Source organism: Macaca mulatta, chromosome 5 (assembly GCF_049350105.2).
Source record: "Macaca mulatta isolate MMU2019108-1 chromosome 5, T2T-MMU8v2.0, whole genome shotgun sequence".
In the NCBI taxonomy this organism is placed as follows: Eukaryota; Metazoa; Chordata; class Mammalia; order Primates; family Cercopithecidae; genus Macaca; species Macaca mulatta.
The window spans coordinates 182,650,065-182,794,243 of NC_133410.1; the positions used below are offsets into that span (position 1 = coordinate 182,650,065).

General features: G+C 35.5%; 2 protein-coding genes across 22 annotated transcripts; one reads left to right on the top strand and one right to left on the bottom strand.

Moving 5' to 3' along the window:
• Window positions 1-7,261: 7,261 nt before the first annotated feature.
• Window positions 7,262-62,740, bottom strand: FBXO8 (F-box protein 8). 4 transcript variants are annotated; one of them, XM_078001605.1, is made up of 8 exons: window positions 62,409-62,674; window positions 59,343-59,399; window positions 47,176-47,289; window positions 34,958-35,294; window positions 31,891-32,017; window positions 11,996-12,114; window positions 9,853-10,049; window positions 7,262-7,892 (listed from the first exon to the last, which is right to left on the bottom strand). In XM_078001605.1, the coding sequence occupies exons 4-8, from the start codon at window positions 35,284-35,286 to the stop codon at window positions 7,705-7,707; spliced, it is 960 nt and encodes a 319-aa protein (XP_077857731.1). In that variant the 5' UTR covers window positions 35,287-35,294; window positions 47,176-47,289; window positions 59,343-59,399; window positions 62,409-62,674; the 3' UTR covers window positions 7,262-7,704.
• Window positions 62,741-62,905: 165 nt separating this feature from the next.
• CEP44 (centrosomal protein 44) lies at window positions 62,906-106,118 on the top strand. Of its 18 annotated transcripts, none has more exons than XM_078002725.1 (13): window positions 62,906-63,142; window positions 70,732-71,038; window positions 75,150-75,243; window positions 75,923-76,061; window positions 79,243-79,390; window positions 80,898-81,044; window positions 81,441-81,563; window positions 85,899-86,069; window positions 98,641-98,847; window positions 99,583-99,658; window positions 104,739-104,863; window positions 105,102-105,139; window positions 105,900-106,118. In XM_078002725.1, exons 4-13 carry the CDS (start codon window positions 75,973-75,975, stop codon window positions 105,946-105,948), a joined length of 1,173 nt encoding a protein of 390 aa, XP_077858851.1. In that variant the 5' UTR covers window positions 62,906-63,142; window positions 70,732-71,038; window positions 75,150-75,243; window positions 75,923-75,972; the 3' UTR covers window positions 105,949-106,118. The 18 variants fall into 18 exon arrangements, with proteins under 18 accessions (XP_077858851.1, XP_077858854.1, XP_077858853.1 ...); XM_078002728.1 differs by having other exon boundaries at window positions 70,891-71,038; XM_078002727.1 differs by having other exon boundaries at window positions 62,906-63,055; window positions 70,891-71,038.
• The last annotated feature ends 38,061 nt before the right edge of the window (window positions 106,119-144,179 follow it).

Below are 144,179 nucleotides of genomic sequence, written 5' to 3' on the forward strand. Positions count from 1 at the left end.
CAAAAAATCCACTATCTATAATATTTTGGTATATTTTATGCCAGTCTCTTCTTTCTATTCACAGATTTTTGCTTTTATATAGTAATTGTAATTTGTGTGTATATATATGTACAATATACACACATGTACAATTTTATATACTTTATAATATCTATAAGTATTTCCCCATATTATTCATAAATATCATTGCATCATAGTAATACATCATGAGGATGTATTTTGATCTTCTCAACCAGTGCTTAGCGCAGTGTCTGGTACATAGAATGTACTCAAATATTTGCTGGGTATTTGTTAGAATTTCAGTGTTTTCATCTCTTTTTTCTTTTAAAAACAATGATGTAATTAAAGTTGTGCATATTGCCTTTTCCCAATTTGGAATTATTTCCTTAAGATGACTTCCTAGAAGAAGACACATTCATTCATGAATACTTGACAAGAAACTGTAGGCAATAGTGTTATTAATAGCAATATTTAGGAAAAAGTTCACTTTTGACACAGGAAAGCAGGTTTTAATTTGAATAAACAAGTTGTTATTTTAAATATTCAAGCCTATGAATAAGCTTACTCTAATTGAGCACAATACTCATAATATTGTCAAAAACTTAGACCAATTAAAAGAAATAACAAGATCAATGACAAACTCAATGTTTCTTTTTTTTTTTTTTTTTTTTTTAAAGGTCACCAACACAAAATCTGCATGAAAAAAAGGAGGCAGGCAATCTTAAAGTAGCAGTAATTCATTCAGATAGTTCAAATTACTTCTGGAGAGGTGAATTTATGTCTAGAATACTACACAGTTGAATCTTAATATTTTTAAAAAGTTAGCTAATATACTTTGATTTGTAAATTGTGAAAGGTCTGGATGTATTTTTTTAAAATGGAAATAGTAAAGCCATCCCTCTATGTGATTATATAGAAACTAAACCAGAGCAAAAATGATTCAACTGGATTTATCGAGAAACTACTCTGGGCTAACATCCGTGTCAGGTACTGAGTGAGATACAAGAACAAAATTTCCACCTGCAAGAATGAAGAAAGTTGTCCTGAATGGAAAAAAATCTAACAGGACTTGGAAGGACAAATAACATTCAACAAGTAAATATGAAGAAAGGTTAATAGCTTTCCAGAAGAGAAACACAGTGCAAATGAATGGAAGTATGAAAATAGAAATTTTTATGAAAATACAAATTCATCAAGATTAGAGAGTTCTAATTTTAAAAGAATGTATTCAGTAAAAACCCTATTGATGACAAATTTGGAGGGAATTCTAAAAGTTAAGCGTTTTTGTTCTTTCCTCTCTTCTTCCTTTTCATTTTCTTTTTCCTTCCTTCTTTCTTCTTCCTTCCTTCCTCTTTCTTTCTCCTTCAAATTACAACCTGCATCTTAGAAAACATAATGAGTGACTGTGTATAGGAAGGATTCACCAGCAGCACTCAGTTGCTATGGTATGTTATGGGTTTGAAACAACAGTGCTTACTGGGGAAGAAAAGTATAGAAAGGCCTAAGTTGCAATGGATCATAGCACTTTTGTGAGTTTCAGCAGAGCTCAAATTACCATTGGGTAAAGGAGTATTTGTCTACTGAGAGTGTAAAGGCTATTAGCAATACTGTGATTTTCTAGCCTCACAGAACTCAGCCCCAGGTGGAAAAGGCGGACTCAAGAAGGTGAGTGTATATGGAAAAAAACCACTTCCTTGGTCTGCAGCAATGTAAAGCTCAGCATCCTTCTTGAAACTCTTCTTCCTTAGCTCTTGGAATACCATTAGTCTCTGGTCCTTGTACAGTTTTGATGAATCTTGTTTTTCTGACTCTTCTCTACCCAAAGCTAAAATGCTGTGTTTCTCAATTGTTTTTCACTCGATACTGCCTTGAGAATTTATCTTTTCCTATGCCTCACTTGTATAACATATGTTAAATACTAATATAAGCCAGCCCCAATTTACATATCCAGCTCTCATTAAAAAAAAAAATTCTATTTCCTAGCTGTAGTCAATTAATGTTCTTTTAACACTTACAAGTTACCAAAATTGGGATCATTACCTTTTCCATTTTACTCCACTGGGTGCTTCTCCTAGTAGCTACCTTTGATAATAGGAAAACCAGACCCTTGTATTAGAAACCTTTCTCAAAAATCACCAAATCCTATCAATTTCTAGGGTTTAAAAAACCCATTCCTCCTTTCTAAGCCATCTGCCATTTCCCTAGTTCAGTTCTCACAGTAAGAACATAGCAGGCTGGGAGCAATTGTTCACCCTAAGAAGATCACATTTGATGAAGAAGCTGGATATGTAGAAAATTACAGTATAATTATTATAATAAAGATATGCACAAAGTGCTATGCTTTGCAGAGAAAGAAACAATTAACATGACTGGTATGTCTGATAGACAGTCTTTGAATGCTTTGATAAATTACATTTGACATGGATCTTGGATGATTAGCAGGGGAACTTTAGCTACAGATGGGAAAAAAAGGGTATCAGAGAAAGAAAGCAAGCCTATAAAAGGCAAAGAAAGACCAGACCACAGTTGAGGAATGTGGTTGAACATGAAGCTTTAAAGGTAAGGTGAGGCAAGATTGTGAAAGGTTTTATATTCCATGCCAAGGAGGCTACACTTATTTTGCAGGATAGAGGAAGACACTGAAAGACTTTAAATAGGTAAGTGTCACCCGGAGATTTGTGTTTAAGAACAGTAACATTGACACATCTGAAAGAAAATGCAATCATTCTCAACTTCAGGTGATTTGTCTCCCCAGTAGGCACTTGGAAAAGTGGGAATATTATCTGCATGTCATAATGACTAGGGCATGCTACTGGTATTTAGTAGGCAAAATCTAGGCATGTTTATGTCATATACTGCATGGAATAGTCTCTCATGAAAGAATATCCTTTCCCCAAAGGCAGTAGGACACTGACTAGGAAACACTGAATTGCTAATTTGGTAAACATTTACTAAATATTTTCATAGATGGAACATGTTAAAAATTTCTACTCACCTAGTTTTAAAAATAACCAGGAACAAATCCCTACTCAGAAATCACAGGAAGCAGTAAAAAGACTACTACCCAATTGGAGAGGGTTCCACTTCAAGTGATGGTCAAGAAGTTCTTTCACACCACCTGCCAACATATGAAATTACAAACCTTGGACAAAATTTTTAAAAATGAACTAGTCGAAAGTAATAGAAAACAACCAAAAGCAGGCTGATCCTACAGAGGAGTGAATAGTTAGAAGAAATAGCATTGGGTGAGTTTCCTATTTTTATAGCTCTTAGCCTGAGGGTACTCCTCACTCTGCATCATGTGGAGACTATAGTTGTACTGACTTGAAGAACCCGAGGACAGAGCTTGGGGTAATGGCAGCTGCTGGAAAATGCAGAGAGAAGTCCTGATAAGAAAAGGACCACAGAGAGAGCCCTAAATTCTGTGTATGACTGCCAAAACTGGCTGGTTTCCCAAGCATGCAAGTACAGAAGAGATTTCAACTACAATAGCCAGGTTAAAAAGCTGAACTAAAATTTGAGTTGCCACAAACTCTAGGGGAACCAGAGTTTGCGGCTGGGAGTTTGGCCAAGCTAACTAGCTGCTTTTTTTTTTTTTTTTTTTTTTTTTTTTAATTTATTTAAAAAAAGAAGGTTTTGGAGAAACAAATAAAAATCCAGGGTTTCTGCAACATTTTACTTACCATGTCCCAGCCACAATCTAAATTATTCAACATATGAAGAAACAGGAAAATGTAACCCATTCTTGAAAGAAAAGAAAATTAGAGAGGACTGACAATGAAATGATCCAGAATATTGAAATGAATATTGAATATATTAATTCAATATATTAAAACAAGAATTTTGAAAACTGAACATAGAAATACTCAATACTGAAATATTTAATATTAAAATATTAAATGTTAAAATAGACAAGTATTTAATATTGAAATAGAATACTGAAATGAGCCATCAAGTATCTTAAAGTAGCTACTATAACTATGCTAAAAGGGTGTAAGGAAAAATACACTTGCAGTGAATGAAAAGATAATCTCAGCACAGAAATATAAATTATAAAAACTAAGTAGAATTTCTAGAACTAAAACACACAATAATTACATAAAAGTTCATTGAATGGGTTTAAAAGAAAATGAGCACAGAAGAGTCAGTAAGTTGGACTATATAGATCAAGTGAAAAAATCCAATTGAAGAAAAAAGAGAAAAAAAGGGAAGAAAAAACAAGAGCTTCAAAACCTGTGAGACAATATCAAAAGGTCTAGCATATTCGTAAATGCAGTCCCAGGAGGAGAAGAGAAAATGAGGTCGAAAAAAAATATTTGATGAAATAAAGCACTCAGAGGAAAATTACATTTCTTCACAGGGGAAAAACTATTTGAACATTCCTCTTCTCATTGGAAACAATGGAGGTCAGGAAACTGGAACAACATCCTTAAAATGGCAAACGTGGGGTCGGGGGAAGTTAATCTAGAATTATGTATTCAGCAAAAATATTCCTCAGGAAGGAAAACAAAATAAAGACATTTTCAGATTTTAAAATTTGTCATACTTAATTTCCAGCAGATATGAACTATAGATGTTAAAGTTTTTCAGTTTGAAAGGAACGATGGTACAAGGAAACTTGGATTTTTCAGGAAGAAATAAGAGCATCAGAAATGATAATTTAGGTAAATATAAAAAAGCATTTTTTAAAAATTTAAAATATATATCTGTTCAAAGAAAATTATAACATATTGTGGAGTTTATAACATGTACTATATGTAATACATTTAATAAGATAATGGATGAGGTGATAGGGTAAAGAGGCTTATATGGTTGTAAGTTTTTTATATTTCATGTCATATAGTACAATATTATCTGTAAATAGGCTGTAAAGTTGTGTATTTTGAACAGGGTTGGGTATGCCCAGGTATACATGCATTTGTGGAGACTCATTGACTAGTACACATAAATTTTACCTCAAACAAAAAAGCTGACCCGGCACAGTGGCTCACGCCTGTAATCCCAGCACTTTGGGAGGCTGAGGTGGGTGGAACACGAGGTCAGGAGATCGAGACCGTCCTGGTTAAGCAAGAAATGTGGTCTTGCTATGTTGCCCAGGCTGGTCTGAAACTCCCGGGCTCAAGCAATCTTCCCACCTTGGCCTCCCAAAGTGCTGGGATTACAGGCATGCGTCACTGTGCCTGGCCTGGTTAACGGTGAAACCCCATCTCTACTAATAATACAAAAAATTAGCTGGGCATGGTATAGTCCTGTAGTCCTGCGCGTGCCTGTAGTCCCAGCTACTTGGGAGACTGAGGCAGGAGAATCACTTGAACCTGGGAGGCGGAGGTTGCAGTGAGCTAAGATCGCGCCACTGGACTCCAGCCTGGGCGGCAAAGGGAGACTGTTTCAAAAAAAAAAAAAAAGAAAGAAAAGCTAAAAAAATGATCTCTAGCAAATGATATGCAAGTTAAAGTCTTTAGGAAGGAAGTTATATCTGAAACTTATTTTTAGCTGTATCAAAATGATTGATGGATAGAGGAATGAGAGGAATGGATAAACATGATTGAGTGAATACAGTAAAATTTTAATTGTAGAATCTAGGTGGTGAATATATAGGCATTCTTTGTAAAATATTTCCACTTTTCTATTTAAAAATTTTAAAACTTATTTTAAGTTTTATTGACACAGAGTCTCACTCTGTTGCCTAGGCTGGAGTGCAGTGGCAATCACCGCTCACTGCAACCTCAAACTCTTGGGTTCAGGCCATCCTCCTGCCTCAGCCTTCTGAGTAGCTAGGACTACAGACAGGTGTGTATAACCACGCCCGGCTAATTTTTTAATTTGTGGTAGAAATGTGGTCTTGCTATGTCACCCAGGCTGGTCTGAAACTCCTGGGCTCAAGCAATCCTCCCACCTTGGCTTCCCAAAGTGCTGGGATTACAGGCATGAGCCACTGTGCCTGGCCCCACTTTTCTATGTATTTGGAATTTTCCTAAGAAAATGTTGGAAAAGCAAATATTGCCAATCCACATTTATAATCAGGTCAGGGTAGAAAAATAAAGTGGTTAAAAGAAAAAAAGTTAGGAAATGGAGGATACAAAAAATGGAAGAGATAAAAGCTAAACCAGAAGCAGAGAGAACTGGATGGTAAGAGACAGGTATGAAGAAAAACAAAGAAGGAAAAATAGAAGGAGGTAGACGAAGGGAGAGGACAAAGTGTTAATCAGCGGAAACTAGGCACGATATTAAATAATAGTTATCACCACCCTTTGTCTTTTGAAATGTAATAAAGCAGTTTTGAAGTTAAAAATTAGAATTGTCATGGAATTCAAAATTATGCACATGTAAAATGATTTGGATATTTGCTTCAGAATCTTAGAAATCATTTACTATCAGTCTAAAAGTCCCTCAGACATTCAAAATTTGATTATCGTATGTCTTGTCCTTGAAAAATCTGTAGTACAACATTCCAGTTGTAATACTGACAACCACTTTTGACTAAGGGTCAGATTTGGAAGGAAGCCAGGATTCCATATCTCTAGTAAGGAGTTTCTAACTCCCTCAACTCCCTCCTCTAAACTAGCAGCTCATCCCATCACATACTATTTCATTCCTAAGGTTATGCGTTTTACTTGGAGGTCACTTTTAACTCACCATATAAATACACTGTTCTCTATCATTCTAATGCTGCATATTTTAACTATTTACTTCATATAGTTGCTCTCCACTAAGCAGATTTTTTTCTTCTCAGTACCCAGTTATGTATTATCTGTGAGAGCAGGGCCCATGTCTAGTACCTCACACAGTGTTAACACATGTAAAGCCCTGGATAGATACTCACTGAACCAATGAGTAACGAGTGTTTACTGTTCTTCACAATATCTCTTCAATGGACTCTGAACAGGGATCATCAAGATTAGAAAAATAGTAAAGTTTGCATAATCACACCACATATAAACAAGCAAACATTTACCAGAGTTCTAATAATATTTTACTTTATTCCTATGAATATAAATCATAAATTTTGATCTTTTAAAAAATCCTAAATGGTTTAAAGGACTGACTGAGACTTGATTAACCCAGTTTTTAAAATAAAAAAACAAATTATAAATTTATATTATAAAAATAACTGCCAGTTTTGCATAGTAATATAGTAACAAATCAACACTCTTCAAAGTTTAAAGGAAAAGGAAGCTGGTATTGGTTTCTATCTGAAGTCAGATCTAATTTTAAGAAGAGAATAGTCTCAGATCAGAATCAAATAAATTTCAGAACTCAGTTTGAGAGAAAAGGAAAAACTTTAGTTAAAATCTTTACAATAAAATAATTATGACTATAAATCTCTTTAGTTAAATATGTACACATTACATGGTATTTGTATAAAGAATGGAAATGGATAAAGTTTTTCAGGCAAATCTAATGCACAAATACACCATCTTTTAGAGTATAATGTCAGTTTATCATTCTTTAACAGCTGTGTTAGACAATGGCTCTGCTTTGTGCAAAACATGATAAACAAAATTAGGAAAAATTCTGTAAAATTATTTAGTTCCCCAAGGAAATTACTAAAATAGAAAATGGCAAAAGAAAAAAAGGTTACACACTGAAGCTTGATTGTATACTCAGGCTACAATGACCAGCACTGATGTAACCCCCATATCTGCTAAGTCCTTGGGTAGCTTTAGTCTGAAGTAAAAACTTGAAGTCCTAGCAACTGTGCTTTTACGCAGCCACATGGCCAATAAGGTAGATATTGTCATAAAGATGCCCTACAAAATCTTCACTAATATTTTGAGCAGCGCGACGGGTATTTCGAATAAATTCTCTTTTTGACATTTTATTCTTCACATGAGGGCTAGTGAGGTCAATGGAAAGTAGAATCAAAGAGTAGCACAGTACATAGACAGCATCTGGAAGGAAAAAGAAACAGTTCAAATTATTAGTTGGTTTACAAAATATGATTCCAAGGACATAATGTAAGGCAAAAATGTTGATAATTTCAAGAGATCAAGATTAGCTCATAAATACAGAGTGACTAGTCCATGCAGTTTGTCTAGGCTCTTCCCAGTTTTGCATTGGAAGTCGTGTCATCCTGGGAAACTCAGTCCTGAGCAAACCAGGATGGTTATCATCCTATCTTAATACTAATTAAGCATGTATTTCCTTCATTTCAAAATAACTTTAGAACAGTTTAGGAGTGTACAGTAAAAATTCATTCTAGATTTAAAAAATTTAGAATTGCCTTTACTTTGTCTTTGCTTTCAAATGTGATATTTCTATTCAAACATCCATAAAATACATTTGTACTGTCAGTATTTAGCTCCTCTTTCTAAAAAAAATTTATATAGAATGCTTTTACAAAAACCCAATTTAATTGGAAAGCATCTTTAATGACAAGAAAACGTATTAATCTGGTACTAGAAAATAAAATGTAAATAACTCAAAAGATTATTAATATTCTCATTTAAGATACATGTTATAAAGGTCTGTGGAATTTACATGTTAATTTTTAAAGTAAATCTTTAGAGAAAAGACTGCTACACCTGAGCACCATGCAACAAGATTTTATATATGCTTAGGGTAATATTTGATGTTTAATATTAAAATAGTAACAAATATCATGATAGTTCTACTACTATGGAGCTGATATTTTGGAATCCTGCAGTCTTAAGAAAGCCAAGTTGAACATTATGTCATGTAAAGCATGCTCAACAAATTTCACATGACAGGAACAGTTTTGTAATATCTGTTTAATAAGATAAGCACAATAAAATTTTTGATATGAAAAGATAAGCTATACCAATTGAAAAAATATGTAGGAGATTCAGGCTATATCCTATGCACACAAACATACACATATAGATAGAAGTACACACAAATAATGAAAACCAGTTGTATTAAAAACAAATTTTAGTGAAAAGTGGTGCTACCTATGATATGCAGATTATTAAAAGCTTTAAAAATAATTTCTCAAGTTTTCAATTAGACTAGTAGAAATACCTAACACCCAAACAAGAATAGTTTCTTAAAGAACTTATGTAGCTAAGTCTAACTTTCTTCTTAAAACAGTATGTGTGTGTGTGAATATATATGTACATGTATGTATATATGTGTATAGTTGTGTGCATATATACACACACACATATATACACACACATATACTGTTTTAATGGAAAGTAGAATCAAAGAGTATCACAGTAGATAGCATCTGGAAGGAAAAAGACTGCTTATATTGCATACATATTTTATGTATATGCATTCTATGTAATATGTGTATTATATGTATTCTAAGAAATTATATGTATATATACATATATACACATACACATACATGCATGATAGCTATGTCTATGCATATATGTATAAACATATATACAAATGTATATATATTTACAAATTTAAATATGTACAAATGTCTATATATACATATGTACAAATATATATTACAAATTTATATATACAAATATCTATATATACATACATAGACATACAGACATATGTAACAAATGTATATACACAAATGCCTATATGTCTATATATATGTGTCTATATGCATGTCCAATAGACATTTGAATATATACAAATTTGTAATATATAAATTTTTATGTAATATATAAAAAATATAAATGACTATGTATACATAGTTTTGTGTATTTATATACACACAAACACACGCACACCATAGCTATGACAAACTGTTTTTTCTAAGCTCACATAAATGATGAAGTAGTCACTGCTACAAACAGTAAAACAAGTTATTTGTAATTACTGAGAATATTTTTCCCCACAGTGAGACAAATGTCTCGTATGTCTCTGTTTTTACCTAAAAGTGGGCATGGGGTGATGTACTATTAATATATATATTCTTACCAGGACTAAGGCCAAGTTCTCGCATTAAATCAGGGTTACAAGCACAGAATCTATGTGAGAACTTTGTTATAAGAGTTTCAAGATACTCTCCACGCTCTTCAGGGGCATGGATATGACGAAAAAATTCTCTCAGTGCATTTGGCAAGAACTGATTTCTAAAATTATGCAATGTTACAAGGTCATCCAAGACATCTCTCCTATAAAAAGAAAAAAAGGCACAGCTTTAACTTTTCTTCATTAAAAAAACGGTGAGAAAAAAATAACAAATTTCCATTTTTTGGATAAAAATACCTTATTATTGATTACTAGATCAGTTAGTCCTACAGAAGTATGCATAATTCCCAATATTAAAAAAATCCAAGTATGATTATTTAAGACGTTAACTTTGAAATCCCTCATGAGTAGTTTATAACAAAATCAAACAAGGTAAAACCTAATTTTACCTCTATAATGAAAAAAAAGGAATTCTCTAGTATTAAAACGAACAACTTATTTTTAAGTGTCTTCTTGGCTAAATCCAAATAGCAATAGAATTGTTTATTTTTCAAATTATGAAAGTAATGAAAGTCTCCACCTACACCAATTCACATCTTCAGAGGTAAAAACTATTTACACAGACTTTTAAGAATGCCTACATACGCTATATATTGTTTTAGAATTTTTTTTGCTTTTTTCACATAGTATATTGTGGACAGCTTTGTATATCTTTATACCTAGATCCACCTACGTTATTTTTAGTGGCTTCACAGTATCCTATTTAATGGACGCAACAATCCCATTGATATACATTTAGCTTATTTGCTATAATATAAATATTTGTGTGTGTATATGTAATTTTTTAAAAAAATCACTAGCATTCCAATATAGAGTGAAACTTTGTTACAATGGCCTTCAATTCTTATTGAACTCAGTCATGATTATATGATCATTATCTTCAACTTCTACCAATTGCATATAACAGGAATAGGCGAACTACAGCAACTGGGCCAAATCTGGCCTGCTGCCTGCTTTTGTAAATACAGCTTATTAGAACACATTCACACTAGTTTATGTATTGTCTATATCTGCTTTCACCACAGAATGGCAGAGTTTTAAGTAGCTGTGACAAAGATCATACGACCCACAAAACCTAAAATATTTACAAAAAGATCTGGTCCTTCACAAAAAAAAAAAAAAAAAAAAAAAAAAAAAAAAAAAAAAAGAAGAAACAAGAAAGAAAGAAAGGGAAAAGAAAGAAAAAAACCCCTGCCTATCCTTAGGTACTTAGTACTTAAAGATTTAAAAAAAACTTAATGATGTCATCTTTACATGTTTCAATGACCAGTATGCTGGACTATGAACTTCTTGATGACAGGGATTATATCTTAATCATCCATGTACTACTACTCTAGCAAAGTTTCTGGAATATTATGAACATTTACAGATTGTTCTTTAAAAATATTGAGATATACAAAAGTTTGAGAATTACAATGAAGGTAAACATATTTTGAAGCCATACATTAGATTCGCATGAGAGCTATAATTTTAAAAATGGTGGTTCAGTTATGTGGCATCAAAACGTTGTCCCAAAATTTAAGTTCATTAATAACCAAAAGTAAAGTGTACAAATGAATAACTATCAAATCAGAATAGCATACTAACCATCATCTCTGTGTAAAACACTGCTAAATGTTACATTTTCATAATTTTCTCACTTGAACATGACATTTCTGTATAGTGTCTACATGCAAATATATATACCTTATATCCCTAGGATTTGGGGTTTATGACCATAATCTGTCTTTGTACTAGCTTTTTTATATGGATAATTTCGTAATTCAGAATTTTTACCAATATAAACACTTAGATTATGGCTACTTTTAAAAAATCAGGGTTGCAGATTCCTGAAAAATATTTTGTTTTGGTTTGCTACTACAAAGACGTTGGGCTTCCATTTTGTGTGGACTTTTACTTTTAAAATGGTAACTTCCTCATCAACAAGTTAAAGCTCACAAAAGAAATGATGTACGAGATATAGGAATCTTTTCCCTGTCTTTACTCAATTTTGCAACCAGATGATTATTATGCAGTATTAAAGTAAAACTTAACTCATCAAAAACATTACTCAACTCATTTTGGATGAAAAGTTAATTTTTGTCTTTACCTTTCATCAAGATAGATTCTCAGTTTTTTCCAATTTAGTGTTCTTGTACAGAAGATAAACTTTGCTATTTCCTTTGGCGAATCATCTAGGATACCCTTGGACATAAAGTAGTTCACTCCCTAAAGCAGAAAGACAAGTCCACATAAATAAAATTGCTCTTTATTTATATATTTTAACAATTAAGCAATAGCAGAAGAGTAGCTATAAATTGTTTCCAGTATTAATAGACTTTTTGTAGCTTTATCATGCAAAATACAAGCTAGAACTTGGACTGAAATTATTGTTTGTGGTTGATAGTTTACATGCAATGAAAAGCAGGAAATTCAAAGTTAAGACTGTTAAAGAAATCTTATTTAATTTTCTGGCTCATGTCAGGTAAAACTAACTATACAGAAATATGGCCTAATTTGGGGAAGGGGGCTGCAGATGAAACCACAATACAGACATAAAACAAGCTTTGTAACAAACACTTCTGATGTCTAATAGAACACATGATTTCTTAAAAGTTCACATATATATTGTAGTATGCCTTTCAAGGAAATAGTTTTTTTTATTAAAAAAATACTCCAAATGAAAAACTAGTGATTTTATTCTAGAAGAAAAATATTAAATTATTTAACTTAAAGGAGGCCCAACTCCAGGCTAATTTATAGGTTGTACTACTTTGGCTTTAAACATTGCTATATTCTACAAGAACCTAGCTACAATACACACTGAGGGAAAACATATTAAGACAAAACAATTCAGTGTTTTTCATAGAATTTATCTTTGAATTTCCTTTTCTCTGCATGCAAAGTTTTCCAGAGAAGCATTACCCATAAGTTTTTACCTACTTTAGATTTAAACCACCAACAACAAAACACCACCACCAACAAAAAAAATCAAATGCTGAAAACAGTATTCTCTCACATATACAGAGGTCACATTCAAATAAATGTCTTAGCTGGATTTGAATGTGCAGTTATTGAAATAAAAGGCAGGTGGGTTTATTTCAACTTGCAGTTATCCAGATACATGCATTCCCATGAATACTTATGTCTGGATACTAGCACACTATGTGCCGCTAATTGGTAGAGAAAATGACGTATTATATACACACAACATAATGTTTTCACACATAAATTCCTTTGGCATTTCTTCACTTTACAAACACTTACATAGTACTCAGAAATATTACACACATTAAGAATTTTAAAAGTTGGAAGAATATCTATAAAAACCTTTTCAAGATAAAAACGTTCTCATAAAACTTTTACGGCAAACTTTTTTTTAAGTAGTTAGGTACCACGAGGTAATGCTTTTGAAAGGTTATAATTATCTGTAAGTTGTAATTCAAAGATAAGGCTTTTTATATAAAACTAACTTTATGAGCCATCAACATAATAGCCTACTAGCAATTTGATCAAATTTTCATGTGAATTTTAATAATACAAAAGCAATGCTAAGGCACTGATTTTAAAAATGTACATGAAGAAAAGCAAAATGTGGTAACGTGAAACTTTCTTGTCAACTCTGTTGTAACCTGTATTTCAGACTAAATCCTGAATACAAGGACTAGAAAATGTAATATGATAAGATGGAAAGCCAAAATACTTCTTTGGAATGAGGCTTTCATCAACTGTCCGAGGGGGCAGCAACTAGAAAACCATTAATGTTTGTTCTATCCTTTCCTTCATTAGTTTGAATAATCGAGAGTTGACTGTATACTCAATCTGCTTAGCAAAAGTCAGGTTTAATTGCTTCCAAAATTCCTCAGTGTAGAAGGGTAACAATATTTTAGAATTATTTCCAGTATTTAACTTTAATTGAAATGATTAAAAACAATGTCAATTAAGTATATTTAATAGATTCTTTATTCATACCTAAATCAGTATCTGAGATGTAGAACTAATGCTAAGCTACTTTTTAAAAATTGTACAAAATAAACAAACCTACTAATACTATATATTAATGATATCTAATTCTCTAGTTATGTAATCTATGCCACTTTAATATCATTTGGTGATACTTAGTTATAAATGAACATTGGTATTTGCCTCATGTAAACATCATAAAAATACACTGTTAGCCATATTCTGTTTTATAAAAAACACATGTTGAGAATTTTACATCTAATCTAACCTGAGTTCTCCCAAATCAATCAAATACATAGGAGCAGGCATGAGCACAAAGAATTGTTAAATTCAATCCTGGAAACTGGGAACACAGTTTGAAATAAGCCAACTCTATTGGTTTTATGAGGAAAAGAGGCATCAGCTTCAAGCTTGGGATTCCTTTGGAGAGGAAGGTTACTTTAGAAGGGCTACCAAAGTGAATGGTAAAGGAATAACAAATACAAAAAGACAAGAGACCAGATTATAACTGTCTCTAATAAGCAAGTTGGAAGTCATCCAAATTCTCATCTTCTTATATTTTAGGTTGGTGTGAAAGTGATTGCGGGTTTTTGCCATTAAAAGTAATGTCAAAAAACCGCAATCACTTTCACACCAACCTACAATTAAATATAAAAAAATACCACAGCATGAGGTCTGTTGAATAACTATACATTTGTTTAGTAAGTGGTATAAGCATTTTTAAAAGTAAAATTTTAGAAGAATGGTAGGGAAACTCCTAGACCACATAGCATATCAGTGATTAGTCAGGACTAGAACTCAGAGCAGTGTGTATGTGCATGGGCATCTGTGCAGTGTCTCACATGCAAAGGAAATCATGAGTCTAGATTAATATATATATAGTATTCTAAAGAAGGAAGGTTGTAGCTCAGTATAGTCTACATAATTGACTATAAAAGTTTCCAATTTTGTGTGTCACCTTTTATGAGGCATACTGACAAATTAGGACTTATCTGGATAAAGGAAATCAAGACCCAGTGAGATTGTTGAAGGGTGTAGAATTCATGTTATGTAAGAAAGAGCTGAGGGATGCAGGAGTATTAGGTCAGAGAAGAAGACATACTTAGGAAAGAAGAAAAGATTAAGACTTTAGGATATCTAAAAGGCTGTGTCACAAGGACAAGAGAAAAGATGTGTGTAGTGGTAGTGAAGATGTTAAGCTATTTTGGGGGGTTATGGACCCTTTTGAGTACTAGGAAAGTCACAGAACTTCTTCCCAGAATAATGCAAGTACACATTTTTTAAAACAGAAATTGAATTCCATCTAAGGAGCACAGGTTACAAATCCCTATCCTAGATGAGTATAGAAGTCAAGTCAGGAAATGTCACTTATAGGCAGACAGGTTAGTACCACATAAGGAAGGGAATCCTTGTAATTTCAGTTGAGCTGTTCAAAGACCAATCATTTGTCTTTGCTTGATTCAATTTTTGTTGTTGTTGTTTTTACATTTTCAAAATAAGATTAAGCTTCAAACTCAGAACTACTTAAATTTGACTGTTTAATCTATACACATTTTAACTCCCATTTGCAACTCTGTTCAACTTTTAGAATTATCTAAATTGTTGCAGTCATAATGTAGTTCCTTTTTTTGCATGTGAGGAGAATTCTGAGACAGTTTTGTCAGATAACTCTGAGATGAATCATGATGGTGTCAGTACTATAATGGGCTGAAACTATCATGATTGATCTCAGTTATCTCCAAGCACAGAGATCAGCTCTTGTCAGGGGAAAGGAAACTATTAGCCAAAATATATTTAAAAAAAAAAGTTTTAAAGGATAGTTACAGTGGGGTAAATAAAATTCCTCTTATTAAAATAGATATTAGGCCTCATATTTCTTGGGAAAATAAACTGGTAAATAATGTTCATGCTACTAATTATAAATTTCATAGTCATTTGATTTTTTTTAAAAAAAGTATCCAGTTCACTTTACATTTAGATAGAAACATGAATGCCTAAAGACTAGCTTGTAAAATAGATATATGTATATCTATGCATATTTACATATATATATCTGCTTTAAAATGTTTTTTAAAACATGAACTAATACATTAACATTGTCTACATTTTATTTTTGAAATATATTAAGCACAAGGTGTGATAGGCAAGGTATTCAGTGATAGACACTGAGTAGTGTAACACAGTTTTGCCCTAAGAAAATTTAAGTTTATATGTGGCAATAAGACATGTACATAAACATCTAGAATACACACTTGTGCCAAGGTGCATCAATAGTACATGGCAGTAGAAGAAAATCTAAATGAATGCTTATGAAAAGTGTTTCAGTAGTTCACTGAAAGGAAAAAAAGTCACTATGGGATAGGACATTTGGATAAGGTTTCCTGCTAGAGATTAGACTGAAGTAATGTAAGGGGTTTAGACAAGGAACGTAAGGGGTTTAGACAGCTCTGAATGAGGAGAACACGGGAGAAGAATGCTCCAGTTAATACTATATTATATGAGCAAAAGTAATATAAAATTTTTAAAGACTATTTTTAGGAAGGAGGGGGAAATATTTTGGGTTGGAGAGTAAGTCTACAACCAGACTATGACAGTGACAGAAATAGCGCTGTATTTTAGGGTAAGAAGTTTATTCTCTATCCTAAATCTAACTGGAAGCCTCTGAAGGCTTTTAAACCTGATGAAGCAATGGGCTACAATGTGAATTTGGCAGCAATATAAAGAGAAATAACGAAAGAAAAATTAGACAGTGGGCCATTCAGCAGAGCACTCAATAAATAGATAGTAGGCTGTACCACTGTCCAGGTTTGAACATATGAAAAAGCACTAGAAATATGCTACATATATGAAAATAACTTGATAAATATGCTGGCTATCAAGCCATGTGACAGTGAAAAGTGAAAGACAGCTGATGGCTCTGGCTTAGATGAAGAGGGAAATGACTGACAGAAAATAATAGGTAAAAAAAGTCATAGAGCGCATTGATTTGAAGAAAACAGTGATGAGTTAGCTTTTAGAAATGTTGAATTTTAGGTGATGACAGATATAACTAGAAAGGCATAGTAGGTAGCTGGTAATGTAATAGGATATATTTTAAAAGTGAGGGTTGAAGATACAGATTCAGGATCCTGGATAAGAAATATCAGTAAGGGAGTAATGAAGAAAAGGATAGAATAATGTTCCAGAGGCCAAGAGCCTTTGAGTTAAAGAACAGGGTGTCTAGTGCAATTATGCAGTATGATGGAAAGAGCATCATTTTTAGGACAGGGACCAAGCCATGGTTCTGCAACTTAACGATGATATGAATATAAACAATCTACTCAATCTTCCTGAGCCTTAGTTTCCTAATCAGTAAAAATCTTAGTGGGCTAAGTGCATAGCAAAAGGAACACAGCTAGTTTTCTTTTTCTTTCAAACAGCTCGAGGATACTAGAACAGGAAGAGGGCGCGGAGTTTGGTGACTGGGAGGAAAGAAGTGACTTTCAAGAGGCCTCTTTCCACACTGTAGCAGAGGCTGAAATCCAAGAAGAAAACGAAAGAACGAGCTCAAGGTAAGGAAACTGAGCACTGTCCACTCACTTGAAAAATATATTAGTACAAAGGAAGAAAAAATGGCGAAATTAAAGGGAAAAAAGAGAAAGTATTTTTTTTTTTTCAAGATAATTTCGACCTAATCATGTCAGAAGACAAAAAGAGAGGTCAATGGAGACAGGAAAAGACTGATGTGCAGGAGATTGTGCTGCAGGGGCAGCAAAGCTGACCAAGAGAGCAGGGGAGGGTTTGAAAATACTGCTGGAGTTAATAATGATGAGCCTGGGGGACAGCACAGTAACACTGGTTCGGAGACAGCTACAGTAAGAAAATGAAAAGCAGAAAACAAAGGACATGTTGGTTTCCTTCTTAGAGAGCACTCACTATCTGGGGAGCACTGAAAAGAGAGGGCGGATTTGGATTCCTGGGCAAAGTGGTGAAGATTTCTATCAACAACGATGCAGGATATGACTGGGAATTCATTGGGAATAAACTAAAGGAGAGCCAAGTAGCAGTGAGAATCTAGGTGAAGTTAATGTGAATTCAACCCATCTCTTGTTAAGGTTAAGCAAAATCTACCATACATATGTTCAGAATCCGTAAATATATATTTGGGAACACAGTGAATTCTGTCTAGAAAATTAGACGTGCAAAGCCAAATGAAAAAGTACTGACTATTGGTACTGAAAGTACTGTCTACTGGCACAGACACCTGGCACATATATTGTGTAACAGTTGGTGTCAATAAAAGTTATACGATGTTTTGTTTTGTTTTATTGGTGTCACTAATAAAACAAAACTGTCTCCAGCCTGGGCGACAGAGTAAGACTCCGTCTCAAAAAAAAAAAAAAAAAAAAAACTGTCACATACTAGGGAGTACCCTTAATTTTTTTCCTAAAGAACAACTTAGTAAAGAAATGTAGAAAAAAATTTGATTTGCTAAGTTGCGTTTAATTTTGTCCTAGTATACAATGTAAAATCTAGTACAATGGCTACTACTTTTCAGGTAATCAAACTGTCCTTAGACCATTATATAATAGAAAGCCAGATGCACACTGCATTTAATTTTCTTTAAAAAAAAAACATTTTGAAGACTTAAAAAAAATAAAAATCCTGAAACAATATAGCTCAATCTAGATTTCTAACTTTTCTTTCAACATAACCAATATATTATTTTTCAAGTATACATTTTAACCAGTGAAATTAACTGAATATATTATTTTTCAAGTATACAGTTGACCACAATGAAATTTAAACTGAAATGTAACATTTTCAAACTAAAGATAATGTAAAAATTAAGTGATATATGTTATTAACAGTAAAAATTAATTGGCACTTCTGTAGGTCAAATGGGAACATCCACATTGTTTTGTTTGAAAATAGCAGCAGCAGTGGTTAAGATCACTGCTCTGATACTATTTCTTCTTTTCTACAGTGTTTTAAGAATTGCTAAGGTAAATGTAAAATCTGTTAATTTGTATCAGTACAGAAGTTCTCCCTCTCCCTATTTAATCAGAGAACATGTGCTCTATAGTCAAGGGAGGGCGGGCCCCAGAGAATGTGGATAATTGAGAATAATTTATCTGAGGATATTTATTATGCAAATAAAAAATCAACACCCTGCTTTTTGGCTGCAGTAAAATAAGTGCAGATTTCTTAACTAGTATGTTTAAGACTAGATGTCTATGTTTTTATCCTGTCATTTCATTTCATTCTAGCCACTAAATTTTGTAATGTTTTCTACTTTCTGTAATTTTCCATGACCTTCGATGTTTAACGGCAACCTTGAGCACATACATAACAGAAATGTCATGCATTGCTTTTATCAAGCTGCCTATAAATATTACAACAGTTATTCCTAATACAATCACTAGATTCAAAGACTAAAGTAAAAACTATGCCCAGATTTTAAAAGTTGTCCTAGATAGAAAGATTATAAGAGTACTAAGTTTTCCTCTCACTGAGAAACCTGTAACTAGGCTATTCACTGGAAGGCTCTGCGTTACATAGAACTAAGAGGAAAGGGGGCAATGGAAATTGGGAAAGAAATGTAAAGATAATTTTGATGTCAATTTTAAGTCTGAATAGCAGATTTCAGTCTTCTTTCTTCCAGAGTAGGAACAGAGAGCACACACTGTCCACACTGAAGTGGGAGAATTAACAGTTGTGAAGAGAGAGTGCCAGTATCCTATAGCCAGTTCTCTCAGTTAGTTATGAAACATAATACCGTATTTTGTCTGGAGGATAATGAAGAGTCCTATTATTCAGTTTTGATTTTACAATTTCATATAATATGAAACCAGTTTATGTATAAACATTGTTTGAATTGGCAAGGATTTCAGCTAGAATGATTTATGGAAGACTTTTCAACATATTAAAGAGCAGAATGCTGAGGAACTGCTAAGGACAGAGATATATACACCTGAAATTGTTTGCAGTTAAAAGATGTCAACAGAAAATCTCACATAAAAGAATGATGGTTTAAGGAAAATCTAAATAAAAATAAATATTCCCTCCAATGGAGTCCAGAGAAAACACAAAGGACATATAGGACAGGTCTTTCTGCTTATTTTTCAAGAAAGAAAAAGCAATGGCAAACAAAATAACATGAACCTAATTTTCTGAAGTTTTAAATAATTAAAAGCCCCTTTTAATTAGTTCTAATAGCTTCAAACAGAAAAAGAACCACATCTGTGAATTCTAGTATTGCCGAAAAGAACCACATTAGTGACTGGGATGGATCAATATGATAGATAAGAAAGTACTTCTTAAATAGTAAATTACTACTATCAATTAAATGTAACAATCATTACTGTAATTATTATCAAAAAAGCTGCTGCTAGCTGAGTCAAGCTTCTTGGAAAAGCCCCCTTTATCTCTAACCTGTTTCTATATTAGAAAAATAAAGCATTCTAATCAAAATATGGAGATAAATCTCTATTAGGTTATCATTAATAACGGAAAGTAATGAGAAAGTGACACATTTAACAATGATGCTAGTTTAGAATTCTTGTTTTATAAGAATCACATACAAATACTGGATTTGCAATGTGCATATATACAACTGTTTAAATGACTAACCCACAAATACTAGTTTTATCATATTACCTAGATCTTAATATGTACATTTATAAATATATTTTAACAGCTCTGAAACAGTTTTAAAGTAAACAACATTTTTTTAAAAAAAGTCTTACTAGCAGACAAGCAGAGAAGGAAGTTGGGATATACATGGTACTTTTACTGCCAGCACAAGTATATACTTAATCATGTAATGTAAGTATTCATCCTGCCAACATTATAGCCAAGACACATATTTCAATTTTAATGTAACTCTGGACCCCTAATTATTGCTTAAATGTCAAAAAGATTAAACTCAGCAGCACTACCCAAACAAAATGTTACTGTATATGCAAATGATTGCATATACATGTCAGAAAATACAATTAAAGACAAAGGGTATCATTTAAAGCTAGGAGATACTGATGTGACCAAAACATACTTCATGAAGGACCATTAGTCAGGTGTCACATAGTTATCTACTAGAATCCAAAAGTTCCAGAAAAGGAAGAACCTCAAGGCCTAGAACAGTGCCTGGTTCTTGGTATTTTAAGTTGTTGTAGTTGTACCTTTAGTATAAACATATAGTTACAGTTTGGTGAACACTTAGAGGCATGTTTATCATGTCTTATTTCATTTAATCTTCACAAGAACACTGTTATAAGTATTATTACTGTCCCCATTTTACAGATGCGGAAACTGAAGCACAGAGGTTAAATAACCTGCTCAGAGTCAACATTATATCAATTGTAAGTGGTAGAGATACTTAATAAATATTTGTCGAATGAATGTTTGAATCTACATGTACAAAGCTTCCAGCTGTCTTTCAAGAGATGCTGTAAACTTCTGAGGATTACATAATTCAATCTGGGGAAAAATACAAAAACAACTCCCTTCCAAAAAAATGTGTAAGTTGGATCAAACATTAAGGGCAGACAAAACCCCAGCACACTTTGAAATACCTCAAGTTACAAATTCTCAAAGGTCAGAGTCACCAATCCAAATAATCAAAAGTAGCATATCACTTTGATGCTATATTTAACTGCTAATGACCTAAAGAGATTTACAGAAATCTTAGGAATTTTGTTATAAAGAAGGCATCTCTCTAAAAACTTTATGATATAAAAGAAGAAAATGTTACATAGTTTTATGGATAAATGTACACTACAGTTACGTGGTTTAAAAAATGCACTTAAGGTAGTGTTTCCTTCATACTCCCATATTTGAAAAGTTGTAAGTAAGTTGACGGATGTCTTACAATTGATGACACCCAATAATTGAGGAAATATATTCCTTTGGATTTCTGTTACAATACTCATATTTTGAAGTGACATCTACTGTGACATTGGTAACAACAATTGCTAAATTCATGAAAGACATGTAGAAGAGGCAAACACCTTGGACATTAAAGCTGAGAACTTAAATCTAGAAAGTAATACCAAGTTGCACTGAAACTGTGATCACAATGGATAAGGAAAAATATTTGGGAGGTATCAAGGGAGTCAGGTAGTGTATGGTAAGAAAATAAAAAGCAAGCAGATTTTTCATTAAAATGTACTTAAAATACTCAATGTACCACTGCAACGTCTCTAGTTACAATTATTTAAATTGCTAACAAAAGTAAAATTCAAATAAAAAATTGTTCATTATAGCAATTCATATTTTAATATTAAAAATTTAAAAATGTGTCCTAGGATGAAGACATTTTCCACTAATTTCAGCTTTTACCCTAGACAATTCACACTCAATGATACAGCAAATTAGTAGCTCCCATAGAACACTGAATAAAACAAGAGTAAAATACATCAGGTGATTTGACTGATGAATAAACTATGGAATATTCTAGGGCCTGAATCTGTTTTTCAACTAGACAATGATTAGAAGAGGGCCTGGGAAATTCATCTTTCTTTCAAGTTTCTAAAAGGTTTATTCTGAATCCACAAACCTCCTCTGGGAACTGATTCTACACTGCGTGTTGGAGTGACTCTGGGAGAAAAGGGAAAAGGAGGATGGCTGGGATAGAGTATGGTTAGGGTAAGATGTAAACTAAAGTTGTCCTAAAAGGCAAAGGGTAAAGCTGCCTTCTTAACCGCAAAATCATCACGGATCAGATTCAAAAGAGACAGACACATATATACACACATGCATATCCATACATACGTCACATTACTCTCATAAAAAGAAAATGACCTCCAGTTTACCACCATTTGACTAATTGTAGCTGGTCGCTTGAAGGTATTAACTTGTCTAGGCAGAGGAAGAGGGTATTTAGTGTCTGAGAGGCATAATTTTTCACTTTGACTCTAATGTTGATCAAGGGGAAGGGGCCTGACATAAATCCCAGCATTTTAGCTCCTATGGGTAAACAATTCTTATAGAGGAGGAAGCTAGTTAAGCCATATTTGGTGAGGGACTCCTCTCACTGTCATCTAGTTTCTTCTGCCCTGATTAAATTTCCCGCAGCAAATTTGGAGATAAATTGATCTGCTACTGAGAATTAGCAATGTTTGTTTGTTTACAAAACAGGGTCTTGCTTTGTCACCCAGGCTGGAGTGCAGTGGCATGATCATGGCTCAGTGAAGCCTCAACTTCCTTGACTCAAGTGATCCTCCCACCTCAGCCTCCTAAGTAGCTGCGACTCCAGACACATGCTATCATACCCGGTTAATTTCTGTATTTTTTGTAGAGACAGGGTTTTACCATGTTGCCCGGGCTGGTCTCAAACTCCTGAGCTCAAGTGATCCACCTGCCTTGGTCTCCCAAATTGCTAGGATTACAGGTATGAGCCACTGTACCCAGTTAGCAATGTTTATTTTTAAAAATTTGCATTGAGGATTACATCTCAAACTCCTAAGAGTTTGGATAATAATAACAGCAATAATACATCAAGATGATTTTGGTTATAAACAACAAGAGACCCAGTTCAAAATAAAGGGATACATTTACTTCAAAAATAAAATGACCTTGCATAACAAGAAGTTCCAAACTAATACGGCTCCAGGTTGTTAGGCTCACAGATAGCATCACAGACCCAATTTTTCTTTCCAGTCTGCTATTCTTGGTAGGGTTACTAATATCCCTCATGGCTACCAGATGCCTGCACATGGTCATATCATTATACTCTCACATACTAATGCCTAGAGGTGTACATGACACATGTATTCGTGCGTGTGAGCGCATGCATGCACACGCACGTGCGCGCGCACACACACACACACACACACAGAGACAATACTACTTCTTTGTGTCTCTTTTTAAAACCTAAAAAATAGGCTAGGTATGATGACTCATTCCTGTAGTTCCAGCACTTTGGGAGGCCGATGCAGGTGGGTCACTTGAGGCAAACCTGTCTCTACTAAAGAAAATATTCGCCAGGTATGTCAGCATGCACCTGTAATCCCAGCTACTCCGGAGGCTGAGGCAAAGAATCACCTGAGCCCGGGAAGTGGAGACTGCAGTGAGCCAAGATTACACCACTGCACTCTAGCCTGGGCAACAAAGTGAGACCCTATCTCAAGAAAACTAAAAAATCTAAAAAATCTTTCTCTACATACACCTTTTCCAACCTCATGAGTCAAAGGTAGATTACATGGATGCCATAAAAGCATCCTCCAAAGGGAATGGAGCTTGGTATAAAGAATCCATATTCAACTCTGGACCCTAGGAATGAGCCAGCCACACAACTGGTTGAGGTGCTTTCCCTAGTGAGGAGTCTAAATGGTGAGTAATAAGCCTTGGCCATGTAGGCCCAGTGTGATTTTTTTTTTTAATTTATTTATTATTATTATACTTTAAGTTGTAGGGTACATGTGCATAACGTGCAGGTTTGTTACATATGTATACTTGTGCCATGTTGCTGTGCTGCACCCATCAACTCGTCATTTACATCAGGTATAACTCCCAATGCAATCCCTCCCCCCTCCCCCCTCCCCATGATAGGCCCCGGTGTGTGATGTTCCCCTTCCTGAGTCCGAGTGATCTCATTGTTCAGTTCCCACCTATGAGTGAGAACATGCGGTGTTTGGTTTTCTGTTCTTGTGATAGTTTGCTAAGAATGATGGATTCCAGCTGCATCCAAGTCCCTACAAAGGACTCAAACTCATCCTTTTTTATGGCTGCATAGTATTCCATGGTGTATATGTGCCACATTTTCTTAATCCAATCTGTCATTGATGGACATTTGGGTTGATTCCAAGTCTTTGCTATTGTGAATAGTGCTGCAATAAACATACGTGTGCATGTGTCTTTATAGCAGCATAATTTATAATCCTTTGGGTATATACCCAGTAATGGGATGGCTGGGTCATATGGTACATCTAGTTCTAGATCCTTGAGGAATCACCATACTGTTTTCCATAATGGTTGAACTAGTTTACAATCCCAGCAACAGTGTAAAAGTGTTCCTATTTCTCCACATCCTCTCCAGCACCTGTTGTTTCTTGACTTTTTAATGATTGCCATTCTAACTGGTGTGAGATGGTATCTCATTGTGGTTTTGATTTGCATTTCTCTGATGGCCAGTGATGATGAGCATTTTTTCATGTGTCTGTTGGCTGTATGAATGTCTTCTTTTGAGAAATGTCTGTTCATATCCTTTGCCCACTTTTTGATGGGGTTGTTTGTTTTTTTCTTGTAAATTTGTTTGAGTTCTTTGTAGGTTCTGGATATTAGCCCTTTGTCAGATGAGTAGATTGCAAAAATTTTCTCCCATTCTGTAGGTTGCCTGTTCACTCTGATGGTAGTTTCTTTTGCTGTGCAGAAGCTCTTTAGTTTAATGAGATCCCATTTGTCAATTTTGGCTTTTGCTGCCGTTGCTTTTGGTGTTTTAGACATGAAGTCTTTGCCCATGCCTATGTCCTGAATGGTACTACCTAGGTTTTCCTCTAGGATTTTTATGGTATTAGGTCTAACATTTAAGTCTCTAATCCATCTTGAATTAATTTTCGTATAAGGAGTAAGCCCAGTGTGATTTTTTAAAAAATGACTTTTATCATAGGATATAGTACCACTAGAAGGAACCCCAAGACATCTCTTGAGTTCCACCTATATCCTTTTCTTTTGCCACATCGTGTAGTACTATTTCCCTCTGGTTATCAGGCTTAACCACTTCAATCACAGCATAGCTACCTCCCCTCCTATCCCCTCCTCCTCCCTTTTAAAATTTTGATAAGTTTGCTTAGTAGCAGGAAGACCTACATTGGCAAGAAGGTAGGGTCAGCTACCAATTCAAATTGTTTTGCCACAGGTGCCAATGTTCCTCCTTTGGATACTACGGCCTCTAACCCAGCAGAGACCAGAAATAAAAGGAAGGCTGAATTACACGTTTTAAGTGCGTCACTAGTTAAAATGGCATTACAGATGCTTGGATGTCTTAACAAAGGTCATTTCCCTGTTTTTCATTTCTTCTAGCATCCTAGCTGCAGTTGTAGAATCATAAGTCTAAGCCAATCATGTAATCTTTCTATTCTATTCTCTAGTGCTCCAGGGGTGCTCGCGTGATTTAATTATGTTCTATAAGAAATGAGTAGAAGTACACCAAAGGCTTCTGAAAAAGATTTTTCTCCCTAATAAGTATAAGGAATATGAGGAGAAAGCTTCTTTTTCTGCCTCTCTTTCTTTGCACTGGGACACTATTATGGGGGAAGTGATATTTTGAGTTGTGGTAGCCACCTTGCTATCAAGAGAGGGTGAAAGTCAACACACTCAGGTCCATCAGGAGATCATTATCTCACTAAAATAACTGGGATACCTGCATCCAGGATTCTTTTGAAGTAAACAAATGTAAAGGGTTTAAGTCACAGTTTAGGTTCTCAGTTCCTTGCAGCCAAAAGCATCTTAGCTGATACATACAGGGAGAAGTAGGTACTGCAAGAAGCCAATCATAAAATGTGGAACATGCTGAGTCGAGCAGCACAACGAAGGGTGTTGCGAATTCAGTTCTTTCTAGCCAGATCTTGGTTTATACTACAGCCAAGAATTAGAATTTTGAGTTTATTTTTCTCTTTCTTTATGCTATCTGGCATTGTTTGAAGTATGTATGTCTTATTGTCAACTTGGTTCACATTCTGCTACCTCTAAGTTTATTCCTGAGAGATTCACTTTCAGTAGAAAGGTAAAGCCAAATTTCTAGACATATAGAACTAAGGATAAAACCTCAACAGGTAGTACATTTTCCAAAGTAAAAAGTATCTTAGTGGCCTGCCAGCCTTCATTAGGAATACTTCTGTGCTGTAAGAAGTACTAAGATTTAAAAGAGTTAGTACAGAGAATGAGATACCAAAGAAATAATGATGAATGGTCTATTAGTTACAAATTATTTGACAGATACATTTATCAATGTGTACAGGCAGTTATTTGAATTCAATATTGCTTTCCGGTTTATTGCCTTACCCTTATTGTCCAAAGTAAAACTTTCCTTTCCAAACCAGATGGTAATCAAAATAAAAAAATGGAAAAAAATCTCTCAGTCTGTCAAGACTCAATTCAACTCTCAGGGTTTGTTTGTTTGTTTGTTTTGTAGTACTTACTATCAGACCAAAGGAAAGAAAACAATTAGAGACCCACAGACTTTGATAAGAGAGAAGATTACATCTGATAACTGCAAGTGAACAACAGGATATTTCAATCATTCTAAAACATTTATTTACACACAGTAAGATTACAGATAATCTGTACTAGGTTATCTCAAAGTGTATTCCCTGGAATGTTTTTACCTTCCTCTCCCCAAAAAAGAAAGAACCCCACGTCAAACAAAATTAGATACATATCGCATATAACATCTCCCTTGTTAGACAGTCACAATGTGCATCAAGGTATTAAAGGCTTTGAAAAGTTAGGCTGTAAATAAGCCAACTAATCATAATCTATCATGTTCAAATTAGACTTAAGAATTCATTTTTAACTGTGTATTCCCAAGGAATGCATTTGGGAAATGTTTATCAGTACATTCTAATAATGCCCATGACGGTTTTCATTCCCTAGGAATAAAAGTTAAAAGTTATTTTTCACCACCGTTGCTATGCTATGAAGTAATGGTAATGACGATTTAGTCGTTGAATATTGGAGCAAAAAGTCATTAACATATATCTGAGATACTATTCATAAGAACTGAACATAAATTCCTGAAATGCTTTCCATAATGGAGAACTACAAATTTCCTGTTTATACTTTAGCTGGTCCAGCAACAAAAAGAACACGTTATCTTGAAAGTAAGTTGCATATTCATTTCTACCTAAAACGTGTGGATACGTCAAATTTAAAGTATGTTTTATAATAGATTATATCCAAGATCAATTTAGTAAAATGCATAAAATTATATGCATGTGGATATTTCTGTATAAATACCAGAAAAACGTGCTTATATAGTCATTAAAAAAAAATTTTGTTATCTGACCCCAATGAGGACATTTAAAACAAAAAACTGTTTAGAAACACAATTACACAAACAAAAATAAACCTATATTAAAGTTAAACCATGTTCACTACCAATTTTTCAAATCCTAAATTTAAAAATAACTATGTCAAGAAAGTGTTTTAATATACATTGGAGCACAAGTAATATAGTTTACTGGTTGTTAAATAAAATTACTTCATTATACTACTGCTAGTGGAATAAAATTGACACACACAACTTGTACATGCAGGGAAAATACAACTTAATGTAAATAGATGGTTTTCAGCACATTCCTTTACTAGAATGTGGCCACCTGCCACAAAGTACACAAGCTCATGCACAAGATCAAGACGTTACATACAGCTGAGATCACAATGTCATGCATAGTACAACAGCGTGCCAGATTATCGTACCACAAACTGTGCGGATGTTCTCCCCCACCCCATGAGCCACTGCCAGCAGCTGCTGTGGAGCTTGGTTACCCATATCCGTGACATGAACGGTGTCCTTTGGAGAATCTTGTTCCCTGTGGCTGTAAGTATTCTTATTTTTATAATATTTTAATGATGCTTGCTATCAAAATGTTAAGTACAACACTGGAAATTATGAAAAAGTAGATTTTTTACAATACTAAGCAATTATATACATCTTATCTCAGGTACCTGCAATAAGCATCACATATATAAACATATCATCAAAACTAATTTAGTGCTCAGAGTTAAATGAACCGAAAATAATATATCTGATGACAGTGCTCCAGTGAGTGGGGAAAAAGAAAACAAAATACAATCTCCAAAAAGTACTGCCTAATTTTGAGCACTCAAAAAACTTGGCAAGAGTCATTCTAAAGTCTGGCTAAAGTATGACTCATACAGATATGTGCTATATAAGAACATTTATTAGGATAGATCTTTCACTTACATGATTTCAATTTTGAATACTTGACTTGGTAAACAATTAGCCAAGTTAACATTATTTATGTTAGTCAATGAAAGAAAGTATAGAATATAGTCACTGAACTACTTCCCCTCCTTTCTCTGAACTTATTAAGTGTATTGCAATGTCCTTGTTTTTCTATATATTTCCTAAGTGCATTCTGGTAAAGACAGCATTTTCTTTTGCTATTAGGTAACACTTGCTAAATTACATGTTCATAAAATCAGAATCATAGAATCAGAATTTTGGAACCTTGAGACACATTGAGTGGCTCAGCTCTATTCCTCTTGGGAGTACTACATGGCCCTTTTAGAATGATAAATTCAGTGCTTCTGGAATATTCCAGAGTACCTTTAAATCAGGCCAGGGAGTGAAAAAAAAAGAAAATACAGCCAACTCTCAATAACAATGGAAGGTAGGATAGATAAGTAAAATCTGAAGATCTAAAAATTTTATTTTAATTAATAACTTGAATTTCCTCTCTTAACATTTGACTTATAATTTTAAAAAATTATGTCAGATATAAAAAGAACTTGAATTTGAGCTCTTTTCTCTGCCCCCTCTCCAAACACCCTAGAGGAGGTACTAATAAGAACTGTATAGTCTGATATTGGTAGCTGCAAAGATGAAAACCTATTTATATGTCTAGCTTTTCCAAATTAGATATTTAAACCTATACATATAATATTTTAGTATAGGAGGACCCATGCGTATTTTCATCTTTGTGTAAAAATGATTGCTTTATAATTTGCTTAAAAATTGGCATTCCTTTAGCAAAGAATGACTACTTACCATAATCAATATCAGCAGTTACATCCAACTTTTCTGACTTTGTAACAATCTACAACTTAGTACTTACCAGGTTACATTTCCCTTAGAATGTAACATTTGAAAGTGATATGAATTGAAGATGACAGTTTTACTCAACATCAGAATAATTCATGAGAGGAGCCAGCATGCCTTGATTAAATGGACATAAGACTGGGGCTTAAAACAGCTGCCTCTCCTGATTCTTATGTACTGTACAGTACAACATTGTAGCATTCTGCCTCAGTTTTCCTCCAGCAATCATCATTCAATTACCTCAACAGACTGATGCAAAATACATATCTTTATTATGACTATTATTATGATCATTGAGACAGGGTCTCACTCTCACAGCTTATTGCACTCTTGACCTCTGGGGCTACATATCTTTATTATGATTATGATTATTATCATTGAGACAGGGTATCACTCTCACAGCTTACTGCACCCTTGACCTCTGGGGCTCAAGTGATGCTCCTACCTCAGCCTCCCAAGTAGCTGGGACCACAGGCATGTACCACAATGCCTAGCTAATTTTTAAAAAATTTTTTGTGGAGACAGGATCTCCCTATGTTGTCCAGGCTGGTCTCAAACTGTTGGGCTCAAGTGATCCGCCTGCCTCAGACTCCTGGAGTGCTGGGATTACAGGCGTGAGCCACTATGCCTGGCCTGCAAAATATATATTTTATCATAAAGTGCATCATATGAACTGTTTTAATTAGCAACAAATAAAGTTTAAGTTAAGAATAACTAAGTGTCTACAACTGTGCCATTATTTGAATATATAAGTGCAGGAGAATCTCTTATAAGAGCAGGTATGCCACAGTGCAGGATAAAAAAAGGGACATTCTTATGTTGCCATATGTTTACATGGAAGATAACTGGGATTTGACTAAAAACAAGGTGAAAACAAGTATATTTTATAATAAAAGGCATTAGAAAAAAATGTGCAATAAAAGGACAATAATATTTAAGTTTATGATAAATAGTTTATCCATTTATTTGCCTTTCTGAAGAATGATCATTCGATTCTAAAAAGCAGTGTTGTATTGGTAAATGTGTAATTTGAACTTCTTATAAATCATTCTAATTTCATTAAGGTATCAGTTTGTTATTCATTGACAGTAATACCTCTTTAAATAGTGATGAAAGAAAGAAACATCTGAATTTAAGTATTATACCTGGCTTTACAATATATATACTTTGTTATATTTCTGGAGATAAGACTTAACTGATAAGAAGTATATCAGTAATCCTTTGCAATGGCATTTTATTTTAAATTTATGTACCATAAAAATTTAACAAAAAATAAACCATATGTAAGTAAAAATCAATTGGTTAAAAAATATATTATTGGTATTACTATATGCATACATATAAAATTGGTATTTTTGTTTAAGACTCAAATATTTTACATAGGAGAAACATTTCCCTAATTATAACAAAAGTTAAGGTAACTTTAGAAAATACTTGGCTGCATGATTTGAACTGTCGTTAATACCCCAACAACAAATAAAAAAAAGTTGGTTTCAAAAATTAGGTAAATTAAAATAATGCTGCAGATTAAATTTTTCCACAAAAAATAATGCATCCAAAAGTAGTAGTTCTGAGTGCTGTATAATTTTCACTTAGATTTCTAAGAATAAATCTGTAAGTATTTAAACATTTCTGAAAATCTGAACTTTTCCAGGACACAGTAAAATAAGAATAGGGAAAAAAAATCAGTGAAAAAGTTGTTTTCACATTTTGATCATGCTTACATGTTATGTTAAGAAAGAATTAAATAATTAATACAAAATTCTTCAATTTTATAACAATCTACAAATAGTTCCTATGTCAACATGGAATTACATTGTTAAAGGCATTATTTGAAGACAATGTTTTGATTTGTCAGAAAATAGAACAAAGTCCTCAATGATTATCTTTGATAAAAGTAACCACTACTAAGGAAAAACAATAAACAGAAAAAAACTGCTACAGATAAAATCTGATGAACACACTCTGCGTTCTTATTATCAAATTTTTGTGCTCTCTACTTATAATGTACTAATATTGTAATCAGGTCAGTAGAGGACTGAATATACATCATGGATGCTGCTACACAAAGTAAGCAGGTAGAAAGATTAGAATGTGACATGGTAAGGCGAAGAAAAATGACTATGTCACATAGCAATAGTTTAAAATACTGGCTTTCTCAGTGATTAAAAAAGCATGTTCAATGACTTTTTATTTTCCCTGCAGTTCATCATATTGGAAAGCTACAGCAAGACAGTAATACAGCTCACTGGATACAAATATTCAAGTTCTTCACTAACCTCATCTGGGTTGGCATTAAAGGTGAGGCTGCCTTCATCCAGCTGCATATACAATTTTCTAAAAGAAAATCCTAAAGGTGGGTTCTTATTGTATATGGAACAGTGACCCCAAGTGGATTTGCACAACCTGTAAAATCAGAGAAAATAAGACAAGAAAACATTACTACATTTAATTTCCTAAGTTAAATATGCATATACATGAAAAAATAGTAACATGAAATAAGACTGAATTTTATAGTTATAAAGTTTAAAATTTTTAAGTTTGTACTTGTTTTCTATTTGTTTACTAGAGTATGACAGATGCTTTAAATTTAGCAATTTTGACAGCATCTAATAAATATGAGTTATAAAGATCAATAATATTCATGAGTACTATTCTGAAGTTAAACATAAACTATCATAATAGTAGTAATAATAGCTAACATTTACTGAGTACTTACTAGATGTCAGACCCTATTTTAAGTATTTTTATTGGATTAGCTTGCCTAATCTTCACAACAATCCTATGACGTTGGTGATACAGATAAGAAACACAGAGACAAAACAGTTACCCAAGATCATATGGCTAACATGTATAGATGCAGGATTTCAAACAATGAGTAATCCACAGCATGCAATTATTAACCAAGAATCTAAATAGGGTTTATTAACTAATTCTATGTGCTCTATTGTGAAATAAAACTAAATGGGAGGAAAAGATTGCTGGGCAGGGAAACAACTTTTGTTTTTCAAATAATAAATGTTACAACAGACAAATTAAACATAGAAATTGTTTGTAATGCCACAACTTGAATACATTCATCAAGCTGTGATGTTAAACATAGCTGTTTTTAAGATACTGCTTCAAAAATACTGGTTCTTTACTATCAGAGCGATACATGATTGTTTAGAAATTCTACAAAACCTAAAATACTAACAGTTCATATCTCAAAACACACTGCAGATTGGGATAGTTGTTTGTAACTCTTTACAGAGGCAATAGCTACTGGTTATTTGAAAGCTAAAGTTTTATCTTATAATGCCTGGAAATTCTGGATATCTACCAAAGAGCCTTAAATATAAATGCATTATTCTAGAGACACAGAGAATACTTAAATTATATTCTGATACAATTGTAATGAGTCTTTGTCTCAAAATTATCTCATCTGTTGTGTATTCAAAAGCACCTGCTACTTGTTGAGACAAATGAAACTGTTTACTTTCTTATATTCATTATTAGTTTCTGCCTCAAATTTTCTTCTTTTAATAAACACACAAAGTGCAGGGCAACAAGAAAAAGTTACTGTCTGAGCACATAACATCAACAATTGTGAGGACAAGGGGGTAAAATATCCAATTTAGCATGAGACTATCCTCTTAGTAGTTGACTTATACTGCTGTATTATTTTTACCCACCAAATGAAATCACTGACTGAAAACTGTAAGTATAAAAAATTGTTTAGAATATTATCAATATTTTTTCAGTTTTATTAATCTAGTCCCAATAAAACTCAAAACTAGAGTTTTATTACTAAGCTATGTGAAAACCAGAGAACTTCCCAACATCAATGAGTATTCAATACATCCAAAGTTGAAATTAAAACTAAGCCAGTCTTTAATTTCAAATACAAGCAATTTATTATTAAGGAGAAAATCCAAGTATTATTAAAATAGGCATAATTATGGCAAACATTTCTTTCACAAATGAAAAATTCAGATTTAAACCTCAAATGAAGAATATATTCTGATTGACTTTGGGAAGACTAGAAATTAAACTTTTTAAAGAAGTTCAAATAAAGAAACAGAAATTAAGTTAGTGAGGAATACTAAAATGTAGAAAAGAGATTATAAAGAATGATCCAGTTTAAAAGTACTTTCATTTCCTCTTCTATTCACATGATTAAAAAAATTAATAACTTACTTATTTGAAAGACTCCTCTTTAATAGAATTTCCTCACATAGTACTTTCACTATGTCAAACAAATGAATAAAAGAATAACAAGATATGATATTGACGACTTTTATCTATTTAGAGGTTGAGAAAGGACCTATATAACTTGTACTATAACTGTGTGACATTAGAAGACCTAACAGGAATGTCATTACTGAAAATATATTTAGACTAAAGTTTGCAATTTATTAAGTCTCAATTAGATTTCTAGTTTGAAATTACATGAAGTCTTAAAAAGATGTTTGTTTCTAGCTACATTCTATATTTTTATAAAGATCCACTTCAAGATAGTAAGACAAACTTTGGTAAGGGATGCTAAAAGGTCTGAGATCCAATTATTCCATGTTTGGTAATATTCTTAGGCCAAAAAGTCATGTACCTATACTTTTTGTTAAAGTATATGATGCTATTGAAGGAGTAACTTAGGTTCAATAAAACAGATTCTATTCCAGCAAATGTTCTTAGATTTGTGGTTTTAATTCAAACTAGTACAACGTGAAAATTTATATAATCTACTTTAAGTTCAGCAAGTAAATAAAAACAACGGTTTTTCCCCTTGCTTTCTAATATTTGCCTACTTCATTAAAATGCTGGTTAGGAAAAAAAAGTAGATACAATTTTCACCAGTTAAATTTTATTCTAACAAGCACCTTTGAAGAAATATAGAATTGAGTAAAAATGTAAGGCTCTATATGAAGAAAATTAAAAACAGTAACATTTGAGGACTATTCATTGATTTTGAAGTCTGCCTATTCTTCAGATGGGATACCTATGGGAAGCACAAACTACACAGCATGTGAACACTCCAACTTTTAAATTAGAAATTCTCACTCCACAACTTTGCGGTATTTTTAGAATAAAGTGAGAGTTTCTGATTTATAATGAACTGACAGAGCCTGATTGGTAACCTCTCTTCTAATTGTAAAGTTGTTATTCTATTTTCTATTGTCCTCCTTTTCACAAGATCAAATTTGACTGTGATGCTAACTGTATATTTTTCCAGGTTTTAAAAAAGAGTATCTCAAAGTACAAGACCAAGTTTAAAGAAAATATTTTGTAATATATATTATTAAAAGAACATTTAAACATGGTTATGTTTAGAGATACTTGAATTCAACATTGGTGGGTTTAACTTACCCTTGCCAGAGAAGTTCATCATTTGCGAGGTCCTGCCAAACACACGAAGCCAAGCAAAGGTCAGTTGCATTCAGGTAGGACAAGATGGTGAAGCTTAGCTCAGGAGGCAGCATTTCCAAATTAATGAATCCTTCCTGTTCTTTTGATTTCCTTGCCTTCAAAAGATGATATATGTCAATGCCTCCTTGGACTTGTTTACGATGATTGCTGTTAGAAATGTTGTTCGCAGCCATTCTCCTGCTCTGCTCTCTAGTGAGGTAGCCTTGCTCACTGTAGCCTTCTTGTTGTAGCTGCTGGTTTCTGACAACTCTCCACAACCCCTGACCCATCTGCAAGCCTGGGAAAAAGCCAGAATGTAATAAGGGTGACATTTAAAAAGTAACCCATTTTCCCCAGTGGTATAACAAATCTGACATGAAGCATTCATTTACCAGAATTAAAACTTCTCATTAAAACCTATTAAAACCAGAAGTATATTATTAAGAATTGCTGAAACATTGTAAGTGTAAATTTTGATAGACAAAGTTTCGGAATTACTTGGTTTGATCATCACCTTTATCCCGGTTTGCTAACTACTTTTAAAGTCCATAGGTGACATAATCATTTTTCACGTGGTAAGATTTAAAAGTTACTGATGTCCTTAATACTCTTACAAATTATAATTATGTGGACTTATGGGCCAGTATCAAATACAGCTCTGATCAGAGCAAAGACTCTAGTTAAAAGGCCTCCAGACCCTGCTTTTCATCACAATTCAGTCTAAGCTAAGCTAGCTCCTTTTAACCAAACTCCCAGATGTGTTAACAGCTGGGAAACAGGCTTTTAGTTTAATTCTTGCCAGTCTACACTTATGTTGTAGACTGTAATAAAATGTAACATAGGCCCTGAAGTCTAATTCAGAAACCTTATAAATTAGACACCTAGAACTCCAAGATAAATGCTCAGTAACAGTGTACTATTTAGTTTTGTTGTTGCCGTAAATTAAAAACTGTAATTTAGATAAATTTTCTAATTCTTCTCCACAAATCCCTATGGATTCTTCAGAAGTACCTGGGAAAAGTCACCAGAAGAAGGCGTGCTCCAGTCTCCCCACTACCATCTGACCTCCCACCAAGGCATTCTACATTTGTCTGTCACGTATATTGACTTCCTCATGTACAAATGTATTACAAAATTCCTAGATCTAGATTTGGCATTGCCTTTTAATAGCTTTTCTAGGGCAAATAAAGTCATTCAGAACAACTAAATCAGAGTTCTTAATGCATATGAATAATTACTTTCATGATCTCTTTTTCAAACAAAATACTTTTATCAACTCAAGTTGACAGCTAATACCTGTGTGTTTCAAAAACTTGGAATACTGACTTTCCCATAAAATCATTAAAATAGTCAAATAATTTTTATAGCATGACCTGAACTTAAAATATAACGTTGTTTTAATTAATTGTTTACAATAAGGACTAACAAAAACAAAAGCAAAAATCCCAAATGACAAAAAAACAAACCAACAGTGACTAGGTATCTTTTAATTACAAATAATTTGAAAATTGAGCAGAACTTCAAAGAATGTCAAAGATACTATTATTGTAGTATTTAAAAAGGTATGATCCACGCATTTATTTACTAAACCTTTGGCTACTGTTTCGATAATGGCCACTAAATTCAGTCATTTGTTGATTAAAGCAGAAAAAATAGTCCAAGATAATTTTTAACTCTTCCCCCACCTTATATTGTCCTGCTTGGAATCCCAGCAGCTTAAGCTATAAAGGTATGGCGGGGAGGTATAACGAGAAGAAACGAATAATTTTAAAATGTAGGCATATTTGTTTTTGAAAAGAAGGCACAAAAGATAACCCTTCTCTCCCTACTACACACACACCACCACGGTATTTCTTCCTAAATAAGTGGTGAAGCTATACAAATAAAATGTTTTAGAAAATACACAATATCAAGAAAATAAAAAGCCGCAGACCAGTAGAAAATCTTTGCAAAACACATATATGATAAAAAGACTGTGTATCCAAAAAAGGTAAAGAACTCTTTTTTTTTTTTTTTTTTTAAGTTCATTTTTAAAAAAATTATACTTCAACTTCTAGGGTAAATGTGCACAACGTGCAGGTTACATATGTATACATGTGCCATGTTGGTGTGCTGCACCCATTAACTCGTCATTTACATTAGGTATATCTCCTACTGCTATCCCTCCTCCCCCTGCCCCACAATAGGACCCAGTGAGTGATGATCCCCTCCCTGTGTCCAAGTGATCTCATTGCTCAATTCCCACCTACGAGGGAGAACATGCGGTATTTGGTTTTCAGTTCTTGCGACAGTTTGCTGAGAATGATGGTTTCCAGCTGCATCCATGTCTCTACAAAGGACACAAACTCATCCTTTTTTATGGCTGCATAGTATTCCATGGTGTATATGTGCCACGTTTTCTTAATCCAGTCTGTCACTAATGGACATTTGGGTTGATTCCAAGTCTTTGCTATTGTGAATAGTGCCGCAATAAACATACGTGTGCATGTGTCTTTATAGCAGCATGACTTATAATCCTTTGTGTATATCCCCAGTAATGGGATGGCTGGGTCAAATGGTATTTCTAGTTCTAGATCTTTGAGGAATCGCCATACTGTTTCCCACAATGATTGAACCAGTTTACAGTCCCACCAACAGTGTAAAAGTGTTCCTATTTCTCCACAGCCTCCGCAGCACCTGTTGCTTCCTGATTTTTTAATGATTGCCATTCTAACTGGTGTGAGATGGTATCTCATTGTGGTTTTGATTTGCATTTCTCTGATGGCGAGTGATGATGAGCAGTTTTTCATGTGTCTGTTGGCTGTATGAATGTCTTCTTTTGAGAAGTGTCTGTTCATATCCTTTGCCCACTTTTTGATGGGGTTGTTTTTTTCTCGTAAAATTGAGTTCTTTATAGGTTCTGGATATTAGCCCTTTGTCAGATGAGTAGATTGCAAAAATTTTCTCCCATTCTGTAGGTTGCCTGTTCACTCTGATGGTAGTTTCTTTTGCTATGCAGAAGCTCTTTAGTTTAATTGGATCCTGTTTGTCAATTTTGGCTTTTGTTGCTGTTGCTTTTGGTGTTTTAGACATGAAGTCCTTGCCCATGCCTATGTCCTGAATGGTATTACCTAGGTTTTCCTCTAGGGTTTTTATGGTTTTAGGTCTAAAATTTGAGTCTCTAATCCATCTTGAATTAATTTTCATATAAGGAGTAAGGAAAGGATCCAGTTTCAGCTTTCTACTTATGACTAGCCAATTTTCCCAGCACCATTTATTAAACAGGGAACCTTTTCCCTTTCTTGTTTTTGTCAGGTTTGTCAAAGATCAGATGGCTGTAGATGTGTGGTATTATTTCTGAGGGCTCTGTTCTGTTCCATTGGTCTATATCTCTGTTTTGGTACCAGTACCATGCTGTTTTGGTTACTGTAGCCTTGTAGTATAGTTTGAAGTCAGGTAGCGTGATGCCTCCAGCTTTGTTCTTTTGGCTTAGGATTGTCTTGGCAATGCGGGCTCTTTTTTGGTTCCATATGAACTTTAAAGCAGTTTTTTCCAATTCTGTGAAGAAACTCATTGGTAGCTTAATGGGGATGGCATTGAATCTATAAATTACCTTGGGCAGTATGGCCATTTTCACGATATTGATTCTTCCTATCCACGAGCATGGTATGTTCTTCCATTTGTTTGTATCCTCTTTTATTTCGTTGAGCAGTGGTTTGTAGTTCTCCTTGAAGAGGTCCTTTACATCCCTTGTAAGTTGGATTCCTAGGTATTTTATTCTCTTTGAAGCTATTGTGAACGGGAGTTCATTCATGATTTGGCTCTCTGTTTGTCTGTTACTGGTGTATAAAAATGCTTGTGATTTTTGCACATTAATTTTGTGTCCTGAGACTTTGCTGAAGTTGCTTATCAGCTTAAGGAGATTTTGGGTTGAGACAATGCGGTTTTCTAAATATACAATCATGTCATCTGCAAACAGGGACAATTTGACTTCTTCTTTTCCTAACTGAATACTCTTGATTTCTTTCTCCTGCCTGATTGCCCTAGCCAAAACTTCCAACACTATGTTGAATAGGAGTGGTGAGAGAGGGCATCCCTGTCTTGTGACAGTTTTCAAAGGGAATGCTTCCAGTTTTTGCCCATACAGTATGATATTGGCTGTGGGTTTGTCATAAATAGCTGTTATTATTTTGAGGTACGTTCCATCAATACCGAATTTATTGAGAGTTTTTAGCATGAAGGGCTGTTGAATTTTGTCAAAGGCCTTTTCTGCATCTATTGAGATAACCACGTGGTTTTTGTCTTTGGTTCTGTTTATATGCTGGATTATGTTTATTGATTTGTGTATGTTGAACCAGCCTTGCATCCCAGGGATGAAGCCCACTTGACCATGGTGGATAAGCTTTTTGATGTGCTGCTGGATTTGGTTTGCCAGTATTTTATTAAGGATTTTTGCATCAATGTTCATCAGGGATATTGGTCTAAAATTCTCTATTTTTGTTGTATCTCTGTCAGGCTTTGGTATCAGGATGATGTTGGCCTCGTAAAATGAGTTCGGGAGGATTCCCTCTTTTTCTATTGATTGGAATAGTTTCAGAAGGAATAGTACCAACTCCTCCTTGTACCTCTGGTAGAATACGGTTGTGAATCCGTCTGATCCTGGACTTTTTTTGGTTAGTAGGCTATTAATTATTGCCTCAATTTCAGAGCCTGCTATTGGTCTATTCAGGGATTCAACTTCTTCCTGGTTTAGTCTTGGGAGAGTGTAAGTGTTCAGGAAATTATCAATTTCTTCTACGTTTTCTAGTTTATTTGCGTAGAGGTGTTTATAGTATTCTCTGATGGTAGTTTGTACTTCTGTGGTGTCGGTGGTGATATCCCCTTTATCATTTTTTATTGCATCTATTTGATTCTTCTCTCTTTTCCTCTTTATTAGTCTTGCTAGTGGGCTATCAATTTTGTTGATCTTTTCAAAAAACCAGCTCCTGGATTCATTGATTTTTTGGAGGGTTTTTTGTGTCTCTATCTCCTTCAGTTCTGCTCTGATCTTAGTTATTTCTAGCCTTCTGTTAGCTTTTGAATGTGTTTGCTCTTGCTTCTCTAGCTCTTTAAATTTTGATGTTAGGGTGTCAAGTTTAGATCTTTCCTATTTTCTCTTGTGGGCATTTAGTGCTATAAATTTCCCTCTACACACTGCTTTAAATGTGTCCCAGAGATTCTGGTATGTTGTATCTTTGTTCTCATTGGTTTCAAAGAACATCTTTATTTCTGCCTTCATTTCGTTATATACCCAGTAGTCATTCAGGAGCAGGTTGTTCAGTTTCCATGTAGTTGAGTGGTTTTGAGTGAGTTTCTTAATCCTGAGTTCTAGTTTGATTGCACTGTGGTCTGAGAGACAGTTTGTGATAATTTCTGTTCTTTTACGTTTGCTGAGGAGTGCTTTACTTCCAACTATGTGGTCAATTTTGAAATAAGTGCAATGTGGTGCTGAGAAGAATGTATATTCTGTTGATTTGGGGTGGAGAGTTCTGTAGATGTCTATTAGGTCCGCTTGGTGCAGAGTTGAGTTCAATTCCTGGATATCCTTTTTAACTTTCTGTCTCATTGATCTGTCTAAGGTAGACAGTGGGGTGTTAAAGTCTCCCATTATTGTTGTATGGGAGTCTAAGTCTCTTTGTAAGTCTCTAAAGACTTGCTTTATGAATCTGGGTGCTCCTGTATTGGATGCATATATATTTAGGATAATTAGCTCTTCCTGATGAATTGATCCCTTTACCATTATGTAATGGCTTTCTTTGTCTCTTTTGATTTTTTATGGTTTAAAGTCTGTTTTATCAGAGACTAGGATTGCAACCCCTGGTTTTTTTTGTTTTCCATTTGCTTGGTAGATCTTCCTGCATCCCTTTATTTTGAGCCTATGTGTGTCTCTGCATGTGACATGGGTCTCCTGAATACAGCAAACTGATGGGTCTTGGTTCTTTATCGGATTTGCCAGTCTGCGTCTTTTAATTGAACCGTTTAGTCCATTTACATTTAAGGTTAATATTGTTATGTGTGAATTTGATCCTGTCATTATGATATTAGCTGGTTATTTTGCTTGCTAGTTGATGCAGTTTATTCCTAGCATTGATGGACTTTACATTTTGACATGTTTTTGCAATGGCTGGTACCTGCTGTTCCTTTCCATGTTTAATGCTTCCTTCAGGATCCCCTGTAGGGCAGGCCTGGTGGTGACAAAATCTCTAACATTTACTTGTCTGTAAAGGATTTTATTTCTCCTTCACTTATGAAATTTAGTTTGGCTGGATATGAAATTCTGGGTTGAAAATTCTTTTCTTTAAGAATGTTGAATATTGGCCCCTTCTCTCTTCTGACTTGGAGAGTTTCTGCCAAGAGATCTGCTGTTAGTCTGATGGGCTTCCCTTTGTGGGTAACCCGACCTTTCTCTCTGGCTGCCCTTAACATTTTTTCCTTCAACTTTGGTGAATCTGACAATTATGTGTCTTGGAGTTGCACTTCTCGAGGAGTATCTTTGTGGCTTTCTCTGTATTTCCTGAATTTGAATGTTGGCCTGCCTTACTAGGTTGGGGAAGTTCTCCTGGATGATATCCTGCAGAGTGTTTTCCAAGTTGGTTCTATTTTCCCCGTCACTTTCAGGCACACCAATCAGACGTAGATTTGGTCTTTTCACATAATTCCATATTTCTTGGAGGCTTTGTTCATTTCTTTTTACTCTTTTTTCTCTACACTTCTCTTCTCACTTCATTTCATTCATTTGATCTTCAATCGCTGATATTCTTTCTTCCAGTTGGTCCAGTCGGTTACTGAAGCTTGTGCATTTGTCATGTAGTTCTCGTGTTATGGTTTTCATCTCTGTCAGTTCTTTTAAGGTCTTCTCTGCATTGATTATTCTAGTTATTCATTCATCCATTCTTTTTTCAAGGTTTTTAGTTTCTTTGTGCTGGTTACGTAGTTCCTCCTTTAGCTCTGAGAAGTTTGATTGACTGAAGCCTTCTCTCAACTTGTCAAAGTCATTCTCCGTCCAGCTTTGTTCTGTTGCTGGCGATGAGCTGTGTTCCTTTGGAGGGGGAGATGTGCTCTGATTTTTTGAATTTCCAGCTTTTCTGCACTCCTTTTTCCCCATCTTTGTGGTTTTATCTGCTTTGATCTTTGATGATGGTGACATACTGATGGGGCTTTGGTGTGAGTGTCCTTTCTGTTTGTTAGTTTTCCTTCTAACAGTCAGGACCCTCAGCTGTAGGTCTGTTGGAGTTTGCTTGAGGTCCACTCCAGACCCTGTTTGCCTGGTATCAGCAGCGGAGGCTGCAGAAGATAGAATATTGCTGAACAGCGAGTGTTGCTGTCTGATTCTTGCTCTGGAAGCTTCGTCTCAGGGGTGTACCCTGCCGTGTGAGGTGTGAGGTGTTGGTCTGCACCTAGTGGGTGATGTCTCCCAGTTAGGCTACTCAGGGGTCAGGGACCCACTTGAGCAGGCAGTCTGTCCGTTCTCAGATCTCAACCTCCGTGCTGGGAGATCCACTTCTCTCTTCAAAGCTGTCAGACAGGGGCATTTACCTCTGCCGAGGTTTCTGCTGCTTTTTGTTTAGCTATGTCCTGTCCCCAGAGGAGGAGTCTACAGAGGCAGGCCAGCCTCCTTGAGCTGTGGTGGGCTCCACCCAGTTTGAGCTTCCCAGTGGCTTTGTTCATCTACTTAAGCCCCGGCAATGGTGGGCGCCCCTCCCCCAGCCTCACTGCCACCTTGCAGTTAGATCTCAGACTGCTGTGCTAGCAATGAGGGAGGCTCCATGGGCATGGGACACTCTGGATCAGGTGTAGGATATAATCTCCTGGTGTGCTGTGTGCTAAGACCCTTGGTAAAGCGCAGCATTAGGGTGGGAGTTACCTGATTTTCCAGGTGTTGTGTGTCTCAATTTCCTTTGGCTAGGAAAAGAAATTCCCTACCCCCTTGCACTTCCCAGGTGAGGCGATGCCTCGCCCTGCTTCAGCTCTCGCTGGTCTGGTCGGGCTGCACCCATGGACCAGTGCCAACTGTCCGACATGCCCCAGTGAGATGAACCAGGTACCTCAGTTGAAAATGCAGAAATCACCCGTCTTCTGTGTTGCTCACGCTGGGAGCTGGAGGCTGGAGCTGTTCCTATTCGGTAAAGAACTCTTAAACCTCAGCAATAAGGAAATAATCCACTTTAAAAAATGAGTGAAAGATCTGAATAGACACCTCATCAAAGAAAATATACAATGGCAAATAAGCATATGAAAAGATGCTCAACATCGTATGTCATGAGGGAATTGAAAATAAAGTAACAATGAGATATTACTACAACTACTACACACCCATTAAAAGAGTATACCCAAAAGAGTGACAATACCAAATACTGGCAAGGATGTAGGAATGCAAAATGATACAACCACTTTGGAAGACAGGTAGTTTCTTTAAAAATTAAACATACTTTGTAGGATTCAGTATTAGCATTCCTTGGTATTTATCTAAATAAAAGTTTATGTCCACACAAAAACCTACACGTGAATGTTTAAAGCAGTTTTGGTAATTAATTTTCAAAATCTGTAAGCAACTATGATGTACTTCATTATAAGAATGTATAAATAAGCTGTGGTACAATATATCTATACAATTGAAAATTATTTAGCAGTAAAAAGAGAAGAGTTATCAAGCAATGAAAAGACATGGAGGAACCTTAAGTGCCTAATACTAATGTTAACTAAAAAAAGCAAATCTAAAAAAGTTCCTTACTGTATGATTCTAATTACAAGATATTCTGGAAAACACAAAACCATGGAGACAGTAGGAAAGATTAACGTACAAAAAATAGAGAATGTCAACAAACAATTACAAGTTTTATATTTGTTTAATGTTTAAATGTGCCATGTCACATTACAACATAAGTACAACTTAATTTTGACACAAATTGAACATTTTAAGTCTACTAATCATAAAGAAAAGTATTTTATTTTCACCATGGTTATTCCTCTGTTTAACTCAGCAAGAAAATATCTAGAACTTACGTTAATTGCTGAGCTCACCTCGCAGAGCTGTTATTTTAAATAATTAAATTTATTTTTCTCTTTTGTTTTTGTACCACTAAAGGTAAATTATCAAACATGGTAACTGCAGTATCTGAAGCCTCAATATTTAAAGCATTTATTAACAATTTCAGTATTTTCCTACAGAATCTTTCTAGTGGCATATGGTGAAGCAGCTGTTGCTACTCTTAGGCCTGTTGCTAGGGAACAAAGAATCAGGGTGATTTTCCTAGGCTCTGGACTTTAATGGAGATCACTTAAATTAATCACACTGGATAATGTGATTCAGAAAACATCCAGCAGGTAGAAAGAGGTAAAGCCAGCAGCTGGTTCTTTAAAAAACTAATAATTAATAATGGGGAGGTTGGAGGGTTGAGGCTCATGTATACATAGTTCAGACAAAGAAAACTGCAAGATTATACCTTATTTTCTGTATTTCTACTGCTAAACAATACTGAAAATTGTCCCCTTGGGACTTTCATTTCCCTTTAAAGCAGTTCTTGATCCTAGGTAAAAACACAGTAATGATAAAGCACTCTGAGAAAAAGTAATATCATGAGTTTAGCACTTGGAGAAAGAAAAGGGAGTCTATAGTGTTCTGCCCCCATTCCCTATCTTCCTTAGCGTAATAGGGATGCGAAACATGGGTGTAACTGTCAGAAAAGCTTTAAAACTCTCAAAATGACATGACATCCATTGTGTAAGTTGTAAAGCAAGTCATGGAGGGAGTACAGTGGTATGGATTTTGAAGTCAGAAGGAACTGAGTTTAAATCCTGACTTTATTAGTTATTACTTACAGGACCTTGGGAAAGTTACTTGACTACTCTGAGCTTTGGTTTCTTCATGTACAATGCAAAAAAATAATAATGATAAAAATATCTATAGCTCAAAAAGCTATTGTGTTAAATAAGATAATGTACATAAAGTTCATTTCATGGCTAACAGTCAACTAACAGTCAATATGTTAGATATTACTTTGACAAGCATATTTTCATCAAGTGAAAGTAAGCACTTTCATAAAGCTTACTTAATGATACTTCAACTGTTCTGATGTCCTGCCTGTTGAATAAGCTTATTTGTTCATGTTGCTACTTGTACAGCTTTGTAGGGCCTCTACATGCAATTCGCCTCCTTTAGTTATTTCATATTTTGACCATGTTTTTATTTTTATCTTCTTGTAAATGTAATTCTTTTATATCAATGACCCAGCAACAACAACAAAAAACTCTAGAAAACAAAAAAGGCTGTGTTGTCTTTCACAAAAAATTGTAAAACTCAGCATGCCTGAGGATGGTGTCAATAGCAGTATCATGAAATAGGTCTTTGTGTTATTGTTAATAATCGGTCAAGATGTGGCTAGGTGTGGTGACTCATGCCTGCAATCCCAGCACTTTGAGAAGCTGAGGCAGGAGGACTGCTTGAGACCAAGAGTTCAAGACCAGACAGGGCAACATAGACCCCGTTTTCACAAAATACAAAAAAAGTTAGCTAGGTGTGATGGTGTATACCTGTAGTCCTATCCACTCAGGAGTCTGAGGCAGGAAGATCACTTGAGCTCAGGAGTTTGAGGTTATAGTGAGCTATGATCACACCACTGCACTACAACCTGAGTGACAGAGTGAGAAATTGTCTCTAAAAAAAAATTAAAATTAAAAATTAAAAGAAAATAAGCTGTCAACACTGGCTCTAAAAGAGATGTAGAATATGACGCAGTTTCATGCTGGGTTCTTCTATGATTTCAAACTCTTGAAAATAGTGTTTAGACTGAACCAATTAAAACTTAATTTCAAAGTATAAGGTCTTCAGATTTGTCTTAAAAGTTTTAATAATATCTTGTTATAACGATTTTAAAACTGAAACATAATATTATAAAAGATATAGTACTGTCCTGTCGCTTGCAGAAATTGTTAGGTAAAAAAGACAGCTGCAATGTGGAATCACTGAATACGCAAAAAGTTTCAAATTGAAAAAAAATTCAATACAAAAGAAGTTTTTGTATTTGAAATCACTAGTTTTGGTGTAAATATGGATTCTGTGATGAAACTACAGCTTTATTTGTTCACTCAAAATAGGTGGAGAAAATACATATTTATTTCTTAGAAAAAATATTTACTCTTCTAAGAACATAATTAATCTATGTTAGTCTATCTCATATAGAAATAAAAGAAATATGATGCTTCTTGTTATTCATGGCAATTACATTCTTTAAAGTTTCTGCAAACACTGAATTAGCAATACTGAACCATTGTTTCTAGGGAATTATAGGGTTAGGTTACTGTAAGCCTCTGTTCACAATATCTTCATTAACTGATCAATACATAGCCTTATTTTATGTGTGTTTCTGCTGAAAGACATTTAATATATATTGCTAATTCATTAATTGTGAACTCATGGCCAATAGCACTATAACTCAGGCTTGAATGAGGCTTATCTAACATGTATTTTCTCCATAAGGCACAACACTTAGGAAAACTAGACAACACTTCTGCACTAGGCTTGGGGGCCGTTTTTTTTGTTTGTTTGTTTTTTGTTTTTTGTTTTTGGAGATGGAGTCTCACTCTGTGGCCCAGGCTGGAGTGCAGTGGCGTACTGCAAGCTCCGCCTCCCAGGTTCACGCCATTCTCCTGCCTCAGCCTCCGGAGTAGCTGAGACTACAGGCGCCAGCTACCATGCCCGGCTAATTTTTTTTTTTTGTATTTTTAGTAGAGACGATGTTTCACCATGTTAGCCAGGATAGTCTCGATCTCCTGACCTCATGATACGCCCGCCCTGGCCTCCCAAAGTGCTGGGATTACAGGTGTGAGCCACCTCGCCCGGCCAGGGGCCATTTTAAACACTAAAACCACTAAGAAAAAGCATGTGGGAAATGTGGCATTAAATAAGCCACAAAAAGGACACTTGTTTATAATGAGAGCTAAGATAAGGCGGCAGAGCCTTGCCTTCAACTTCAGCTGCGAAAGTGCACCTTGAACAACACATTTTTTTCAGCTCTTGTGCATGTTTGCTAAAGGCTGCAGAAGCAACAGGAGTACTCCTTTGAGAGATACGAATAAATTTTAGTGAATAGGTAAATTCACCAATACAAAATTATAAATAATGAAGATCAACTGTAATTAATACAATTCAAGGTGTCCCATACCTTTTCTTCCAAATTTGAATTTATTTTGTTCAAAGCTTCTTTATCATGTTGAGAGGATCTATAAAAATCTTTCTAAGGAGCTTCAAAATAAAACCAAACATATTTTTTCTTGGTCTACAAACAAAGAAACATGACTTCATTATTTATCATCTGACAGAAGTAACCAAAAATTTCATAATTACTTAATCACAGAAGAGAAATCATGCAACAAAAAAAATTCTCCGTAAGATTTCACAGTTGAAACTCTTCCTTTCCGAGGAGACAAAAACAAACAAAAAAAAAAATGGGGGAAAAACCCCAACGCAATCCCAACTCTACATTTTCTCATTATTTTTCAGAATGCTAATAAAACGCGGCCAGGAGTGGTGGCTCACGTCTGTAATCTCAGCACTTCGGGAGGCCGAGGCGGGCAGATCACTTGAGGTCAGGAGTTCCAGACTGGCCTGTCCAACATGGCAAACCCCATCTCCACTAAAAATACACAAATAAGCCTGGCATTGTGGCGCATGCCTGTAATCCCAGCTACTGGGAAGACTGAGGCAGGAGAATCACTTGAACCCGGGAGGCAGAGGTTGCAGTGAGCTGAGAATGTGGCACTCCAGCCTGGGCAACAGAGTGAGACTCTTGTCTCAGAAAAAAAAAGAATAGTAATAAAATGAATACTTACTACTGAAAATTTAGATACTATTTAGTAAACGTAAATTGATAATTTCCAGCGAATGATTAGCACAAAATAAAATAAATCAGAACTCCTTTATAAATTGGATGAAGCATCAAATGAAGCAACGGCCAAATAGGCAAACGAACATGATCCCAGAATTTCTACTCCCTGAAATTATGCAAATATGACTATCAATTAATTATAATCATTTTAATACAGCAGTCAATTAACGCTCCTTGTGTCTCAGAGCTATTATATACTGTTTCGGTTTAAGGATAAAATATTCATGTCCAATTCTGTACTGCCTGCAAATACACTCAGGGAACATGGTAGTGAACAGGAAACTTAGAAGCCTGACACAAATGGGTACTGAATGACTACTGAATGTAGACTGGCAACCAAACTGTGCGACCTTGAACACTCAGTGGTACTGTGTATAAACGTGTCACATGAGCGAAGACAGAGCTATTTTATTAAATTAATCTCGTGTATAAGAATTTCATACTTTGGTTTATTATCATAGCTTACATTTCAAACTTAATCTTCTGTTCCTAAAGTCCTATGCTGCTATGGCACAGTAGCTGGGAAGACATAAATGGAAAGTAACATGATTTTAGGAAGAGTCCAGCATTATTAAAAAATAATGCCTTTGAGAGGTATTTATCTAGAAGACTGCATAAAGTTTCCTACTTTTATAGAGCAAGCAGCCACTGTCACCCCTATATGATCTGTTGTACTCCCACCTGATAACATTTCAGTAAAGTTATATCTAGGATTACTAAACATATATGGTGTTTTTCTTTCTACGAAAGCTCTTTTGGTATTACATAGCTTACATTTAATATGCTAAACTTCAAAATCATTTTTATTCATGCTCATGTCTTAGGAATAGTGGTTTTTTGTTTTTTGTTTTTTTTTTTTTGAGATGAAGTCTCGCTCTTGTCCCCCAGGCTGGAGTGCAATGGTGCAATCTCGGCTCACTGCAACCTCTGCCTCCTGGGTTCAAGCAATTATCCTGTCTCAGCCTCCTGAGTAGCTGGGATTACAGGTGCCTGCCACCACGCCCGGCTAATTTTTGTATTTTTAGTAGAGATGGGGTTTCACCATGTTGGCCAGGCTGGTCTACGAACTCCTGACCTCAGGTGATCCGCCCGCCTTGGCCCCGAGGAATAGGTTTTAAACTAATATTGGGATAAGTACAAATGGTAGGGTATCATCTCATTAACATGCTTTGCAATTTGTAAGGTACCATTTGGACAGGAGACAGAAGAAACAATTTTTGGACTCACTTTTGAAATACTCTTTTAAGGAACTTTTTCGGAAAAAACCTCAACCTTGGTTGGATTCTTGTAAGATGGAGCACATATATTTATCACCTCTCTCTCCCATAAAATGACAGAGGAAAAAAAAATGGTAGAAACTACAACTAACAGAAAACAAAAACAGGACAGTCATGAACATGAGATTTCAACATATTTCTGCAACACGAAAAGTAGAAGGAGGAGTGGCTACTAATGAAGCCATGTAGACAAAGATGGAGGACAGTCTGGAATCATATGGAGAGGGAAGCAGAAGCTTATGTACCTTGCAGAAACCTTGAGAGGCTTGGCACTCCAAAACATAGGATACAGAAGAGAGAAATTCAGAGTGAAATGAGCAAAAGAATCAGGATATTAACATCTCTGGGTCATTGTTTCCTTCCCTACACAATACCAATAAAAATATACCCCTTGTATGATTTTTATGAGAATTAAATAAAATAATGTGCATATATATAGGTAAAAATGGACCACAACCTCTCCCCTCAACACACATATATCACACAGCTAGAAAGATTGGGTTTGTATCCCAACCCCTTTCCCTCACCCAGGCAAAAAGAAGAAGCATTTTTGCTACAGAAATTGAATGACATTAGAGAAAAACTCCCTGCTGCCACCCTCCTTACATTTACAATTGGCCCAGTATAATGGCTGTCAAACCAATCACCTCAAAGCAAGGAACATGGCGCAGAAATCTCTAAGTCACTTTTTATTGCCTCAAAGATCCAATGTTTAAGCATTAAAATATGGCTGAAGCACTTGCATAGCAATTACTTGATTTATTTTTCCTGATTTCATCTGGTAACTCGTCAATAAAAGTTAATTTTAACCTTAATTTAAGTAGATATAATTATAAAATATTATACTCTCTATATTACATGTTTGCGGGATTTACCTATAGGAGGGACTCATCAAAGTTCTGCTATCCATGAATATGGTGAAAAGGTGCATCTTCTTCTCAACTTGTACCTTTCCAGTTTACTTGGGACCCCCTTAGGGGCTACCAAGAAACTCCTAAGGCAGTGTTTCTTAAACTTGGATTACGAGTGTTCAGTGAACTAATAGCAAATCAAAAAAAAAAAAAAAAAGAAAAACAAAAGCAATGGGATAATGTCAAAAGGACATTAGGAGCTAATTTGAAGGCGGCTCCTATTGGCCAAACCTGGAACTTCAAAATAAAAATGACAGTAATGAATTAATTGTCCCTTAACATTTGCAGTAGACTGGTTCCAGGATCACCCCCTCATGTCACCTCCCCCAGATACCAAAATCCACGGATGCTCAAGTCCCTTGTATAAAATGGCATAGTATACATCCTCCTGTACACTTTAAATCATCTCTAGGTCACTTATAACATCCAGTAAGATGTAAATGCTACGTAAATAGTTGTTATACTGTATTCTACAATTTGTATTATTATTTATTGTTGTATTGTTACTCTCTATTTTTTCCAAATATTTTCAATTGTGGTCGAATGACACTGTGGATGCAGATCCACAAATACTGAGGAAAAACTGTATAATCCATTACATAAAAAAAGAATCTGTGAGTCTACACTGATGATGATCAATAGAAACATAAAGGAGAAGGAAAGCTCTTTTTTAGAGTAGAATTCTAATTAAAGGAGATAGAATAATGTAGTTAGAAAAATTATCATTGTACCATCAGAGAAAAAATAATTTAGTCAAGAATTGTCAATGGATGCTGCTGAATCTGGAGTTTGACAAAGAATGGAATACTTACAGAATCCCAAAGTATCTTCCCACATATCAGTCATTAATTACAAGAAAAAATTAAGAAATAAGACAAAACCTTAACCAAATGATGAAAATTAACATTTACAAATAAGAGGCAAATGCACATCATGTGCCTCTAGATGTGATGCCCTGAGGACACAACATCATTATATAGCATTCCAGCCAAAAATCCATAATCTGAATTTAATAGGGAATATACTCAAAAGGCAGTCTGTAAAATAACAGAATCTTTTCCTTCAAAAATGCCAATGCCGGGCTGGGAACGGTGGTTCATGCCTCTGATCTCAGTGCTTTGGGAGAGCAAGGCCGAGAGAATTGCTTGAGGCCAGCCCAGGCAACATAGCAAGACCATCTCTATAAAAAATTAAAAGATTAGATGAGTGTGGTGGCACATGCCTGTAGTCCTACCTACTTAGGCGGCTGAGGCAAGAGGATCATTTGAGGCCAGGAATTGGAGGTTCCAGTGAACTAAGATTACACTACTGCACTCCAGCCTGAGTGATGGAGTAAAACTCTGTTCCTAAAAAATAAATCAATAATGCCAATGTCATAAAAGTTAAAAAAAAAAAAAAAAAGAAAAAAGGTGGAAGAACAGTTTTGGATTAAAGGAGGCTACAAAAAATACCACCGAAATGCAGTATGTCAACAGGATTGGAAAAAAATTGCTATGTAGCACATTATTGAGATAAATAAGAAATCAGATATATGGGCTGAAGATTGGATAAAAATATGGTATCATAGTATCAATGTTAAATTTTCTAAACTTGATAACTGTGAAATGGCTATTCAGAAGTATATTCTCGTTCTTTGTAACACACACTGAAGTGTGACGGTGTGACATATGCAACCTACTCCAAAATGGTTCAGCAAAACAGTAACGTCTATGTCTATACAGATGGAACAATAAGGTAATGTGGCAAAATGTTAAACATTTGTAAACCTGGCTAAAAAGTATTCAAGGGTTATTTTTATTCCTCTAACAACCTTTTTTGTAACTACAAATCTCCTAGTTGTGGAATCCAGGTATGTAAATTTGAAAAAGATGTGTGTTTGAGTTTATGTACTCAGTTTAAGAATTATTACCTTAGGGCTCAGTGTAATACAGGCTGAATACCATTACTAAAGAGATAAATACTCAGCATCACAGTTTAAGAGTAGTAGGAAACCTACTATCAAAGAAAACATCAAAATATTTAGTAGGAATTATTTTTGCCATTTTTGATACGAATTTTCTATTTTAAAGGGCAGAGACATTCTTTTTTAATTTTTATTCTAACAAAGTAGAATAAAAAATCCCTTTAATTATTTCTTGTGTGTGGAGATTTAAGCCTTAGAATGAATTCTTGGCTCTGTCCCCTCCTTTTGTACATAATATTATGCATATACATTTATTTATATAATGTTTAATAATATAAACATTAAACAATACTATTTTGTGCTATAACCCATTAATATGTACTCTGTGCAAAGCACTCTTAAGTCTGTTATATATTATCTCATTTTAGTCCTCACAACAACCAATAGGTAGGTGTTATCATCCTAATTTTACAGCTAAGGAAACAGTGCTCCAGAGAGGTTAAGTAAATTTGCCTGAGAAGTCAAAGCCGGAAAAATGGAAGATTTAGGATTCAAACTCAGGTCTATCTAAGTCTAAAGCTTTTATTCTTAACCCACAAAGCATATTCCCAGAACTGCTGGAGCCCATGGATGACAAAGGCAATTTACCATCTGTTTCTTCATCACTGGTTCTCATCTCTTTTTACCCCTGTCACTGTTTATTACCTCCATCGCTGCTCCCAGCTGCAGCTGCTCTTTCAGGCTGCTGCTGTTCTTGTGGAAAGCACACAGGCTTTGATGTGAAAAAAGATCAGGATCAAATCACAACACGGAATCTGATTAGCCTATAATCTCTGATCCTCATTTTTCTCATTAGTAAAATAATGGATACTAATTCTTATTTCATGGGAGGTGAGGATAACATTTACGCAACTTAACCCATAGTTGGTAGTTCACAATAAAAGGTAGTGTTGTACTCATCCCTCTCACCCTCTTTAAATGATAACTATTATTTTGGTTCCTTCATTTCAAAGTACGTCTGATAATTGTGGATTTAATTACCTGAGTAGTCATAATCCTGGTCCTGAATTTCATTAATTTAGTATCTGTGAAATTTGGAGAGACGCCATTTACATAGCAAGGCCACAGTTCCAGCATGCACTAGTTTCAGTTAACATGGTACCACGCAAAATGATGACTGTAAGTACTAAAATAAGGAACTGACTCCACACAATAGGTTACATGAATAAACCCAGTATCAAACACAGTGGCTTGGCATATAAAGTGCTCAGAAAATATTTGTTGAATAAACAATTGGTAAACACTGATTTTTTAAAAAAGTGAATTAGATGAACCTTGACCTAAACCTTACACCTTTTACAAAAGTTAACTCAAAATGGACCATAGACTTAAACATAAAACATAAAACTATAAAAATTTTAGAATACATAGAAGGGGTCAGGCATGGTGGCTCACGCCTGTAATCCCAGCACTTTGGGAGGCCAAGGTGGGTGGATCACGAGGTCAGGAGATCGAGATCATCCTGGCTAACATGGTGAAACCCCATCTCTACGAAAAATACAAAAATTAGGGTGTGGTGGCGCGTGCCTGTAGTCCCAGCTACTCGGGAGGCTGAGGCAGGAGAATGGCGTGAATCTGGGAGGCGGAGCTTGCAGTGAGCCAAGATTGCACCACTACACTCCAGCCTGGGTGACAGAGCGAGACTGTCTCAAAAAAAAAAAAAAAAAAAAAAAAAAAGAAAGAAAAATACATGGAGGAAATCTTTGGGGTCTAAGGCTAGGCAAAGAATTATCAGACTTATATCAAAAGCATGATTATGAAAGTAAAAATTATCAAATGGAACTCATCAAAATAAAAAATTTTTGCTCTTTGAAAGTCTATATTTGGAAGATGAAAGCCTATAGACAGAGAGAAAATATTTGTAAACCACATATCTGATGGACTGGTATCTAGAATATATAAACAAGTCTCAAAACAACAGTAAACAAAAACCAAACAATCCAATACAAAAATGGGCAAAAGATATGAACACACATTTCAATGAAGAGGATAAACAAATGGCAAACAAGCACATGATAAGATGGTCAACATCAGAGAGGTGGGTGTGGTTATAAAAGCACAGTGTGAGAGATCCCTGTGGTGTTACAACTATGTACTATCTTGACTATGATGCTGGATATGTGAACTTGCACAGAACTTCATACACATACACATATGTATACTGAGTAAAAATAAAACTAGGGGAATATGAATAAGAAGGATTGTATCAATGGCAAAACCTGGTTTTGATAGTGTATTATTATAGTCCAAAACTATTACCAATCAGAGAAATTAGGTAAAGTGTACAAGGGATCACTCTATATTTCTTGAGACTTCATGTGCATCTACAATTATCTTTAAAAAATCATAGAAGGATGGAAAAAAAACCAAAAAAAGTTTTAAAAAGGACAGGAAACTGTACATTTAAAATAAATGAATTTTATGGTATGTATATGATGCCTTAATAAAGATGTTTTTTAAAAAGCAATTAGAAACTCTAATGAATGCTTTAAAGAGGGTGACCAAGGACATGGGAAGTCTAGCATCATTTCACAAATAATAACTATTTTATATTTTAAGAATCCAACTAATTGTGAAAAATTTACAACCTGTGAATCATCTCTCACTTCAGGTAAATTCAAATACATATAGATCAAAAGAAGATGGAATTAAGGGATACAAATCCTTAATGATACAAATCCTAAATGATGTTTTGACCACTTACATAGGATATATCAACAACAGAGCAAGGTACAATGCAAAAAGGATCGATACTTGTGTAACTCTTAGTCTGATAAAAAAAGACAATGTAAATATAAAATATATTAGTTAGAAAATTGGTATAATTGCTTATTTGAAAACAAAGTAATAAGCTATATGAATTAATTTGGATTGCTACAAATATTATATTTCTAGTATCTGTAGAAAAATGCTTCTACTTATTAAAATACATTAAAATCAGTAAATTTTATTTAGAATCTCCTAAATTCGTGTATGCCCTTGTTTCCATTAAAATAACAACATCAATATTAACAGTAATACTTACGCATTGACCAAATACTTATTTGACAGCCATTTTTTTTTTTTTTTGAATTGGAGTCTTGTTCTGTTGCCCAGGCTGGAATGCAGTGGCACAATCTCAGGTCACTGCAACCTCCGCCTCCGGGGTTCAAGCGATTCTCCTGCCTCAGTCTCTCGAGTAGCTGGGACTACAGGCACGCACCACCATGCCTAGCTAATTTTTGTATTTTTAGTAGAGACGGAGTTTCACTATGTTGGCCAGGCTGGTCTTGAACTCCTGACCATGTGATCCATCCAGCTCGGCCTCCCAAAGTGCTGGGATTACAGGCATGAGCCACCGTGCCTGGCTGACAAAGCCAATTTTTTAAAAATCTAAATGTATTTAGATCTTTCGGATTTTTGTTTTGTTTTGTTTTTTTGAGACGGAGTCTCCCTCTGTCAACAGGCTGGAGTGTAGTGGCGTGTAAATCTTTTGGTTTTTTAAAAATTAATTTGTCTACTTTCAGTTTTATTATGCTAATTTCAGCATAAATAAATAAAACTGAAATCTCTAAAGTGGGCTATATACTATAATGTCTGCTTTACAGTAATGTAGAAGTTTTTTGACACCACTACTGGGGAGGATGAATTTAAAGGTGGAGCTCCAATTACGCTGTAACTTGCTGTATGACCTTAGGTATTTCAAACAAGATTCCGACCTTTTGTTTCCTGTGAAATGGGAGAAATCATTCCTATCTATTTTACAGGGTGACTGTGAGCCTTAACTAAGAAAATGTATATAAAAGCATCTTTTAATTGGTAAAGCAGTACGTAGTTTCTGAAACAGCTATATTGTTCTGACATAATTTTGGATTTTTGTTTTTAAGAAGTAGTTTTAGTCTAAACGAGTCTTACAACAGCAAAAAAGAGCTTCCACTTAAAAGCAGTACAAACTATGGATTAACTACAAATAATTATACAGATTACACATTTATTAAAATTTATAAGAATAATAGTTTTCTATACTTTTTAACTTCTAGAAGATCGCGACCTTTCTAAAAGACATGGTATTTCTGACTATCATGTTTTGTTTCCTTTTTAAAATAGTAGCCTATTTCTAAAAAGACTAAAATACAAATTTTATTAATAGCTGTTGTACCTAATATAAAGTCTATCTGTAAAATATTAAGTAGCTTTAATCAAACTATCTCTATATAACAAGTTAAACACCAAATAAGGTAGTATTTATTAAGAAAAAGGTAACTACTGCTTTTAATAATTTCATGGCACTAAGCACTCAAATGGCACATGCTGTGTAGACAATAAATAATGAAGAATGGTTTATATACTATTTGAGCATATAAAATCTACACAGGAAAAGATGGCAAGAATAGAAAGGAGTCCGGAGGTCTCAAAAAAGCATTCTGCTTTAAGATCTTTTGTTTGAAGCAAACCAATTCCATAAAGCTTTTACTGAGGAAACGGTGTTAAATCATTGGTATGTAACGACTGACATATGAAAGCCTCATTTAAATACACATTATAAATGGTCATTTTTCTTCAGTATTTCTTAGTTATCTAAATACTGGAATTTATAAATAAATGTCCTGTCTCAGATGAAGGTTTAAAGTGTGTACTAAAATAGTTATCTCTAAAACACAAATTCTAAAGATAAGGAAATCCACCTATATGTTTTTAAAAATGTTCAATGCTTTTCAAGTAAAAAGTAGCAACTCTATTTTTGGTTACTTTAGGTTTTAAAAACCTTTAACCGATATCATGTAATATTATTCAATGGCATAGGAACATGGGAGAGTCTATGAGAAAATATGTTCTGAGACATTTTGAATCAAATCAGGAGACTAGCATTTATTTCTTCACTTCCAAAAGAATAGACCACCAAAGAAGTTTAGAACAGAGTGGGTAGAGAAATTTTTTAAAAAAGAAAAAAAACCTGATAACCAATCACATCCCTAAAATTTAAAGGCAACAAATGTAGAGAAATGAAGGAAGGGTAAGTCCACAAGGAGGTCTTTCTAAGGAGAAAAGGGAAATAGCTAAGTACTAAGAGGTCACAAGGTACATTAAACACATAAAAAGCCCCCACTCATTAAATTTAAAGATCTGGTCCTGCAAGAGCAGTTTTTGTTACTAAAAGGCATACCATTTGCAGGGTTTTTTTAATTCAAAAAGATTTACAATATTACTTTGTTTCCTGAAGGTTTTTTTCCTGTTCTTTAATTTTATTCTATAATAAGTGTTACGAAAATGGCAACTAAACAAATGTAAATATTAAGATGTGTTATTTAAATGCAACCAAAAATCTAAGAATTTTAGGCTTATTCAATTTCTTTGGTTTGTTTTTCAAGAAATGTTCCATTGTCCAATTATTTGAAATTTTAAATAAAATAAATGTATCATACTTCTCACTAGCATTATTTTTAATTATATGGCTCTTACTTAATTGCATTACTATTTACTCCACGTGCCTATAATCAGCTGTAGTCATGGTAGCATAGCATATCCTAACCCACCTTCTCAGTATACACACACTCGCCTGCCCACTAACCACAAAGGCCATTGCTATGAGTGCTATGGAATTAAAAAACAAAATAAAAGTCATAATTCTCACTGAGTTGCTTTTATACAAATAAAACAAGGTATTAAATTAAATGAATATTGAAGGCAGCCAGAAATAGGGGGAAGGTGATAAATGAGATGAGAAAACATTTAATAGTGAAAAGAGACATATGGAAAGAAAACATGAATTTGACTCAGTCTCCTTCCTTAGCTAGTAGTGAGCATCAGGCAAGTCACTAAAATTTTGAAGTCTCAGTTTCCTCTCCTGTAAAATAAGGGTTTTGAAACTGGTGTTCCCTAAGATCTTTTTTAGCTATAAAATTCCATGGTTCTGAGAGTAATTAGACAAGAAAAAAAGTAAAAGACATCCAAATTGGAAAGAAAGCAGTAAAATCTTTTATAGTTACCCTAAGGATTCTACCAAAAACTTAGAACTAATAAATATGTTCAGCAAAGTAGAAAGATACAAAGTCAAAATGCAGAAATAAGTTGTACTTCTTTACACTTACAATGAACAATCTGAAAAGCAAATTAAGAAAATAATACCAATTACAATAGCAACAAAAAGAATAAAATACTTAGGAATTAACCAAGTAGGTAAAAGTCTTCTGGAATGAAAGCTACAAAACACTAGTGAAAGAAGTGAAAGAAGACAAATAAACGGAAGCACATCCTGTGATTACAGATTGGAAGATTTATTATTATTAAGATGGTAATACCACCCAAAGTTATCTATAGATTCAATGTAGTTCCTGCCAAAATTCTAATGATGTTTTTTGCATTAATAGAAAAAAAAATTTAAAATCCACATGGAATCTCAAGGGACTTCTAATAGTCAAACCAAACTTGAAAAAGAAAAACAAAGCTGGAAGACACACTTTCCGATTTCAAAACTTATTACAAAGCTACAGTAACCAAAACAGTATGGTATTGGCATAAAAACAGACATACAGACCAATGAAATAGAACACAGAATCCAGAAATAAACCATCACATATACGGTCAAAAGATTTTTGACTAGGGTGTCAAGATGATTTAATGGGGGAAAGGACAATCTTTTCAACAAATGGTGCCGAGAAACATATCCACATTTGAAAGAATGAGGTTGGAACCTTACCCAACACTATCTATGAAAATAAACTCAAAATGGATCAAAGACTTAAATGTAAGACATAAAGATATAACACTCTTGGAAATAAAAACAGGGCAAAAGGCTTACAGCACTGAATTTGGCAATGATTTTGAAATGCACAAGTTGGAAATAGACCAACTGAACATCATGAAAACTAAAAATTGTGCATCAAAAGACAGTATTAATACAGTAAAAAGGCAACTCACCGAATGAGAGAAAATATTTTAAAATCATGTATCTGATAAAATCTAATATCTATAATTTACAGATAACTCATAACTCAACAATAACAAAAACATGATTCAAAAATGGATAAAGGACTTGAAAAGACATTTTTCCAAAGAAAATATACAAACGTCCAATAAGCACAGGAAAATACACTCAAAATCACTAATCATTAGCGAAATACAAATCAAAAGTACAATAAGATACTACCTTATATCCATTAAGATAGTTACTATAAAAAAAAAATAAGTGTTGGCAAGGATGTGGAGAAATGGGAACCCTTATGTATTGTTAATGTGAATGTAATACGTATGCTACAGCCTCTGCGGAAACAATATGGAGCTTTCTAAAAAAAAAAAAATTAAAAACAGAATTACCATGTGATCTAGCAATTCCACTTTCAGGTATATATCCAAAAGAATCGAAAGCAGGGTCTGGAAAAGATATTTGTACACCCATATTCATAGCAGCATTATTCACAACAGCTAAAACATGGAAGCAACCCAGATGTCCATTAATAGATGAATGGATAAGCAAAATGTGGCCGACACATATAAGGGAATGTTATGTAACCTTAAAAAGAAAAGAAATTCTGGCATACCCTACAACAGAGATGAACCTTGAGGACATTATGCCAAGTTAAATAAGCCAGTCAAAAAAAGTCAAATACTGGATATTCCCATATATATAAGGTTTTGGTTCTTTACCACTTTCCAGTAATATGAATACAAACATTTCCGTTTTCCAAAACCAGAAATCAAAGGTAGAATGATGATTGCTAGGGCCTGGGAATGGGGGAGGGGAATTATTGTTTAATAGGTATAGAGTTTCAGTTTTACAAAAAGAGTATGGTGGCACAACATTATCAACGTAATTAATACCATTGAACTGTATACTTCCGCTGGTTAAGATGGTAAATTTTACGTTATGTATATATTACTATAATTTAAAAATTGGAAAAAACAATTATGTGATCCTGTGAAAATAAAATGATGGTGGCACAACATTATCAACGTAATTAACACCATTAAACTGCACACTTAGACTGGTTAAGATGGTAAATTTCATGTTACGTATATTTTACTACCATTTAAAAATTGGAAAAAACAATTCTGTGACCCTGTAAAATAAAGTGAGGGGGAAAAACTCTGAAAATAAATAAATAAAAGAAGAGATGATTGTGTGTATGTGTGTGTATTTAACATCTGTCCTTTCCATCTCTTTTTTCCCTATATTCATGACTTCCACAAATCGCTACTCCACATAAGGTCTCTCCATGCATGGCTTACTTGCTAAAATCTGGTTCCTTAATTCAAATAGCTTATGAATCTTATGCAATCTATTCTTGAAAAATACACTAACTGCTGACTACAGAGTTAAACTCCCTAAAGCTATTGCCTAAACTCCAAACCACAAATATTTTTATCTCTATATTGCTGTAAAGTACTTGCCCCAGACTCAGCACAGTGGCTCACACCTGATTCCAGAACCTTGGGAGGCTGTGAAAGGAGGATCGCTTGAGATCAGGACTTCAAGACCAGCCTGGGCAGCACAGTCAGACAAAAATTTTAAAAAATTAACCACACGTGATGGCGTGTGCCTGTGGTCCCAGGTACTCTGAAGGCTGATGTGGGAGGGAGAATTGCTTGAACCTGGAAGGTCAAGGCTGCAGTGAGTCTTGTTCACACCACTGCACTCCATCCTAGGCAACAGAATAAAAATCTGTCTCAAAAAAAGTACTTGCCCCAAATACGATATAAATTTATTCAAGTCAGCCAAAAATGTTTCAGTTTATTAGAGAGCTATGTCAAGAAATTTGTCAGAAAAACAAAACAATGAGAGCAAAACGAAAAAGAAATAGTGAACATAAATGTCCAGAAATAGATGTATTTCATTTAAATTGCTTAAAAAATTATTTAAGTAAAATAATTCAAGAAAAAGAAACACAATTTAAATGCATAATTCTTAGACTTTAGTATTAATGATTTTGATGCATTATCATGGGTCAGTCAATGGAATAGTGTCAGTTTCCAAATTTGAATCAAAATGAGGAAAAAATTAGTGGCACAAGAGCAGTTGGTTAAACAATAAACCACAAAGTTACAAATTTGAATGACTAATTTCAACACTCTGTGATTAAAGATTTGGTAATTCAATGTTTTTATATTGTAAAATGAGGAAAATATCTTTTAACCCAGCAACAGTAAACACACATTCCCCATTAAAGTGGTCATATGTAATAAATTATAATCATTTTGTATTATCTAGAAGTTATAATATTTTGTGGATGGAAGTATTTCAATTGATCCAAGGGCCCCAAGTAATATTAGTTAATTTGCTCTAACTTATTATTAAATGAAGTTACAAATGCACCCTGATTCCTGACGTACAGAAACGGATAATATTTGTTGTTTTAAGCTGGGGTAAATTTGAGGGTAATTTGTTATCCAGCAAGACAACTAATGAAGTACCTCATCAGACATATTGTCAGGTTAACTGGCTAAAGATGAATTTCTGATAAAATATGAAAAAAAATATTAAAACTTATCTATTCTTTTTTCTGAAACCTACTCTATTTCGTATATCATTTTCGTGAAGGGTAGAGTTGAAGAGTGTGTAGAGCTCCTACCTCAGAAATATATTACTTCAAACATTAAAAGAAGGAAAAGGAAAGCTGAAATAGAAAACATAAATTGTCTTCACTTTGCAGTAATAAAAATCATGATATAGTCATTTGGGGATATACACCTAGGACCCTTGAAAATGAATATTTTACTTGTAAAACAAGTAGAATCAATTATTCTATTTGTAAATTCATACAGAACCTAAAAATAAAAGTAAAAAAATTAAATGACCGAGGAATGGGATCAATTTATGTAATTTTGCCAAATAAATATTATTCGTTGAGAACCTACTAAGAGATTAGAACACAATTGCTGAGACTCAAACAAAAGCTTGTCAAGTTTTATATAACCAACGTTTGACTACTGCAGCAGCTAGCAATCCATCGTGATCCTAACTATACTTGTATTTGCATTCATTATTACTGGAAAGTAGTAAAGAACCAAAAACTGTGTCTAGGAGCCAAAATAACACTCGACCCGAAAACCAACACTTTGACCTGAAGAAAGTAACCCTTGTCATTTCTCAGGTTTATTTCACAACGACACTGGGTTACTACTTGGAGTCCTAAACCGAACTACACCCCAATGGCCTAGAAACAGAAGGAACACACCCAGTCCCGCCTCTTGACACTGATTCCTCACTTTAATGAGCCACCACCGCTGTCACTCAAGATGCTTTGCACTGTCATTGGTCCCAAACTCTTGCTGGTCGGCCAGTTTCGGCCAACTGGCAAGCACTGGTTGTCTTTATTTTCGAGAAAAGTGAAGGTGAACAGGGAAAGGGCAAGAGATCTGAAATATCTAGGTTGACTCCGGTACCTGAGCGACCTGCGATCTCCACCGCCGCCGCGACGAATCGGCCTCTGGGCGGGGTCTTTTAGCCAAAAAGAAAATGGCTCAGCCGGGAACTGGTGCCCAGGCCATGGAGAAGCCGGTTCAAACTTTACTTGTCCACACCGGTGGAGGTGACCGCAATGAGAATACCAGAAACAGCACTACGACCCTCAGAACTCAGGGCACCTCCAGCTGCAGGAGCCAGAACTGCCGACTGCCCTAGTTTTGACGTTTCCTATTGTTGCCGGAAGTGACGTTAGGCTCCAACTCTTAACGGAGACGCATTTTTATTTCCGTTGTTTACAATTCGCTATAGATTCCTTGTTCCTCACTTCGCAGCACGAGCCCCTCTGACCATCAAGATCAGAAAAACTTCTCAGCTGCAAGTTAGAATTGGACTGGCCATTGACAAGGCTCTCAGCAGAGTCGCTTTTCACAGGAGTCTTGACGAACGCGGTGTGGAATCTGCAGCGAGGAATCCTGAAGCGCAGAGAAGCCCGCAGCTTTGAAGGTCTTGCCGCGGTGCGTGGCGGGCAGGAACCCACAATTCCAGATACAAACGGTCTGCGCGAGAAGCGTGTCTGGGCGCAGGCGCCTGGCTGTAGCAACTCGTTGCGGGAGGCTGGACTCTGGTGACTGTCAATGGTTGCATACGCTCCCTCCTCCTGTCCCTGTCGTGCTGGGCCTTTGAAACCGGCTTCTTTGCTGGTGGCTGCTGGGTGAGCCCCGAGGAGACGGCAAGGCTGCGCCCTGTATTGGGCAGAGGTCGCCTCTCTCCGCCGCCCTTATGGAGACCCTGGGCGGGGACGAATGACTGGGTCCGCCTTTTCATTCTTTTAAATCAAGTGGCGGGAGGGGAGCCTTGCTTATATACCCAACTACTGTGAGCTTTTAGTCACAACGAAGTGGGAAGTATCCTGGCAGCTCATCCTATCAGAATTAGGTTGTGACTTAGAGTTGGAAAGTTACAGGGTTACTGATTCCTATTGGATCCTCTGGGGTGAGGATACATCCGGCTCCTGACTATAAGGAGGACAAGACAGCAGTTCGTGTTTTCCTTGTTTGCATTTTCCCAGCTTTTCAAATATTTCTCTACCTTTATTGAAGGCTACAGATTTTTCCCTCACTATAATAAGTTAGTCTTGAAATTGTTGCTCTCTTTTACTCTGGAATTATGGCGCTTTTTCCCCCCCAAATTATCTGCAAACCTTTTAATTTTGTATGTGAACACGGCAGTCCCATTGAACTCTTGTCTCTTACTCCTCCCCACTCCCACCCAGCGTTCTCAGTGCTTTGTCTTTCTGAGACCTCTCTCCTATCTCTTAGAGAATTATTTCCCTAGTATCTTTTGCAGTTTCATAAACTTTTTTTTCTCATCTTTTCTGTTTTTGATACGTGTTTTTAGATAATAATCGAGCGTTATGTGCTATGTCACAAACTCTTAGCCATTGACTATTAACTAAGTCAGTGTAGTTGCTACATTCTAAACAAAAATCACTCTGGTCCAGTGACATTCTATTGGGAGGCACTGTTTTAATGACCTCTTACAGCATTGAGATTGAGAGATGTTGAAAATCTTAAACTGCTAGAGTACACCATTTTCACAACCTCTCCCACAAGTTCAGTTGCGCAGATCTGACTCGTAGAAAGAAAAGAGCTTTATTATTGAATCTATGCTGCAAGCTGAGTGGTATCTCCTTTTTTCCTTCCTTTGATCAGTGCTGTAAGTTGAAAATGTTAAATTTTTAAAAGTATTTTTCATTAATGAAAGTAAGGTGTTAAAATGTACATAAGTAATAGATTGTCTTCTTTTAATGTCTTGTTTTTAGGGCGTTTGAATTTTATAATAGACTTAGTAAAATCCTTTAAGAGAATGTAGAGCAGTAGCTGTAATTTTATTCTGTAATAATCCCAATTTTAAATCCCTTTATTTTTCTGTCTCCTATCACTTACGTCCTTCACAAGCTCTACTTGTATTACTCTTCAAAATATTTATTCTGCTGGTACTGAAGAGAGACATACTTTGTTGTCAGAAATTTCATTACCAGAGGTAAAAATCATGTAAGAGACACTGAAATGTTTTCCAAGATGTCAGAAAAAGGAAAGGTGAGAAAATATCATAAGGTGTTGCATAAAACAAAATTACTTGCACTGGGAAAATGGAATATTCATCTGGAAGGACTAAAGGAAGTCTGGAAAGACATAGAATTTGCGTTAAAGTTACACGATGTCGTAATGAGAAGAAGGTATCCCTAGAAGAATTGTGTTAAAATAGATGGGTCTGGAACCTGAAAGAAGCTCAGACCTACTATATTGGCCAGTGGCAAAATCCAAGAATACATTTTTTGCAGTTAAGGGTAGTCCTCACTTCGTGTTTTTCAGGAAGGTCAAGGCTGATCTTGGGAAATCTCTTTTAGACTTCCATGTGTCCATCCACCCTCAGTCATCCTAAAGGATACTAAAGAGGATTTACCTTCTTGGCCAGTGTTTTGTATAATGTGATTTCAGGATGACTCTCTTTTTCTAGTTATCTCCCATTTGACAGTACCTAAAATTATCTCTGACTAAAAATGTAAATGTTTAATTGAAGTAATTGATTGGCTGAAAAAAGGTGACTAAAATGTGCATGCACAAGTCTATAAAAGTATATTCAATAAGCTCTTCCCTACCATGTTGATAAAGGAGAACTGACTAGAAACAGAAAGGTTCATAAAGAGAGGGAGCAGTTGCTCTACCCTGGGGAAATAGCTATGGAAATGAGTGGCTAGGGGCTTAAAGTAGGAAGCTTACTAAATTTAGGATTTTGTAAATTGCTAGCCTTTTTACCTGTCCTTGTTTAAAGATAGAGAAAAGGTATGTAAAGGGATGATTTGTATCCTGGACAGCTGGGGAATGCGAATTGAAGGAAAACACCCAGCTTCACTTGATTTATGAATTGTTCTGTTTTCATTTTATGTAATTACTTCATTTTAAAGGAGCTTCATTTTCAAAGGGTTCATTACTCAAGGTATTGTTATGTATTACTTTTCTTCTATGAAGTGTCCATGGACAGTTGTGGTAGATGTTTTTATGTAACTTATTGAGTTTCACCTTACTGGCTGACTAGACTTTTATAGTTCAGAAGCCTATCTCCTTCTAGCAAAGCTTCTTAATCCTTTATATACCTACTTATGACTCTTCTTTGGGAAAAATCTCCTTTGAAAATCTAATGAAAGCCCCACTCCATGCAAGAAATTTAGTCATTTAGAAATAAATTCCATGCTATTACTTTTGAGGTAGTTTTTTAAAAAAATGAATCATTTTGTTTAAAGTCTCAGTTCGTTCAAATCTTTTGGTTCACGTATATGTTTTTCTGTTGTGTACATTCTTCAGAGTCATGTTCCTGTTTCATAGGCCCTATGTATGTCAGCTTTTACTAGGTATCGTCAATAAGTTTTCCAAAATAATTGTACCAATTTACTCTTTCTGTGAAAGGCATAGATATTTTGAATTTCTTGCCTTTTTTTCCCCTGTTCACCTTTTCTACTTGGCCAGCCAGCAGTTTGGGACCGATGACTGCAAAACATCTTGAGTGACAATGGTGGTTGCTTATTAAAGTGAAGAATCAGCATCAAGAGTGGGAATGAGTGTATTCCTTCTGTTTCTAGGCCATTGGGATATAGGTCGTTTTGGGATCCCAGGTAGTAACCCAGCTCATTCTGAAATAAAGCTGAGAAATGACAAGGGTGAGTGTTGCTTTTCAGGTAGAGTGCTATTTTGGTCCCTAGGCACAGATTTTGGTTCTTTATTATGATAAGTACGAAGAAGGAAAAGAACTGGGTCTATTAGAGAAAATTAATGGGGGGGATTAATTAGTTTGGGATCTAAGACTTATTTGAGGTTGTGACATTTAAGCAGGATGCCGAGGGGTATTAGCCAGATGGAGAATGGGAGAGGGAAGGAGTTGCTCTGTATCTCTTCAAGCTTGAAGAAATGGCATGTGCAAAGGTTTTGAAGAGCCTGAGATATCACCAAACATCCTTGTCTAGGTCCAGGAAATTTATCCCAGATACCATTTCTGTTATTTGTTGCTTTCCATAATATTTTAAGTTAACTAAATCACACACATTCTATTTTTCATCATTACTTGGTAAATGGAATGTTTTGATTTTCCCTTCTGGTTATGATTTACATGTATTAACTTATTAATACACGAAGATCAAAAAGTGATGAAAATTGTTCGAAAGATGCAGTTTATTAAATGATAATTATTTCATGCTGACAATATGTTTTCATCAGGTGTTTTACAGTAATTTAACCTTTTTGTTTCTATAATTTCATGGTAAGGAAGAAGATGAAATGAATTAGGTAGAGCTGGTAACACCAGGTATAGATAAGAATGTAGTATTTAAAGGTAATTTCTGAAATTCTCTTCTTAAATCTGCTAACTGAAGGACAAAATTCTGTGTGAGAAGGGAAAACTTTGGGTGAAAAGTGAAAACTTGAATTTTGTAGTCCAGGCCCTTAAGTAGATAACACACTCAGAAGGGGAAAATTTGGGGTGCTTTATATACAAAGGGACTATTATTAGAGGTGTGTGTGCAGGGATCTGGCGCTGCTTCATTTTTTAACCTGTTTATTGAGATCTGATTGACATACAGAAAGCTATAGACATTTATTGTATACAATTTCTGTTTGGAGATAAGTAGATATGGTGAAACCATCCAACCATTATTAGTACAAGAAATCAATGCCAACACCTTGAAAAGTTTCCTTCTACCCATCTTTTTTTCACCTTTTGTGATAAGAGCACTTAACATTAGATCTAACTTCTTAGCAAAATTTTAAGAATGCAATATTGCTAATCGCAGACACTGGGTTGTACCTCCAGATCTTATTTATTTTGCATAACTGAAGCTTTGTACCCTTTGAACAACAGCTCCCCATTTTGTTCTCCCCATTTTGTTCTCCCCAAATTCCCTTACAAACACCATTCTATTCTCTGCTTGTATTTGACTATTTTAGATTTCACATATATTGAGATAATACAATATTTGTCTTTTTGTGTTTAGCTTATTTCACTTAGCACAATGTCCTTCACGTTCATCCATGTTGTTGCAAATGGAAGGATTTCCTTCTTTTTTAAAGCCAAATTTGTTTATTCTCACATTTTTGTTGGGGTCCCTAAGGTTTTCTACATACAAGATCATGTCATCTGCAAACATGTAAATCATTTTACTTCTTCTCTTTTGATTTGGATGTTTTTAATTTCTTTTTGTTACCTAGTTATTCTGGCTAGGACTTAAAATACTACACTGAATAGGAGAGGCTAAAGTAGCCTCTCCTTGCCTTGTTCCTGATCTTATGGGGAAAGCTTTCAGTTTTTTACCTTTAAGTATGTTAGCTGTGGGCCTCTCATAAATGGACTTTATTTTGTTCTTTCTTTACCTAATTTGCTATAAGGTTCTTCCATACCGAATTTATTGAAAGTTTTTATCATGAGAGAGTATCTAATTTTGTCAAGTGCTTTTTCTGCATCTGTGGAGATGCCCATGTGAGTTTTATCCTTCATTCTATTAATGCAGTATATCACATTGGTTGGTTGTCATGTGTTGAACCATCCTTGTATCACAAAGAAAAATCCTACTTGGTCATGGTCTATGATTCTTTTAGTGTGCTGTTGTGTTTGGTTTGCTAACATTTTGTTGAGGATTTTTGCATCTATCTTCATCAAATATATTAGACTGTAGTTTTCTTGTAGTTTCTTTATCTGGCTTTGGTGTCAGGGTGATGCAAGCCTCAGAAGGTCTTGGAAGTGTTCCCTCTTCTTTTTTTTTAAAGATATATTTAAGAAGGTTTTGTATTAATTTTTCTTTAAATGTTTGCTAGAATGTGTCTGGCTCTTGGCTTTTCTTTGTGGGAATTTTTGATTATTCCTTCAATCTCCTTTTTTGTTATTGTCTATTCAGGCATTCTATTTCTTCTTGATTCAGTCTTGGTAAGTTATAGTTTTCTAGGAATTTATCTTTTTTTTTTTTTTTTAGATTGTCCAGTTTGATGGCATGTAATTGTTCATAATAGTCCCTTATGATACTTTTTGTATCTGTGGGATTAGTTGTCTCCTCTTTGATTTCTGCTTTTATTTGAGTCTTCTATTTTTAAAGTCTAGCCAAAGATTTGCTGATTTAGTTTGTCTTTTCAAAAGAGGAACTTTTAGTTTTGTCAATTTTTAAAATTGTTTTTCAATTTTCTATTTCATTTATTTCTGATCTAATGTTTATTATTTTCTTCCTTCTGCCAATTTTGAATTTAGTTTGTTCTTTTTCTAGTTCCTTGAGGTGTAAAGTTAGGTTGTTTATTGAAATCTTTCTCTTTTTTTTTTTTGACAGAGTCTGGCTCTGTCACCAGGCTGGAGTGCAGTGGCACAATGATCTTGGCTCACTGCAACCTCTGCCTTCTAGGTTCAAGTGATTCTCATGCCTTAGCCTCTCGAGTACATGGAACTACAGGTGTGCACCACCATGCTCAGCTAAGTTTTGTATGTTTAGTAGAGACGGGGTTTCACCATGTTGGCCAGGATGGTCCCTATCTCTTGAACTCATGATCCGCCCGCCTCAGCCCCCCAAAGTGCTAGGATTATAGGCGTGAGCCGCCATGTCCTCCCTCTTTCTTCTTCTTAATCCATTTATTGCTATAAACACTTCTCTTACTCTACTTTTACTGCATCCTATATATTTGGGTATACTGTGTTTTTATTATTGTTTGTCTTGGGATATTTTATAATTTCTGTTTTGACTTCTTCTTTGACCCAGTATTATTTAATAGTATGTTATTTAATTTCCCTGTATTTGTGAATTTTCCCATTTTCTTTCTATTATTGCTTTCTAGTTTCATTCCATCGTGATCAAAGTCCTTAGAATGTTTTTAGTCTTCTTAAATTTGTTAGGACTTGTTTTGTGACTAGGCTGTGATCAGTTATAGAAAATGTTTCATATGCTCTTGAGAAGAATGATTATTTTGCTTTCGTTGGGTCTCATATTCTGTATATGCATGTTAGGTCTGTTTGGTCTAAAATGCTGTATAGTTTGCGATTTACTTGTTGGTATTCTGTCCGGATGACCAGTATGTTATAGACAGTGACGTATCAAAGTCTCCTTCTATATTGTATTGATATCTATTTCTTCCTTCAACTCTATCAATGTTTGCTGTTGGTGTTCTGTCTGGATGACCTGTACATTACAGAGAGTGATGTATCCAATTCTCCTTCTATGCTGTATTGATATCTATTTCTTCCTTCAAATTTATCAGTGTTCGCTGTATATTTTAAGGTGCTTTGATGTTGGGTGCATATGTATTTTTAGTTGTTATATCTTTCTTTTGAATTGACCCTTTTATTATTATATAATGCCTTCTTTGTCTCTTTTGACAGTTGTCGACTTAAAGTCTATTTTGTCTAATATAGATATAGATAGCAACCCTGCTTTCTTTCGGTTTTAGTTTGCATGGAGTATCTTTCTCAATCCCTTCACTTTTAGCCTATGTGTGTCCTTAAATGTTAGAGTCTCTTGTAGATAGCGTATAGTTGGGTGTTGTTTTTATTATCCATTTCAGCCATTCCATGTCTTTTGAGAGCCCTTAATTATTAAAAATTTAAAGTAATAATTTTTAATAATTAAGTACTTAGTTGTTTCCATTTTATTCAGTTTTCTATTTGCTTTCTGTTTCTCTTGTCTTCTCTTGTTGGTTGTCTTTGTGATTTGATGATTGTAGTAAAATGCTTTGATTTCTTTTTTCTCTTTTTTGTTGATTTACTACTTTTTATTTTGGTTACCATGGGGTTTGCATCAAATATTATGTAGTTATAGCAGGCTTTTTAAAACTAGTAACAACTTAACTTCATTCACATTCAGAATCTCTACATTCCTCTCCACTCTTCCTCACCAATATATGTAATTGATTTCAGATTTTACTTCTTTCTGTATTGTTTCAATTAACAAATTTCTATGGTTGTTATAGTTATTCATACTATTTGTGTCTTTTAATTTATATACTAGTGTTCAATGAGATTTATGTGCCACACATTTCAGTACTGCAATGTTCTGTGTTTGTTTTCATGTTTACTTTTAGCAGTGAGATGTATACTTTCATCTGCTTTCATACTGTTGGTTTAGTATCTTTGGTTTACTTGAAGAACTCCTGTTAGCATTTCTTGTTAGAGCATGTCTGAAAGTGACAAACTCCCTGAGTTTTTTAATCTGAGAAAGTTTTTATGTTTTCTTTATTCTTTTTTCTTTTTCTTTCCTTTTTCTTTTTTTTTTTTTTTTTTCAGGTCTGGCTCTGTTGCACAGGCTGGAGTGCAGTAACATAATCTCAGCTCATTGCAACCTCAACCTGCTGGGCTCAAGCCAACCTCCTACCACAGCCTCCCAAGTAGCTGGGACTAGAGGCATACACCACCATGACTGGCTAATTTTTGTATTTTTTGTAGAGAAAGGATTTCACCATGTTTCCCAGGGTGGTCTCAAACTCCTGAGCTCAAGCAATCTGCCTGCCTCAGCCTCCTCAAGTGCTGCAATTACAGGTGTGAGCCACCACTCATGGCTATTTCCTTCATTCCTGAAGGACAGTTTTTTCAGGTATTTATTTTTGGTTGTCAGGTTTCTTTTTTTACTTTCAGTATGTTGAATATGTCATTCCACTCTCTCCTGGCCTGTAAGTGTTCTGCTGAGAAATTCACCAATACCTGTATGGGGGCTCCATTATATGAAATAAGTTACTTTTCTGTCGTTGCTATCAAAATTTTTTTTCTGTCTTTGAATTTTGACAAATTCATTATAGTGTGTATTGGTGCAGACCTCTTTGGCTTCAACCTATTTGGGAACTTTTGGGATTCGTGAGTCTGGATGTTCATTTTCATCCCTAGATTTGGGAAGTTTTCAGCCATAATCTAAATGTGCTTTCTGCCCCTTTCTCTCTCTCTCTCTCTTTGCCTTCTGGAACTTTTATAATGTCTTTATTAAGTTACTTAGTGGTGTACCATAAGTCCTGTAGTATTACTTCATTTCACTTTTTATTCTTTTTTTATTTCTTCCTCTAATTGCATAATTTCATATGACTGGTGTTCCAGTTTGCTGATTCTTTCTTTTGGTTGATTGAGTCTGTTGTTGAAGCCTTCTATTGAATTTTTTAGTTCAGTCATTGTATCATTCAGCTCTAGGATTTCTGTTTGGTGCTTTTTTATGCTTCTCCTTTATTGAACAAAATTTTGTTCATGTATTGTTTTCCTGATTTTATTTCATTTTCTATCTGGGTTTGTTTGTTTGTTTGTTTGTTTTTGTAGCTCACTGAGCTTTAAGATGATTATTTTGAATTCTTCGTCAAGCAGTTCATGGATCTTCATCTTGCTATAGTCAGTTTCTGTAACCTTATTGGTTTCCTTTGGCATGTTATATTTACTCATAATCCTTTGAGTCTTTCACTGGTATCTGTATATTTGAAGGAGCAGTTACCACTTCTGTACTTCACAGAGTGATTTCAGTAGATAAAGATCTTCTCCTGCTGGCTCCCTTGATGAGACTGACTTCTAAACCACAGTCACTTAGGTGGAGCCAGGTTGTGGGTCTGCTTACACGTTCAAAATCAGGTCTGCAGATTGTGGGCCTATTACTGGGGCTTGGGTGGGTGTGGTTCCTTCTGGGTTCCCAGACAAACAAGTCTTCCTTTGAGACCTTGGACAGGTGGGTTGAAGCCCACATGCTGATAAGGCTGCTGCTGGGTCTGGAGCCAGATCTGTAGTCACATGCCAGCTACCGGGGCACGATTCTGCCTTCTCAAAATGGCTTCTATCAGTCTTGGGCTCCAGAAGGATGTCACACCCTCCTACTTGGACCCTTCAGGGCACTTTTATACACAGATGGTTGCTAAATTGGTGCTTCTGTGAAGGACAGGGGCTGGGGAGGTCCTGTTCCACTATCCTCTGCTAGCTAAAACCTGCTTTGATTTCTTTCATAGTATTGTAGTTTGTGACATACAGATCATGTACATATTTTTTTAGACTTAAAAGTGTTTTTTGTGCTATGATAATGGTGTTTTTAGTTTTGTATTTCATTCTAATTATTTATTGCCAGTATATAGGGAAACATTTGACTTTTGTGTATTAACCTTATATGACTTTGCTATACTCACTTTTTAGTTCTAGGGGATTTTGTTGATTCTGTAGCGTTTCCTACATAAACAATCATGTCTTTTGCAAATGAAGACCACTTTATTCCTTTCTTCCTAAGGTATTTGATTTCCTTTGCTTGCCTCATTTCACTAGCTAGGACTTCTGGAACACTGTTGAATAGGAGTGGTGAGATAGGACATCTTTGTGTTATTCGCAGTCTTTGGGCGAAGTATACAGTTTCTCAGCCTTAAGTGTGGTGTTAGCTGTTGGTTTTTTTGTAGACTTTATGGCCATTCTAATAGGCGTGTAGTGGTATTTTGGTTTAATTTGCAAATCTCTAATGATAAATGATTTTGAGCCACTTTTCATATTATTTACAATCCATATGTCCTCTTTACTGAAATATCTGTTAACATCTTTTGCCTATTTTTTAATTGTATTGTTTGTTTCAGAATTCTAGGTATTTTCCCAAATTAAGTTGAGAAAGTTTCCCTCTATTCCTAGTTTGCTGAGAGTTTTTATTATGGGTGGGTGTTAGATTTTTTTCAAGTACTTTTTCTACATCCATTGATAATACATGATTTGCCTTCTTTGACCTGCTCATATGGCTTACATTGATTTTTAGAATGTTGTCCTAAGGCCCTGCATACCTAGAGTACATTGCTGGGTGTGATATTTGATACCTTGATTGAGTGTAGAATTCAAGATTATAAGTAATTCCTCTCAGGATTTTGAAGATAATGTTGCTTTATCCTTTAGCTTCTAACATTGCTATTGAAATTTTGATGCTATTTTGATATTCTTCGTATGTCATCTTTTCTTGCCTTGTTGGATGTTTTACAAAGCTTTTCTTTTACGTTATGAAATGTCACAGTGACATATCTTGCTGTGAGTTTTGTTTCACTTCTTGTGTTGATCACTCATTGTGTTCTTTCAACCTAGAAAATCATGACATTCTGTCTTGAGAGGTGTTTTTGTATTATTTCACAATTTCCTCCCGCATTTTCTCTTGTTCATGAGATGTTGAACCTTTTGGTTTGGTCCTCTACTTTTCTTATAATTTCTATTCCACTTTTGTATCTTTTCGTCCAATGTGTAACTATGATTATCTCCTCAAACTTGTCTTATTTAAATTTTTATTTTTGCCATCATTTTAAATTCTATTGTTGATTTCTATTTAAATTCGTTGTGATCTAAAAGCAGACATTGTATGACTTCCACTTTTTAAAAATGTGTTAAGATATGCCTTATGACCACAAAGGTAGTCTATCTTGGATGTTCCATGTGAAATTGAGAAGAATATGTATTCTATTGTTGTTTGATGAAGTAGTCTATAAATATTCGTTATATCCAGTTGATAGATGATATTGTTTGTCCTTACTGACTTTATTATTATTATTATTATTATTTTATTTTATTTTTTGCCTGCTGGATCTATCTCTGATAGAGGAGTGTTGAAGTCTCCAACTAAAATAGGGGTTTGTATATTTCTCCTTGTGGTTCTGTCAGTTTTTGTTTCATATATCTTGACATTGTGTTGTCAGGTCCATATATATTAAAGATTGTTATATTTTTTGGGAGAATTAAGTCGTTTATCTTTATGTAATGCCCCTTTATCCCTAATAACTTTCCTTATTATAAAGTCTGCTGTCTGAGATTAATATAACTGTTCCTGCTTTCTTTTAATTAATATTAACATGATATATTTTTCCCTATCTATTTACTTTTAATCTTATAAACAAAATGGATTTCTTATAGACAACATGTAGTTAGATCTTATTTTTGGTCCACTTTAACAATCTCTGGCTCATTTTGCATTCTCACAAGCTTAATATTTTTTATATCCTTCTATTCTTGTTTTAGGTTTTAATTTTTTTTTCTAATCTCATCATTGAGAATGGAAAGCTTCATTTTGAATTTTTTTCTCGGTATTATCTCTATTTCCACCAATTTTTCTTCTCTGCTTATTTTGTTAAAGGTATTTATATATACTTTTCATACTGAAAGCTTCCCTCTAATAGTTATTGACCTTTGAGCATATATTCAGTTTTAAACGTGAGAATCTAAGAAAAAAAGGTGCCTGGCTAGGACTTATCAATGAGTGAGTTTGCTAAGGTTTATTGGGCAAGACCCTGCCCTTTTCAATGGGGGTTTTCTTCAAATGTCAGAAATGTGATGATACTTTTTCTCTAGGTCCATCCACCTTCTCTAGCATAGAACCTGATAGTCTGTTGTCACGGAGGATATAAGTCTCACAGCTTCTTGTGGCCGAGATATAGGAAGAAACTTTATTACTCTGTGTGTGTGTGTGTGTGTTCATTAATAGTTCTTTCTCCCTTCGAACATTTCATTCCATATTGTTTGCCTTGCCTGATGTTTCCAAATTTGGTGCCTCTTTGATTCAATTTCTTTAGAATGTAAAGCTCTTTTCTCTTTCCAGGGAAGGTGAGAGATAGTTGCCTTGCTGAGCAAGTTATGTGTGTAGGGATAGGAGACAGGAGGGAAAATAAATTCTAGGGTAGGCTGCTTCTTATGTAGACTTTCAAATAATCATTCTTATTTCAGCCCCCTTTGTCTTTCAGAAGCATCAAGTGCACCTGATTTGTGAACCTATCTTGCTTCAGTTGGTTTCCTCCTAAATAGGCAGATGGGATTGGCCTGTCTCTGCTCTGCTAGGTTGGTTGTCTCTTATTCATTTGCTTTTCATTTTCCAAAATTTTGTTGATACCTGTTTTGTCATGTGAAATCTCCTGAAGTTCTTTTTGTCCTGGTGGGTATATGTGATTTTAAATTATTTACTTTCATTTTAGTGGTCTTTAGAAAATGGAAAGGAAGGTAACATGCATTTAATCTGTCATATTTATCCAAGTGAACCCTGCATTTTTAAAATGTATTTTTAGTTTTTAGGAAAGGTATCTTTTTGGCAACTGTGTGAGATCAGAGCTCTGTGACTCTGATTAAATCTGTGCTGAATGTATTTGTCTCCATTTTTTATTGATTGTGTTATGTAGCCTCTATAAGCATCCAAAAGAGTCACTGATGGATGTTATTCCAAGTTGATGTGTCTTAAACAGTGCTTTATGCTTAAAAAAAAAAAAAAGCTATTTAGGCAAGTGTCTTATAAGATACTTATAATAAGAGGAATATAAGGCACTTATTTTTTTGGAAGGAAAACATGTAGGAGGGTAGGGGAGACACCCTATTTTCAGGAACTTACAGTAGTTACAAAGTAGACCTTGAATAGTAGAGAAGAAGATAGGGGAAAAAGAGGTAGGGTAAGATATGAACAAAATAGAATCAAGAAGCTTCAAAAATACAGAGACTTAACCAATATTTCATGGATTTCTGTTTTTAGGTGAAAAATTAGACTATTTCAAGAGTTAGAGCTGAATCCGATGTTACATAATGGCAACAGGTGACTTAAAAAGAAGCTTACGGAACCTAGAACAGGTGCTCCGCTTGCTAAATTATCCTGAAGAGGTGGACTGTGTAGGGTAAGCTATAATATCAAACTTAATTGTATTTTTCTTGCTAGTGATTTGAGATAATATTTAACATGGGGGACTACCTAAGAAAAATCAGATATTACCTGGATCCTATTTAAATCTACCTTGAAATGATTAAAATATTTCATAAAACAGGGAATTATAGGAGTTTATTTCTGAGTATGAACAAATGAAGAATTCCAACTTAAAAGATTTAAAACTGTTTAGAAGCACAGTGTTTATCTGTGTAAGGTATAATCTCTGTACAACTTTTAAACTCATAGAAGTATAATAGGTTTCATTAATTGTATAATCTACCACTCTCTCACATTCAGTTGGATGATATTTCTTACAGTTAAATATATCCAGAATAAGAAGAGATTGTTGCCATTTCTTGTCAGTCTTTTCTTGTCATTTATTTGTTTATTCTTTTATGGAGGAAAAATTTTATACATTTAAGGCAAGTGTTCCTTTCATACGGAATATTCTAGTTAGTAGATTTTTTTCTGTATGGCAACCTGAAGATTGCTCTTAAGCTCTCCTATTTAACAGACCCCACTTTGAACCTTTCACTTTAGCTCCCATTTTGCAACTATGACTTAACGTTTTTAGAATATGGCAACATACATTTTCCTATATTCATGCCTATCTAATATGGTACTGCAGTCATTCTGTATCCCTTCACACTTTTGTTTCTTCATAACACTTACCCTTAACCTTTTATCATTGATTAATTGATGGATTGGTTAAATGTTTCCCTTCAGCTTACTAGAATGTAAGCTGAAGTCTTGGACTTTGGTTTTTGTTTTCACTGTTGAATCCTCCCATCTAGAATTATGCGTGGCACATATTAGGAGTTGATTAGACATTTATTGAATGAATGAGTGTCCAGGGACAAGTCCAAGTTAGATGTTCAAGAGTAGAGTGAAACATGGTTAAACCAACTACTAAGTAGAATCCTTCAGTAATGGGCTTTACATATAAGAATGGATATCCATATAAGAATGGATATTCTAATAACTCTTGAGGTTACACTAGGGAGAGGTAGGGGCTGTCAAGAGAAGACTGAAAGTGAAAGGATAGAGAGGAGAGTAAGGAGAAAGTTAGATCTAATTGCTGTTACTTTAGGCATTATATGTGAGTGGCAGAAGATATGAAACAGATGTAATCCACGTATGTAAGAATCATCTTCATTCCTCAAAACATAAAAATCCTGACCATCCAGAACTTGCAGGGGTTTAACCAGTTTGCGTAGCCAAGTTTTCCCCTTGCCACTTTAAGCGTCAACATTTTAAAAGACATTTTAAACAGGAATAATTCTAAAATATACCAATATTATCTTGTTTTCTAAATACAGTTTTAAACATTTAATTTTCTTATTACCCAAAAGCATCCTTAAGAGCAATAATTTTTAGATTATTGTATAACATACTGAAATCTGCAGGGTCTATTGAGATTTGGAATGCTACTTGCTTCTTCCACGGAGACACTCAGATTGCTAGTCTCCCTGCCACACACATGTAAGTACACACACAACACGCCCCTCATTTTGATTCTTTTTTCTACTTTTTCACATTTGTAATGTTTTCTGGCCACTTGCTGTTTTTTGTGTTGGTATGCCAGTTTCTAATATCTGTTTTTCTTACTGTTTCTAATATGCTAAGTCCTTAGGAACGAGACAACCAAGGTTTTTGAAATTGTTTAACATAAGAAGTGTTGGCCAGGCGCGGTGGCTCAAGCCTGTAATCCCAGCACTTTGGGAGGCCGAGACGGGCGGATCACGAGGTCAGGAGATCGAGACCATCCTGGCTAACACAGTGAAACCCCGTCTCTACTAAAAAATACAAAAAACTAGCCGGGCGAGGTGGCGGGCGCCTGTAGTCCCAGCTACTCGGGAGGCTGAGGCAGGAGAATGGCGTGAACCCGGGAGGCGGAGCTTGCAGTGAGCTGAGATCCGGCCACTGCACTCCAGCCTGGGCGACAGAGCGAGACTCCGTCTCCAAAAAAAAAAAAAAAAAAAAAAAAAGAAGTGTTAACTATGGGCCTGGCTGTCATCTATGTATAGTTTGCATAAAATGGACAGATTTTGCTGTTCAAAGGTATTTTTTTTTCACTTCCTGTTTTTGGACTGTGTTTCAGATAGACAAGGTTGCCAGAGCAGTTTTCTGATTAGGTGAAATATTATAGTATTTTAAAGAAACATAAAAGAAACAACTCATATTTGTCCAGAAACACAAAATGCAGTGTTATCATCATGTATTTGTTCTCTGTGTTACTAAAAATTTGGGTGGAGATGGGGATATTTATGTGAACATCTTGAATTATTTGGAAAACATTTTTGTTTTATATAAGTACAAAATACTACAATTGAAGAAATGTAACTGGCAAATTGAACAAATATCTCCTGTGCTTTGTTGTGGGAAAATCGGTGAAGGTACTTCACATTGAGAAAATAAGAAGACAGGAAACACTACCAGACAGATAGTGACACAGCAAATACTGAGTAGCCTGGGAGTCTTTCTCGGAGAGATCAGTATAGATCAGAAAGTTGAAAGCTTCATGGGAAGCTTGAGATTTGATGAATGATGCATAAAAAATAAATAACAATTGGATAAACAAAGAAGAGTGGGATACCTTTCTAGACTGGAGGAATTAGCATAGGTAATAATGTAAGATTTAGAACGAGCAGTAAGTGAAAAGTAATAGACTGCTCAGCCAAGCCACAGTTCATGCTTTTTCCCACCCCATCTTCCTCATCTGTAACTTAGAATTCGTAATCTTTACCTTTGGAAGTTTGTGGTAGAGAGCAAAGGAGGTAATAGAACAAGTGTTTGCAAAACCATAAAGTGTACTTCAATATTGTAAGATGGTACATTGCTTTTATTAGTAGTAGAAAATGGAGTAGATCACATAAGACTAAGCTATGGAAAATCAATGGTAAATAGTTGGTACTAGAGACCTAGAGTAAGTTTTTTGAGCAGATGAACAGTGGTATTTCATAGTAGTCTGGTTAGACTGGTTTAGAATGGGGAATGGAATCTAGAAGGTCTCATGTATCACCTAATTATTATAGCTGTAGTGTTAAGTTTTAAATTATTATAAACATTTCTAGTATTTTCTTGATTATTCAGCTTTATGAAATTATGCTTATTAAATGCTTATTAAGAATATTTTTCTTTTTTCCTAACAGTTTGATAAAGGGAGACCCGGCAGCATCTTTACCCATCATCAGCTATTCTTTTACCTCATACTCACCTTATGTAACAGAACTTATAATGGAATCCAATGTAGAGCTCATAGCAAAAAATGACTTGCGCTTTATAGATGCTGTCTATAAGGTATTTTGAGTTTATGAAACAATAATTACTGAATGATTTTTTAAAATTAATGTTTTAGTCATAACTTCTTAAATATATGCAGCATATACAGTTGACAGGATATTTTCATTTGTATTTATCTCATTTAAATGTAGTCCCTATTGAAATCAAAATGCAATTCATGTTTGCTTTTTGAATGTTATCTATTCTAATAAATACAGCAACTGGTAGTTATTTGTTGTTGGCTATTGTTTGCCCTTTTTAATCAAATTTTAGTAAAATTTGGTATACTGGCAGAAATTAGGGAATAATGTAATTATATTCAATAAAGTGTATAGTTTTTTATAATTATATGTTAATTTAGTTGTTTGTAAGAGGGAACTATTACTGACATATTCTTTTTTTTTTAACCAATATATTCTTTGAGGTCTGAGAGCATGTCTTATATTGTATCTACCCTAGTATTTATACTTGTACTATGTGTATATTGAATTTCATCTTGTATTTGATTTTTTTCAAAACCCTGCTTTTATCATTAATTTTTGCTTAAGTACTGTGGTTTGTATTAAAGTTAGTTTTTAATGATAAAACCCACTTATCAAATGTAGTCTTTTTTTCTTTTTGAGATGGAGTCTTGCTCTGTTGCCAAGCTGGAGTACAGTGTCACGATCTAGGCTCACTGCAAGCTCCACCTCCTGGGTTCAAGCAATTCCCCTGCCTCAGCCTCCTGAGTAGCTGGGACTACAGGTGTGCACTGCCACACCTGGCTAATTTTTTGTACTTTAGTAAAGACTGGGTTTCACCATGTTGGCCAGGATGGTCTCAATCTCCTGACCTTGTGCTCTGCCCACCGTGGCCTCCCAAAGTGCTGGGATTACAGGCGCGAGCCACCACACCCAACCTCAAATAGTCTTTTAAAAAAAGCAGAGTTGCAGTCAGTGAAATGGGAGTTTTTATATGTAGTCTCTGTTTAATCTTTCTCTTTCTTGCTTTTCATCCCAGAAAACATCCATGGAAGCTAAGAGGCACTTTTAAGAAATTCTAGAGCTCCACAGAGTAGATTTAGGAAACTACTGATCTAGTGGGGTTTTTTTTTTTTCATTTTACAAATGAAAACTTGAGACCAAAAGGCCCACTGACTTATCCAGAAATCACATAGTGGAAGAGTTATAAACAAATAGAACTATAGTTTCTGATTCTGGTGTGGTCTTCTGGTGAACTAAGGAGTTTTTCTAATGTCTATGAAGATATTTAAACTTTTTGATGATTGACTATATTTTTCCATCTCTCTGGACAGCCATCTGTTCTCCAGCATATCCTTTGCTACCTGTTTTCCACCTGATACCTGTCTTACTGGATCGTGACTTACACCAGCCCTATAAATTACTTTAGTACTCTTTAGTTAATGGCTTGGTTTTCCTTGTCCTCTCAAAGGTGGCCATTATTCCCCTGACCAGGTGGGCATTATCATTTGGAATTTTAGAAATAAATTGCTCCCAATTACTACAAGAGTCTGTTTCCTCTGCAGCTCCTTCGTGATCAATTTGATTATAAACCAATTTTGACAAAAAAGCAGTTTATCCAATGTGGGTTTGCAGAATGGAAAATCCAAATTGTTTGTGATATTTTGAATTGTGTGATGAAAAAGCACAAGGAATTAAGTAGTCTTCAGAAGGTAACTTTTGAATAGATTTTAATGCTGATGTATGATATTAATAGATGGCTCAGTATTTTAACACATAAAATCAGTACCCTAGACAGCAGATTATTTCCTAGTGTAATTACCGTATTATTCAAAGATTTGAGTAACCTTATAAAGCTTGATGTTTATTTTAAATAGTACTCTCTTGTTTTATACACCTGTGACTGGAAACTCCTAGTGTTAAACTAATAGTTCAAACATAATGCATTTTCATTATTTCTTAGTTTTTAAAAGTCATGTAGTCTCATTATAGTCTCATTATTTGTCAGTTATATTTCATATATGAAAATTTAAATGTTAATGGAATTTTAATATATAATTATGCTTTCACACAAAATTTGTTATTTTGACTGATACCTTTTTTTTTAGATTCCATCACAACAAAGAAAGAAAATCAGTTCTGGCAAGTCAGAACCTTCTCTGAGCAATGAGAAAATATCTGCAGAGGCTGTTGGCGTTGATACCAGTGGCAGATTTGTGACTTCAGGAAAGGTATGCAACCACAAAGAAAATATATTGTTTAAGAGTTATCTAATTAATCCAATATACAGTTTTCACTTTTCTGATTGGCACCTGATGAAACATTCTAGTTAGATATTGGAGTGTAGGGATTTTTAACAGTGGATGCCAAATGTTTTTGGGCAGTATTCCTGAAGTTATAACAGTAGGATAGAAATATAAAATTAAATAGGTGTTCTCTTTGTATTTCTAATTTCTAATTCTGCCTGATTTCCTAAACAGAAGAGTAGTGATTTAGGAAGATATCTTATGCAGTTGTCTACATTTGCTCTTAATTTTGTTCTGGTCTTCCTAAAACATGGGAACATATGAAGAGCCTACATTAGCAGTAGTGATAGCTTATAATGATTCATTTATGTACATTATATTTCTGTAACCAAGTATGCATTATCCAATGATTGGTAGTCCCTACACGTATTAACTGGTTTTCAGTTAATGTTTTGAATATGTTCTTTTTCTTGAAAGATAATTTTTCTGCCGTTATCTGCTTTGAGCAGCTGTGGCAAATTGAATCTAATGCATTTAGAGCTCCATGTATCTATCACAAAGGGAGATTTAAGCTAAAATATTGTTTTATATTATATTTTCAGCTGTTTTCCATCTGGAGAAAACTCTTTCTGATTGAATGATAGAATATCAGATGAATTATCAATGGTGTAATTAAGTAAAGGATGTGAATACTTTCTGACTGAAGTATAATTTAGAGTATTATTTCTGCCCTAATCCAAAACAGATGAGTTATGTAAACAGAATCTATTTTAAAAATTTATACATGGGCCTGGTGCAGTAGCTCACTCCTGTAATCCCAGCACTTTCGGAGGCCAAGGCGGGTGGATCACCTAAGGTCAGGAGTTCGAGACCAGCCTGGCCAACATGGCAAAACCTCGTTTCTACTAAAATTACAAAAATTAGCTGGGCGTGGTGACAGGTGCCTGTAACCCCAGCTACGCAAGAGGCTGAGGCAGGAGAATCACTTGAACCCTGGAGGCGGAGGTTCCAGTGGGCCAAGATCGTACTACAGCAGTCCAGCCTGGGTGACAGAGCGAGACTCCATCTCAAAAAATATATATATTTATTCCTTTGTACCTTAAAAAACTGAAACTTTATTATAAGAAAAGGTTCTTATGCCACTTCTTTTTAATGTGCCTGTTTTGCTCTAGGTAATGAGGACAATATAAAGAATGATACAGAGCTGAGATTTTTGAATAAATGCATATAGTTTTTGTACACTTGCATCTCCAACTCGTCTAACTGTTAGTTTTATTTATTTTCTAACTGTTAAATGATATATCTTGTATTCTTCCCCAACTAGAAGGAACATATATAAACAGGGATTTTTTTAATACTGATTTTTTGTGCCTTCATTTTGCTTAGCACAGGATTAGGTACACTGTGAGCACTTATTAAATATTAGTTGATATAATGTACTTTTCAATCTTCTATTTCAGTATGAGAGTTGAGGGGACAGTCTAAATTGTCCTAGCCAAGAAAAATGTAAACTTCAAAACATTAGACTTATTTTTAATTTTCTTAAAGCACAGTTTTCTTTATCTATTAAAATTTGTATCAGATCTTTATCAGAAATTCGAATAAGTATTAAAAGTTCTCAGATTTAGAAAAGAGTCTACAAGTACATTTCTTTGTTTACAAGCAAAAGTTGAGTCAATATTAAAGCAAATTGTCTCCTCTCCCGGTGCCTTATATAGTATGCTGTTTGTGCTTCTGAAATCACATATGTTTTTGTAGTGTGTATGCAAACTGTAGAATAGGAAGCAGGTAGAGGATTTCTAGGTAAATGCATAGCGTGACCTAATGCTTTTTTTGTCAGGACTTTTTCGTTGTCATTATTAGGTTTGAATTGTTAGCTAAAGGTCTAATAAATTGCAGTTTGTTTAATAGAAAAATTGTAATGAGCCCTACTCATAGAGCCAGGCTCTATTTTGATTATTTGAAGTGAATTATTCGGCAATCTTTTTTAAAAATAACTTTGTATTATGGAACATTTCAAACATTTACAAACGTACCCATCATCCAGTTTCAACAGTTTATCAATTCTTTGCTCATCTTGTTTTGTCTTTATTTTAAAACAAATCTCAGACATAATTTAATAAATATTTCAGTGCTTGTCCTAAAATGTAAGAATTGTTTTAAAAGTCATAGTCATAACCCCAATTTTATCATCACACATAAATTATTGGTAATACTAGTAATGGTAATATTTTGATATATACATTATATGTGATAATTTAAACTTTTTTTTATTCTTTAACTGTTGGTGTTCCTTTTGGAAAATTACTGTGTGTATGTTTAAAATAATTGTAGGAGGATCTTCTCAGCCCAAAAGCTTCTTAAGCTGATAAGCAACTTCAGCAAAGTCTCGAGATACAAAATCAATGTGCAAAAATTGCTAGCATTCTTATACACCAACAACAGTCAAGCTGAGAACCAAATCACAAGCAAACTCCCATTCAAAATTGCCACAAAAAGAATAAAATACCTAGGAATCTAGCTAACAAGGGAGGCGAAAGATCACTACAAGAAAAACTACAAACTATTGCTCAGAGAAATCAGAGATTTCAGAGACACAAACAAATGGAAATCAGAGAAAACTATTGCTCAGAGAAATCAGAGACACAAACAAATGGAAAAACATTCCATGCTCACGGATGGGAAGAATCAATATTGTTAAAATGACCGTACTGCCCAAAGCAATTTATAGATTCAATGCTGCTCCCCTTAAACTACCGTTGACATTCTTCAGAGAACTACAGAAAACTACTTTAAAATTTATATGAAACCAAAAAAGACCCAAATAGCAAAGGCAATCCTAAGGAGAAAGAACAAAGGTGGAGGGATCATGCTACCCAACTTCAAACTGTATTACAGGGCTACAGTAACCAAAACCTCATGGTACTAGTACCAGAACAGATACACAGACAAATGGAAGAGAATAGAGAACACAGAAATAAGACCACACATCTGCAACTATCTGATCTTCAACAAACCTGATGAAGCAATGGTGAAAGGATTCCCTAGTCAGTAAATGGTGCTGTGATAACTGGGTGGCCATATGCAGAAGATTGAAACTAGACCCTTTCCTTACACCATATACAAAAATCAACTCAAGATGAATTAAAGACTTAAATGTAAAACCCAAAACTATAAACCCTGGAAGACAACCCAGGCAATACCATTCAGGACATAGGCGTGGGCAATGATTTCATGACAAAGACGCCAAAGGCAATTCCAACAAAAGCAAAAATTGCCAAATGGGATCTAATTGAACTAAAGAGCTTCTACAATGCAAAAGAAACTATCAGCAAAGTAAACAGACACCCTCCAGAGTGGGAGAAAATTTTTGCAAACTTATATCTGAGAAAGGCCTAATATCTGGCATATATAAAGAACTTAAATTTACAAGAAAAAACAATCTAATTAAAAAGTGGACAAAGGATATGAACATCTACTTTTCAAAAGAAGGCATACATGCAGCCAATGATCATATGAAAAAAACACAACATCATTGATTATTAGAAAAATGCAAATCATAACCACAATGAGATACCATCTCATGCTTCTCAGAATGACTATTATTAAAAAGTCAAAAAATAACAGATGCTGATGAGGTTGTGGAAAAAAAGGGAATGCTTATACACTCTTGGTGGGAGTGTAAGTTAGTTCAACCACTGTGGAAGACAATGTGCAATTCCTCAAAGACCTAAAGACAGAAATACCATTTGACCCAACAGTACCATTACTTGGTATATACTTAAGGGAATATGTATTGTTCTGTTGTAAAGACACATGCATACATATGTTCATTGCAGCACTATTCACAATAGGAAAGACATGGAATCAACCTAAATGCCCACCAATCATAGAGCAGATAAAGAAGATGTGATACATATACACTATGGAATACTCTGTAGCCATAAAAAATAATGGGATCATGTCCTTTGCATGGATGGAGCTGGAGGCCCTTATCCTTAGCATACTAATGCAGAAACAGAAAACCAAATACCACTTGCTCTCACTTGTAAGTGGGAGCTAAATGATGAGAACCCATGGACACATAGAGGGAAACAACACACATTGGAGCCTTTCAGAGGGTGGAGGGTAGGAGGAGGTTCAGGAAAAATAACCAGTGGGTACTAGGCTTAATACCTGGGTGATGAAATAATCTGCACATCAAACTCCCATGACACATTTACTTGTGTAACAAACCTGCACATGTACCCCTGAACTTAAAAACGAATAATTGTGGGAGGAAAACATTGAAGTGTTTCTTACATATTTTTCTCTATGCAGAAGAAAGCTGTGGTGATTCGTCACTTGTATAATGAAGATAATGTTGAAATTTCTGAGGATACATTAAGTCCAATAACAGGTGTTAATGAAGCAGTTGATGTATCTGACTTAAATGCTACTGAAATAAAGATGCCTGAAGTAAAGGTTCCTGAAATCAAGGCTGAGCAACAGGTAACAATTTTGGACTTTTTAAATAGATGCCAGTATTTTTTACTTAAATATATGTAATTATTTCAGCCTCTAAACTTTGGAATATTTCTAGCCTTTTGAATTATTAATCATGACATTTCACCTATGTTACGATTACTTAAGTATCAGTAAGTCTTACTAAAATAATTCAACAAATATTTGCTGCGTATGTGTAGGGTGCTGGGCTAAGTATTGGGATAATGCAAAGTAGAATGAGATATGGTACTTGGCTTTAAGAACCTACAGTTTAGTGAGACTTAGAGATACACTACTTTGCATAGTGGAGGTTCTCTACCACCTATTTTCTTTATTGTTGAATGAAAAAGATTGGCACTTTATTATGTATTCATTTTCCTTTCTGGCTCCTTGCTGTTATTTTCTGTCTCTCTTAAAAAACCATTTCTAGATTTAGTCTTCGGAGGGTGTATGTGTCCAGGAATTTATCCATTTCTTCTAGATTTTCTACTTTATTTGCATAGAGGTGTTTATAGTATTCTCTCATGGTAGTTTGTATTTCTGTGGGATCAGTGGTGGTACTCCCTTTATCATTTTTTATTGCATCTATTTGATTCTTCTCTCTTTTCTTCTTTATTAGTCTTGCTCACTAGCAAGACTAGTATCAATTTTGTTGATCTTTTCAAAAAACCAGCTCCTGGATTCATTGATTTTTTGAAGGCTTTTTTGTGTCTCTATCTCCTTCAGTTCTGCTCTGATCTTAATTATTTCTTGCCTTCTGCTAGCTTTGAATGTGTTTGCTCTTGCTTCTCTAGTTCTTTTAATTGTGATGTTAAGGTGTCAATTTTAGATCTTTCCCGCTTTCTCTTGTGGGCATTTAGTGCTATAAATTTCCCTCTACACACTGCTTTAAATGTGTCCCAGAGATTCTGGTATGGTGTGTCTTTGTTCTCATTGGTTTCAAAGAACATCTTTATTTCTGCCTTCATTTCGTTATGTACCCAGTAGTCATTCAGGAGCAGGTTGTTCAGTTTCCATGTAGTTGAGTGGTTTTGAGTGAGTTTCTTAATCCTGAGTTCTAGTTTGATTGCACTGTGGTCTGAGAGACAGTTTGTTATAATTTCTGTTCTTGTACATTTGCTGAGGAGTGCTTTACTTCCAACTGTGTGGTCAATTTTGGAATAAGTGCGATGTGGTGCTGAGAAGAATGTATATTCTGTTGATTTGGTGTGGAGAGTTCTGTAGGTTTCTATCAGTTCCGCTTGGTGCAGAGTTGAGTTCAATTCCTGGATATCCTTGTTAACTTTCTGTCTCATTGATCTGTCTAATGTTGACAGTGGGTTGTTAAAGTCTCCCATTATTATTGTGTAGGAGTCTGAGTCTCTTTGTAGGTCTCTAAGGACTTGCTTTATGAATCTGGGTGCTCCTGTATTTGGTGCATATATATTTAGGATAGTTAGCTCTTCTTGTTGAATTGATCCCTTTACCATTATGTAATGGCCTTTTTTGTCTCTTTTAATCTTTGTTGGTTTAAGGTCTGTTTTATCAGAGACTAGGATTGCAACCCCTGCTTTTTGTTTTCCAGTTGCTTTGTAGATCTTCCTCTATCCTTTATTTTGAACCTATGTGTGTCTCTGCATGTGAGATGGGTCTCCTGAATACAGCAAACTGATGGGTCTTGACTCTTTATCCAGTTTGCCAGTCTGTGTCTTTTAATTGGAGCATTTAGCCTGTTTACATTTAAGGTTAATATTGTTGTGTGTGAATTTGATCCTGTCATTATGATGTTAGCTGGTTATTTTGCTCATTAGTTGATGCAGTTTCTTCCTAGCATCGAGGGTCTTTACAATTTGGCATGTTTTTGCAGTGGCTGCTACCAGTTGTTCCTTTCCATGTTTAGTGCTTCCTTCAGGAGCTCTTTTAAGGCAGGCCGGGTGGTGACAAAATCTCTCAGCATTTGCTTGTCTGTAAAGGATTTTATTTCTTCTTCACGTATGAAGCTTAGTTTAGCTGGATATGAAATTCTGGGTTTAAAATTCTTTTCTTTAAGAATGTTGAATATTAGCCTCCACTCTCTTCTGGCTTGTAGAGTTTCTGCCGAGATATCCGCTGTTAGTCTGATGGGTTTCCCTTTGTGGGTTAACTGACCTTTCTCTCTGGCTGCCCTTAACATTTTTTCCTTCATTTCAACTTTGGTGAATCTGGCAATTACGTGTCTTGGAGTTGCTCTTCTCAAGGAGTATCTTTGTGGCTTTCTCTGTATTTCCTGAATTTGTTTTTTTTTTTTTTTAATTTATTTATTATTATTATACTTTAAGTTCTAGGGTACATGTGCATAACGTGCAGGTTTGTTACATATGTATACTTCTGCCATGTTGGTGTGCTGCACCCATCAACTCGTCAGCACCCATCAACTCGTCATTTACATCAGGTATAACTCCCAATGCAATCCCTCCCCCCTCCCCCCTCCCCATGATAGGCCCCGGTGTGTGATGTTCCCCTTCCCGAGTCCAAGTGATCTCATTGTTCAGTTCCCACCTATGAGTGAGAACATGCGGTGTTTGGTTTTCTGTTCTTGTGATAGTTTGCTAAGAATGATGGATTCCAGCTGCATCCATGTCCCTACAAAGGACACAAACTCATCCTTTTTTATGGCTGCATAGTATTCCATGGTGTATATGTGCCACATTTTCTTAATCCAGTCTGTCACTGATGGACATTTGGGTTGATTCCAAGTCTTTGCTATTGTGAATAGTGCCGCAATAAACATACGTGTGCATGTGTCTTTATAGCAGCATAATTTATAATCCTTTGGGTATATACCCAGTAATGGGATGGCTGGGTCATATGGTACATCTAGTTCTAGATCCTTGAGGAATCGCCATACTGTTTTCCATAATGGTTGAACTAGTTTACAATCCCACCAACAGTGTAAAAGTGTTCCTATTTCTCCACATCCTCTCCAGCACCTGTTGTTTCCTGACTTTTTAATGATGGCCATTCTAACTGGTGTGAGATGGTATCTCATTGTGGTTTTGATTTGCATTTCTCTGATGGCCAGTGAAGATGAGCATTTTTTCATGTGTCTGTTGGCTGTATGAATGTCTTCTTTTGAGAAATGTCTGTTCATATCCTTTGCCCACTTTTTGATGGGGTTGTTTGTTTTTTTCTTGTAAATTTGTTTGAGTTCTTTGTAGGTTCTGGATATTAGCCCTTTGTCAGATGAGTAGATTGCAAAAATTTTCTCCCATTCCGTAGGTTGCCTGTTCACTCTGATGGTAGTTTCTTTTGCTGTGCAGAAGCTCTTTAGTTTAATGAGATCCCATTTGTCAATTTTGGCTTTTGCTGCCATTGCTTTTGGTGTTTTAGACATGAAGTCTTTGCCCATGCCTATGTCCTGAATGGTACTACCTAGGTTTTCCTCTAGGATTTTTATGGTATTAGGTCTAACATTTAAGTCTCTAATCCATCTTGAATTAATTTTCGTTTAAGGAGTAAGGAAAGGATCCAGTTTCAGCTTTCTACTTATGACTAGCCAATTTTCCCAGCACCATTTATTAAATAGGGAATCCTTTCCCCATTTCTTGTTTCTCTCAGGTTTGTCAAAGATCAGATGGCTGTAGATGTGTGGTATTATTTCTGAGGACTCTGTTCTGTTCCATTGGTCTATATCTCTGTTTTGGTACCAGTACCATGCTGTTTTGGTTACTGTAGCCTTGTAGTATAGTTTGAAGTCAGGTAGCGTGATGCCTCCAGCTTTGTTCTTTTGACTTAGGATTGTCTTGGAGATGCGGGCTCTTTTTTGGTTCCATATGAACTTTAAAGCAGTTTTTTCCAATTCTGTGAAGAAACTCATTGGTAGCTTGATGGGGATGGCATTGAATCTATAAATAACCTTGGGTAGTATGGCCATTTTCACGATATTGATTCTTCCTATCCATGAGCATGGTATGTTCTTCCATTTGTTTGTGTCCTCTTTTATTTCACTGAGCAGTGGTTTGTAGTTCTCCTTGAAGAGGTCCTTTACATCCCTTGTAAGTTGGATTCCTAGGTATTTTATTCTCTTTGAAGCAATTGTGAATGGAAGTTCATTCCTGATTTGGCTCTCTGTTTGTCTGTTACTGGTGTATAAGAATGCTTGTGATTTTTGCACATTAATTTTGTATCCTGAGACTTTGCTGAAGTTGCTTATCAGCTTAAGGAGATTTTGGGCTGAGACAATGGGGTTTTCTAAATATACAATCATGTCATCTGCAAAGAGGGACAATTTGACTTCTTCTTTTCCTAACTGAATACCCTTGATTTCTTTCTCTTGCCTAATTGCCCTAGCCAGAACTTCCAACACTATGTTGAATAGGAGTGGTGAGAGAGGGCATCCCTGTCTTGTGCCAGTTTTCAAAGGGAATTTTTCCAGTTTTTGCCCATTCAGTATGATATTGGCTGTGAGTTTGTCATAAATAGCTGTTATTATTTTGAGGTACGTTCCATCAATACCGAATTTATTGAGCGTTTTTAGCATGAAGGGCTGTTGAATTTTGTCAAAAGCCTTTTCTGCATCAATTGAGATAATCATGTGGTTCTTGTCTTTGGTTCTGTTTATATGCTGGATTATGTTTATTGATTTGCGAATGTTGAACCAGCCTTGCATCCCAGGGATGAAGCCCACTTGATCATGGTGGATAAGCTTTTTGATGTGTTGCTGAATCCGGTTTGCCAGTATTTTATTGAGGATTTTTGCCTCGATGTTCATCAGGGATATTGGTCTAAAATTCTCTTTTTTTGTTGTGTCTCTGCCAGGCTTTGGTATCAGGATGATGTTGGCCTCATAAAATGAGTTAGGGAGGATTCCCTCTTTTTCTATTGATTGGAATAGTTTCAGAAGGAATGGTACCAACTCCTCCTTGTACCTCTGGTAGAATTCAGCTGTGAATCCATCTGGTCCTGGACTTTTTTTGGTTGGTAGGCTATTAATTATTGCCTCAATTTCAGAGCCTGCTATTGGTCTATTCAGGGATTCAACTTCTTCCTGGTTTAGTCTTGGAAGAGTGTACGTGTCCAGGAAATTATCCATTTCTTCTAGATTTTCCAGTTTATTTGCGTAGAGGTGTTTATAGTATTCTCTGATGGTAGTTGTATTTCTGTGGGGTCGGTGGTGATATCCCCTTTATCATTTTTAATTGCGTCGATTTGATTCTTCTCTCTTTTCTTCTTTATTAGTCTTGCTAGTGGTCTGTCAATTTTGTTGATCTTTTCAAAAAACCAACTCCTGGATTCATTGATTTTTTGGAGGGTTTTTTGTGTCTCTATCTCCTTCAGTTCTGCTCTGATCTTAGTTATTTCTTGCCTTCTGCTAGCTTTCGAATGTGTTTGCTCTTGCTTCTCTAGTTCTTTTAATTGCGATGTTAGAGTGTGAATTTTAGATCTTTCCTGCTTTCTCTTGTGGGCATTTAGTGCTATAAATTTCCCTCTACACACTGCTTTAAATGTGTCCCAGAGATTCTGGTATGTTGTATCTTTGTTCTCATTGGTTTCAAAGAACATCTTTATTTCTGCCTTCATTTCGTTATGTACCCAGTAGTCATTCAGGAGCAGGTTGTTCAGTTTCCATGTAGTTGAGCGGTTTTGATTGAGTTTCTTAGTCCTGAGTTCTAGTTTGATTGCACTGTGGTCTGAGAGACAGTTTGTTATAATTTCTGTTCTTGTACATTTGCTGAGGAGTGCTTTACTTCCAATTACGTGGTCAATTTTGGAGTAAGTACGATGTGGTGCTGAGAAGAATGTATATTCTGTTGATTTGGTGTGGAGAGTTCTATAGATGTCTATTAGGTCTGCTTGCTGCAGAGATGAGTTCAATTCCTGGATATCCTTGTTAACTTTCTGTCTCGTTCATCTGTCTAATGTTGACAGTGGAGTGTTGAAGTCTCCCATTATTATTGTATGGGAGTCTAAGTCTCTTTGTAAGTCTCTAAGGACTTGCTTTATGAATCTGGGTGCTCCTGTGTTTGGTGCATATATATTTAGGATAGTTAGCTCTTCCTGTTGAATTGATCCCTTTACCATTATGTAATGGCCTTCTTTGTCTCTTTTGATCTTTGATGGTTTAAAGTCTGTTTTATCAGAGACTAGTATTGCAACCCCCGCTTTTTTTTGTTCTCCATTTGCTTGGTAAATCTTCCTCCATCCCTTTATTTTGAGCCCATGTATGTCTCTGCGTGAGAGATGGGTCTCCTGAATACAGCAGACTGATGGGTCTTGACTCTTTATCCAGTTTGCCAGTCTATGTCTTTTAATTGGAGCATTTAGTCCATTTACATTTAAGGTTAATATTGTTATGTGTGAACTTGATCCTGCCATTATGATATTAACTGGTTATTTTGCTCGTTAGTTGATGCAGTTTCTTCCTAGCCTCGATGGTGTTTACATTTTGGCATGTTTTTGCAATGGCTGGTACCGGTTGTTCCTTTCCATGTTTAGTGCTTCCTTCAGGGTCTCTTGTAAGGCAGGCCTAGTGGTGACAAAATCTCTAAGCATTTGCTTGTCTGTAAAGGATTTTATTTCTCCTTCACTTATGAAACTTAGTTTGGCTGGATATGAAATTCTGGGTTTAAAATTCTTTTCTTTAAGAATGTTGAATATTGGCCCCAACTCTCTTCTGGCTTGTAGAGTTTCTGCCGAGAGATCTGCTGTTAGTCTGATGGGCTTCCCTTTGTGGGTAACCCGACCTTTCTCTCTGGCTGCCCTTAAGATTTTTTCCTTCATTTCAACTTTGGTGAATCTGGCAATTATGTGTCTTGGAGTTGCTCTTCTCGAGGAGTATCTTTGTGGCGTTCTCTGTATTTCCTGGATTTGAATGTTGGCCTGCCCTACTAGGTTGGGGAAGTTCTCCTGGATGATATCCTGAAGAGTGTTTTCCAACTTGGTTCCATTTTCCCCCTCACTTTCAGGCACCCCAATCAGACGTAGATTTGGTCTTTTTACATAATCCCATACTTCTTGCAGGCTTTGTTCATTTCTTTTTCTTCTTTTTTCTTTTGGTTTCTCTTCTCGCTTCATTTCATTCATTTGATCCTCAATCGCTGATACTCTTTCTTCCAGTTGATCGAGTCGGTTACTGAAGCTTGTGCATTTGTCACATATTTCTCGTGTCATGGTTTTCATCTCTTTCATTTCGTTTATGACCTTCTCTGCATTAATTACTCTAGCCATCAATTCTTCCACTTTTTTTTCAAGATTTTTAGTTTCTTTGCGCTGGGTACGTAATTCCTCCTTTAGCTCTGAGAAGTTTGATGGACTGAAGCCTTCTTCTCTCATCTCGTCAAAGTCATTCTCTGTCAAGCTTTGATCCGTTGCTGGCGATGAGCTGCGCTCCTTTGCCAGGGGAGATGCGCTCTTATTTTTGGAATTTCCAGCTTTTCTGCCCTGCTTTTTCCCCATCTTTGTGGTTTTTTCTGCCTCTGGTCTTTGATGATGGTGATGTACTGATGGGGTTTTGGTGTAGTTGTCCTTCCTGTTTGATAGTTTTCCTTCTAACAGTCAGGACCCTCAGCTGTAGGTCTGATTGCTTGAGGTCCACTCCAGACCCTGTTTGCCTGGGTATCAGAAGCAGAGGCTGCAGAAGATAGAATATTTCTGAACAGCGAGTGTACCTGTCTGATTCTTGCTTTGGAAGCTTCCTCTCAGGGGTGTACTCCACCCTGTGAGGTGTGGGGTGTCAGACTGCCCCTAGTGGGGGATGTCTCCCAGTTAGGCTACTCAGGGGTCAGGGATCCACTTGAGCAGGGAGTCTGTCCCTTCTCAGATCTCAACCTCCGTGTTGGGATATCCACTGCTCTCTTCAAAGCTGTCAGACAGAGTCGTTTGCGTCTGCAGAGGTTTCTGCTGTTTTTGTTATTTTTACTGTGCCCTGTCCCCAGAGGTGGAGTCTACAGAGACAGGCAGGTTTCCTTGAGCTGCTGTGAGCTCCACCCAGTTTGAGCTTCCCAGCAGCTTTGTTTACCTACTTAAGCCTCAGCAATGGCGGGCGCCCCTCCCCCAGCCTCGCTGCTGCCTTGCCGGTAGATCACAGACTGCTGTGCTAGCAATGAGGGAGGCTCCGTGGGTGTGGGACCCTCCGGGCCAGGTGTGGGATATGATCTCCTGGTGTGCCTGTTTGCTTAAAGCGCAGTATTGGGGTGGGAGTTACCCGATTTTCCAGGTGTTGTGTGTCTCAGTTCCCCTGGCTAGGAAAAGGGACTCCCTTCCCCCTTGCGATTCCCAGGTGAGGCGATGCCTCGCCCTACTTCAGCTCTCGCTGGTCGGGCTGCAGCAGCTGACCAGCACCGATCGTCCGGCACTCCCCAGTGAGATGAACCCAGTACCTCAGTTGAAAATGCAGAAATCACCGGTCTTCTGTGTCGCTCGCGCTGGGAGTTGGAGACTGGAGCTGTTCCTATTCGGCCATCTTGCTCCGCCCCCTATTTCCTGAATTTGAATATTGGCATGCCTTGCTAGATTGGGCAAGTTCTCCTGGATGATATCCTGAAGAGTGTTTTCCAACTTGATTCCATTCTCCCCGTCACTTTTCAGGTACACCAATCAGACCTAGATTTCGTCTTTTCACATAGTCCCATATTTGTTGGAGGCTTTGTTCATTTCTTTTTACTCTTTTTTCTCTAAATTTCTCTTCTCACTTCATTTCATTCATTTGCTCTTCAACCACTGATACCCTTTCTTCCATTTGATCGAATCAGCTACCGAATCTTGTGCATGCATCACGTAGTTCTCGTGCCGTGGTTTTCAGCTCCGTCAGGTCATTTAAGGACTTCTCTACAGTGGTTATTCTAGTTAGCCATTTGTCAACTCTTTTTTCAAGGTTTTTAGCTTCTTTGCGATGGGTTTGAACATCTGCCTTTAGCTCTGAGAAGTCTGATCGTCTGAAGCCTTCTTCTCTCAACTTGTCAAAGTCATTCTCCATCCAGCTTTGTTCCATTGCTGGCGAGGAGCTGCGTTCCTTTGGAGGAGAACAGGTGCTCTGATTTTTAGAATTTTCAGCTTTTCTCCTCTGATTTCTCCCTGTCTTTGTGGTTTTATCTACCTTTGGTCTTTGATGATGGTGACATACAGATGGGGTTTTGGTCTGGATGTCCTTTCTATTAGTTAGTTTTCCTTCTAACAGTCAGGACCCTCAGCTGCAGGTCTGTTGGAGTTTGCTCGGAGTCCACTCTAGACCCTGTTTGCCTGGGTATCAGCAGTGGAGGCTGCAAAACAACGAATATTGCAGAACAGCAAATGTTGCTGCCTGATCGTTCCTCTGGAAGCTTCGTCTCAGATCCCTGAATTGACCAATAACAGGCTCTGAAATTGAGGGAATAATTAATAACCTACCAACTAAAAAAAGTCCAGGACCAGACGGATTCACAGCCGAATTCTACCAGAGGTACCAAGAGGAGCTGGTACCATTCCTTCTGAAACTATTCCAATCAATAGAAAAAGAGGGAATCCTCCCGAACTCATTTTATGAGGCCAGCATCATCCTAATACCAAAGCCTGGCAGAGACACAACAAAAAAAGAGAATTTTAGACCAATGTCCCTGATGAACATTGATGCAAAAATCCTCGATAAAATACTGGCAAACCGAATACAGCAGCCCATCAAAAAGCTTATATCCACCATGATCAAGTGGGCTTCATCCCTGGGCTGCAAAGCTGGTTCCACATATGCAAATGAATAAGCATAATCCATCCTATAAACAGAACCAAAGACAAAAACCACATGATTATCTCAATAGATACAGAAAAAGCCTTCAACAAAATTCAACAACCTTCATGCTAAAAACTCTCAATAAATTTGGTATTGATGGGACATATCTCAAAATAATAAGAGCTATTTATGACAAACCCACAGCCAATATACTGAATGGGCAAAAACTGGAACCATTCCCTTTGAAAACTGGCACAAGACAGGGATGCCCTCTCTCACCACTCCTAGTCAACATGCTGTTGGAAGTTCTGGCCAGGGCAGTCATACAGGAGAAAGAAAGAAAGGGTATTCAGTTAGGAAAAGAGGAATTCAAATTGTCCCTGTTTGCAGATGACATGATTGTATATTTAGAAAACCCCATTGTCTCAGCCCAAAATCTCCTTAAGCTGATAAGAAACTTCAGCAAAGTCTCTGGATAGAAAATCAATGTACAAAAATCACAAGCATTCCTATACACCAATAACAGACAAACAGAGAGCCAAATCATGAGTGAACTCCCATTCACAATTGCTTCAAAGAGAATAAAATACTTAGGAATCCAACTTACAAGGGATGTGAAGGACCTCTTCAAGGAGAACTGCAAACCACTGCTCAACGAAATGAAAGAGGACACAAACAAATGGAATGACATTCCATGCTCAAGGATAGGAAGAATCAATATTGTGAAAATGGCCACACTGCCCAAGGTAATTTATAGATTCAGTGCCATCCCCATCAAGCTACCAATGACTTTCTTTACCGAACTGGAAAAAACTAAAGTTCATATGGAACCAAAAAAGACCCCGCATTGCCAAGACAATCCTAAGCCAAAAGAAAGCTGGAGGCATCATGCTAGCTAACTTCAAATTATACTACAAGGCTACAGTAACCAAAACAGCATGGTACTGGTACCAAAACAGTGATATAGACCAATGGAACAGAACAGAGCTCTGAGAAATAATACTACACATCCACAACCATCTGATCTTTGAGAAACGTGACAAAAATAAGAAATGGGGAAAGGATTCCCTATTTAATAAATGGTGCTGGGAAAACTGGCTAGCCATATGTAGAAAGCTGAAACTGAATCCCTTCCTTATACTTTATAAAAAATTAATTCAAGATGGATTAAAGACTTACATGTTAGATCTAAAACTATAAAAACCCTAGAAGAAAACCTAGGTAATACCATTTAGGACATAGGCATGGGCAAGGACTTCATGTCTAAAACACCAAAAGCAATGGCAACAAAAGCCAGAATTGACAAATGGGATCTAATTAAACTAAAGAGCTTCTGCATAGCAAAAGAAACTACCATCAGAGTGAACAGGCAACCTACAGAATGGGAGAAAAGTTTTACAATCTACCTATCTGACAAAGGGCTAATATCCATAATCTACAAAGAACTTAAATTTACAAGAAAACATCAAACAACCCCATCAGAAAGTGGGCAAAGGATATGAACAGACACTTCTCAAAAGAACCCATTTATGCAGCTAACAGACACATGAAAAAATGCTCATCATCACTGGCCATCAGAGAAATGCAAATCAAAACCACAATGAGATACCATCTCACACCAGTTAGGATGGCAGTCATTAAAAAGTCAGGAAACAACAGGTGCTGGAGAGGATGTGGAGAAATAGGAACTCTTTTACATTGTTGGTGGGACTGTAAACTAGTTCAACCATTGTGAAAGACAGTGTGGCGATTCCTCAAGGATCTAGTACTAGAAATACCATTTGACCCAGCCATGCCGTTACTGGGTAAATACCCAAAGGATTATAAATCATGCTACTATAAAGACGCATGCTCACATATGTTTATTTTGGCACTATTCACAATAGCAAAGACTTGGAACCAACCCAAATGTCCATCAGTGACAGACTGGATTAAGAAAATGTGGCACATATACACCATGAAATACTATACAGCCATAAAAAAAGATGAGCTCATGTTCTTTGTAGGGACATGGATGAAGCTGGAAATCATCATTCTCAGCAAACTATCAGCAGGACAAAAACCGAACACCGAATGTTCTCACTCATAGGTGGGAATTGAACAATGAGAACACTTGGACACAGGAAGGGGAACATCACACACCGGGGCCTGTCATGGGGTGGGGGTAGCGGGGAGGGATAGCATTAGGAGATATACTTAATGTAAATGAGGAGTTAATGAGTACAGCACACCAACATGACACATGGATACATATGTAACAAACCTTCACATTGTGCACAGGTACCCTAGAACTTAAAGTGTAATAATAATAATAATAATAATAATAATAATAATAAACATTTCTATTACTCTTAATTGCCACAGACACCAATATGTCTGATGTCTATTGTTTCTGCTAAAACTTCTTTTTCTATGTTTCTATGTTTTGTGACTTCTATATATCTCAGTATATCAATATACAGTTGGCACTTACAAAAACTACCAGATGGCCATTGGACGTACTTCCTGTTACATGGCAAACCCAATAATCTCAGTGCACTAAGTGTTGTTTTTAGTCATTTCCTCTTAGCTTTGTGCTAGGTGTTGTTTCAAGAAGCTAGTTAATAATAGTTTTATTTTACTAGCTGGTATCAAAAGAATCATGCAAATTAACTCATTATCAGAAGAATCATATGAAGTAGATACTTCTTTTATCTCTCTCTCTTTTTTTTTTTTAATGAGGAAATGGAGGCATCAAGATCATAAGTCTCAGGACTAGTTTAAGTGGCCAAGTAGTCTCCCTCCAGAGATAAACCTTTTAACTCTCAAGCAGGACCGTCTCTCCTAACTATTGAGATAACACTGTGGAAGTGGGAAACATCAATTTTAAAGAAATTTTAGTTTGTTTAATTTTATTTTTAATCTCTCTAATCTTTTTAGGATATAAATGTTAATCCTGAGATTACTGCACTACAGACTATGCTTGCTGAATGCCAAGAAAAGCTTAAGGAGCTGACTTTGATAGAGAAAAGGTTAGACTGTTTAGAACAAAAAATGAAAGGAAATGTGATGGTAGATGAAAACACCTGGACTAATCTGCTCAGTCGTGTCACTCTTCTTGAAACAGAAATGCTTTTGTCTAAAAAGGTATTTTCTTCTTTTAACATTTATAAAATATCTCAGATATAACAAAGTAATTTTTTGATTGTTGTATGTGTATTTTTTTGGAAATGCTAAATATGAGAATATTTGAATAATGAGAAAATGTCTAGTTAGAATGAAGTCCTGTTTAAATATAGCCTGAATGGTGTTGTGGCTGTTGTTTCTCTCTTCATTGAATAAGATGATCTGAAAAACTTGTAAGTTGAGCTTTTACAGATGTTAATGATGCTTGAAGAACTTAAAATGAGGTAAGAGTATGATAGATATTATGAAAAGCTTAGAATTATTTTGTATCTTTTAATAGTACAAATGACCTATTTTCGTAGGGTGGAAAAGATACAGAAGATATTGATAACTCTTCCTGTCTTTTTTTCACTCATTTACTTCAATCATTGTGAATTTCATAGAATAGTTACCAAATTTATCATTGCCTTATCAAATCTGAGAAATTTGTTTCTTTTACTCAGGATTTCGATTTCTGGTCTGTCTTTCCTTCCTAAAAAGTGAAGTTGATAGATTCAAGAAGCTTGCTATCTGCTTCCATATTTAAAACATTTCTTATATGTAGGAATATACAGTATATGCATTGCTTTAATACAAAATTAAAAATATTTAAACATTTATCATGCTACCTTTATATTTTATGCTCAGTAGTAAGAATATAAAATGAGAGGGTTTTTCTTTTTATTTCATTCTGAATATTTAACTGTGTTATTCCAGAATGATGAATATGTAGAGTTTAATGAAATTAATGAAGACTGCGCTTCTTGTAGCAACATGGACCTTCTGAATCCTCGTAAGTTTGTAAACATTATGAGAATTGGTATGATGAGTTTTCAGAAAAATGATTGTTATAGGTATTTGGTAATTTTAATATTCTTAAGCTTCATTGTTTAGAAATTGCAAAGCTCCTAGAACAAAGAAAATAATGAACCTATAGACTACTAAAGCCAAGAATTGCTTATGAAGCCAGCCTACTTATTTTACATAACACAGTGGGTAAATAAATTTCAGTGTACAAAATTGAAACTGTTTAGAGATATTTTACTGTTTTAATCATTCTAGAATAATCAAGTGTTCTAGAATTTTAAAATTGACCTCCAAGTTTTTAAATTTAAGCTTAGGTAGGTAGTAGCTTTCTCATATGTAAATAATAATATGTAAGAGAAGAAAACACATTTGTCAGTAACCTATAAAGTATTGCAAACCTCTTCCATGTGAATGGTTCACTGATAATGATAAAATGGGAAAGATCTGATATTAGAACAGGTCTTTTCCTGGTCACATAACTTTACTAGGCTAATGATATTTTGCTCAGTGTGACTGAGCAGCAAGGATAAGATTTCTGTTTTGCAGTGACAGCTTTGTTTTTTTTGATTCTTACATTTTTTTAAAAGACAGATCTAAATTTTGTGCCGTGTCTATGATTAAATCATATCCATAGAAGAGATGTTTTGTCCAATTGAGAATTCATCAAGTTAAATTTTTAATATCTGGATCGTTAACATAAAATCTTTCAGCTTTACTATATGTGTAACAATAAAATAACAATATATATTCTAGCACTAACAGTGTGCCTGGCACTATTCTAACTACTATATTAACTCATTTAATTCCTGAAGTAACCATGCAAGATAAGTACTATTTTTATATTTTACAGTTGAGGAAACTGAAGTACACAAAATTAAGTAACTATGACAAAGGTCACACAGTTATTGAATGGTAGATCAAATTTGAATCCAGGCAACTGATCTGAAGTTTTTTCTTAACCACTGCATATTTGGAACACATATCAATATCATTGCACAAAGAACAATTTCAGTGATTAGGTTATTAAATATAATTATTTGAGATGCTATTTAAGGCAACTAAATTTATTATAGACTGCAGATTTCAGATTTGGTAAAATGTTGCCTGTTTTATTTATCCATTCATATATCTATTCAACAAATGTTAACACTTGAGTATAAGATCCTTGAGAGCAAAAACTTTATCTTATGGTCTGCCTGTCTAGCACACAGAAAGTGTATCTGTGCTTTTATCACCAGTATTTGCATATAGTGGAGTTTAAATATTTATTCACTGAAAAAATATTGAATGCTTGTGATTTGCAAAACATTGCCTTTTGCAAGTTTGATTTTGCATGCTCAGGCCTATTTTTTTTTAATGACATGATTATAGAATATACCTTTAACCTATTTAGAAAACACATGGCTAGGTTTTTTTTGAGATAAGGGTGGTCTTACTCTGTTGCTCAGGCTGGAGTGCAGTGGTGCAATCATAGCTTACTGCAGTCTCCTAGACATTAACTCTTTGGCCTAAAGTGATCCTCCTGCCTCAGCCTCCTGAGTGGCTGGGACTACAGGCACGTGCCTCTACACCTGGATAATTTTTATTTATTTATTTATTGTTTTTAGTAAAACGAGGTCTTGCTATGTTGCTCAGGCTGGTCTTGAACTCCTGGGCTCAAGCAATCCTCCTGTCTCTGCTTCTCAAAGTACCGGGATTACAGGTGTGAGTTACCATGTCCAGGCTCACATAGCTAAATTTCAGCAACTGTGCCAGGACTGAAAGTAATTAACAGGCCACTATCTGAAATGGATTACAGATTATGGTTAGGGTAAATACCTAGTCTCATAGAGTTTATGATCTGATCTAGATTAATTAAAAGACCCAAGTTTATAAAGACTTACACATTATACCTTATACATGCTACTTGGGAATAGGATTTGATTTCATTTGGATGCAGAGAGCAATAATTTATCACTCTGGGTTTAGAATCGTATTAAATCAGGAATAGTTTTTGTGAGGTTCCAGATTTGTTTTGACTTTATCAGGAATACAGTGTTCCATGGGGAATTGTAAGGCACCTTAATGTCTTCGTAAGAGTGAATTAGCAGAGGCTTTTAAGGATTGGACTTGTGTTGGATAATTTTGGACAGGGTTTGAGGTAGCAAAGCCTATGGGTGCTGTCAGGGAGCAGGAGCAATTTGATGATTGATGGTAAGAATGAAATTTTTAGCATAAAATAAGTACTGTTATGAGGCAAGGGGGGGGCTATATCCGGTCATTTATGTGGTTACATGGTGCCCTTGTTTTGTCTATGTTTGGACATGAATAATGGTTTTGGGCGTGTTGTTTAATTACGCCAATGAAGTGACCTCATGTGGTGTTATTTTTTGTGAAATTATTTATGTTCACTAGAGGGTACAGTAGCTTAGGTGTTAATTGCCACACAGGACACCAACTGTTAGTGCTCCTTTTTTCTTTGCTTGTTTGTTTTGCTTTGTTTTGTGCCTTTTTCTCCTCAGAGGAAAAAAATATTAAGAAAGGTGTGGCACCACAGAAGAGTGTGGTTTGTTCCTGTGTGACTAGAAGGAAGGGTACATGTGAGCACCTGAAGGAAGCTGAAGCAGAAGAGTAGAAAGATCAAGTCATGGGGTTTATCCCAGAGTCGTAGAAAGATTTTCAGCAAGGCTAATATTCTGAGGTTTGCGTTTCACAAAGGTTATCATCAGAGCAGAACAGTGATTTGTTAGGAAAGTAAGATAGGCAAGGATAATTTGAAGAGTATTTTAGTAGTCATTATTTCAGAATAATAATGAGGGTCTCTACTAAGGCAATGATAGTGAGGATAAAGAGCAGGTAATTTATTTGGGAGAAATTTAGATGTTAAAATTGATATGCCTTGATTCCTGATAGATACAAAAAGTGAAGGAGAGTAAGGAAGTTAAGACTGACTACTTGTGTTTAGCTCATGTGATTGGGTAGATGATTGTTACTCTTTAATAAAATAAAAAGTTCAGGAGGAGGAGAAGGTTTGGGAGAAATAATGAGTTCACTTTTGAATATAATAAATTATGTATGAAACCCTTAAGACAAAATATCTACAAATAAGTTGGATACATACATTGGTCCTTGATTTAGAAATATTGGCTTACAAATTATTAAATGGTAAAGAACCCTACTATTTCCTTAGTGAATAGGTGATGAGCCTCCAAAGATGGCAATGAAAGATTAATTATTACGTGGTAAGAGTTGGCTAGAAGATCTCATGTCCCATACCCTTAGAAGCAGAAGAATCCCTTTCTTTACAGAGACTTCTTAGCAGTCACTACTGAAGTACATAACAACTGGTGTCAGGGTCCTTGTGTCAGTGGCCATTGCCTTTGCCCATTCCTTTCCAACCTGAACTCAGTTACCAATTCTTTTCTCAATCCCCTATAGCATAGCTAAGAAACTATTAATGTTTAAACAAGTAAGGCTTTACTAAAGGTTCAAGAAAACAATAATAAAAATTACAGAAATTAATATGCACTTAACTGATCTGGCTATTAAATAGAGCTGGTGTTCTGTAATGGTCTACTCTGTAACCTCTGGAATCCTCTATAGGAATAACTGTGAATAGCTTGCCAGCCTGCCAAATACCAGCTTTCTCCCACCATGAGGCACATTCTTGAATAAGCTTAGACACCTCAAAGTCTGCACCCCAAAGTAGAAGACAAAGAGAGCCCTTCCTTCACCCTTTATCTGTCTTCCCAGACCTGTTTCCTTTTCCTAGCCCCCACCTCTTTTTGGAAAGACATAAGAAATATTCAGAACAACTATCTGTACCCACAGAAAGTAATCCAAGATTTAGTGCGTAGTAGATATAGTTCCTGCCTAATTTCAAATTATTTCTTAAAATAACCTCTTGTCCACAGATCCTGCTAAAAGATCTGAGTTTATGTAGTCTTCAGAGTTGTACCCTGTAATCTTGACCTCCAGGCTTAGCTAACTGGATTAAGAGTAGACACTTAACCCAGAGAATAGGAATTCAAAGTGTGATGAGTCAAATTTCATTCTCTCTCTTAGAATTTGGAATTAGGACACCACGAGTCAGTTAGTCAAATGATATTGAGCCTGGGCTGGGCTGGCCATGTGGTGGAAGTTTATGCTGATGAGTCAGCAGAGAAAGCCATTCTACAGAGAAGAGCAGAGGAATGGAGCAAATGGCAGAAGTAGGCAAAAGAGACTATGATTCTATGAGAGATGAAAATTAGTCTTCTAGTTGTTTCAGTTCTCACATGGTAATAGTTTGTTCCCCAATTAAGGTTGTCTGTGTAGACTTACAATAAAGCTGTCTTTATGTGAACCAGTTTAAATGGGTGTCCTTTTTTTTTTTTTTTTTTTTGCATTGCTTTTGCAGCCAAATGTATTCTGATTAAAACACAGGGTTTGTAGGATTTATTACATTATCCATAATCTTCTCTAATTGATATTTTTGAAGGGGAGATGCCATCATTTTGTCAAATTAATATTATCAGGATATTTGAAATGTTAGGTTTTTCAGTTTTTTAGAAGAAGAAATCTGTGGATCTTAAATTTTTGCATTACTTACTTTCATATGTGTTAAATCAAGTTAGAATGTTTCTTGATTTTTAAAAGATATATATGGTCAGTTATAGGAATAGTCACTTGCCACAGAACAGTAGTAAAAAAATTTGTGAAATGCTTGAATGTTGCTGAATAAAAGCATCATGACAAATTCATGGATACGAATTATTTAATGTAGATGTCACCATTTTAAGAAAAGAATATACATGATTGATTCAATAGGTTATATTTTAAAATAAATAATTAACTTGCCTGTTTTTCAAACTGATTGCTACCATGATAATAATACTGCCTTTTGTAATTTTTATTGGGCAATTTTTAACATCTAGATCTCCATATGAAAGCTTTTACCTTAAAATAGTACTAAAAACTCTTTGATCTATACCGATAGCCATGTTTAATTAAAATAGTATGTTTTTCTTCCATCTATAAATAACATTTTTAGATATTTGACTCTACTGTGAAAGGAAAAGGTAATCTAAAACTTAATTTCTTCACAGACAGAAAAAACAAAGTAGGGAGGCCAGCAAGTATTCCTCTGTCCTCTGGCTATAGTACGGCATCATCAGATTCAACTCCCAGAGCCTCTACCATTAATTACTGTGGTTTGAATGAGATTTCAGAGGTAAGAAAATGCTTGATTATTTCCTTTCTAAATTAGGAAAACGAGCAAGCATTAGTTTTAGTTGTAAATATTGCTGGCAAGAAAAATAGCAAAACTGAATCTTAGTCTCTCAAAATTCTTTCATAAGTAAACAGTACTTAATGCAATGTTTCAAACTGTATTTTGTACATTCTCGGTCCATCTTTGATGATGGTTTACTTTGAGAAGTCATCTAAATTTGTTGCTTTTTAAATTAAAGGAAACAACAATCCAGAAAATGGAAAGGATGAAAAAAATGTAAGTAACAGAAAGGGGCAACAGAAATTCATTTCTCCATAGGGAATTGTATTGGATTACAGTATATATAGAATGTGCATGTGTGTTTCAAACCTTAAAGGTCTCTCAGTCAGGTGTGGAATTTCCTTCAGGACTCCATTGGATAATAAATCCACCTACAGTTATGTGTTTGTGAGATGAGTCACTGTTTTAGTTTCCAACAAGTGATGTAAAACTTGTTGGAATTGTTAATGGAATTAACTGCAGATAGAGTTATTTTTGGTTGGTAACTAATCAAGAGTATTATCTATTTTTGATAACTGATTTATCAAAATATTAAATAATATATGTAGATGGATGGTTTGGAGACATTTTCAGTATTGTGAAAATATCACTGGTGTTTTTCAGCGAGTTATTGATAAGATATAAAAATGATGTTTTTGTCTAGTACAAATGATGTGATTTTTCTAAAGAGTAGTTCAAAGGAAATATAAAATGAAATTGCATATAAGATGATTATGCAACCTACTACTATAGAAAATTATAATATTATTTTGAAATGCAAAAAGTACTTAACTTACACTCCAAGAATACAAGACTCATAATTGACTCTTTTTTTCCTCCCTCTGAGCATACTTAAGTTTATTCATAGTAACTGTACTTATAGATAAGAAAAATATTCAAATTTATTTTAGGCTAAAAAGCATAATTTCAACAACTAAAATGCTATGCTTTATTATGAATTATTGATTTACTTAATATATTATTTATTATATTTCAGGTTTGAAGAAACTGCAGAGTTATTGAAATGTCCAAATCACTACTTGTAGGATTTTCTACATGAACTTTTCTAGGACTTCGGTTACTATACATATTGTATATTTTAAGAATTCTTTATACAATTTTAATATACTGCAATTTTTGACAATTTGGATTCCATTTGGTATATGAATTTTTGCATTCATTATTGAATAAATCTTTTAATATTTTTGAGCAATGATTATACTGCTTTACCTTGTGTCACTTTTTTTTTTTTAAGGAAAAACTCATGTTGCAGTCTATTTCTCTTACAGAGTGAAGTCATTACAGCACTGTATTTCTGTGTTGACATTTGTTGGCAGTGTGCTAAGTAATGTTTTTTAAAGCACAGGCTTGAGGACTATGGTTTACATCCTGTTGGAAACATTCCAAATGGGACTTGTGTATTATACCCAGGAGGCTTTCATATATGCCATCTTCGCATCTGTACTGATGAATAAATTATAATAAACAGTTAAAAATACTCATTGAAAATTAAATATAAAGACAGCTATTTCATGCTTGGTCAAAAACAGCAATACCTTTCCAGTTAACATTGAGAAATTAAGGTTAAGATTCCCCTTTTGTACTGGGAAATGGGCTTGAGGACTGTGGTCCTCAAGTTTAGACTAAGAGGACGGTGGTCTCAAGGCTCACCGTGAGAAATGTGTTGAACATTTTAGTGTGCTCTATTGTATGAATTTTTTTTTTTTTCTTTTGAGATGCAGTTTCGTTCTTGTTGCCCAGGCTGTAGTGCAATGGCGTGATCTCGGCTCACTGCAACCTCCGCCTCGCAGGTTCAAGCGATTCTTGTGCCTCAGTCTCCCGAGTAGCTGGGATTACAGGCATGCACCACCATGCCCAGCTAATTTTATATTTTATATTTTTAGTAGAGACGGAGTTCCTCCATGTTGGTCAGGCAGGTCTCGAACTCCTGACCTCAGGTGATCCACCCGCCTTGGCCTCCCAAAATGCTGGGATTACAGGCGTGAGCCACCACTCCTAGCGGTGTAGCACTTTTTAAGACCAGTATAACAGACAGAGAATATAGCCATTCTAGCCAACATTAAAAGATACAGTGAGGTGTCGTGTTTTGTTTTTTTAATGATGAAAAGTTACACATTTTTTGGAGAGAGAAATCTTTGCTGAAGTTAAATCAATGGAAAAATGAAATTTATTTTTAATATTACTATATGAATTGTCTTTTTTAAAACTTAGAGATAAAAGTGTAGCAGTAATCCCGGAAATTCCTCAAGAAAATTGACTTCATTATTTGGAAGGAAAAAGTGTATTTTTTTATTATTATATGGACCATCTGATTATATTTTATTTATTCATCTATTTATGGTATATATGTATAATTCGGTATTACACTGTCAAATATAAAATATTGTTATATGAGTAGAAATCACTTAAATTTTTTGTGTGTGTGTGAATTTGAAACAGCGTAAGAAATCACTTTTAAGAAAACATTTTTAGTGTTCCTTTTTTTTTTTTTTTTTTCCTTTTTGAAACAGGGTCTCACTCTGTTGCCCAGGCTGGAGTGCAGTGGCGTGATCTCGGCTCATTGCACCCACCGCCTCCCAAGTTCAAGTGGATTCTCGTGCCTCAGCCTCCTGAGTAGCGGAGACCATAGGCCTGTACCATCATGCTCGGCTAATGTTTGTATTTTTGTAGAGACAGGGTTTCTCCATGTTGCCCAGTCTGTTCTCGAACTCGTGAGCTAAAGCTACCTGCCCACCTGGAACTCCCAAAGTGCTAAGATTACATGGGTGAGTCACCATGCTTGGCCGCATTTTTAATATTCTAATAAATATTTGGTTGTCAGAACTTTAAAATGATAGCCTACAGAAACATACAATTTTGAATTTAACAGAGTTTCAGTAAATGTTTCCAGAATTAATGAAGCATGTTAGCTTTAATTTTTTTTGATTGTGAGAGAAGTACATTTATAAAAATTAAGAGGTTATAGTTATAATGGAAAAAACTACTGTATCGATTAACTCCTAAAATATCAGTGCCAGCATGGAACTATAGCACCACCTTGTGGTTGACATGGCAGTGTTTTACCTTTTATTAAAACAAGTGATTTCCTATCAGAGGATATTTTTTCCCTTTTGAAAAATTCAATTTTAAAAAGAAACATTTTTGTTTTCTTATGGAAGATAGAAGGACAGTGTCTTTCTGCCTTTCTTTTTTTCTTTATATAGTGCAGATATACACACAGTGAAATGACTTAAGACATTTCTAATCTAGTTTATATACAGTGTGCAAAATATAAGTATATATTGAAAATATAAAATATATATATATGTTATCAGGTGGAAATTTAGAATTCAAATTTTCTTAAACTTTAATAACTTGTCTAACAACTCTGTAACAGGAACTAAAAATCAATTCATAGTACATCATACATTTACACTTACAAAGAGTCTCTATCTTGACAACATAATTTTTGGAAAAATAAAGCAAATTCGACTTTATTGAAGTTGTTGGACAGATCTGCAAATCGTTATTTTAAAAAGTTTTCTTGTTTAGGCAATTTGGTAAGTGGTTTCCAGTCATAAACCAGCCATTATTGATTAACTTGAGATGGTGAAGCAGGGGACTTCTGAAGAGATTACCTGGAGCTACAGTAATTAACTCTAAGTAAAATTTTCACTTTCATTCTTTTCGTTCTCTCATAAACTGGATGAAAAAACATTGTGCTGCCAACAAAGGTGTCAGTTGCTTGTGCTGCCCTGTCTGTGCTATGCTCTGAATAGGTCTAGGTAAAAATTATATGGAAATACTATAAAGAATACATAAGGTAAAATACTAGTCAGAAAGCGTTCAGAAGAAGTTAACATCAACTATACGAAAATTCTAGGTAAAGCTAAGTACTGTTGAGTTGGAAAAAAGTAGTTCTATCCTGGTTGCTTGTTTTCCTCTACTGTTTTTAATGTGATGTTGTAATATATTTTAAAAACAAAATTTGAAAACGTTGGGACCTTGTTTCATGCCATTCATTACTCATAACTATATAATTGATACACACTTTGGGAAGCATAAAAATTAATTTAAAAAAAAAAAACCTTCTCAATTTTATAAACTACAGCACTTTTTGAGCTCAAATAACATTGTAGCTTTGATTTTTACTTTTTAACAGTCCCCAGGTTTGCCTTCTTTCTTTGAAATGGAATGACAAAGAAAGTGAAGTAGAGGTAGTGTGAAACATTAAACTACAAAATTAAAGCTTTAATTGTTGTGTCTCTTGAGTTTTAATGTTCCTAGTGAAAATGGCAGGTTTCTTATCCCACTCAGAGAAGAAAGCTGGAAAGTCAGTACAGCACTGACAGCAGTAGCACACTCAGAACATGCAAATGTATTTTTGAAGAGGAAATTTCTAAAAATTCATATTAATTTTATTATGACATATTTATTCCTAATACTTGTGGGAATTAGGACTGTATATATATGGTTTGTTTTTTTTTCCTCAGTGAAGTCCACTAAATCACTAGTAAAAATTTAATTTGATTTTGCTTTTTAATTATTTAAATGTAAAATATTAAACTCAGCATTTAAAAATTTAAAACGTGGGACTTAGTAACTATCCCAAATGTATAAATTATTTTAATTTTATGTTGGGGCGATGGGTGGTAAGAAAAGTAGAGAATCACGGGAAAGTTGAACAGTCAGGGAATTTGAGTGATGAGAAGGCTGAATATTTTGGAGTAGTTCTACTTCGTTTTAGAACTTCAGTTCACTTAAGGTGTTATGTTCTTGGAGTGCAAATCAACTTAAGAAATCATGAGATGTAGCTCTTCATTTGTTGAAACCCTGAGAGGCACTTGTGACAATGCAACAGAATTCTGTACATGTTTCGTATGTCTCTTGGCCATCCCTATAGATTTACTTTTGCAGTTTCCCAGTAATGTTTGCCCCAGGTAGATCTCCTTTCCAGGCTCCCCATCAACAGTATTTCTGTGTTTGTTTTCTTGTCTCTGAAACTTTTGAGCTTTTCGAAGACTGTATCTCTGTTAGGATATTTATGAAAAAATGTTTAAAAATAAGCTATGGAATAGTTATTTGTAATTACAATTGTAAAACTTTTAAGTTGAACTATAGTAAAGATTGATCATTTTCAGACTCATGACTGGCTCGCTTTTTTTTTTTTTTTTTTCATTTTTCCCATTCCCCACTTTGATGGGAAAGCATTACCTTCTATAAGTCCTCGTAAGGTGGAGGACGTTTTGTCTGCGTGCCTTTTGCTATTGTATGGGAGGCAAAACTTTACCATCTTAACGTCTCTGGCTAGGCCTGAGAATTGAATTGACATAAGATAAATTAGCAGGAGACAAACGGATTTTCCCATGTACATGGGAGCCCCCATAGGAAAATGAAGATCCAAAGATGTGGCAAAACCTAAATGCTTGTATAGTAGGTTGAACGAAAAGTAGCAATTGTGGAAAAGTAAAATGTATGAAGAGAATAAAGGAAGGTAAGTTATTTTAACAGGGACCATTTGTACAGGTTTTTCTCCACCTTCACTCATCTCTGGTAGCAAGAATGTTTCTTCTCTGCTTGTACAGGGAGGGCATCTTTCACGTGGAAGTCTTCTCCCTTCAGTGATACTACTTTCTTCCTGGTGCAGGGAGGGCAGTGTCTCTTTTGCATCCGCTGATTTTCAAGTGCCTTTAGCTCAAAATAATCTTATGCCAAAATGGCATATTTTGTGGTGGCATATTCTGCCACACTTCACTATCAAAAACAGTACATAGACTCTCACTCAAAGATTACTACTACTACTACTACTACTACTACTACTACTACTATTACTACTACTACTGCTACTGCTACTACTACTACTAGTCCATCCCCTGCCTAAGTCCTGTTATTTATACTGTACTTATAGTATTCCATACATCTATCTCCTTTCCCATTACCACTGTATTCAAGGTTTCTCATTCTTTGCTTGCACTATTCACTGATCTTGCCTCCTTGAGTGTATCCACACCACTATGAAAGTGTATTTTTTTAAATTGATTATGCCATGTTGCTGCTAAAAATGTATGTTTGTGTTTCTCCTGTTACTAATGAGTAGAGCCCAGCTTTTTATGCTGGACAGCAAAGGCTTTTTTCCTTGAAGTCTTTGTTTCCAGCACCATCTACAATTCTGTAGAGAATATAAATACACAGAACTCTCTTAAAGTATGTTTTCAAACACATTTCTTTTGTCTAGAATGACTTTTCCTTTCATCTGCAAGTTTCTGCTTATCCTCAAAGACCCAATACCTTTCTTGGAAAAGCTTTTTTCTACCATAGAGGCCAAATTATCTACTTCTGTCTCTTTGCTGCTTTAGTGCCTTTTTATACTTTTGATTTTTATACCCACTTTTTATAGCTGTTATTTATTCATATGACTTTAATTCTCATGCGTCTTCCAGCTTTCAGTCTTTTTTTCTAATGTTTGTTTCACTATAATCAAGGTTTCCAGATAAGCAAGGTTTTATCAAGGTAAAGCCAGGGCCTGGTCAATCATACTGTATTCTTTCTATGGAAAAAATGTATTGACTGAAGAAAGATATAATCATGAATTCTAGAAAAGAGTCAGCCAAAGATGAATACCTCATTGATAGATTAATGAATACATTTAGAATGAAAGTTGATTGAAGTGTCTACTAGTGCCAGTTAGTGTGCCAGGCACTGGATATAGGCAGAGCTAACAACATAGACATGGTCCCTGTTCTTCCTGAGCTAACAGCTAAGCAGCAAAGACAGTTAAATACGCTATAGCAATGTGTAGTACTGTGATAAGGCTAGGCATCAAACTGATCAGCATGGAAGGAAGTGATGTTTATCTTAAGCCCTAAAGAGTGAACAGAATATAGCCAGGGAAGATGCTTTATGCAAAAGGACTAGCATAAACAAAGACTTGAAGAGCATTTGAAAGAAATTCACTAGGGCTAGCATACTGAGTGTGCAGTGTGTGTGTATGTGGGGGCGGGGGGAGGTCAGGTGACACAGGCCCAAGGGGCAGCTTGTGTCTTATTTACTGAACCATTTAAGCAGCAGAATATGATAACCAGATCTGAGTTTTTGAAGGATTTATTTTACTGCTTTAATATGGAGAATGGGTAATGGGGCAAAACTAGAGGCAGAGAAATCAGTGGGAGGCTATTACGGTAATTGAAGAAACATAGTAAGAGTGACCTGAATTATGATGACAGTGGAGATGGAGGGAAATAATGGGATTTGGAGCGAATGTAGTACTTCCAGTTTAAGGACTATCTTCAATCTAGTATTTGGACTGAGAGACAGCAGAAAGATACTACACTAGTGTTTAATCTGATATCTTGCCTAATTGGTTCTGTCTGGAATCTTGTTAGAAGTGCCAAATCTCAAGCCCTGCTCTTGACCTACTTACTACATTAGATTCTGCATTATACAAAGAACCCAAAGAAATCCATAGGTACCTTGAGTTGAAGAAATATTAGTTTACATTCACATACTTCTTGTTTTATTATCATAACATTTGAATCTAAGCCTTCAAATTCAGATTCTCTGGAATTGCTTTCATCTAAATATATACAGCTTTTTGTAATTCACATTTAGTATCTTGGACTCCTTAGCACCTTTGGTTAGCGTTTTAGGGTTTTGAGTGCATTTAGTTAAATGGCTTTTTTCCTCAGTCAAATAATATATAAATAAGAATTAAAACATCCTCTCTTCAAAATTAGGTATAAGCTTTGTACAAATAACTTTTTTAGTCCTCATGAATAATGATTCTTTACTAAGCATGCACAGTTCATACCATTAGCCTCCATCTTTGAAATATCTGTGTTTATGCTGAAAATTTTCCTAGTTTTTTACTTTTAATTATGTTACCAAAGTACAACAGGCGATATTCTACATACATATTTGTTTTTCTGTATTATGTCATAGGGTGACCTTCCTGAATATATGGAAAGAAATTATTAGGGATCCGTATTTCACATTTAATTTAAAATTCAGTAATATATGGTCTTACAAACTTTTTCTGAAAATCATTTGTCAAGGAAACCTCATTTGAGTAGTGTTAAAATAAAGGAGTAAAAAATGCATCTTAAGTTTAAGAAAATACAATATTTAGAAAGCAGTTTCCATAGATGAATTAGGTGAAAGAGAGTGAGAGGAGAGGAAAACAGAAACCGCTAGGAGTTCATAAACTTTACCCAATCAATAGGTGTCTTCCTTCAGATTTGCCAGCTTCTGTTTAAGCTTTGATTTACTGGGTAAGAATCTGATGAGTGTTTTTAAATTCTGATCATTGTTTGTCTGTTGATATTCAAACTAGGACATTTAAAACAACACTACAGCTGAGGACTTTTAAATGAACATCGGTAACAAACATCAAAATGTTTAAAATGTATTTATTTTTTCACACTGCCATGAGAAAGTAGAAAAATCTAAAGTTTAAAAGCATTTCAGTATTCCAATTATCCTCTCAATTTTGCACCATTTTTAAAACTCACTGTTCTCTTCCACCTTCACTTTTTATATACTGTGCTTTTTCACTTTCTGAATGTGCTGGGCTTTCCATGACTTTATAAATGCTGTTCCATCACTTAAAATGTTCATTGTTCTCCACTCTTCATTTCCTATCTTCTGCACCACATTGACTGGTAGAATTCTACTCATGATAGGGGTTTCAGGTTAAACATAACTCCCTCCAAATAATGTCCCCTAGGTCCTTGGAATAGATTACATTCCCTGTTTATGCTATGAAAAGCACCCTGTAATTTTTCTTCATTTCAGTTTGTGCATTATTAAACCTTCTATATGCAATTGTTGCTTAAGGTTGTCCTCCCTGCTAAACTATGAGTGTTATGTGAAAAGAGATACTGAATTTTGTTTACTGATGTATCCTCCATGCTTAGCACAATGCTTGGTACATAGGACATTCTCATTTTATTTGATGTCTTGACAAACAAGACGTCCTCTCATCCCCCATATTACATAGAATTCAAATTTTGCAAACAACTGTTAACTGATTTCTAAATTCAATATCTGAAATTAATTTCATTTTAATTTAATGTCAACTATTTATTGTTATACTACATTTCTGTATTTGGTAATATATTTAAATGTAGAATATAGTACGTAGCATTAATGCCCAAGTTGGTAACTTTTAAAATAGTTTCTCCATACTTTAAGCAGTGATATTTTTGAGTCTAAATGTGAGATTTTTCTAATAAAAAGGTGAGGAAATTTTATGATATTTTTGAAAATTTACTCAAAAAAGTACACAGGTCTCATTTAAAGCACTAAAAGGCAGCAAGTTTTTAGAGAAAATGAGATTTCTGTTTGCAGCAATATGGCATACAAGGTATTAAAAAATGTAAAAACAACTGCAACAAATCAAAAAAATATATAATAAATATTTATCACTGATATCACAGGAAATTAAAAGAAATCCCTAAAGGCCAAAAGAAGAGGAAGCAGAAACTCAGAGTATTATGCTTGCCTGAAGCAGCAGCTGCCCTGAGAGATTGTTGATATTAGACACTAAGGCCTTGAGAGGTTTCCCCCCTCATGTTTTTTCATTAGGCTTTATTGTGTTATAATTTACATACAATAAAATTCACCAGTTTCAGTCATACATTCATGTAACCACCACCATATTTAAGATACAGAACATGCCTCTTTGCAGTCATTCCTCTGATACCAAACCAGGCACGTTCTGCCCATCCTGCAGTAAGCCAATCACTGAGACAATGAGTTTTGCAGTGGAGAAAACATTTTATTCATGAGGCAGCCTTGTGAGGAGGTGGGAGAACACCCCTTAAATTCTCCTCCTTGAAGTCGGGGTATTAGGGATATTTGTGGGATAAAGAACAAGGCAGTCCAAGGCATGGAAAAAGGTGATTGGTGGTAAGGAAAAGTGAGGTAATTGCTGATCTGTGCGAGTGCAGTTAAGCTTCATGGCTTTTCATAGGATGCATGTTCGCAAAATGGTGTCATTGGCACAATCTGAGGTTGGAATTTTTGGCCTTTTGATGTCAAAAGGGCACTCATTGGACATTGATACAGGTCAAACGGAAGGTCAGCGGAGTCAGTCAGCTTGAACTGGACAAGAGCTGATCCTAATTTCCTGACAAACAAGCAACCATTACTATGGCGACCTGTACATCAGAGATGTTACCTATAAGGAAACTAGTGGAAGTTCAGTTACATATTCCTTAGTTGCATGACTTTTAGCTATGTAGATTTTAAAATCAACTACAAGCAAGTGACTACAAACACGGCAAATTAAGTTTGACAGGCCTAATTAGGTTAGCCCTGGGTTTCACCTCGTTCTTCAGCAACCACTGATTTGCATTCCATCATTTTAATGTTGCTGTTGCTAGAGTTTTATATTAATATCATCATACCATATTTAGTCTTTTGTGTCTGGCTTCATCCATGTAGCATAATGCTTCTGAGATTCATCCGTGTTGTTGTATGTAGTAGTTCTTTCCTTTATATGGCCAATGAATATTTCAGTATGCTAACATACTACAATTTCATCAGCTGATGGACATTGTAATATGTCCAGTTTGGAGAGGGCTGCTATGAACACTGGAACATGTGTCTCTGGACACATGTTTTTACTTCTCTTGGGTAAAAACCTAGGAGTGGGATGGCTGGGTCAAATAGTAAAGTTATGTTTAAGTTTATAAAAAACTGCCAAACTCTTTTCCAAAGTGACTGGTCCATTTGTTTTTCTTGCGAGTAATGTATGAGAGTTTCAGTTGCTGTGCATCCTTACCAACACTTGATTTTGTCAGTCTTCTGGTGGATGTGTGTGGTGTAAGGCCAAAAGTTAAGGTACAATGTTATGTACTGTCTTGACATCTGGTAAAACTGAGAGGGTCTCAAATGGCCTAACCAGAGGATCCCCTCGTCACTCTTCTTCCATGGATAAGGTACCCTAGCCAAACCACCACTCCTTAACAGAGGGACCACTTACCCCTGAGTAGCAGGGTTTTAGTTCCATGCCAGCTGTGAAATTATTCCAAGAAACCAATCACATATTCCTATGGGAACCCGGAGATGTCTCACCCTCTTCATATTACAAAGTCTGCCTCCCACATCTCTCTGCTGTTCTCTGTTCCCAATTTCAACCCCCATTGAGCATGCAGTGTCCCCTCCTACAAGCTGTGAGTACATGTGACTAATAAGCTGTTCTCAGTTTCATCTGCCTGGTGCTGGGTTTTGTGTTGGGCCTTCCCATAACCCTAGGTGGAAATTCCTCCGTCACCAATATGGTGAATAGGGGGTGATTAACACAGTGTGTAATGGTCTCTCATGGTAGTTTTAGCTTACATTCCTCTAAAATATTGAGCATAATGTATTTATTTGCCATTAGTATATATTCTTTGGTGAAGAGTCTATTCAAAGTTATTCCCTATTGTATTTAGGTTGTTTGTCTTCCTATTGGGTTGTAAAGGGCCTCTGTTGAACAGTTTTGCGAAGATTTTCCCTCACTCTCTGGTTTCCCATTCATTTCCTTAACTGTGTTTTTTAAGGAGCAGAAGTTTTAAATTTTTATAACATCCTTTTATAAATTTATTCATTACTGAGAGAGGGGTATAGCCATGTACAGTCAGTCATGCCTGTAGTTCCAGCACTTTGGGAGGCTGAGGTAGGAGAATCATTTGAGACCAGAAGTTCAAGACCAGCCTGGTCAATATAGCAAGACCCTGTCTCTACAATTTTTTTTTTTTTTTGTAATTAGCCAAGCGTGGTGGTATGCACCTGTGGTCTTAGCTACTCAAGAAGCTGAGGTGGGAAGATAACTTGAGCCCAGGAGGCTGTGGCTTCAGTGAGCTATGAATATATCACTGCACTCCGGTCTGAGTGACAGAGCAAGACCCTGTCTCTAAAAAGAAAAAAGAAAAAGAGAGGTGTTGAAGTCTCCAACTAGAATTGTAGATGAAGACTAAAAAACAAAATTTTATTTTTTCTTTCAGTTCTGTCATGTATTTTTAAACCTGTTATTAAATGCATAAACATTTAGGACTGCTATTTCTTCATTATAAAGAGACTTATTTCTTACTATGAGTTGGCCCTCTTTATCTCTGGTAATATTCTCTCCTGATATCTATCTTGTCTGACATAGCCATTCCAGCTTTCTTTGAGGAAGTGTTACTACAGTATTTATTTCCCGTCTTTTTACTTTTAATGTATCTGAGTCTGTGTATTTAAAGTGGGTTTCCTGAACATAACATAATTTTGTCCTGCCCTTGTATCCAATCTAAAAATCTCTTGAATGTTTAGATTATTTACATTTAACTTGATTATTGATATGGTTGGGTTCAGATCTACCACCTTCTTATATTTGTTTTCTGTTTTTATCATTTGTTCTTAGCTGCTTTTTTGCCTGTTTTCCTGAATTATTTTTCACTGGGTATTTTAAAATACTTCTTTATTTTTTTTCTTGGCTTATGAAGTATACTCTGTGTGTGTGTGTGTGTGTGTGTGTGTGTCTGTGTGTGTCTGTGTGTTTGCTCCAAGATTTGCAGTATATATATTTAACTTACTATAAGCTACTGTCAAATATTATACTACTCTTTTTTCAGTATATATATTTAACTTAGTATAGGCTACCTCCAAATATTATACTACTTATTTTAAGTATAAGAGCCTTACAATAAAATACTTTTCTTTCTCTCTGCGCCCGCCAAGCCTTTTTTGTCAAACATTGACTTCTACATATGTTATAAACTGCAAAACATTATTATTACTTTTGCTGTGAGCAATCCCATCATCTTTTTAAAAGGTTTAAACAATTTTTAAAAAGTCTTTTATATGTGCCACCCAATTTACCATTTCCAGTGCTATTTATTCTTTCATGTAGATCCACATTTCTTCTTGATGTAACTTTCCTTCTGCCTGAAGGGTTTCCTTTAACTTTTCTTGTCATGCCAGTTGCTGGTGATGATTTCTGGAAAAGTCTTTATTTTACCTTCATTTTCAAATGAAGGATACAATTTTAGGTGAATAGGGATTTTTGGGGTTTTTTTGTTTGTTGTTTTTCATTATTTTCAGTAATTTAAAGATGCCCCTCCATGGTCTTTTGGTTTGCATTGTTTGAGAAATCTACGTTATTTTTATCTTTGTTTCTTTATGGAATCTGTCTTTTTTTACTTTGTCTGCTTTGCTACATTTGAGATTTTTCATTACCACTGATTTTCAGCAATTAGAAGAGCTATGTAGAAAAAACAAAATAAACTACAGACAGCTTTTTAGAATTAATAGAATTTGGCACATTTTTAGATATGGGATCAATATATCAAAACCAATTTTACTTCTAGATAGGATCCGTAAGTGGAGATTTACATATATATACGTAGATATATCTACATATATAAGTAGTATGTGTGAATTTGTGTTTGTATATATACATATATATATATAGAGAGAGAGAGAGAATAGATACTAAATGGTACCTAAAAACAAATGTAATAAAATATGTGCATGAACTTTATGTAGAAAATTATGAAACATATAAATTAAAAACAAAACATTAAAGAAACCTAAATAAATGGATAGACATACCATCTTCGTGTTAGGAAGACTCATTACAGATTAATTCTCACCCAGATTATACTTTTAATTCAAGTAAACTCAGAGTCTTGACAGTTTTTTTCCCCCAGAGTCTAAGATTATACATATTAAAAAAGAGAAAAATACAAAAGGTAGCTAAGACAACTTTGAGGAAGAAAAACAGGGTGGGGGATTTGTCTTATATTTAAAATTATGGATTATTCAGTAAAGAGTTCTAGGAATACCTGGCTATTTATATGGGGGTGTGTGTGTGATGAATTTAGTCTTGTTTCATACCATTCACAATCATTTTCAGGTAGATTAAAGATGAAAATGTGAAAAAAATGAAAGTGAGGACTGTAAACAGTAATATCAATACCACCCACCAAGCTACATCTGCATTTTAAAAACTTTTCAGGTGGTTATATGAATATTAAAGTTGGAAAAACACTGGTAAAGGAGATTTATCTTTATAACTTTGGATGGGAAAATAGTTTTTAAAAAACACAAAATGCACAAACCATAAGAGAAAAAATAAATTTCATATTAAAATTGAATACTTCAACTACTAGCTAAAAGATAGCCTTTTCCCAGAAGTTGTCCCAAATAGGTGTCAGAAAGCTTAACTTAAACTGGCTTAAGCATGAAAGGGGATCGACTGGTTCATTAATCTGATGACCAAGGGGGAACTGTAGACATTCCAGAACCCAACAATTCCACCAAGAAGTAGGAAAAGGAGAAAACAGCTAAGTTGTGGCCATGCGGCCATTCCAATCCCAGAGGGCTGACTGGTTAGATAAGGTAAAGAAAGGAAGAGGGTATTTTTGTTTTGAGTAAATGATGGTTACCTAGAATGTTGGCAGTGGTCCAGAAGATAACTCAATATAGATAAGAAAGTTTTGCTAGTTTTTCTAAGAAAGAGATTTTTTTTTTCCATTTCCACAGTAACTCTCAGAAGAGACTGGAATTGATACATTGATTTGTACCTGAATGAAAAGCTGCCTCATAGAAACCCAAGAGGAAGCCAATATTTCGAACAGTATAATTGTAAGACAGTGTTTGAAATGCTGGAGGAAGCTTCAGTCAAAGCCAGGCCTACCTATGAACTTTTCAGTTGCATGAGGCATTGTTATTACAGTCTTACGGTGTATCCAGAAAATTGTCTGTAAGTTTTAGGAGCAACTCAAACTTATTTCTTTCATTTGTTTTCCTCTTGGCAAATAATCTCAATAAATATGATTTTTTAACCACAATACTTTGACATACATAAAAGATATTGCTAATTTACAACCCAGGTTAATTAAATTCTGCATAGAAGGTATCAATTTATGTTTAACTTTTCAAGCCTAAATCATCCTTTAACAATATAAATTAAAATAGGTTTCTATTCTGAAGTTACCTAGAAAAACTTAGGATAAACCATTAGCATTTAAGATTAGTGTGTACAAGAGTAATGGCAATGATACTTCTCCTTTTTTTTTTTTTTTTTACTTTTAAGACAGAGTCTCTCTCTGTCACCCAGGCAGGAGTACAGTGACACAATCATAGTTCATTGCAACCTAGAACTCCTTGGCTCAAGCAATCCTCTCATAGCAGCCACGTGAGTAGCCAGAACTACAGATGTGTGCCACTGCACCTGTATTTTTTTTATTGGTATTTTTTTCAGAGTGGGGATCTCACTATGTTGCCCAGGCTAGTCTCAGACTCCTGTCCTCAAGCAGTCTTCCTGCCTCATCCTCTGAAAGTGTTGAGATTACAGGCATGAGCCACCAGGCTGGCCCTATGCTTTTCCATTTTATTAGGAAGGTTATTCAAGATGAATAGGAAAGTATCATGGGAAAGCCCTTTGCTCAAACACAGGCACACACACAGACACATACACACACACACATACACACTCATTTTAATAAGAGTTAATTATAAGAATTTTTAGAAAAGTTGTTAGCCCTTACCCTCTTAGTACAGTTTTAGCTGATTTTACATTGTAAATGTTAAGGAAACATGTTTTTAAATTGTTTTGATATGCCTTCAAAGTTATAAAAGTTATAAAGTTGTCAGTGTTGAAATATATTTGGTACTTTAGCATTATCTTGCTTCCAGGATAATGTTCTCACACTTTATAGCTTTAAGAATGTACTTTACTCATGGGAACTAAAAATGTTATGGTTTGAGAAACCAAAGGGGAAAAGTTCAAAAGGTATTTCATAACTTTTTTTTTTAGGTTTAGAGAAAGGATAAGACTGTTTGGATTATGTTGTTCTCTAATTTAGTAAAAAAAAAATTAATGAATATATGTTAACCTTCAGGCTATCATCATTCTTTCTCAAGATAGATTTATGGTAAAAATAGACTACTGAACTGTCTTCTCAAATTTTTAAAGATGAGTTTGGATGAGTTGCAAATAACATCCTCTACCCTTAGGTCAAAAAGAATATGTAAACCAAAATATTTTAGATAGGAATACTTATTACAGTTTCAACTTTCATACTTCTTATTAAAACGATTGCATAAGAAAATACAATATTTTTAATGTTTTTGTCAGAATATGTTCTGAATTTGTAACACATGTTCATTTTTTAATTGTTCAAAGTAACACACATTCATTTTATTGTCATTAAAATTTTCTTTAAAAGTGAAAGATTGAGTTGTACCCAGAAATAAACTTTAATATTTTGATGTATCTTATTATTTTTCTATCTATATGTATATTTATGTAGATTTTGTGTTTATTAAAAATGACGATTGACTAGGCTCAGGCCTGTAATCCCAGCACTTTGGGAGGCCAAAGTGGGTGGACCACCTGAGGTCAGGAGTTCGAGACCAGCCTGGCCAACATGGCAAAACCCTGTCTCTACTAAAAATACAAAAATTAGCTAGGCATGGTGGTGCGTGCCTGTAATCCCAGCTACTAGCGGGGCTGAGGCAGGAGGATTGCTTGAACCTGGGAGATGGAGGTTGCAGTGAGTCGAGATCATGCCACTATACTCCAGCCTAGGCAACAGAGCAAGACTTCATCTCAAAAAAAAAAAAAAAAAAATTATGTGGTACATGTAATTTTTATTCTTTCGTGGAAATCATGAATATTTTCCATATCATTAAATATATTTTCAAATGCAAAATATGGATTTTAATAACTACAAAATATTCTTTCCTAGAAGTTCAACAAACATTTAATCTTCAATGTGCCAGGCATAACACCATAATCTTTTTTATTATAACATGTTTTTTAAATTAAAAGGAAACATTTCAAAACGTTTTCTTAACATACTTCTCTCCAGGGATTATGCCAAGTATGCACATGAAAGCCTGTTTCTCTTTGATCAAGGGAATTAGAGGCAACTCAATAATCTAATAGTCAGGGATTCTCAGTATTCATTCTCAACCTCTTCATTAATCTACTAAAAATATTTACCATAATCTTTTAAATCATTTTCCTATTGCATATTTTGCTGATTTATAAAGTTCCTTAATATAAAAAGTACCATGGTAAACATATGTACATGTAAATCTTTGATGATATGTATTATTATTTTCTTAGGATGTGCTTTCAGGATATGCAGTGGTTAAGGCACTTGATATCTATTGATGGCTTTACATCCATAGAAGATATACTTTTCCATAGGAATTGTTGTTTAAGTGTATGCTCATCACAGTGGAGTATTTTCAATTTTAATTAGTACATAAATTATGTTATCTCATAATTATATTTATTACAATTTTAAATTAAACTAAGACAATTGCATAGATTTCTTATTGCCATCACTCCTCACCATTGAGGAAAAAAAAATCTCTGAACATTTAGCTGTTTGTTCTGGTATCTAACAACATATTTCTAAATAATATGATTGTCGTTTCTCTTTGTTTGCTTGGTCTTCTTTAGGCATTATTTTCAGAGTACCTGAAAATAATCATGGAAGAGGAGGAAATATTAATAGCACTCGGACACTGCTCTAATTCCTATCTACCCATTCTGCTAATGTATTTAGATCATATTTTAATGTATAATTTTGTATTTCCTTTCTAGAATTTTCCTGCATGGAGTGCTCCATCCTTTTGTTCTAGTCTCAGCTGGCTGCTCCATGGGCATACTTCATACCTTTCATCACAGCACTTTGCTTGGCCTCTCTCCTGCATGTAATCTCTGTTTCTTGGATCCTGTGCTTACCTTTTCCTGCTGTACTCTGATGTTTCAGTGAAGCTCATCCACGAAGTCCAGAATTCTGCCTGGAAACCAGCTTCCTCCTCAGCTCCAGCTCTTTTAGTGGGTACATCCAAACCGATGACTTTTTCCTTCCTGCTACATGGGTAACACTTAATTGTTCGTCTAATTTCTATTTTCCAGAAATTTCTCAAAATGTCTGCTGATAGCCCCTCACTCATATTTTTCATGTGGGTTTATAGTTTTCATATTTCTTTATTATTGCAAATGGGGGCTGTGGAAGGTGAGAAAACACATGCTTTCTTAAAACAGAAGCTCTCCTTCATTAACTTAAATATTTTTATCAGCTCTAGAAAATGTATAAAGTTAGTACGAGATCAGTAGAGAGAAAGTCAAAGATTACAGAAGTGCTGAGGTAGACCATTCTTCCTTTATTCCCAATGCCTATTAAGACCACACATAGGTAAACTGTTACAAATCCAGAATGGCGAAAGAGTCCAACAGTGGCTGAGGGAAGTAGAGGTTAATATATAGCCCAACAGTGAAAGTAACAGGGAAAGAGCTGGGCAAGGCAAAGGCCATCTTTTGTACAGTTGGTACAGTAGGCTAAATGTACAGTGTTCCATATTAGCTAGAGCAATATGAAGAAAAATAAATTAAGTCCCTCATACCTAAGACCTCTATTTCTCTGTTGATTACATATGCAGTGGCAATGGAAAGAAGGGAAAATAATGGGGATAGCATTTGCTCATTCTCTGACTGTGCAACACTGACAGCATTCTAGACTCATTCTATTAATTGTATCAACTACATCTTATAAAACACATTTCTATAGGCCATATGTAATAGGCCTTGGCTTTATTTGTTGCATTTATTGACTCCTTAAATTGACAACATATAATTTTTTTCATATAATTTTCATCACATAAAATTCACTTCAATTTGTATGAACATATTTAAAGTGGAAAATGTCTTCCCAAATGGTCCATATCTTAAAGTGGCAGATGTTTTATGGGCTTCACATCTGAACTGCCAGAGATCTCAGGCATAGCATACATTAACCACAACCACTTACTGACCTGGTTCAGATACTTGCTCAGTACATGGGGTTAGACTCAGAGTGTGCCTTAGGCTAAAGAAAAAATTATTCAAGTTAAGCATATCCATAAACTCTGGCTCAAGCAGTATATTTTGGGGGTAATAAACACAAGTTTGTTCCTAGTTGGGGGGATATGATGCTTAGGCTTGAAGGTTAACTTAGGCTGTTAACCTTCCTGGGTTTGAGGGCTAGAAAACATAGAGACATTCCTTTCTAACTAACACATTTTCTAATAGAAACAATCCACCAGGATGTTGAGCCCACATTTTAAGAGTTCTTTGGAATTTACTGAAAATGGAAAACTGATTACATTGGGCACATAGGACATTTATATTTATAGAAACATTTTAGATAAGAGAAGAATTTTAAAAGCCAGAAATCACTTTTAGTGGGCATTTTCAGAAAAATGTTGTCAACTTTTTGTAATTTTTAATAGGCATAAAAAGGATTGTTATATTGATATTGACAGAAATTAGGTGGTTAATTAGAGAGCATAAAAGGATGAATTGCTCTAACATTGGTTTAGAATTTTTCTTTATATGATTCAATTTTGTGGTTTGGCAAAGGCCCAATAGTCATTTATCTAGTATGCATACCTTTCCACAGCTGGATTTTCAAATATGATTATAAAGTTCATGTGACAGAACTATTCTGAAAATAAATATGTCAGCAGGTTTTGCTTTATTTTATGCATTTATTCTGGATATAACATAACTTGGTACAAACACAGAATACAATTTAAGACATTTTGTCAGAGCTCTTCAAGTATAGCATCGTTTGAGATTGTGGAAGGTGATCTAGAAACACCTGGGTTGAATATTTCTGTCCCAGCCTTAAATCCTAAAAGCCTTGCAGTTTTATAGTCCTTTTGGGGAAAGACAGGAACTACATTAATACTTGTTAGTGTAAAAGTTAATGCATTGCTGGAAAAGCCTTGTAAAAAAATTAGAAAATTGTGCAAAAAATAAAGGGAAGATTAAAAAGGGTAGTGTTTGATCAGCATTTATAGTTTTAGGGATGTATTTTTTAATAATATATTTTTAGGAATATATCCTTCAAATTTTAGGGTTTGGGAGCATAATGAGAAGATTCACTGGAATAAAATTCTAAATCTTATATGTAAATGAGCATTTTGTTCATAGTAATATTTAATGGAATGTGGCTAAGAGTCCTATCTAATGGTGAAACAAAAATGAACAAAATATTCTCCTCAAGCTCTATGTGGTCCTCCTGTTACCTCTGTCTTTTTAATGACACTGTTCTCATGCTCTCCTTCCTCCCTTCCTTACATCTGTTTGGTCCAACTTGATGCCACACAAGAGTAAAAGCTTATTTGATAGAAGAATGAAAGCTGATAGATTAGTACGGAGAAGAACGATAAGGTTTCCTCCTCTCTTCTTGGGTAATATGTTTACATTTAACAGCAGTTATCTAGAGGAGCACCTCCAGCTTCCCTGTCAAAAAGAGCGATTTTGAGACAGTGTAGTAGGAGAGCAAGCAGCACTGTAGCTCATGATGTAAATATGTTATCAGAGTGGAAATTTTATAGCCTACTAGATAACATGTTAGCTACGTAGCCTGTCATACTTTTGAAAAAAGTCCCTTCACAAGGTCATCTTTATCAATAATAAATAATAATAGTCATTGCTAACATGTTTGAGTACTTTAATTACTGTGGCCAGGCACAAAGTGGTTTACATATATTATCTCATTTGAATCTCCCAACATTCCTATTAGGTAGGTACTTTTGTTATCTCATTTTATGGATGAGATATCTGTCAATTCTCTTGTGATTAATGCACTACCTCTAAAATTAGTGGCTTAAAATATCAACCCATCATTTAACTCAAGATTCTGTGGGTTGATGGCTTGGGTGGGGCTTAGCTGGCTTGTTCTTGGTCTTAGTTAGCCAGGAATAGGTGATCTTGGCTGAGCTCTATGAACCTGTGATCAGCTGGTGAGCCAGTTGGGGCCTGACTGGTCTATAAAAACCTTAGCTAGGTCCTACTCCAGCAGGGCCTCTCCCCACACAGTTTCTCATTCTCTAGCCCACTAGCCCTGGCTTGTTCATGTGGTAGTCTCACAGTTCCAAAAGCTCTCAAATGGAAACTACAAGACCTCTTGAGGCCCAGGCATGGCACTAGCATAACCTCATTTTTGATGCATTCTGTTGGTCAGAGCAAGTCATGACTCCTACCAGGTTCAAAGTATGGGGAAAAAGACTCCACTTTTCTAGAGGAGTGTCATTGTGAGTATTTTCACATTTGTTTCTGATTCTAGGAGATGTGTCATGACTTGCCAAAGATCACACAGTTAATAAATAAACGAATTGAATTCAAATCCATGCAGTTTGAGGCCATTACACTGCATAATTCAGCATCATGTTTCAAATGTCAATGTTAACCCTCAACCTCTTCCTCCCCTTAATGCTAAGGAACCATACCAATTTCTAATTGTAAATTCTCTTTAAAATGGTATTAGTAACTTTGAATGTGCAAACTGCAAATTGTTAAATAATCTCTGCAAAATCTAATGGGTCTAGACCAGAATCTTGTAGACTCTCCACGAGTCTCAAGAGTTCATCAAGTCTCTTGGACAAGGAAGGATGTCAGATCTGAGACTCCAACTAATGACTTACTCACTTACTAACTCATCTCTTCAGAATGGTCTCTAGCATTGGAAGCTAAATGTGGAGACTGAGAGTAGCATTTGGGCCAGGCAATGGAAACCAAATAAACGAAATGAGTTATCAAATACCCTTTCATACATTCAGTTCCCTTCCCATCATTTTAACCAACGCTGAGTCTGTTTAGTCCAGGTGCAGTTTTATTTACTGACATCAATGGCTCTGGAATCATCAGGATTGCCTTATAGGTATTGGTTTTCAGTTTGGATCCCAGATGACTATGGTTTTTCCCTCGATTATTTAACCGCACATTTAAGTCAAGTCTTATTCATGCTCAGTAAGTTAGCTTTTAATATCTCCACATTCCCTAAATCTGTGAGCCTGGGGCATTGACATGAAATACTTCTAGGACCCAGGCTTTTAAAATTGGAAATATGGTTAGCTGCTTCTTACCTCAAATTTCCTTTCCCTATACCTTGGTCCTAGTGAGCATTTTTTTTTTTTTTTTTCATCTTGGACTTCTACTTTTCTTTTTGATTAAGAAAAAAAAAATGAGCTGAAGTAGAATTCTTCTTTCTTCTTTTATTCATTGCCATGCCCTTTAGTGGTTCCTGTACTGTGTATTTTGGAGAGTTACGGACCTCAGGAGTCGGCACTGGATCTTAGGCAATGATAAAAGCTACCAACACAACAACTGTTTTCTCCGAGTCCACGTGCTTTTGCTTTTGATTCCCTACTTCTTGATGTTAGCAGTCAGAATGGAAGAACAGTCTCAAAAAAAAAAAAAAAAATTCAGTCTTTCCAGAGCCATTTGGTAAAAATAGGGAATGACTGCAGATTGGATTTTTCAATTCGTCAATCTGTCTAGAAACCTGTTCTTTAACCCCTGGTTCTTTGTATTTGCACAAATAGGTACCTTATTTATTATTTATTGTTGTGTATATCTTTTTTTAATTTTTTTTTTTTTTTTTTTTTTTTTTTGAGACAGAGCCTTGCTTTGTCACCCAAGCTGTAGCACAGTGGAGTGATCATAGCTCTCTGCAGCCTTGAACTCATGGGCTACAGCAATCCTCCTGTCTCAGCCTCTGGAGTAGCTGGGACTACAGGAATGCCACCATGCCCCGCTCATTTTTTATTTTTTTTTTAGAGACAGTGTCTCACTCTGTTATCCAGACTGGTCTCGATCCTGATCTCTAGAAATCCTCCCATCTCAGCGACCCAAAGTGTTGGAATTACAGGATTAAGTCACCATGTCTGGCTGTGTATATCTTGTAGATTTCTACCAAATGTGTATGTGTCACTTATTAAAGGTCAAGCATCATTTAAGTGTCTTCTCAATACTTAATTTAACTTATTCATATAATAATGTGCTGCAATATACACTGCTGGCTTAAAAATGTTCATATTATTAAAACCTGATATCCTGGCATAGGAAATATTCTGAATAAAGGACATAACTAGATATACTTAGGTATGCACTGCAGACCTATTGATAACAGAGGAATAAAGAAAACATTCTATTAAGCAACAAGGGAACTGCAGTCACTCAAACCATGTGTATAAAGGATAATTGCTACAGTAGTAAGGCAAAAGCTAGACTTGAATACTTTATATAGAATATAGAATAACATGTTAAAAGCCTACAGACATATACCAACATGTTATTCTGGGACATGAGAATATGAGTTTCTTTTTCTTTTAAATATTTACATATTTTTCTGTTTTCTAAAATTAACCCACTTTTCTTTAATATTTTACTGAACAAAAATTATATACTGAATTTGTTTCAGATAATTCAAAAATATATATATACACACATATATACATATATATATGTATATATGTTTGTTTGAGATGGAGTCTTGCTCTGTTGCCCAGGCTGGAGTGCAGTGGTGCAATCTTGGCCCACTGCAACCTCTGCCTCCCAGATTCAAGCGATTCTCCTGCTTCACCCTCCCAACTAGCTGGGATTACAGTCGACCACCACCATGCCCAGCTAATTTTTGTATTTTAGTACACAGGGGGTTTCACCACGTTGGTCAGGCTGGTCTTGAACTTCTGACCTCAGGTGATCTGCCCTCCTCGGCCTCCCAAAGTGCTGGGATTACAGGTCTGAGCCACTGCACCCAGCCAAATTCAGAGATATTTTTTGATATATCAAACGTTTGTATTATAATGATAAAATAGTTTATTAAAAAAGATAATTATAACATTTGCAGAAAATACAGAAAAAATAAAAATATATGTGAAACAATCATTTATAATCTCACTACTATGAAGTACTGTTATCATTTTCTCATATTACCCTCATTCTTTTCCATATATCATTATATGTGCAAATGCACACCTACACATATACAAACACATACATACACAATTTTGATTCCTAAATTTTACCTTATCATTAATTCCATATCACAAAAAATTCTTCATAAATATTTTAATTGCTACAAAATATTTCTTGGTACAAATGTGACATAATTTGTTTCCTCTCTTATTAGACTTTTCAGTTGTTTTTAATTTTTGATTTTATAAAAAATAGTGAGATTAACATACTTTTTGATAACTTTTTGTCTGTTTTAAAAAAAAATATTTCCCAAGGGAATTGTTAGTGGCTTTCTAATCACCAAACCCACTGCTGTTTGTCAGTCCTCATCTTCATGTTGTTTGCACTGCTTGCCTGATGTCGGCCACCTCGTCTTCCTTGTTGCATCCCTCTTCTCCCATGGCTTTCGTGAAATAGTGGTTTCCTGATTTTGCCACTGGCCTAACACCTTTCTCAGTTTCCTAAAGGTTTGTTTTTCCTTGTACTTTTCTAACTTGATGGTCCTAATATTTGGAATTCAATCTCTTTTTCAGTTCTTATCTCCCTCATCCCTAAGCCGCCTTTTTTAAAATTTTTATTTATTTATTTGAAACTGAGTCTCACTCTGCTGCCCAGGCTGGAGTGCAGTAGCACCATGTTGGTTCACTGTAACCTCCGCCTCCTGGGTTCAAGTGATTCTCCTGCCTTAGCCTTCCGAGTAGCTGGTACTACCGGCGCCTGGCACGCCTGGCTAATATTTTGTATTTTTAGTAGAGACGGGGTTTCACTGTGTTAGCCAGGATGGTCTTGATCTCCTGACCTTGTGATCTGCCCGCCTTGGCCTCCCAAAGTGCTGGGATTACAGGCATGAGCCACTGTGCCCGGCCAACCCTAAGTTTGTTTGTTTGTTTGTTTGTTTTGTTTTGTTTTGAGATGGCATCTAGCTGTCACCAGGCTTGAGTGCAGTGTTGCAATCTCAGCTCACCAAAACCTCCAACTCCCTGGTTCAAGCGATTCTCCTGCCTCAGCCTCCCAAGTAGCTAGGATTACAGGCACACGCCTCCATGCCCAGCTAATTTTTGTATTTTTAGTAGAGACGGGGTTTCACCATATTGCCCAGGATGGTCTCCATCTCCTTACCTCGTGATCCGCCCATCTCAGCTCCCAAAGTTCTGGGATTACAGGCGTGAGCCACAGTGCCCAGCCAACCCTAAGCTTGTGTGCTTCTATGAGTATTGCTAGTACATCTTTTCTTTGAGCTTTGAACTCTTTCCCATTCTCTAGATTTACATTTCTCCTTGCTGCAGATGGCCACTTCAAATTCAAAATGTTTGAAATGGAAAGCAAATTTACCACCAAGTCAACATTTTCTCCTGTTATACTAACCTCTTATTTCTACATATAGCACTACAGTGCTTCCAGTCAGCAGGGCTTAAACTTGGAGTCTTTTTTAAAAAATGGCTTATTTGAGATGTAATCAAACTTTACATATTGAATGTATAAAGTTTGGTCTGTTTTAGAACCATTGCAACCATCAAGATAATCAATTCTATCATCCCAAAAGTATCTTCAAGCTCCTTTTAAATTGATTTCTCTCTCTAGCTGCATCCTGAGGCAAATGCTGACCTAATTTCTGTCACTATAAATTACTTTTCATTTTCTTGAGTTTTGTATAAATGAAATCATACAATGTGTACTCAGCATAATGATGTGGAGATTTATCCACATTGTTGATTGCATTAATATCTTTTTCTTTTTATTGCCAAATAGTACATCACACATGGATGTACCATAATTTGTTTATCCATACACTTGTTGATGACATTTGGATTGTTTCCAATTTTTGATTTTTAGAAATAAAGCTGCTGTGAACATTGCTATTGTAAACCAAAAAGTATCTGAGATAATTCGTAATCAATTTAGAAGTTTATTTTGCCAAGGTTAAGGACATGCCCATGACACAGCCTCAGAAAGTCCTGATGACATGTGCCCAAAGTGATAGGCTACAACTGGATTTTACACATTTCTGGGAAACAAAAACATCAATCAGTACATGTAAGATGTGCATTGGTTTGGTCCCAAAAGGTAGGACAACAGGATGTGGAGGTTTCCAGCTCATAGGCAGATTCAAAGATTTTTCTGATTGGCAGTTGGTTGAGTTATTATATAAAGACCTGGATTCTAATCTGTCATGGGAGTTTTAAGAAAAGTAAAATTAAAATGAAGACCTGAAATCAGTAGAAAGAAATGTCTGGGTTACAATAAACAGTTGTGGAGACGAAGGTTTTGTCATGCAGGTGAAGCCTCCAGGTAGCAGGCTTCAGAGAGATTAGATTGTAAATGTTTCTTGTCAGACTTAAAGAGCCTTTTCTATCAGTCTTAAGGTCTGTGTTGATGTTAATGGTAATGAGGCATGTCTGACTTCTCCTTCCCATCATGGCCTGAACTAATTTTACAGGTTACCTTTGGAATGCCCTTGGCTGAGAGGAGAGGTCCATTCAGAATGGTTGGGGGGCTTGGAATTTTATTTTTGGTTTGAAGTTTGCAAATTTCTGTGTGGACATATGTTTTGGTGTCTCTTGAGTAAATTTCCAGGAGGTAAGTGTATACTCAATTCTCAAAGAAACTGCCAAGCTGTTTCTGAAAGTAGTCATATAATTCCTATCAGCAGCATGTGAGAGTCTAATTGTTCCATATCCTCGCTGTCTTTATCCATTTATGATACTATAACAAAATGTTCCAGTTCTAGTACACACACATATATATATGCAGAATATATAATAAGAATAATATATATATATATAAAAAATCTTTTAGCTTTTAGCTTTAATCTTTTCTGACTCTATTAGTCTTGTCTCATGCAGCTAATAAAGACATAATAAAGACTGAGTAATTTATAAACCAAAGAGGTTAATTTGCTCACAGTTCAGCATGGCTAGGAAGGCCTCAGGAAACTTAACAATCATGGCAGAAGGGAAAGCAGGCATGTCCTTCTTCACATGGTAGTAGCAAGGAGAAGTGCAAAGTGAAGGAGGGGAAAAGCCCATTATAAAACCAACAGCTCTTGTAAGAACTCACTATCACAAGAACAATATGGAGGTAACCGTCCCCATGATTCAATTACCTCCCACCACATTCCTCCCACAACATGTGGGAATTATGGAAACTACAATTTAAGATGAAATTTAGGTGGGGACATAGCCAAACCATATCACTGATCATTGAATATATTATTAACTTTCTATGTAGATTCAATGACTCAACTACTTAAATATGTCTAGGCTACTAATAAACCTTCTTGAATGAATAACAGATGAACAACTGAATATAAACGAAAACAGATGGCCTTAAAGAAGAGGATTCAGAATTGTCATCAGCCCTTCACAATCACTACATTCTGTCTAATAAGCTCATATGCCCACAGTACATTGCCAAAGTTTATTGACTTCTTCCAGAATTTTTGTATAAAATTATGATTATGATCTCACAGAGTTCAGGATTGCTTACCAAAGAGCATACCTCACCAGGATGATGCCCTTTCAAAGGAGCTGGTGCCCCCAGGAGCACTGGGGGAGGGAGGCATACAGATGCATTGCATGACATTGTTAGCCTAAACCCTGCTTTATGATCTCAGAATCTTCCAGACTTTTACTCCTTCCAAATCTGAAAATCTGTAGTCACTCCATGATCCAGAGACACAAGGCAAGCAGAATTTGGTATCTGGATACCAAACACTGATGTTGTGTTGTGAATCTTTGGTATCAAGATTCTTGTGCCTTTAAATTACATACTTGTGGATTCGACCTATTGAGATATATCAATATTCCTATGCATATACACATATTTTCACAGTAAATCTTTAATAAAGAAGGGTAGTATAATTCTTACAAAACATAAAACAATGGTTTCTGCTGTTATTTGCTTTAGATTTGATGTGTCTATAAATGGCATTATAAAATATGTTTTAAGAAGTAATAATAGGTTAGATATTAAGCAACTGAATGTGGCAGCTAGGACTAAGGTGTATTACCAAGTTTTTGTCTTCATTGAACAAATCATAGAAGAAAGTGGGGAATTCATTTCATACCTTTCTCTGTACATACTCCATATTGATTTAACTACTTAAATAATCTCATAAGTATATAGCTGTTATTTCATCTATACCTTTTTTTTCCCTGACTTCTCTGATAGCTTAGGAGAGAAGGAAGATATGTTCAGATGCATATGCAAAGACTTACCAGAACACTCACAAATGGCGGAGTGATGAAGGAGTAATGGGGTAGTGAGAAGCACTGATAATTTGTTTTGCATAGAAGTTAGATATACAAGCATTAGAATATATGCCTATTATAACCACTAAAATTATGGTTCATTTTGATAGAAAAAAATTCTGCTGAAAATCTAATTTCAGGCAATTGTTCACCAAGCAGAATCATAGTAACTATCTAATCTGTGCTTTCTTTGTATTTATTTTGCTGACTGATTGTGCTAGTTATGGTAAGCATTTACCAGTCACTCTGTATAATGTTTCACAAACTGTAACTTGAGTAAAGGCAAGTTATTAGACCTTAGTACCAAAAAGTATTTGAAAATTCAGAGTGCTTATCTTTTCCTTTATAATATCTGACTTCATCTCATTTATGCCATTGCATCTGGAGTAGTTCAATACATTTGCAATAAAGTTACTTAAGTTTATGCATTATGTAAGAATATATTATGATTGCATAAACTCTTAAAGCACAAGTTTCTTTAAAAAATTATCAGTATATTCAAAAGCATTAGTTTTAAAATTATGTATATTTGGAAGCACCCTCAATTCTGAACAAATGTGCTGTATTAAGAAAAGCTGCTGGCTTTTTTTAAAGAGTAAAATTTGCTCTATTTTTTTTTCTGCTCTAAAATGTAATAAATAGTTCCATTCCCTAAAGATGACCACTCTTAACAGATATTTTCTTCTAGGCCTTTATTTAGGAGGCATGTTTACATAGGCGTGACTCTGCACAGTTTCTATCCTGCATTTTAAACTTAGAATTAAACATATTTTTCCTATAATACTATAAAAATTCCATACATATAATTCAAAAATACAAGTGACTGTGCCATAATTACTTCAGTTAATCCTGTAATATTGCACCTTAAGTTTGCTATTATAAAACTACTCCAGCAAATCTCTTGCTACATGAAGCTGTTTCCCAAATTTCAGATTATTTCATTTAGTTAGAGTATTAGGTTCACTACCTTAGTGGCTAGAGATATATATTAGGAGATTTATTGCGAGGAACTGGCTTACATGATTGTTGAGGCTAGCTGGGCAAGCGTGAAATCCACAGGGAGGATGTCAGAAAGGGCAGTCTGGAATTCTCATGTATAGGCTGAAACTACTGGCTAAGGCCAGGTGAGGTGGCTCATGCCTGTAATCCCAGCACTTTGGGAGCCATGTCAGGAGGATTGCTTGAAGCCAGGAGTTCCAGGCCAGTTTGGTCAACAAAGCCAGACTCTGTACAGAAAAAAGAAGGAAGGAAGGAAGGAAGGAAGGAAGGAAGGAAGGAAGGAAGGAAGGAAGGAAGGAAGGAAGGAAGGAAGGAAGGAAGGAAGGAATAAAGGAAGGAGGGAGGGAGGGAGGGAAGGAAGGAGGGAGGGAAGGAAGGAGGGAAGGAGGGAAAGAGGGAAGGAGGGAAGGAGGGAAGGAGGGAGGGAGGGAGGGAGGGAGGGAGGGAGGGAAGGAAAGGAAGGAAAAGGAAGGAAAAGAAGGAAGGAAACTGGTACCTAAAGGCAGAAATGCTTCTTCAAAGAAGCCTAACTCTGCATTTAAGCCATTTTAACTGATTGAATAAGACTCACACATATTACCTATGATATTCAATAATTTCCCTTACTAGAGCCGATTGATTATAAACCTTTATCACAGCTAAAAAATATCTTCATAGCATCACCTACCTAAGTGTTTGTGAGTCCGTGGGAACTGTAGTCTAGCCAGGTTAACACGTCAAAAGACAATCACAGTTAAATTCTCAGAAATAGAATAGCTGAATCAAAGGGAATAAATTTTTATTTTTTTAATGTTTTTAAAATTATAGACCATTTTTAGAGCAGTTTAAGCTTCACAGCAAAATTGAGATGAAGGTACAGAGATATCCCATATACCTCCTGCCCCCACACATGATAGCTCCCTCATTATCAAAGTCCTCCACCAAAGCAGTACATTTACTACAACTGATGGAACTGCATTGATACGTCATTGTCACTCAGAGTCAATACTTTACATTGGGGTGATTTTTTGTTTTGTTTTTGGTACTGACATTCTATGAGTTTGGACAAATGTATTAAATAACATGTATCCATTATTATAGTATCATACAGAGTATTTTCACTGTCCTAGAAATCCTCTGTGCTCCACTTATTCATCCCTCCTTCCCCAAATCCCTTGGCAACAACTATTTTTACTGTCTCTATAATTTTGCCTTTACCAAAATGATATATTGGTAACATATAGTATGGAATCGAATCATACAGTGTGTAGCCTTTTCAGATTGGCTTTTTTTTTTTAACTTAATGATATCCATCTAAATTTCTTCTATGTCTTTTCATGGCCTGATAGTTTCTTTCTTTTTAGCACCGAATAATATTCTATTATCTGGAGGTACTGCAGTTTATTTATCCATCATCTACTGAAGGACATCTTAATTGCTTCCAAGTTTTGGCAATTATAAATAAACCAGCTATAAGCATCCATGCATAGGTTCTCGTGTGGATATAAGTTTTTAACTTTTTTGGCTAAATACCGAGGAGCATGATTGCAGATTGTATGGTAACCACATGTTTAGTTTTGTAAGAAACTATCAAACTACCTTTGAAAGCATCTGTCCCATTTTACATTCCCACCAGCAATGAATGAGAGTTCCTATTACTTTATAAACTTTTCAGCATTTGGTCTTGTCAGTGTTCTGAATTTTGGCTATTCTAATACGTGTGTATCTCGTCGTTGATTTCATTTGCATTTTCCTGATGGCTTATACTGTGAGGCATCTTTTCTTATGCTTATTTACTATCTGTATGTCTTCTTTGGTAAGATGTCCATTAAGGCCTTTGTCCCATTTTTAATGTTTCTTTTCATATTTTTGAACATTAAGAGTTCTTTGTATATTTTTGGTAACAGCCTGTTGTTAGGTATGTCTTCTGCAAATATTTTTTTCCAGTCTGTGGCTTACCTTCATTTTCTTGGCAGTGTCTTTAATAGAGCAGACATTTTAAATTTTAATCAAGTCAAGCTTATCAGTTCTTTCTTTCATGAATTGTGCCTTTGGAGTTGTAGATGAAAACTCATCACCAAACCCAAGATCAACTAGATTTTCTCCTATGTTATCTTCTAGGATCTTTATAATTTTGTGTTTTACATTTAGGTCTCTCATCCATTATGAGTTTTTTGCAAAGAGTGAAAGGTTTATGTGTAGGTTCATTTGTTTGCACTTGCATGCCAGTTGGTCCAGAGCCATTGGTTAAAAAGAGTGATACATATTTTAAAATTCCTTTTTTTTTTTAAGACAGAGTCTTACTCTGTTGCCCAGGCTGGAGTGAAATGGCGTGATCTCGGCTCACTGCAACTTCCACCTCCAGGGTTCAAGCAATTCTCCTGCCTCAGCCTCCTGAGTCGCTGGGATTACAGATACTTGCCACTACGCTCAGCTACTTTTTTGTATTTTTAGTAGAGATGGGGTTTCACCGTGTTGGCCAGGCTAGTCTTGACCTCCTGACCTTGTGATCCACCTGCCTCGGCCTCCCAAAGTGCTGGGATTACAGGCGTGAGCCACTGCGCCCAGCCCTTGTGCCAGTTTTCAAAGGGAATGCTTCCAGCTTTTGCCCATTTAGTAGGATATTGGCTGTGGGTTTGTCATAAATAGCTCTTATTATTTTGAAATATGTTCCATCAATACCTAGTTTATTGAGTGTTTTTAGCATGAAAGGGTGTTGAATTTTATTGAAGGCCTTTTCTACAGCTATTGAGATAATCATGTGGTTTTTGTCATTGGTTCTGTTTATGTGATGGATTACGTTTATTGATTTGTGTATGTTGGACCAGCCTTGCATCCCAGGGATGAAGCCCACTTGATCATGGTGGATAAGCTTTTTGATGTGCTGCTGGATTCAGTTTGCTAGTGTATTATTGAGGATTTTCGCATCGATGTTCATCGAGGATATTGGCCTAAAATTTTCTTGTGTGTGTGTGTGTGTCTCTGCCAGGTTTTGGTATCAGGATGATGCTGGACTCATAAAATAAGTTAGGGAGGAATCCCTCTTTTTCTGTTGTTTGGAATAATTTCAGAAGGAATGGTACCAGCTCCTCTTTGTACCTCTGGTAAAATTCGGCTGTGAATCTGTCTGGACATGGGCTTTTTTTTGGTTGGTAGGCTATTAATTACTACCTCAATTTCAGAGCTTGTTAGTGGTGTATTCAGGGATTTGACTTCTTCCTTGTTTAGCCTTGGGAGGTTGGGAGGGTGTTTATGTGTCCATGTCCATTTCTTCTAGATTTTCCAGTTTATTTGCATAGAGGTGTTTAATGTATTCTCTGATGGTAGTTTGTATTTCTGTGGAATCAGTGGTGATATCCCCTTTATCATTTTTTATTGTATCTATTTGATTCTTCTGTTTTCTTCTTCATTAGTCTGGATAGTGGTCTATTTTGTCAATCTTCTCAAAAAACCACTCCTGGATTCATTGATTTTTTGAAGAGTTTTTCATGTCCCTATCTCCTTCAGTTCTGCTCTGATCTTAGTTCTTTTCTTCTGCTAGCTTTTGAATTTGTTTGCTCTTGCTTCTCTAGTTATTTTAATTGTGATGCTAGGGTGCCTATTTTAGGTCTTCCCTGCTTTCTCACGTGGGCATTTAGTGCTATAAATTTCCCCCAAAACACTGCTTTAGCTGTGTCCCAGAGATTCTGGTACATTGTGTCTTTGCTCTCAATGGTTTCATAGAACTTATCTATTTCTGCCTTAATTTCGTTATTTACCCAGTAGTCATTCAGGAACAGGTTGTTCAGTTTCCATGTGGTTGTGCGGTTTTGAGTGAGTTTCTTAATGCTCAGTTCTAATTTGATTGTACTGTGATCTGAGAGACTGTTTGTTACAATTTCTGTTCTTTTACATTTGCTGAGGAGTGTTTTACTTCCAATTATGTGGTCAATTTTAGAAGAAGTGTGATGTGGTGCTGAGAAGAATGTATATTCTGTTGATTTGAGGTGTAGAGTTCTGTATATGTCTATAAGGTCCACTTGGTCCAGAGCTGAGTTCAAGTCCTGAATATCCTTGTTAATTTTCTGTCTCGTTGATCTGTCTAATATTGACAGTGGGGTGTTAAAGTCTCTGACTATTATTGTGTGGGAGTCTAAGTCTCTTTGTAGTTCTCTAAGAACTTGCTTTATAAACCTGAGTGCTCCTGTATTGTATTGGGTGCATACATATTTACGATAGTTAGCTTTTCTGATTGCATTGATCACTTACCATTATGTAATGCCCTTCTTTGTCTTTTTTTTATCTTTGTTGGTTTGAAGTCTGTTTTATCAGAGACTAGGATTGCAACTACTACATTTTTTTTTCTTTCCATTTGCTTGGTAAATATTCCTCCATCCCTTTATTTTGAGCCTATGTGTGTCTTTGCACATGACATGGGTCTCCTGAATATCACACACCAATGGGTCTTGACTCTTTATCCAATTTGCCAGTCTGTGTCTTTTAATTGGGGCATTTAGCCCATTTATATTCAAGTTTCATACTGTTACATGTGAATTTGATCCTGTCATTATGATGCTAGCTGGTTATTTTACACATTAGTTGATGTAGTTTCTTCATAGTGTTGTTTGTCTTTATATTTTGGTATGTTTTTTGGAGTGACTGGTACTAGTTGTTCCTTTCCATATTTAGTGCTTCCTTCAGGAGCTCTTGTAAGGCAAGCCTGGTGGTGACAAAAATCCCTCAGCATTTGCTTGTCTGTAAAGGGTTTTATTTCTCCTTAATTTATGAAGCTTAGTTTGGCTGAATATGAAATTCTGGATTGGAAATTCTTTTCTTCAAGAATGCTGAATATTGACCCCACTCTCTACTGGCTTGTAGGGTTTCTCCAGAGAGATCCACTGTTAGTCTGATGGGCTTTCCTTTTTGGGTAACCTTAACCTACCTTTCTCTATGGCTGCTCTTAACATTTGTTCCTTCGTTTCAACCTTGGTGAATCTGACGATTATGTGTCTTGGGGTTCCTCTTCTTGAGGAGTATCTTAGTTGTGTTCTCTATATTTCCTGAATTTGAGTGTTGGCCTGTCTCGCTAGGTTGGGGAAGTTCTCCTGGATAAAAATCCTGAAGTGTGTTTTCCAACTTGGTTCCATTCTGCCCATCACTTTCAGGTACACCAATCAATCGTAGGTTTGGTCTTTTCACATAGTCCCATAGTTCTTGGAGGCTTTGTTCGCTCCTTTTCATTCTTTTTTCTCTGATCTTGTCTTCATGCTTTATTTTATTAAGTTGATCCTCACTCCCTGATATCCTTTCTTCCAGTTGATTGATTCGGCTATTGATACTTGTGTATGCTTCACGAAGTTCACGTGCTGTGTTTTTCAGCTCCATCAGGTCATTTATGTTCTTCTCTAAACTGAGTGTTCTAGTTAGCAGTTCCTGTAACCTTTTATCAAGGTTCTTAGCTTCCTTGCGTTGGGTTAGAACATGTTCCTTTAGCTCAGAGGAGTTTGTTATTACCCACCTTCTGAAGCCTACTTCTGTCAATTTGTCAAAGTCATTCTCCATCCAGTTTCGTTCCCTTGCTGGTGAGGAGTTGTGATCCTTTGGAGGAGAAGAGGCATTCTGGTTTTTTGAATTTTCAGCATTTTTGCACTGGCTTTTCCTCATCTTCTTGGATTTACCTACCTTTGATCTTTGATGCTGATGACCTTTGGATGCGGTTTTTGCATGGGCATCCTTTTTGTTGATGTTGATATTATTGCTTTCTGTTGGTTAGTTTTCCTTCTATAGTCAGGCCCCTCTTCTGCAGGTCTGCTGGAGTTTGCTGGCGGTCCTCTACAGACCCTGTTTGCCTGGTTATCACCAGTGGAGGCTGCAGAAAAGCAAAGATTGCTGGCTGCTCTTTCCTCTGGAAGTTTCATCCCAGAGGGGCACCTGCCAGATGCCAGCTGGAACTCTCCTGTATGAAGTATCTGTTGACCCCTGCTGGGAGGTATGTCCCAGTGAGGAGGCACGAGGGTCAGGGACCCACTTGAGAAGGCAGTCTGTCCCTTAGCAGAGCTCAGGCACTGTGCTGGGAGATCTGCTGCTCTCTTCAGAGCTGGCAAGAAGGAACATTTAAGTCTGCTGAGGCTGTGCCCACAGCTGCCCCTTCCCCCAAGTGCTCTGTCCTAGGGAGATGGGAGTTTTATCTATCAGCTCCTGACTGGTGATGCCGCCTTTCTTTCAGAAATGCCCTGTCCAGACAGGAGGAATCTAGAGAACCAGATGACATATTGTTTATACCTCATGCCTATTTATGATCTTGCTTGATCAGTGATATCTAATTTTAATAATTTTGAAAAAAATTTTTTTGAATCTTTTTTTGCACAGGCATTTGCCTTGAAACATGTTAAAAGTCCCACTTATCCTCAAACAGAAACCACCAATTTCTTTTGCTCCAACCATTATATCAAGTTCCTGTGTCCTTCCTGTTCCTTATCACATTTCTTAAGAGGGCAGTCACACTTGATGTGTCTACTTTCTTAATTCCCATGCAATCTCCAGCTGATTAGAATTTGATTTATTTTATCACCATTGAAGGAAACTCTTTTAATTAGGAAGACAATGACCTCTTGCAGCCCAAATCCAACATGTTTTAATTATTCATGTTATTTAACCTCTGGTTAGCATTTGACACTATGCCACACCTGTGTGTCAAGAAGACTTTTTTTTTAAAGAGTTCAGCATTGTACACAAATGTTTTTAAAGCTCTATATAAGAAAATATTGCCAGAACTGGAAGTTGTACAACTCCTTCTTGAGAACTGCTCCAGTGTGTTACATTCTACACATCAGTTAATGCCATTGTATGGTACTATGTCATTTCTCACTTCTTTCTTTTTCTCAACTCTCAAATACAGGAGGACGGCAAATCCTGTCCTGTAGCTTCTACCTGAGAAATAGTTCTCAGCGATTCTTCTTCTTCAAAGCAGTGATTGTGATAGGAAGCCCTCCTTTTTCTCTCAATTAGAAAATATAATAGTCCCTAGTCGATTTTCCTGTTACTAGTGTCCCATACACTAGTCATATCTCACACTGTAAACCAAAGCCAATGATATGGATATCTATCCCATTAAGTTCTCTATCATTTCTCTGTTGTTTCCAAGATGAAGCTCCAGCACCCTATTTCAGGATCTCACAGGGTGGTCCCTGGATCAGGAGAATCAACATTTCCTGGGAACTGGCTAGCAAAACAAAACCTTTGATCCCATCTCAGAGCTACTGAAGCCCAAACACTTTAGTTCAGGTGATTCCGATTCACACCAAAGTGGGAGAACCACTGCCCCAGCTGGCTAGTAGATGAACCTGTTTGTTCAGGCTGCTACTACACTGCCTCTCCTGCATTTGTATGTCTCTTGCACTTTATGTTATTTTCTTATTGACTATCTCATCTTGCAAATGCCAGACATTGGGACTGACCTTCCAGACTGGAATACCACACCTGATTTTTTTTTTTTTCCTGGAAAATTGCTATTTCTTCAGTATCCATTTCAAATGCTCTGAGAATTCCGACCTCCCTCAAGATCCATTCTTGCTCCATCTGTCCTCCATTGGTATTTTGTTCACATCTCTGTAATAGCATTTACCATGTCATATCTTAATTTATCTTTCTATGTAATATTTTCCTCCTAAGACTGTGAATTCCTCCCATATAGGCTAGATCTCATTCAAATTTGTTCCCTAGTGGCCTAGCTTGCTGTTTCCTTATTTTTTTTTTTTCTCTTTTTTTTTTTTTTTTTTTTTTTTTTTTTTTTTTTGCCACCTCTTTACACAACAGATTTGAGAGTAGGAAAATATTTTTGAAGTGAAATATTTCAACTCAACACCATAATGGTAATCAAGAAGCTTGGCAACTATTACAACTTTGTAGGAGACTTTTTGCATATCAGAGTAACCAGTCTTCTATTGTTCTTTTGTCCATCTGCGTACATAAAATGACAGTAATTAATTGAGACAGACTGATTCCTCTCACACACTTCCCATATGTTCTTTCTATTCTACTTTATCCACGTGTCCCGATAGACTTCTTTTATACAGCTTCCTTTGTGACCCCCAGATTCCGACAACAAGGATCTAATGTTTCCCAGGTGATTTCTCTCTATTGTTCAAAAATCCTGTTGCCTTAGGTATGGTTCTTTCAATTCCCTCTCCTGATTTTTTAAAAATCTGATTGCCATTTGTGTTGAAGGAACACTGTGTGATGAAAAGTTGAAGGAACCTCAGGGTTTGGGCTCTGTTTGATGGCCTCTTTCATTAAAATGCAGCCCTCTCCCCTTGCTCATATTTAATTCAGTAAGATGGACATAAAACAGGCAATTTAACTCCAGGTGTGAAAATACGTTAGTTTTGAATAAACAGGAGCTGATATTTTCAGATCAGTTTGGGGTAGCTTTGCTATTACTATGGACTTGTTACAGGTGTCTTCATGTTTCCGTAGCTTGATGTTAAACTGCTTTGTAAATAACTATATCAAAGCACCAAATTAAATTCATTAGCTTAAAAGCTTAATGCAGTTCCAACTGGTAATTGTACGTTTACAGAGAAAATCATGTGCCTTGTTTTAGAGGATGAAATTAGAGAGTTAAGCCAAAACAGATTATTTTAATTACCAACTAAGCAGGTTAGAACACTTTTTGATTAAAATCTAGCAAAACAAAATCAGTTAATAATTTTTAAATGATCTCTTAATTTCATCGGAGTATTAAATATTCCTTGATGACTTCCATAGATTTATTTTATGATATGCAGAAAACCACATCTGCAAAACCAGAAGCAGAGTGACTTCTTACTGTGATTTTCATTGTCATTGATGGGACAGATTTTTGACAAATCTCATTGTTAGCTCTGAACTGTTAGAACAGTTTATTTTCCAGCAGCAAGTAATTCCAACTCGATACAATGGTTAACATGAACATCTAGTTCATGAGCTAAATCTAAACTCCTACCTGTTAAATGTACTTCATGTAAGGAAACCTTAGGGTCGACCTGCAGCAATTTCTTACAGTAAAGGGAACTATTGCAATACTTTGAACTCCAGGTAAGTGAGAGACATAAAATTGATGTCTTTCCGATGTTCCACTTCAAGATCATAATAGATCTATTCTTAAAGAAGTGTGTAAAGCTTAAGCTTTTTGAGCCATAGTATCTGTGAAAAGGATACATTTGGAGACCAGTTGTTTGAGGTGCTGATGTGCTGCCCATATGTCTCAATCTGCTGTAGTGTGCAACTGAGGCCATATAGATACAACACTTTTTTCCCCTGCAGGCTCTGTATAATCCTCTCTGTGGCAAAGGCAGACAGGACATCATCCTACAACAGGTCTCTGCATTTGAACTTTTTAGCCTCTGCCAACAGCCAGAGTTGTTAATTACCTATCATAAATTGCCTTCTCTGAGCATTTCCAAATGTTTGTCTCCAGTTTTGCCTATTATGATTGTGTATCTATTAGGAATATCCCAAGGCAGGAGAATAATCAGTGTCATTCTGTACCTTAAAAAATAGATGTAGGGATTAGGCAGACTGTGGGAAGAGAAGAGTAGCAATTTGCCTTCTACCGGGAAAAGCCCTGAGGAGAATTTATCCTTGTATCACAATTATCTTTTCCAGCATTGAAAAGAGGTATTCAAGTTCAGTGATAACTAAATCAACTTCAGGATCCTACTACGGTTTTTTCCTTCTTAGTAGTCTTCTGAGAGAGGTGCTCTCCCTAAGCACCCTGGAGAGTGCTGGCTGCACCCTTAGAGAAAGGCAACGATGCTTGGAGAGTGTGTTTTGCCTTGTGCTGTGAGGTTTGTTTCTGAAAATTCTAATTGACAGCTTTTCTATTTTCATCAACCATACTGCATCCCTTGTAATTTAGCCCAGAAAACTAGGTGGTGGATAAGAAACCTCCTTGTGATCTTGCATGGAACATCTGAACGTCCAGGGTGTTGTTAGTTGCCCTGAAGAATGCTGGAGAATGTTCAGGTCCCCTCTGAGGAAACTTAATAACCGCGATCTCTCCATGAGGGAGACTTATTGGCAAGTGTTCCCTGATAAGAAACCTGGAGTTAAAATGAAGAAACCTGGCTGCAACTAAAAATTATAAATTAGTGAAAGTGACCAGAAAAATGTAAGAACCAGATATTGTTTGTGTGTGTGTGTGTGGGTGCGTGTGTGTGTGTGTGAGTGTATGTGTGTGTTTTAGGAAGGAAGTTACTTAAAGAAGTACTTATTTCTGTCCTGCAGAGCTAAAGAGTTTTGGTTGCTTCTGGTTGAC

Excerpts from the sequence above, each read along its gene's own strand:
- CEP44 (XM_015139535.3), top strand. The coding sequence starts at position 75,973 with ATGGCAACAGGTGACTTAAAAAGAAGCTTACGGAACCTAGAACAGGTG. Across the intron at positions 98,848-99,582 it reads AAATGCTTTTGTCTAAAAAG|AATGATGAATATGTAGAGTT; the intron begins GTATTTTCTTCT and ends GTGTTATTCCAG. Across the intron at positions 105,140-105,899 it reads ATGGAAAGGATGAAAAAAAT|GTTTGAAGAAACTGCAGAGT; the intron begins GTAAGTAACAGA and ends ATTATATTTCAG.
- FBXO8 (XM_015139520.3), bottom strand. The coding sequence starts at position 35,286 with ATGGGTCAGGGGTTGTGGAGAGTTGTCAGAAACCAGCAGCTACAACAA. Across the intron at positions 12,115-31,890 it reads TTAATGCCAACCCAGATGAG|GGAGTGAACTACTTTATGTC; the intron begins GTTAGTGAAGAA and ends TTTCTGCTTTAG. Across the intron at positions 10,050-11,995 it reads AGAATCTATCTTGATGAAAG|GAGAGATGTCTTGGATGACC; the intron begins GTAAAGACAAAA and ends TTCTTTTTATAG.